General features: G+C 34.4%; 10 protein-coding genes, 3 long non-coding RNA genes and 1 other non-coding gene across 34 annotated transcripts; 8 read left to right on the top strand and 6 right to left on the bottom strand.

Annotated features, from left to right (window-relative positions):
* The first annotated feature begins 28,381 nt into the window (after positions 1-28,381).
* LOC108470743 (protein POLLENLESS 3-LIKE 2-like) lies at positions 28,382-30,412 on the top strand. The gene is made up of 4 exons (XM_017772187.2): positions 28,382-28,697; positions 28,773-28,985; positions 29,069-29,224; positions 29,302-30,412. Exons 1-4 carry the CDS (start codon positions 28,530-28,532, stop codon positions 30,199-30,201), a joined length of 1,437 nt encoding a protein of 478 aa, XP_017627676.1. The 5' UTR covers positions 28,382-28,529; the 3' UTR covers positions 30,202-30,412.
* A 306-nt stretch (positions 30,413-30,718) lies between these two features.
* LOC108472751 (L10-interacting MYB domain-containing protein-like) lies at positions 30,719-33,102 on the bottom strand. 10 transcript variants are annotated; one of them, XM_053020812.1, is made up of 4 exons: positions 32,635-33,102; positions 31,946-32,331; positions 31,335-31,855; positions 30,719-31,087 (listed from the first exon to the last, which is right to left on the bottom strand). In XM_053020812.1, the coding sequence occupies exons 2-4, from the start codon at positions 32,306-32,308 to the stop codon at positions 30,946-30,948; spliced, it is 1,026 nt and encodes a 341-aa protein (XP_052876772.1). In that variant the 5' UTR covers positions 32,309-32,331; positions 32,635-33,102; the 3' UTR covers positions 30,719-30,945. The 10 variants fall into 10 exon arrangements, 9 of the variants coding, with proteins under 9 accessions (XP_052876772.1, XP_017629796.2, XP_052876773.1 ...); XM_017774307.2 differs by having other exon boundaries at positions 31,946-32,317; XM_053020813.1 differs by having other exon boundaries at positions 31,946-32,308.
* A 7,140-nt stretch (positions 33,103-40,242) lies between these two features.
* On the top strand, positions 40,243-41,614 carry LOC108472018 (probable methyltransferase TCM_000168). The gene is given in 5 exon segments (XM_053021018.1): positions 40,243-40,311; positions 40,433-40,634; positions 40,637-40,836; positions 40,906-41,178; positions 41,267-41,614. Coding segments are annotated over 5 exon segments (1,092 nt in total).
* Positions 41,615-62,938: 21,324 nt separating this feature from the next.
* LOC128284320 (uncharacterized) lies at positions 62,939-90,783 on the bottom strand. Its single transcript, XR_008274729.1, has 2 exons — positions 90,531-90,783; positions 62,939-63,332 (listed from the first exon to the last, which is right to left on the bottom strand). It is a non-coding gene; the product is annotated as an uncharacterized LOC128284320 (long non-coding RNA).
* Positions 90,784-92,145: 1,362 nt separating this feature from the next.
* Positions 92,146-95,139, top strand: LOC108473668 (3-dehydroquinate synthase, chloroplastic-like). Of its 7 annotated transcripts, none has more exons than XM_053022162.1 (9): positions 92,146-92,682; positions 92,769-92,919; positions 93,035-93,202; positions 93,284-93,510; positions 93,814-93,937; positions 94,348-94,410; positions 94,492-94,635; positions 94,722-94,797; positions 94,958-95,139. In XM_053022162.1, the coding sequence occupies exons 1-9, from the start codon at positions 92,333-92,335 to the stop codon at positions 95,050-95,052; spliced, it is 1,398 nt and encodes a 465-aa protein (XP_052878122.1). In that variant the 5' UTR covers positions 92,146-92,332; the 3' UTR covers positions 95,053-95,139. The 7 variants fall into 7 exon arrangements, with proteins under 7 accessions (XP_052878122.1, XP_052878121.1, XP_052878123.1 ...); XM_053022161.1 differs by having other exon boundaries at positions 92,760-92,919; XM_053022163.1 differs by lacking the exon at positions 94,348-94,410 and having other exon boundaries at positions 92,760-92,919.
* A 731-nt stretch (positions 95,140-95,870) lies between these two features.
* LOC108473670 (rac-like GTP-binding protein ARAC1) lies at positions 95,871-98,601 on the top strand. Its single transcript, XM_017775365.2, has 7 exons — positions 95,871-96,502; positions 97,135-97,222; positions 97,342-97,451; positions 97,563-97,626; positions 97,732-97,796; positions 97,931-97,996; positions 98,082-98,601. The coding sequence occupies exons 1-7, from the start codon at positions 96,404-96,406 to the stop codon at positions 98,181-98,183; spliced, it is 594 nt and encodes a 197-aa protein (XP_017630854.1). The 5' UTR covers positions 95,871-96,403; the 3' UTR covers positions 98,184-98,601.
* Positions 98,602-99,912: 1,311 nt separating this feature from the next.
* On the top strand, positions 99,913-100,902 carry LOC108472439 (ubiquitin-conjugating enzyme E2-17 kDa-like). Its single transcript, XM_017773961.2, has 4 exons — positions 99,913-100,054; positions 100,135-100,262; positions 100,394-100,498; positions 100,601-100,902. Exons 1-4 carry the CDS (start codon positions 99,985-99,987, stop codon positions 100,742-100,744), a joined length of 447 nt encoding a protein of 148 aa, XP_017629450.1. The 5' UTR covers positions 99,913-99,984; the 3' UTR covers positions 100,745-100,902.
* A 142-nt stretch (positions 100,903-101,044) lies between these two features.
* Positions 101,045-104,504, bottom strand: LOC108472598 (F-box protein At4g35930). 2 transcript variants are annotated; one of them, XM_017774142.2, is made up of 6 exons: positions 104,319-104,504; positions 104,149-104,207; positions 103,531-104,034; positions 102,495-102,569; positions 102,298-102,407; positions 101,045-102,203 (listed from the first exon to the last, which is right to left on the bottom strand). In XM_017774142.2, the coding sequence occupies exons 3-6, from the start codon at positions 103,885-103,887 to the stop codon at positions 101,942-101,944; spliced, it is 804 nt and encodes a 267-aa protein (XP_017629631.1). In that variant the 5' UTR covers positions 103,888-104,034; positions 104,149-104,207; positions 104,319-104,504; the 3' UTR covers positions 101,045-101,941. The 2 variants fall into 2 exon arrangements, with proteins under 2 accessions (XP_017629631.1, XP_017629632.1); XM_017774143.2 differs by having other exon boundaries at positions 101,673-102,203; positions 103,531-103,942.
* Positions 104,505-106,256: 1,752 nt separating this feature from the next.
* Positions 106,257-107,852, top strand: LOC108472483 (uncharacterized). Its single transcript, XR_001869549.2, has 3 exons — positions 106,257-106,995; positions 107,070-107,199; positions 107,398-107,852. It is a non-coding gene; the product is annotated as an uncharacterized LOC108472483 (long non-coding RNA).
* A 9,931-nt stretch (positions 107,853-117,783) lies between these two features.
* LOC108474123 (protein MID1-COMPLEMENTING ACTIVITY 1) lies at positions 117,784-122,778 on the top strand. 5 transcript variants are annotated; one of them, XM_053021652.1, is made up of 10 exons: positions 117,784-118,103; positions 118,321-118,365; positions 118,523-118,713; positions 118,829-119,271; positions 120,167-120,570; positions 121,004-121,113; positions 121,389-121,460; positions 121,756-121,862; positions 122,144-122,314; positions 122,480-122,778. In XM_053021652.1, the coding sequence occupies exons 4-9, from the start codon at positions 118,861-118,863 to the stop codon at positions 122,273-122,275; spliced, it is 1,236 nt and encodes a 411-aa protein (XP_052877612.1). In that variant the 5' UTR covers positions 117,784-118,103; positions 118,321-118,365; positions 118,523-118,713; positions 118,829-118,860; the 3' UTR covers positions 122,276-122,314; positions 122,480-122,778. The 5 variants fall into 5 exon arrangements, with proteins under 5 accessions (XP_052877612.1, XP_052877611.1, XP_017631528.1 ...); XM_053021651.1 differs by having other exon boundaries at positions 118,450-118,713; positions 122,144-122,237; XM_017776039.2 differs by having other exon boundaries at positions 117,786-118,103; positions 118,835-119,271; positions 122,144-122,237.
* Positions 122,779-124,107: 1,329 nt separating this feature from the next.
* Positions 124,108-125,036, top strand: LOC108471225 (uncharacterized). The gene is made up of 3 exons (XM_017772844.2): positions 124,108-124,323; positions 124,397-124,451; positions 124,682-125,036. The coding sequence occupies exons 1-3, from the start codon at positions 124,223-124,225 to the stop codon at positions 124,787-124,789; spliced, it is 264 nt and encodes an 87-aa protein (XP_017628333.1). The 5' UTR covers positions 124,108-124,222; the 3' UTR covers positions 124,790-125,036.
* A 725-nt stretch (positions 125,037-125,761) lies between these two features.
* On the bottom strand, positions 125,762-125,833 carry TRNAE-UUC (transfer RNA glutamic acid (anticodon UUC)). The gene has a single exon. It is a non-coding gene; the product is annotated as a tRNA-Glu (tRNA).
* Positions 125,834-127,059: 1,226 nt separating this feature from the next.
* On the bottom strand, positions 127,060-130,208 carry LOC108472019 (uncharacterized). Its single transcript, XR_008274628.1, has 2 exons — positions 129,640-130,208; positions 127,060-127,605 (listed from the first exon to the last, which is right to left on the bottom strand). It is a non-coding gene; the product is annotated as an uncharacterized LOC108472019 (long non-coding RNA).
* Positions 130,209-132,103: 1,895 nt separating this feature from the next.
* Positions 132,104-133,608, bottom strand: LOC108472020 (protein FD; the record flags this gene model as incomplete). Its single annotated transcript, XM_017773547.1, has 3 exons — positions 132,104-132,542; positions 132,804-132,881; positions 132,967-133,608. Coding segments are annotated over 3 exons (792 nt in total), but the record flags the coding sequence as incomplete, so codon positions are not given.
* Positions 133,609-143,561: the final 9,953 nt, after the last annotated feature.

Here is a 143,561-nt window from a genome sequence, read left to right as displayed (position 1 = left end):
ATTTAAGGTTTAGGGGTTAAATTGTTTAAATGGTGAAATTCATATTATTTTGTAAAAGGAAGAAAAATGTGGATGGATATGAGTATAGTGAATATTCGGCTAACATATTTTAGGTAGGAAAAAAGGGTGAAATTTCAAGTTATGAGCTTAAGGATTAAGTTGTGAAAAAATTAAAATAGGAGGGGTAATTTTGTAATTTCATGATAATATGAATTATAGATTGAATTGAATAATTGAATTATTTGAAGTACTTAATTGAATGAAATTATTATTTAGATCAAGATACGCAACAACTGGACTTACATCGAAGCAAAATTAAGGTGTTGGATTAGTTTTTGACACTATTAAAACGATCGTGGTAATGAGTAGGGGTGTTCAATCGGTTAACTGACCTAAACTACTATTAACTGAATTAACCGACCCTTTTAAATCCTTAACCGTTAACCGAACCAAACTTTTTCAGTTAATTCGGTCGGTTAACCGAAATTTATATTTTTTTAAATTTTGGTTAAAACAAGTATAAAACATATAAAAAATTAACCGACTTAACCGACAGATTAATCTATATTTCCAAAAAATTAATCGAACCGACCGAATACTTATATATTATAATATTATTTATTAAATTCGGTTAATTTAGTTAACCGACAATTTCGAACCGAATTAACTGTTAACCAAACTTTCAAAAAATTATTAACTGACCCCCTGACCAAATTATTCAGTTAACCGACCGATTAATCGAATTAATTCGGTTTTACCCGAAATTTGCACACCCCTAGTAGCTAGGTAAGTTCGTATGAATTATAATCTTATTAATTGTAGTTTGATTGATTAATTGTTAAAATATGTTGAATATAATTAAACTAAAAAATATCATGATGTTTTGACCGATGATGGTTAAGTAATCCCGTTTGAACCTTCAAAATTCTTAGGATACAAATGACATGTCATAAAGGCTATACAGTTTTAGGTATTCGTCTTGAATGTCCTATCGATGGCTGAGGTCCTACATTTGTTGCGGATTCTCCACAGCTTGTATGAGCAGCATCGTGTAGCTAGCATTCCGACCCACAGCTCGTGTGAGCAGGCCCACTTTATAGCTCATATGAGCACTATTTAAAAGGAAAGGTTACGATTACATGAACAGGCACACTATGTGTGAGCATTCTCGAGTATCCGATGAAATTCTAAATGGTTCAACGGGTAAGAAATGAATAATAGAAAGACATGTTTGCAAATTGATAGTTGTTTAAAATCTTATGAAAAAGTAAATTTGCTAAATACAAATAGATTGAAAATGGAAGTAACCAAAAATGTAATGAATGTTGTGCATATGTAAATTCATTCATGATATGTTCTATGGTATGATTGAAATTATATGAGTTATGTATGAACTTACTAACTTGTGAGTTTGGTATTGTAAATAGGATTTCATTAAGCTTGTGAGCATGGTAATGATTTTATGCATAAGCTATAAATTGAGTTTAAAAAAGGTATGGTTTTGTTTAATTTTACACGAACTTAATAACCACTCGTTGCTTACGTAGTTATTTTTCTATTTTATAGATCATCGGAGGATTGATCGGTTGGAACATTGTAGGATACCTATCACATTATCCCATGATCACTTTTGGTAGTTTTTTATTATTGTGAACTATGGCTTTAAATGGCATGTATAGGGTTTAATGTCATTTATACTTTTGTTGTGTTTTGGTTACTTTTGCAAATGGTTGTATGCCTATATAGTATAGTTGGCTTGTTTATGTTAAAAACTGTATGCAAATGGTCATTTTGATATGAATATTTTGAATGATGAAATGGCTTGGTAATGGTTGATACTAGGTAACTATCTTACCTCTAATTTTTGATTGAGAAGTGGCATTATAGCTTTGTTTTGGTTGATGTTGTTTTGGTATAAATGAGGTGCCTTTGAATGGCATATTGGTTAGAAGAATTAGGTTGATTAAATTGGTATGTTTATGAGTGTTTGAAATGTGTTTAGATCCATCGAATGTTGCACAAATGAAGTAGCTTGTTGGGCAAGGTTTGGCCTTGAAATAGCTTGTTTCAGGGGCTAAATATGAAGCACACGGCCTGGGACATGGGTTGTCACACGGTTGTGTGACACACACGGCCTAGCTACACGACTATGTGTCACTTTTTTTTATTTTAGGTGTAGGTTTCACACAGTCTGGCACATAGTCTAAGACACGACCGTGTGTACCAAGTTAATAAGTTACACAGTCTGGTACACGGCTTGTGACACGATCATTTGACCCTATTTTGAATATACACATGGGCTGGGACACGGCTGTGTGACCCTACCTCAATTGTCCACACCATCTAAGCTATGTCACACAGCCTAGTCATAAAGGCCGTGTGACCCCTATTTTCAAATTTTTCATGTTTTCCCATAGTTTTTTGATTTGTTTTAAATTGATCCCTAATTGTTTCCAATTTGTTTTTAGGGTTCTAAATGCTCGATTTAAGGCCCAAATGTGTGTTATTTCCATGATTAAATTGAGTAATTAAAAATTAATTTGTAAGTTGAATTATTATTCTATATTAATGTTAAATGTTCTATTTTGTATTATAACCCTAATTTGGCGACAGAGATGAGTTAGGGGTGTTACAGCCTCTATTGCTTTGTTCATTTTGGGCCGATATGGTCAGAATTGTGATGCTTTATCTTAAATTGTGCACATAATTCTTCTATCAAGACATTGTTAAAACTCTTGGTATTATTTAAAATGATTCTTTCTGGCAAACCATTTTCATGTTGGATCTAGTGTCATAAGTGTAGTATTTTCATCTAAGCACACTTGTAATTTTTTTCAAACAAATTGATTAATAAAAAAATTCATTGATTACATTAATATACTTTGTATGATTGTCCTTAAATGATTTTTGCTCGTAAAACAAAATGGAAGAAAATGTTGCTCATTGGTTGTCTAATGTTTAAACTAATATTGAGCGATATGACGTGTTTGGTCATGATATGGAAAGACAACTTGTATTAGTAAACGAATCTAAACATGTCTTTATTCTGATTGAAAGACTAATATTTCATCTATCAAGTCCATTTGGGAGATGTTTTGTCTTATGCATCAAAGTTGTAACAACCTGTTTTCAGTGATATCAAAAATGATGGTTTCGGAACCCTATTTTTCGATGATTGAGTCAGCAAATATTATTCATTAATATTTATGAGACTATTATAGCATTATATTGAATTTTGGTTTAGAAATTTTAGTGATTAGATGGTTAATTATGGTATAAAGACTAAATTGTAAAAATTGTAAAACTTAGTCTCTATTGAATTTTAGTTGATAAAAGGATTAAATAAGGAGTCTCTAGGGATTTAATTGGCAACTAAGCCAATATTAAATATGGTAGACGGTTTGGTAAGCTTGGATGGATTAAAAAAAAGTATCATAAATTATGTTTAAATAGAATAAAATAAAATAAACTAAAAAAATAAGTTAAGGTGGAAAGAGAGAGAAATCATATTTTCATCTTCAACCTTCCATTGAAACCACCATTTTTTAAAGCTTTCTTAGGTCTCAAAGCTTTTGGTTGTGATTGGTAAGTGAATTCTAGCTCGTTTCTTGAAATTTTTATGTTTTTGAAATCTTGAGAGCTTGATTTAGCTAGCCCAAGGATTATTTCACGAAATTGTTAAAGTTTTGAAATTTTTTCATTGATTATGTTTGAAGCAATTATAAATGGCTGCATGTTATGCTTAGATGTTAAGTAGGACTAATTTCTAAAGTGGATTTAGTTAGTTTTGAGTTTAAGGACCAAATTGTAATTATGCCAAATTTGACATGAAATTTTTATAATATTTAATTATATAGGGCTATAAAAGGATAAAATTGAAATTGGATTGAAAAATGGGGTTTAATTATTAAAAAAATGTTAGTTTCAATTTTAGGGACTAAATTGAATAAAATGTTAAAGTTTAGGAAATGTTCTAAAATTTTATTAAAGGGTCATATGCATATATTTAGACATTATAAGGTATTTAGAGATGATAATTTAATTAAATTATTATATAGATCAAGAAATGAATCAATCGATTAATAAACGCGGAAAATGAAAAACTTTAAAATAGTCCTTGGTGTCATATTTGTTGCCATTTTTGGTTAGGTAAGTTCATATGAGGTTTATTTCGATTAATTTTTGTTTATGTTCGTAATATATATATATATATATATACATATGTTCTTGTGTGATTGAGTTGTAATAAATAATGACTTTGATATTGAAAGACTAAAGTTTTGATAAATATAAGTGAATATGTGAACGCAAATGGTGATGTTATATGTATATTAAGTTGATAAAGGATTTAAATACAAAAAATATGGAATTAAGGCCCGTGTAAACATGGTGAATGATTAGGATACAAATGACATGTCATTAGGGTTTATAACTGAGCAGATACTTTGTACCGGTGTTTATATTGTATCAAGTACTATGTACTAGTGTTGGATACCTTACCGATGGCTGAGATCCTACATTTGTTGTGGATTCTCCACAGCTCATGTGAGCAACACCAAGTAAAGGTTAATATCTTGATGATAATACTCTAGAATGACACATTTTTTTTGTATTAATTACATATTTATTTTGGGTATGATCCTACTAATTTGAGCTATTTATGGTTTTTTTATCTTGTAGGGACTAAATTGAAGTCAAAAGGAAATTTAGGGGCAAAAAGTGTGAATTTAAACATAAAATGTGCCAGCATGCGAAATAGGAAAGAACTGGTGCCGAAAATGCAAAGTATGGAAGACTTGGGGGTAAAAGTGCAAAGAAGAGATTTTATAAACATAAGACTCTATTTAAATTTTAATTATATTAGGTTAATTGTTAAATATTATTATTTATATTTAATTTTAGCTTTTATCTTTAATTATCTTTATTTATTTTAGAATTTAATTAGGAATAGACTAGGTTTTCTAAGTACTATAAATAGGAGATGGAGTATACAAATTTTAATCATCTTTTTTTGAAAAAAACTCCCTCTCTCAAAACGCTTAGACTTTGTTCCTTTCATTTATTCAATAAAATTCCTTTTTTATTAAGTTTATTTCTTTTTTTCCCAAAAAGCATGGGCCACTAAATTTATCTAGCCAAAGGTTTTCAAGATTCCCCAAAAAGGGTTCATGAGGCTTAGAATCCGTGCTTAGCCTTTTCAACGAGTATTCATCGCTTCTTCGCATTATGGGACTGACGCTTTCGTCCATGTCCCTTAAAAAGTGATCTTTTAATCTTGTGCAAAGACGACCGCTTTGTATCTTTTGGGAAGGTTGCACAGTTGGTCCGTTAGCTTATTGCGTCAGTGGTTGTCGAGCCCAAGAGACAAAATGGCGTGGCATTCGCCATTAAGAAGTGATGATCTGGTGTAAGACGGTCCCACAAAAGTGATGATTCGCTAGAGTTAGGTTCCTCTAAATTGTAAGTCTAAAATCTAAGTGGAGCTGGTGGTCGTAGGCGTCCTCTTCCACTATAACTGGCTTATTCTGTTATGAGAATGATCATCTAAAAGCTGAGGATTGAACCCAAGGAGGATCGAGACAACCGTAGGCTGGAATCTCTCCATCAAAAAACTCTGAAGATAGTACTTATTGAGATTGTACTAAAATAGTTAGAGACTGAAACTTATGAAAACGATTCTGAACTTCTCATAAAATATCTGTGATAATAAACTAAAACTGATGCATAAAATTTTAATGTTGATAAAACCCGAATTACATAATGAGCGCACTAGGTATCCGTAGACGTGGTATTCGAGGCCGAGGTAGAGGCCGTAAGGGGCTCGAGCTGAGTCCTCATCTCTGGGTAGCATGCCAAATCTGGATACTAGTGAGACACTTGTGTCACCAGTTACTGAGACTTGGTCTCAAAGTCGTTCGACTGGGGACGACGCACTGTCCCAAGCCATGCTGAGGATATTGGAGAGGGTCGCTGGACTTAATTCTAGATCTGGGGATTGAAGGTCAGTAATTGAACGACTCCGGTCTAATGGAGCTGAGTTATTTAGGGGTGTCACAAGAGTTTCCCCTAATGTGGCTGAGTATTGGTTGGAGGCTACTGAGAAGATCATGGATGACTTGGATTGTACCCCAGAGCAGAAATTGAAAGGTGCAGTCTCCTTGCTTCGCGATGAGGCATACTAGTGGTGGTTGACCGTTAAGGAGGGCACTCAGCTTGATCGTCTGACTTGGGAATTCTTTAAGACTACATTTTAGAGTAAATATGTGGGGGTCAGTTACGTTGATACTTGTAGGCGTGAGTTTTTGAATCTCACGCAATGTGACTGATCTGTGGCCGAGTATAAGGCTGAATTTCTAAGGCTGAGTCGCTAAGCTCAAGGTATGGTGGCATTGGAATATGAGAGGTGTATTTGCTTTGAGGATGGACTGAGGGATAATTTGAGGGTTTTAATTGCTCCACAAAGGGAGCGAGAGTTTGTTGTACTGGTGGAGAAAGCTAAGATAGCTGAGGATGTTAAGCACGTGGAGCGCCAGAATAGGGATCGAGAGAGAGGCAAGAACAAGAGAGAGTAAGCGCCCTCTAGTTCTGTTCTGAGGCCTAAGAAAAAAGCCAGATCTAATGGTTCAGTTAGAGTGGGGACCCCTGTTGCTTCTGTTGTTCCTACTAGGTTACAGCCATGCAGTGACTCTGGGAGACGCCCTTCGGGCGAGTGCTTTGGAAGAGGATTGGGGCGTGCTTGAAGTGTGGGTCTCTTGAGCATCGTATTAGGGAGTGTCCACAGTGTACAGATCAGATACAAGCTCTAGCTTCAGGTGCTGTACAGCTTCAGAGAGTGGTTCAGCAGCCACCTAGGGGCCGTGGACAGGCTAGGGGTGGTAATGGTTTGGGTCGTGGACAGAGAACACAGGGCAGAGGTGCTGGTCAGACCGAGATGAGGTAGCCTACTTTGGTATATGCTCCACGTTGCCGAGAAGATAGAGATATTTTTGATGTCATCGCCGGTACGTTTATTATTTTTGATGTACCTTACTTTGCTATTCTGTTTTTGAAAATCTGGGGCTATCGATTGAGAGTACTTCTAGTGACGTTACTGTGATAAGTCCGTTCGGGCAGTCTGTTCATGTTAGTAAACGACATAAGGATGTCCCGTTAAAGGTGCAATGGGAGATATTTATGGCTAATCTGATAGAGCTTCCGTTTGGAGAGTTCGACCTTATTCTAGGTATGAACTGGTTGGGGAGCACCAGTTCTGTTTGTTGAGAAAAAGGATGGGACCATAAGGACGTGTATAGATTATCGACAGTTGAACAAGCTGACCTTTAGGAATAAGTATCCACTTTAGAAGATCGACGACTTATTTGATCAGTTTCGAGGGGCTTCTGTATTCTCTAAGATCGATCTTTGTTCAGGATATCATCAGTTGAGGGTTAAGGAGGTAGATGTACGTAAGACTGCATTTAAGACTCGTTATGGACATTACAAGTTCCTAGTGATGCCTTTCGACTTGACAAATGTATCGGCTGTATTTATGGATTTGATGAACCGAGTATTTCAGCCCTATCCGGATAAGTTCATCATGGTCTTTATCAATGACATTTTGGTATACTCTAAGACTGATGATTAACATGATGAGCATCTTAGAGTAGTCTTTAAATTCTGCGTGAGAAGCAACTGTACGCTAAATTCAACAAGTATGAGTTCTGGATTCTTGAAGTAACTTTTCTAAGGTACGTGGTTTCTGTAGAGGAGATTCAAGTTGATCCTCGAAAGATTGAGGCTGTGTTGGATTGGAAATAACCTAATAATGTATCTGAGATCCATAGCTTTCTGGGTCTCGCGGGATACTATCGACATTTCGTTGAGGGGTTCTCTTTGATTGCTACGCCATTAACTAAGCTTCTGCGTAAGGGTGTACCATTTTTTTGGACTAATGCATAGCAATCGAGCTTTGAGAAGCTCAAATATGTTCTGACTCAGGTTCTTGCTCTGATACAGCCTGAATCAGGTAAGGAGTATGTGGTACACAGTGATGCATTGCATGTTGGATTGGGTTGTGTTCAGATACAGGATGGTAAAATTATAGCTTATGTGTCTCGTCAGCTTAGGATGCATAATGCCAACTATCTGACGCATGACCTTGAGTTAGCTGCTGTGGTCTTTGTACTAAAAAAGTATCATCTACACTGATCACAAAAGCCTCAAGTACCTCCTCACTCAGAAGAAGTTGATTCTTAGACAACGTCGATGGATTGAGCTGCTTAAAGACTATGACTGTACGATTAAGTATCATCCGGGTAAAGCTAATGTGGTGGCCGATACTCTGAATGGTAGGGCGATGACTGATCTGAGGGTGATGTTTGCTCGTCTTAGTCTGTTCGACGATAGGAGTTTGTTGGCTGAGTTGCAAGTTAAACCAACTTGGATTGAGCAGATTCGAGATAAACATATAATAGATGAGACTCCGGGTGTACGGTTCTGTCAGGTGAACAGTGGTACTACTGTAGATTTTGGATTGAATAGTGACAGTATTTTGTGTTTTCAAGGCCAGATTTGTGTGCCAAATAATTCGGACCTGAGATAGTCGATTCTGAGGGAAGCGCATAGTAGCCCTTATGCTATACATCTTGGCGATAACAAGATGTATCGCGACTTTCGTGAGCTATACTGGTGGTTGGGTTTGAAGTTTGAGTCACTGACTTTGTGGCTCGATGTCTGACGTGCCAACAAGTTAAGGCTGAGCACCAATTGCCTTCGGGTTTGTTACAGCCAGTCAAGATTCCCTTATGGAAATGGGCATAAGTGACTATGGATTTTGTTAGTGGGTTGCCCTTGACACCCACTAAAAACGATTCTGTTTAGGTTATCGAGGATCGATTGACCAAATCTACTCACTTCATTCCGGTTCGAACTGATTACTCTCTGCAAAAGCTAGTAAAGTTGTACATTTCTGAGATTGTAAGTCTACATAAGGTCCCTGTCTCGATCATTTCTGATAGAAATCCTCGCTTCACTTCTCAATATGAAAGAAATTGCACGAGGCACTGGGTTCAAGGTTGGACTTCAGTACTGCGTTTCATACTCAAATAGATGGTCAATTTGAGAGGGTGATTTAGATACTAGAAGATATGCTTCGGAGTTGCATGATTAATTTCTGAGGTAGTTGGGAAGATTATTTATCGCTAGCTGAGTTCGTCTACAATAATAGTTTCCAAACTAGTATTCAGATTGCACCTTACGAGGCTCTGTATGATCGTAAGTTTCGTACTCTTTTGTGTTAGACTGAGTTGGGTGAACGTCGAGTTTTGGGTCCTGAATTTGTTTCCAAAACTGAAGATAAGTTTAGACTGATTCGGGATCGTCTGAAAGTGGCTTCTTATAGGCAAAAATCATATGCAGATCTGAAGTGACTTGAGATTGAGTATTCTGTAGGGAACTTTGTGTTTCAAAAGGTCTCTCCGTGGAAAAAAGTTCTGAGGTTCGGTCGTAAGAGCAAGCTAAGCCTTAGATTTATTAGGTCATACCAGATTCTGAAGCGTGTAGGACTGGTTGCTTATCAGTTGGAGTTACTTCCAAAGTTAGACTGTATTCATAATGTATTTCACGTCTCAATGTTGAGGCGGTATCGTTCTGATCCATCCCATGTTTCCTCGGTTGAGGAGATCGAGATTAGGCCGAATTTAACCTTTGAGGAAGGAACCGGTTCAGATTCTGGAGTGAGATGTTAAGGTTCTAAGGAGGAAGTCCATTCCATTAGTAAAGGTTCTATGGCAGAATAATAACTTTGAGGAGGCCACATGGGAACATAAGGACTCGATGCGTCAACAGTATCCTCATCTATTCTGACTAGGTAAATTTCGAGGTCAAAATTTCTTTTAGGGGGTAGATTTGTATCGCCCCAATATTTTTATTTTGGTTTCTGGATAATTTTGATACAACTGTATATCTACTTTAGTGGTTAAGTGTTCTGGGTGTGTATGTGAGGTCTTGAGTTCAAGCCTTACCTTTCGTAATTTTTGGAATTTTTCTGACTTAAACCCTTTTACTTGCTCAGTAGGCTTATATTGAACTAATTGTAAAAACATATCAGAATGGGCCTACTGGTCTGGTGGTTAGGTGGAGTGTGGGTTTGCTGGAAGTCTTGTGTTAGAATCCTTGCACAAGTGTGATTAGTGGAGTAAATTGAGAGATTTAGGGATAAATTTTGTTTATTTTTATTTTATTTTATTTTATTTTTCTCAAAATCCTTAAAATTCTTCCAGTTTTTACGTCTCGTTTTCCTCTTACTCTGCCGAATTTTTCCTTGCTCCCCCTCTCCTTTTCGGTTTTCCAATTGTCCCCCTTTTTGTTCAACATTTGTTTACTCTCATTCAGTAAGTAACTGTTTTGCCACTATCTTAAGGTTTTATGGTTAGTGTTTTAATGGGGATTTTGTACTTATTCTCGATTAGGGGAAGATTCAGAGGTTTGAAATCATTCATCGAGGACTCAGTTGTGTGGAAGTTACCGCTGTTTGATTGAAGGTAAGGTTTGGTTGCCCAATTTGCTGAATAACTCATTTGGGGTCAGTTTAGTTTATCATTTTAATCGATTAATTCATAGTCTTTTGGATACTTTTATGTTCTGGTGGTCTCGGGAGTGTTTTCGCATCAAATTGATACCAAGTGTGTACTTAAAACGTAGAAAAATAAGGTTCGGTGAAAGCCAAAAAACCCCACTATCGATGCCACACGGTCGTGTGGTAGGTTGTGTGCGATGACACAGCCGTGTGATCGACGAAGGAGAGGTCGTGTGTAAGACACAGCCGTGTAATAGCTGGAGTGTGGTCGTGTGGGCCACACGGGCTAGACCAAATTGGGTGTATGGGCCACACGGGCATGTGAGCCCACATGGGAACGCCACCAGACGTGTGATAACTGGGCCAGGCCGTGTGATCCACACGGGCTAGGCCAATCTGGGTGTGTGGGCCTATATTAATGAAATTCTTCGTAGGGTCGCACGGGTCATCCTAATCGATTGTGGGCCTATTGTAGGGTCAGTAATTGCTATCTAACCCTTAAACTAAGTGATCTGTTCGACTGAAATATGGTCATGAGCATACTTATGTTTGTTTATTTGTTATCTGTTTATGAAAGTGTGTTAAGTATGATTTATCTATAAATTTTGTATGCATGTTATGTTACTGTGATTGGGGTGGGATGATGTATATTGGAGGAAGTGTCCCGAAAGACAGATTATGCCTAATATCTGGCATCATGACTGCATTATATCTATTATGTGTCGCATCGGTACAGCGTGGTGTGTAGGGCTAGGTGGGTGATTTAAACCCCACATGGTGTGTAGAGATGGTCAGAGATGGTGTGTAGAGGATGGAAGTAGGATTCTGATATTTAATTTGCATATCTGTAACTGTATCTGTATCTAAAATGGGCTTAGGCTTGAATTTGTATCTATATCTGGCATGGGCACAAGCCCAATTGTGAATCTGTCGGATTTGTGATATTCTGTATGTGTATATGCTTAACTCTGTTGGGTTACACACTGAGTTTACGTAAACTCACTCCTTTTCTATTTGTCTGTACAGGTAACCCACAGTCTTAAGCGGATCAGTGCAGCGAAGGACTCGACGGTGACCACCAATTTTATTGCTTCATTTTGTTTATGGTGTATTAAATTTTGGCATTGTAGTTGTATTTTCTGGGACTCTGGACTCTTTTAAAAATTTTGACGTTGGTTTTGGGTTTTTGGTTTTTACTTATTTATAACTATGATGGTTTTTTAAAATCTTGAATGGGTTTTCTAGACACAACGTTTTTACAAGCTTCCGCAATAAACACGTTTTATCTCTAAATGGTTTAATGAAAGAAAACTTTGAAATTAATAACAACTTTAAGGGGTAATGAACTAGTAAGGTTTTAACTTAATTACAATGGTTTATCAACCCATTTCATGTGACACTTCCGGATTCGACCATAACGTCTAGGCCAGGTTTGGGGTGTTTCATGCAAAGAGGACACTTAATATAATTGCATGCTAAAATTATGTTCATGACTGTTAGGTGGTTGTTGAAACTTATTTTTGACACTTGATTGTTTTCCCTAGTCCTCAAAAATTCAAATTTCGTTTAATGATAATAATAAATTTTAATGTCTCCGTGGTTATGAGTACAGCTTAAAAACATGACTAACTGAGTAACCAGGGTAGGGTGCTTGGGTTGTCATCCTACTTCGCGTCAAAAGGTTGTGTAACATGTTAGGTAAAACTCCGCTAGCCAGAATTAAAGAAAAAATTTTTAGGAATGTGTTGGGCTAAGTAACCAGGGTGAGGTGCTTGGCTGTCATCTCTCTTCGCATCAAAAGGTTTAATATATTTTTAAGAAAAAAACATATATAAATATAATAAATTAGGAGTATGTTGGGCTGAGTAACCGGGGTAGGGTGCTTGGCTATCATCTCTCTTCGCGTCAAAAGGTTCAATATATTCTTAAGCAAAAAAATGAAAAGAAAAAAGGGAGATGTATTAATAATAAAATTGCATTTGAGGACTAAAGGCAAAAACAAATAGGGTGTCTTGGTAAGTTTAGTAAATTACCTAATTTTCATGAAATAATTCAAGTTGATTTTGATTTTTGTGTGATTAAATTGGAATACTTTTTCAATTTTACTTAAAGCAAGCTAAAGGTTCTCTTTATTTTCATATGCATTAAGTCTAATTTTTATAAAACTTTGGAGTGATATTTCTTTTATAGCAAAATCTAAATTTCACAGTGGATAGGAACCGTACTTGAGGACAAACATGGGCTAAGTAGGGGAGAATTTGATAATACTTTGGAATGACATATTTTTATGTATTGATTATATATTTATTTTGGGTATGATCATACTAATTTGAGCTATTTATGGTTTTTTATCTTGTAGGGACTAAATTGAAGGCAAAAGGAAATTTAGGGGCAAAAACATGAATTTAAAGATAAAATGTGCCAGCATGCGAAATAGGAAAGAAGTGGTGTCAAAAATGCAAAGTATGAAAGACTTGGGGGCAAAAGTACAAAGAAGAGATTTTATAAACAAAAGACTCTATTTAAATTTTAATTATATTACGATAATTGTTAAAGATTATTATTTAGATTTAATTTTAGTTTTTATCTTTATTTGTCTTTATTTATCTTTTAAAATTTAATTAAGAATATATTAGGTTTTCTGTAACAGGCCAAATTTCAATGATGTCGGAATGGTGATGTGAGATCACTAAATCCGACATGTGAGTTTAGATATTAGTAAGTAAAAGTTAAGTGTGATTTTAGAAATGTTTTTAAATTAGTGAAATTGTGAATTAAAGGAAATTTTTAGATAAAATGAGATAAAAATGAGGTATCGAGACCTCTAATCCATAAATCGAGCCATAAATATTTTTAAAAATATTTACGGAATATTACTGAGTTAGTATTAAAGTTTTGTTATGAAATTTTAACATTTCGGTAGTCAATTGAATAAAAAGGACTGAATTGAATAAGTTGTAAAACTGTGAAAAGTGATTAAATAGCTTAAATAATAAATAAGAGGGACTTAAAGAGCAATTGGACTCAAAGGATAATTGCTGGACGGTTTGGGCATGTAATAAACAAGAAAACAATGTGAATAAGAGGCAAAATTCAAAATAGCTTAAAGGTTAGTAGTTAAAAATGATGTAATTGAAAAATCTAGATATTTTTCTTCATCTTCTCCAGCCAAAAACAACCATTAAAGAGTTCTTAGAGCTGGTTTCTCATATTTTACTACATGTAAGCTCAATTCTTGATTATTTCTTGTAATTTTTGTGATTTTGAGACTTTTACAACTAGGTCTTATTATCTAATTCATTAGTTTTTGCTTTTATGAATGATTTGGAAAGTTTCCATGAGTAAGAGCTGAAATTTTATGATGATTTAGTATGTAATTGGGGTTCTAAGTTTATTATATGATGATTTATGAAGAGATTTTATAAGAATTGATTTTTAGGACTTAATTGTAAAAGTTGTTGCAATTAGGGTTTTATATTGAAATTTTGAATGTCCAAGGCTTGGAAGTAGTTATAATGTTTAGATAAAATGATATTTGAGAAGAATTAGTTCAATTGATGAATAAATTGAGCAAGGACTAAATTGTAAAAATTGAAAAGTTTAGGAGAAAAGTGTAATTTCAAAAATTAAAGGGCATAAATTGTGAAGTAGAATAGAATTGAAATAGATGCTAATGAGGGAATTATTTTATAATTATAGATCAAGAAAACGAAGTGAATAGTGGAAAGGAGAAATTCCAAAAATAGTCCCTGAAATTTTTACGACTTTTGCAAATCAGCTCAGGTAAGTTCATATGGCTAAATTCAATGTTTTGGTAGGTATATTTCATACATTTCATAGTATATTATGGTATATGAATGTTATTAAACCGTGCTAATTGTGAAATAATAATATTTGAGTAAAAGTGCAAATTAAGTGGGACGATGGATTAGGTACTTTCGTTCTATGTTCAATATGAATTGACGGAAAAGAGTATGGTTAGACCATGGCAACATGTGACATGTGCTCCCGTATAAGACCATAGCTGGGCTATGGCATCAGTGAGATTTGATTATGTGCTTCCGTATAAGACCATATATGGGATATGGCATCGGTGATATATGTGCTTCTGTGTAAGACCATATTTGGGATATGGCATCAGTGTGATTTGTGATTCATGTAAGACCATGGATGGGCTATGGCTTCGGTGTGTGACATGTGACTATGTGCAAGACCATAGTTTTACTATGGCATTGTAATAACGAAGTACTCAATTCCATAATTGTTCCCTAAATTGGATAAGAAAGATAAGTGATAAATGGGCCCAATAAAAAAATATTTGTTATTATGTGACATTGAATCCAAATAAGTGAACTTATCATTGATTTTGTGATTGACAGGAGGAATTAGTGAATTATATAAAATATGATTATTGTTAAATGTTCAGTAAGATTTATTTTATAAGCTTACTTGTGTATGTTTATTTATCCTGTAGATTAACGTATATACATTCGGAGGATCGATCTACATCGAGGATCACACTATCCGGATTTATTCTGGTAGATTTTGTTAAACAACTTTTTGATTTATATAGCATGTTTAGGGGTTGATTTAATAATGTAATAGTATGAATGATTAAGTATGTAATTGAATGCGATGGTTGTGTTTGATAATGAAATATACATGTTTTGGCTTGAAATAGTTGAGTGGTTGGACTTTATTAGTGTATAAATGTGATTTGTGCAGGAAAATATTAAGAGCGTGAGGAAAACGGCTTTAAATGGCCTATTTTCGTCTGCACGGGTAGGCACACGGGCGTGTGTCTAGGCCATGTGTGATACACGACCTACCAAATGGACATGAGATAAGGCTGTGTGTCCCCTGCAACTTAAAAATAAGGAAAAGAATCATCAGGTTTAGGCACACAGCCTAGCACACGGGCGTGTGGCTTGGCCTTGTGACACATACGGGCTTTAACATGGCCGTGTGATACGGCCGTGTGAAGTTTGCACTTAAAATGTGAAATTTAATTATCACACGGCCTCGCAACACGGGCATGTGCTCAGCCCATGTGACTCAAATTTCTTCTTGAATGCAAGTCAGAGAGCTCCATGGGCTTGGGACATAGGCGTGTGTGACCACATGGCCTACCCACACAGGCATATCCCTATCCACACGGGCGTGTGGTCCTGTTTCATGATAATTTTTTTAAAGTTTTCTAAAAGCTCTGAAAGTTCTTAGTTTGGTCCCGATCTATCTCTAACGTATATTTTGGGCATTGTAGGCCCGTATAAGGGACTTTAAGCATGTGTTTGAATAATAGTTAATTTGAAATAAAGTTTTATGACCTGGTTTTTGGTGTGTTTAATTGTGTTTAAGTTTCGTAATACCTCATACCCTGTTTTGGCGTAGAATACAGATAAGGGGTGTTACATTTTCTAAGTACTATAAATAGGGGATAGAGTGACACAAATTTTACTCATCTTTTTCTGAAAAAGCTCCCTCTCCCAAAAAGCTTAGCCTTTGTTCCTTTCATTTATTTAATAAAATTCCATTTTTATTAAGTTTATTTCTTTTTTCCCAAAAAACATGAGCCACTAAATTCATCTAGCCAAAGGTTTTCGAGATTCCCCAAAAAGGGTTCATAAGGCTTAGAATCTGTGCTTAGCCTTTTCAACGAGTATTCATCGCTTCTTCGCATTATGGGACTGACGCTTCCATCTATGTCCCTTCAAAAGTGATCTTTTCATCTTGTGCAAAAAAGGCCGCTTTGTATGTTTTGGGAAGGTTGCACAGTTGGTCCGTTAGCTTACTGCGTCAGTGGTTATCGAGCCCAAATGACAAAATGGCATGGCATTCGCCATCGAGAAGTGATGATCTAGTGTAAGACGGTCCCACAAAAGTAATGGTTGGTTAGAGTCAGGTTCCTCTAAATTGTAAGTCTAAAATCTAAGTAGAGCTGGTAGTCGTAGGCATCCTCTTCCACTATAACTAGCTTATTCTGTTATGATAAGGATCATCTAAAAGCTGAGGATTGAACCCAAGGAGGATCGAGACAACCGGAGGCTGGAACCTCTCCATAAAAAAACTCTCTTTTCTTAAATCTGTTTATCTTTACAATTTTAAGTTCAATTTATGAAATTTCTATTCAATCAAACTTTTAATTCTGTGGTTTTTTTCCAGGTACTAGGATTTTTTGGGCATGACTCTGTCTGGGATCTCGAGGAACAGGAACTTCTACAAATCCAGTCCCTGAAGATTTGACCCTACTTCCCTTATACTATTCTTTTCATTATTTTATAGGGATAGGATTTTTTGGTGCTCTCAATGACGCATCACCCGATTTATAACTCGTGTGAGCAAGGATATTTCACAGCTCATGTGAGCAATTCTATCCCGAGTATCTGAGGTTAATTTGCTATTGTTATTCAGGCGATAACAAACCATGAAATTGAATTGAAAGAGAACTCATATGTTTATGAATGTTATTCATGGATTGATTATGATTATTATGTATACTTATATACATGTTATGTTTAAATGTGATACAGTACTGATCATATTGGCTAAGACATGATTTGTGTAAGGTATCAAGGAGTACAATGTTTTAATTATTATGTTCAATTATTAAATTATAGAATGCCGGGTAAGTTGTGTTAATTTTTGTACGAACTTAGTAAGCTTTGAGTATGCTTACCTTTGTTTCATTTTCATCCTTGTAGATCGTTAGAAATTGAGCATTCGGTTGGATCAAGTCAGAGCTCACACTATCCACCAATCAATTCTGTTGACTTTTGATAATTTTGACACAGTTATAAGTGGCATGTAAATAGGTGTCTATAAGTATATGTTGTTGTGGATTGAAACTTGAATTAGTTACTTTTGATATGAATACATGTGTAATGTATATAAGTGTTGATTTTGGTTTTGAGACTTGTCACTTTGGTCTCCAAATGTCTTTTAATGCTAAAATGTTTATAATTACTATATAGGTATATCAATGGTTGTTTGGTATCCCCTAATGGTTGAATTGAATGGCATTTTGGTATGTGGATTGTGTACGGTTCTAGATGCATGTTTAAAGTGATATAAATATGGAATTTGTATAGGTCTTGGGTGTGAATTTGGTACTAAATTTATGTATGGTTGGTTTTGGTAATATGGCCATTTATATGTAGCTATAACTTAGTGTTTTGATTGTTTATAGTGAACCTATGTGGTTGTAGTCTAAATGGGCATGAAATGAGATTAATTATTTGAATTGATTCATGACATGTGATAGTGCCATTGAGGCATAATGGTTAAGTGTTAGGGATGTTCGTTTGTGGTAAGTATTGGTAGGTATTGTACATTTTAAACAAGTCACAAAATTGATAAAAGTGCATGATGATCCAATTAAGGTATTGATGTCAGTAGCTTACACCAAAAGGCGCAGTTTTTGCATCACACAGTTTGACACACGGTCGTTTGACACACGGTCATTTGTCACACAAGGGCTAGTGACACGGTTGTGTGCTCTTTAAAAATTAAGAAGCATATGTAACAGCCCGTTTTCAGTGATATCAGAACAGTGATTTTGGGACCAGAATTTTGATGAGTAAATTATTATTTTATTATTTTAATTTCATTGGGATTAAATTAAGGTCATATTAAAATTTTGTTAAGAAATTTTAAAGTTTACATAGTTAATTAAGTAAAAAGGACTAAATCGTAAAAAGTGTAGAAGTGGAGTTCTACTAGTTAAAAGGGCTAAATGAATATGAAAATGTTAGTAAATGGACTTAAAGGATAATTATACCATTCATAAGGTTAGTGGACAAATATGGACATAATTTAAGTGATTATTAAAGTTAATGACTAAGGTTAAATTGGCAATTTGATAAATTAACTTAAACTAAAAATAGGTAAAAATTTGCATCATCTTCTACAATGCTTTTCTCCACTGAAATAAGGAAAAAAACTTCCATTTTAGGGCTTGAAGTTTTGGCTAGCTTAAACACTTGCATGGTATGTGATTTCAACCCTGTTTTTAATGATTTTTATGTTTTCGAGTTTGTTTTAGCTTAATCTAACTAGCCCAAGGATTAGTTTGAAAAGCTGTTAAAGTTTGAGAGACTTTCCATGAATTTTTTGGTTAGGTTTTGATGTTAGTTGATGGATTATGAATCTTTGTTGAAAAATAAACAAGTTTTGTTAAGTGATTTTTGATGAAATTGCATTTAGGGATCTATTTGTGAAAATAGTAAAATTTCATATTAAAATCATGAAATTTTGGTTTAAATGAGTTGGTATAGGTCCCTATGAAATTTGGCTAGCTTGAATGGAGGATGAAAATGGTTAGATTTCAAATTACGAGCTTAAGGACTAAATTGTGAAAAGTTAAAATATTAGGGGCAAATTGGTAATTTTTCATAAATATGAAGTGTGGATTAAATTGAATACTAGAAGTATTAAATTGATTGAAAATTTCCATTTAGATCAAGATAAACCACATACAGACCTAGATCGAGGAAAAGTAAAAGCTTCGAATTAGTTCGACCTAACTTCTATACCCTAGTCATCGATGTAAGTTCGTATGAATGATTATTGTATTAATGTTATTTGAATTGAATTTTTACTATGTTATTTTAATACAAATGGATTGATATATAAATGTATCAATGTTAAGATGAATTGACGAATATTGAGTCCCGATTGAACCTTAAGAATTCTTAGGATACAAATGACATGTCATTAGGGATTTCATGTTTTAGGTACTGATCTTGAATGTCCTACTGATGGCTGAGGTCATGCATTTGTTGCAGATTCTCCACAATTCACGTGTGTAGCATCATGTAACTTACGTTTCGACCCACAGCTCGTGTGAGCAGACCCATTTCATAGCTCGTGTGAGCAATGATGTAAAGAAAAGGTTACAGTTATATGTAAAGGAAAGGATACTTTCCCGAGTATTTGATGTAATTCTAGATGGTTCAACGAGCAAGAAAAGGAAAAAGGAAACAGTAAGTATGTAAATACAATGAATCATGACATTATGGAACATTGAAGGTGCAAAATGTTATGTTTATACATGATGAACTACATATCCTATGGATGATATCATATATATATATGAACAAGTGTACTAACTTGTGAATTTGATGATGTTGTATAGGCTTATGCCAAGCTTAAGGTTATGGTTGATTTTATGCTTATGCTTTATATTATGCAAATGAAATGGTAAGTTTAGTTTGGTTTATACGAGCTTACTAAGCATTCAATGCTTATGTAGTTGTTTTTCTTTTGTTTTATAGATTATCAGAAGCTCAATTGGTTTGGAAGCTCGTCGAAAATCTATCATACTATCCAGAAGTCTTTTCGGTAGTTTTTGAGCATTTGGGCTAAGGTTTATAATGGCATGTATAGGTTGAGATGTAATGGTATTTTGATGAATGTTTTGTTGGTGTTTTGGCATGTATAAGTTTTGAAAGTTATCTTGGTTTGGTACCATTTGATACCTTGTCAAATTGTGTCATTTTAGTTACCTTACTATGCATGTTTGTATGGATTTTTATGGTATGTTTAGAATGGTATGATAATGGTCAAATTTGTGGCATGCTTTGGGTAGTATGGAACTAGGATATGATGCTTGAAATGTTGTAATACTGACATGTTTAGGTAGGTGTCGTTTGTATGCATTTGAGGTGCCTTTGAATGGCATATTGGTTAGTTGAATTAGGATCTTGAAATGGTATTTTGAAGTGTGTTTTGGTGATGTTTAGGTATTTTAAAGTGTGTTTAAATGGGTTGAAAGGTCATGCATGAAATGGTTTTGGAAATGGCTTGATTTTAGGTAGATTTGGGTCTACACGGCTTGAAACACGAGCGTGTGACTTAGTGTGTCATCTGATGATTTCTTTAGGGTGAAAGTCAGTGAGTTACACGGCCTGACATATGGACGTATGGGCAACTCAGAGAGTTACACGGCTTGGCACACAAGCGTATGACACGGTCGACTGACCCTACTCAAAGGGTTACATGGGTGAGGACATGGGTTGGGACACGGCTGTGTGTCCTTAGTTCGAAAGTTACACGGCCGATTTTTCAAATTTTGCATCTTTTTTCCTAAACTTTCCAAATTGTTTTAAATTGGTCTCGAATTGTTTCTAAGTTATTTTCTCGAGGGCTCGATTTAGGGGCAATATACATGTGTATGAATGATTTATGGTGTGACTAAATTATTGAATGATATTATGTTCAAATGTTTTCGATTATATAGTAATACTCTGCAACACTAATCCAGCGACGGAGACGGGTTAGGGGTGTTATAGCATACATACCACACGATTCTCGATTGTCATACGGGCTGGATACGCGTCCTTGTGAGTACTACTGATTTGGTCATATAATTTTCACATGGTTTCATTTTGTTACACGACCGTGTGATTTTGTTAAATTTTTGCATTTAGGTCCACATGGCTACAGTGAGATACACGGCCTGGATACACAACCGTGCAACTCCTTTTCACACGGTCACAACTTATTACATGGTCGTGTGACCACTGTTTGTAGAATTTTTATACTTTTTGTTAAGTTTTCAATTAAGTCATTATTTGTTCCCAGGTTGTTTAAGAGCTTTCATAAGCTTGATTGAGACTTAGAATATTTTGTAAATCATATTATGCATAGATTATGAATTGTTTTTAGTGATTAATTAAATGTTTAAAGTTGGAAATGTATGCGATTTGCTCCGTTAACTATTTTAGCATCCTATAGCTTGGGTCTGGCAATCAGACCGAGTAAGGGGTGTTATAGAAGCAGATGACTCCCAGAAGATAGAGATATCGATGTGGCTGACTGGACTGATAGTACATCGAACTGGACCCAAGAAGAATAGATCCTGAATCTATTTATGGATTTTTTTCACTTGTGATGTTCATAGTTTGACATACCTAAATCTTAAGTGGATGACAGACTATGTATGCGTGACTCTTACATTTTGATGTAAGTAAAAGCCTGATTTTGAATAAATAAGGAACCGAAAGTTGATGCATTCAGTGTATGACTTCTGTAATATGTAGTGTCATCTACAATAGTGGAATTCATAGCCTAAGACATGGATAATTGACATCTTCTTACTAACATTACATGGTTGATGAAAAGTAAACGTGATCATGTGTCATTCGTTTTTGTGATGAATGACTTGATTACTATTTGATAGTAATTGATTTTCATGAAGGAATATGTAATGATTACTATGAGATAAAATAGGATCATATTGGGAGAATGAATATTATCCCAAAGGAGATTTAGGATATCCTATGATGGTAACACACTCATGACAAGGTCATTGGACGAGCACTAATCAAATTGCTTTCATTATGTTATGTTGTTGGGGAGAGCTCAGTCATGATACTATAGTGGAATGACAAAATGAGTTTATAATTAATAGGTGAAAATCTGAAACTTAATTATAAATCATTTGAGTCTCAATTGCATATGTCCAATCGATCCCTCTGCTAGTTCGTTAAAACCAAAAATGAATTGCATGTTGAATCAAAATGAACAGAATGAATAGAAATAGAGAAATGGAAAACATTTAGAAATGGTTATGATTTTCTCCGAAATGGAGAAATAAAATCATGCGAAAATGAATGTGGTTTTCTCGAAATGGAAATGAGAAATGAGAAATGATTCATTTGCAAATGAATATGGATGACTTAGAAATGATCAGAAGAATGAGTTTATTTATTTGAGCTATTTTAAATCTCAAAAATGAAAATAAATCATCCGATCATAGTGAACAAATTGAATGGTGAAATATTAAATATATTTTCTCGAAAATTTTACCAAGGGTAAGATTTTCATAATTTTACCAAAGGTAAAATTGGGATGACAAAATTATTTAATTGAATATAAATATTGGATTTTTTTGGCCGGGGGGGGAATAGAAAAACAGAATCGGGTTGGATCAAATTACAAAGTATTGGGTCGAAAAGTCCAGGAAGTACTCATAATTGGACCCGATGTCAGAGAAGCCCAAAATCCCCTAATGGAATATAAATGTGCGGCAACCCTAGTAGAAATACTAGAGGATGCTGTCCACCCTACTCCTACTTTAAGTGGGAAGTTGTTTTTCTAGTTGAAATAGACTCCCACAATTCAACTAGGGTTCTACTTGATCTTCCTATAAATAGATGACATCAGTAGAGCTATTTTCACAACTTTAAGATATTGTTACTCTGTTGAAAAATAAAGAGAATTTATTCTCAACTATTAAATATATTTTTCCAGAATAACAATTCTACTGATTTCTATTTGAGAAGAGGAATTTTCTTTCCACATAAAAGAGAATAATTTCTAATTCTGTGTTTTGATCCAATTGGTTCGAGCCCACATTTGAAGCAGTTCATGGTGCAAGAATAGCGGAGAATATCATTTGGTTGAAAGTCGAGAACAACAAGGACTTATCTATCAGAAACACAAGTATGATTCCGATCTAGGGTTTATTGCTATAGATATTACAAACCGGGTCGATTTTAAAAATTGTAGTTTTCTGCTGTGTTAGAAAACTGTTTTCAAATTGGATTTTTTCCAACAATTTATAGATAACCTCTTTGTTCAAGAACTTGCAAATCACTGACCGTGTCACATTGGCGTATGATGTTCCTTCAACCTACTAAGTGAAATAGTCAATCACTACAAAGATGAATTAATGCCTATTAAAAACTTTTGGCGAGATAGAACCAATGACATCCATGCCCCACATTGAGAATAATCATAGTGGAGCCAAGACATGAAGATTGGTCGGAGGAGCACTAATGTTGCCTACATAAATATATAACATAATCCCCCCTTCTTGACCCCAAAAAAAGGTTTCTGGCTTCGCCCTTGTTTTCAATGTTATTTTGTTTTTGTAACAACACAAGGTTAAAATATGTCATCAGTCCTTGTACTTTTCACAAATTTAGAATTTAATCCTTATACTTTTATTTCAAGAATTTAGTCCTATCTACTTTTTAGATTTTAAAATTCAGGGCAAATTGTTAATAGCATTAAATTTTTTTCATTAAATTTCTTGGTTTGACATTTTGAAATAAAAATAAAATTCACTTGGTAGCCATTTAACTAAAAAATGTCCCTAAAAGAATAACGTTGTAATGAATATGAATTTACCAAAATAAATTTAATAATGTTAACAATTGGACCTAAATTTTAAAATCTAAAAAGTAGAGAGATTGAATTCATAGAGATAAAAGAACATGGACTAAATTCTAAATTTACAAAGAGTACAATGATTTATGGCATATTTTAAACTACATAACTACCAAGTGAATTGTTTTTGTCAAATTCTACTATTAGACCTTGTACTTTAGGCAAGTTGTGGATTTAATATTTTAATTTGGTTATTTACATTCCCTATACTTTTAGAATTTTAAAATTTTATTCCTAACCAAATGGTAACTATTAAATTTATTAAGTTTTTTTTTTCAAAATTTGATGCTTCAAACATATTATCGCATTTGTAATGTCATGTTAGCTTGTAATCATCTCACATTACTCACAAAAAACTAGTTAATAGATTAATGATTGTCGTTTACATTAAAGTTCTAATAATTCATTTTTCAGTGGTGTCAAAAACGATATTTTCAAAACCCCATTTTTAGATGATCAAGTCTATAAATATTATTAATTAATATTTTTGAGTCTATTATATTGTTATATTAATTTTTGATCCAATAATTTTATTGAACAGCTAGTAATTAAGGTACAATGACTAAATCATAAAAATTAATCGCTATAAATTTTTTATTAATTAAATCTGCTAAATAGTATAATAGTAAGAGTCAAAGCAACAATTTAGCCACTTTTCATTACTGGTGGACGGTTAGTGGCTTTATTTAAACACTTTTCATGAGTTAATTTATGTCTTTAAAGATTAAAATAATAAAACATATGTTATAATTTAAGTTAAAAAGAAAAACAAAAGAAAAAGAAGCCACCATCTTTATTTTGCTTCTTCTTCAACCGTCCATGGAAGAAAAGAATTAGGGTTTTGCCGTTCAAGCTTCCATTTTCGATTGGTAAATTGAGTCTATTTCTTGTAGTTTTTATATTTTTGAAATCTTGGGAGGTTGATATAGCTAATCCGAGGATTAGATCGCAAAACTATTAAACCTTTGAAATGTTTTCATTGATTATTTTTAAAGCTTTTGGTGTTATATGGTTTGATTGTAAGCTTAAATGTGATTAGAGGTGTGCATGGGCCGGGCCGGGTTTGGGTCGGGTCTAATTAAAAATTTAAGTCCGGGCCTGGCCCGGCCTAAAAAATGGGCCTAAAATTTTGTCCAAGCCCTACCCGAATAAAAATGTTAAAATTCGGGCCCGACCCGGCCCGCCTATATTAATTTTTATATTATTTTTTATATAATTTTAAAATATATATAAACTATCAAAAATACTAAAAACATCAAAATAAATATTTCTCAACATATTGAAAATAAATTTTAAAAATATGTATACTTAAATAACACTAAAATAGATGCAACTTAACAAGCAAATGCTTCTAAAATAATAACAAAATTAACAAATGTGTTTAAAATAATAATAAAATTAACAATAAAATAAATTTTATACAATATTTAAACAATAACAACAAAATAGTAGCAATATAATAGTAAAATAGTAGCAAAATAGGGAGAAAACAATAAGAAAATAATATTTAAAAAATAGATTTTTGTCATGTAGTGAATTCGGTCGGTCGGGCCGGGCTCGGGCCAAAAATGCCTTACCCGAGGCCCGGCCCATTTTTTAAACTGACCTAATTTTTTTGTCCAAGCTCATTTTTCAGGCCTATATTTTTGTCCAAACCCTCCCAATTTTCAGGCGGGCCTTCAGACCGGGCCGTGTGGCCCGGCCCATGCACACCTCTAGATGTGATATAATACTAATTTGTAAAGTGGAATTCTCTAGTTATGAGTATAGAGACTAATATTTAATTATTTAAATTTGATATGAATTTTTGTAATTATTTATTCTAGAGGGTTATAGAAGGATGAAATTGAAAATGGATTGAAAAACAGATCTTTAATGTGAAAGTTATGGTAGTTTTGATTTTAGGAAATAAATTGAATAAAATGTGAAACTTTAGGAAAATTGTGCAAAGTGAAATTTAAAATGTCATATGTATAGAATAAGGTATTATAAGGTAATTGAAACTGATAAATTGAAATGAATTACTATATAAATCAATATTTGAATCAACCAGTAGATAATCGAGAAAAAGAGAAAATTACTATTAGCCCCTGACATTTTGTCTACCATGATTTTTGCCAGGTAAGTTCATATAGCATCATTACATTTGATTATTATAGATAATTGAATTATAAAGTTTACATGTGAATATATAATTTGAGTTGTATATATATTAGTACAAAAGGGTAATATTCAGACTGATTTGTAAAGAAAGCTGCCCCTGATTGCACTCCGATGCCATTAATTGCACTTCAGTGCCCTTATTTGTTTTACCAGTGCTCCTCAGGATAAATGAATAGTAATAGAGAAATGATTTTAATATGGAATAATATGTACATGTCTATGGTTGAATTTGTAATAACCTTGGTATACTTTTAAGGTATTAAGTTACTCTAGAGTTACATGTAAATGAATTGTATAAGAAGTGAACATGTAATCTTATCTCGTAGAATTGTATTGTCATGATTAGGTTTAGATTGACAAGTTGTTTAGATATTATTTATAAATTTGTAAATAAGGTAAGTTAACATTCTATGCTTATGAACTTATTAAGAATTTTAAATACTTACTATGTTGTTGGTTTCTTGTCATGTAGTTATCTTTTGTAGAATGTGAAAATTGGACCAACTCGGAACTCACACTATTCAATCTTCGATTCAATAGTCTTTTATTCATTCTAGACTTAGTTATGAAATCCTCCTCCTCGAAATGTCAAAAGAAAGTATGTGACATCCCGACATTAGATGGTCCGAGATTTTGACATGACTCACTATCTTGACAACACCACGACGTGGGAATGGTTCATCATGATGTGGAGTTTAAACTTTTAAAATTTTGCAATTTGGTCCTAAGTCATGCCCGGGTCACTAATAGAGCTTTCATAAGCTTGATTTGGTCTCGATTTCTATTTGAAAGTTATCATATGATTACAATTGAGATAGGAGCGAATGTTGCATGCTTTAATTTTAAAGTTTTTAGTTTCGATTACTTTGGTAACATTCGGTAACTTTGGTCCGACGATTGAACTGGGTAAAGGGTGTTACAAAATTAAAAATTTGAAATTAAAAAAAATAGCAACTAAGGAGAACATGGACTAAATCTCTAACTTTATGCATAATACAAGACTAATAGTAGAATTTAACTGTTACCATCTGGTCAAGACTAAATTTTCAAAAATTGAAAAGTACAAGGACTAAAATTAACCAACTTGAAAAGTATGTGGACTAAAATTGATCAAAGAAAAGTACAAGTACTAAATCAATAACTTACAAAAAGTACAATGTCTAATAGAAAATTTTAATTTTAAAATGTCACACCAATATTTTTTTAAAAAAATAACGATGATAACAACTAGATCTGAATTTTTAAATTTGAAAAATAGAATGACTAAATTCTTGAAATAAAAATAGAAATACTAAATTTTAAATATACAAAGTGTATATGGCTTACAATACATTTTAACTTTCAAATTTTTACTCTATGTAAATCCATTGGAAAATAAAAAATACGCATGTCGGATGAAATGGTTGTTGCTATCTGCTCCACTAACGAATCATTGGTTTAACTGAATAACTAAATAAAATAGATAGACCTTTCTCTTCGTCTCAGGTCGATGGATCTTCTCAACTGGAGGATCCCCTATATGGATAATATATGGATAATACACATTCTAGTTGACCGAGCCTAATTCTATTCTAATTGTTTTGTTCCGAAGCAAAGATATCCACGAGGCGGTTCGCCCTATTCAGATATTCACGACCGAGAAATACTGGATTCTCTTTCGGATAGGTCCTGAAAGGAGAAGGAAAGCTAGAATGCCGCCAGGCGTCTAACTTTACTCTATCATGATTTAGAAGGTAAATAAATATAAGGGTTAATGTGCTATCCCCCCCTCAAGTTGCACCCAATTATCACTTTGGTATCCAAATAATATTTTGTATCAACTTGGTATTTGAAATTTTCAATCCCTTAACACATTAAAAAAAAAAAGTGATTTTAAAGCTTTTCATAGTTGTTCTTATTTTAAAAAGATTTTTCAAAATTTTTTGACAATTTTTGTATTTTCGCTAATGTGTTTTTAAAAAGAAATATATATTTTAAATTTCTAAAAAGTTATATAACTTCCCATATATTTTTCATTTGTTAAGTTTTTTTATTTCTTTAAATTTTTTATTTCTCTTTATCGTGTTTAATGTGTTTTAAAATAAAAATAAAATAAATATTTTTAAAATTTCTGGGATTTTATATAATTCTGTGTATTATTGTGATTTTTTAAAAAAATAGAATTCTTCTGAACTTTCTGCTATTTTTTCTTTATTTCTTTTTAAAAAATATTTTAAGAAAATAAAGTTTTTAATGTCATTAACTGCTGGGGAAAACTGATAACGAAATGAAAATTTCAAGCAGTAAACTGATAAAAAAAAGTTGTTTAAGTGTCAAAGTGATAATTGGGTGCAATTTTAGGGTAATTAGTACATTAAATATAATAATATGAAATATTTCTTATGTGGCTAAATAAATTATTAAAGAAATCCTGTTCAGTCCATGCTTTAGCCAACGGCTAGTACCCAAAACGGTAACCACAACGGTCGAAAATTTCAATTTTTTTTTTTATCCCAAAACCTCTCTCTAAATCGGTTCTATTCTTTTCCTGGCACTCGCTTCGCTTCTCTCAGAAACTCCCCTCTTATCTTTCATCATCTTCGATATCAAATTTCATAAATACTAAAAGGAAATCAGAAAAGAAAGTGGGTTTTCGAAGATGTTGCAAGATGTTTGGAACGCTCCTCCTGGATTCAGGCCTTCTAAATCGGCCCCCACTTCTCCGGCAAAGCCCCTCGGGGTTCTGAGAACTCGCTCCGAGTCCTTCCATGCCATCCACAAAGTCCCAGTCGGTGACACTCCTTATGTTAGAGCCAAGAACGTTCAAGTAAGTTTCTGGGTGTCTTCCAGTTGATTGTACAAGAGTTGAAATCTTCTTTATTAATTTTACTTTTGTTTTCAGTTGGTAGAAAAAGATCCGGAGAGGGCGATTCCTATGTTTTGGGCAGCCATAAATGCAGGGGATAGAGTTGATAGTGCTTTGAAAGACATGGCCATTGTAATGAAGCAGCAAAATAGAGCAGAGGAAGCCATTGAAGCTATCAAGTCTCTGCGTAGTAGATGCTCAGATCAAGCGCAGGAGTCTCTTGATAACATTCTATTGGATCTCTACAAGGTCTTGTTACACCAATGTAAACATTAAATATTATATAAACTTGTATTGGTCTTTAACAGATGATGGTTATTATAATTCTACAGAGATGTGGAAGGTTGGATGACCAAATAGCATTGTTGAAGCACAAATTGTATTTGATTCAACAAGGACTGGCTTTCAATGGAAAGCGCACCAAGACAGCCCGATCTCAAGGAAAGAAATTTCAGGTCTCTGTCGAGCAAGAAGCCACACGGTTGCTGGTAAGCCTTCAATCTTTTCATCTTTGCTGGTAAACCTTAAAACGGATACATGAATTTAAGAAACTTTCCGTTTTCAGGGAAACTTGGGCTGGGCATTGATGCAGCAAAACAACTATATCGAAGCAGAAGATGCTTATCGGCGGGCACTTTCGATTGCTGCCGATAATAACAAGATGTGTAACCTGGGTATTTGTTTGATGAAGCAAGGTAGAATTGGGGAGGCTAAAGAAACCTTGCGAAGAGTGAAACCAGCAGTGGCTGATGGACCAAGAGGGGTAGATTCCCATCTTAAGGCCTATGAGAGGGCACAGCAGATGCTCCAGGATCTTGAGTCGGAGATGATGAATAAAGGAGGAGGGGATCGGGTCGAACAAAGCCGGCTCTTTGACGCCTTCCTTGGTTCTTCATCAATTTGGCAACCTCAGCCTTGCAAGGACCCCATCAGCTTGCCAAAATCAAATGCAGTTAAACCCCAAGATGATTTTGCTGATGAGAACATCAATTCGAATGTAATGGTAAGCCAAGTGGTGATCCCTCAACCAAAACCAGTTGCTCTTCCTTTCGGAAATTCTCTAAATATCGATGCACCGCCCTTCTACTCGTCAAAGTTGGTGAAGGAGGTGAAAGCTCCAGTTGTGAATCAATTGCATGAGACCCTTAAAAGAACACGGTCAGGAAACTCAGCTAACTCTATGAGAGTGAATGAAATGGGTGGAGACTGCACAAAGCTTTTATCTGCAGAACCGGAAAAACCGGAGATTAAGACTAGAAGAAGGCTCTCTCTTTCAACTGAAGAGACAGGAGACAAATTGGTTGATTTATTACCAGATAGCCAAGACTTTGAAGAGGCTATCATTGCAGCAGCAGTTCTAGGCCCAGCAAATGAAGCAGTGACTCAAAGGATGTTTCCAAAGAAAACTGATAAGAGGCTTAAGGTCTTCCAAGATATTACTCTTTCTTTGAGTCCTAGAGCCTGAAGTTGGTTAACTAATTTAGTTTCGTAAGTAACTTAATATTCTAAGGGTGGAGATGAACTTGTTCTCCTTACCTACTTGACTCCTATTCCTGAAAAGGAAGGGTAGCAGTTCTTAAGGTTGTAGCCTTAAGTATTATTTACATTTATTTATGTATTCCTCTTAAATAAGGCGCATCCACACCCATCAAGATAATAAAAAACACTTTCGTTTAGATTTTGCATTGCATTTGCCCAAATCTTTTGATAAAGAGATATTCAGATTACTTGTTCTCCTTACCACCTACTTGACTCCTATTCCTGAAAAAGAAAGGGTAGCAGTTCTTAAGGTTGTAGCCTTAAGTATTATTTACATTTTATTTATGTATGCCTCTCAAATAAGGCGCATCCACACCCATCAAGATAATAAAAAACACTTTCGTTTAGATTTTGCATTGCATTTGCCCAAATCTTTTGATAAAGAGATATTCAGATTACTTTATCAGTTTTTCATTGCATTCTACTAATTGACAGAAGAAGTATTTCTATTTGATTTAAATAACATTCATAAAACAAAGGATAACGCAGGTAATGCTGTTTCAGTGGCAACATAAAGAACGTTACAACACAATTGATATCGTTTTTTCTGCGCAACTTTCTTTACCATAACTGAGGTTTGGAGATATAACTATGTAGTTTAAAGGTATAATTTTGCTTGTTATGCAGATTGATTTGTAATATGGTGAAGCTTGTATGAGATCCAGCAGGTTCACACGCATGGATCAGCAACTAAAAGTAGATCCCTTCTAATGAGCCAACATCTGAGATTCACAGGCAATGGCAATGGAAATTTGTTAAGACACAGTCCGAAAACACATAATGGCCCTTTCTCCATGCCTGAATAAAGGATCCTGTTTCAGAAAAGCAAACAACGGTGATCAAATCTATGCCTCAATTTTCATTAACCAAGCACATTCAAATACATTTTCTGCTAAAAGTTCTGGGTGTCAGTGCCAAAGCTTAAAAGAGCTTGATGATTGAAAAAGTCATACATTTGAGTTTCTAACTGGTTGCCAATATAAGAATGGGTTTGTCTAATCTAATAAACAATAAGATGTTGCCTTCTATCACTCTAGTGCATTGGATGGAGCAACGCACTTGCAGTGCAACCAAGTCAAGCGCTTATCTCCTTTGAGAGACAAGAATATTTCTCTAGCATTAGGATTGTTGAATAACTCCAGAGCAGCAAAGTAGACTCGCTCTTCAAGGCCTTCAATCTCATCCAATTCTTTTATACAACGAAGTATACTATATCTGGCATTACGTTGTGTTACAGCGGCTGTTCTCAGCTTCGAAGTTGCTGCCATCTCCAATATTGCAGCAGCAATAGCATCATCAATTCCCCTGCGTCCCCTTTTGTGACTACTAATCAAAACAGAAGCAGAAGGTTGAACTGCATCTGGATCATCTGCCACATCCTCTACTTCCTCAGACGAGGACGAGGACTCTTCTTGAATTCTGCTCAATGGTTCCAAAGAAGGAAGTGAGGAAGGAACTTGTCCACGAAGTTCAGCAGAGTAGTCATGCTTCCAATTGGTCATTGGCTCTGAGAAAATAGTACAAAGCTGTTTGTAAATTGAGCAGCCGCTGGCTTTTATGGTTTCAGCATCTGGATGACCCTGTCAATGAAGAACATGTATGACCTGGGGAACAAGGGATTGAAGGAGATTTCATTCACACAAAACAAGCATTGATAGAGTATATCCTACCTTGGTAAAATCAAACCAGGCTTCATCTGTACCTATTATAACCCCAGTAGATTCATTCCAACTGAACTCGCTTCGATCAAGAAGTGATTTAACGAGAACATACTGCCTCCTCAAAACCCCATATCGGTTCTTTAATTGCTCCTTGTCCCATTTCAAACTAGTTTTCTCATAGAACTCATCACACATGGACTTCCAAGCTCTCTTGTTGAAAGAATTGTTGTGCCTGTTCCCTCCGTGAACCTGTTCAACCAACAGGTCAGCAAGTGTCTTAGTGAGGAACGTCGTCCATCGAGCTCTCGGATGCTGTTCCTGCTGTTGAGATGGTTGCTGTTGTCTCCTTGAGCGAGTAACCCGGCTTGCCATCTACAAAATCTACAACCAAAACCCTACAATCAACCATACACAAAACATTCTCTAAAATTAAAGCAATTAAGAAACTATAAAACAGAATTTCTAGTGACCTCATAGTAAAACAAGAAATGCTGGTAGCCAAAAGCGAGTCAAAGTCACAAAATGCTTTAAAATCAAGAAAATTCAAACCAAAAAAAAAAAACGCAGGGAGAGATGTATTAAATTGGCATGGAAAAGCGATGCTAGAATCTTAAAACTAAAACCCTAACGCTGAAAATGTGAAAGAAATTTGACGTGGAATCTATCATAGTCATAGAATAGAGAGTACTGTAGGGGACCTACTAACGACCGAGGAAATTCCGAGTAGGAATGATGAAATATGAGAGAGATTATGGAGGAACCCTTCTTCTTGAAATGGTTATCAAGTAAAGTAATGTCCATGCTTCTGGGACTAATTTTTCTTTTCCCTGCCCTTTTGTATGTGTGACTGTGGGGGTTTTACGACCCAGTCCAAAATAGCCCTGGGTACTTGTAGTACTGCTCCTTATTGGGAGTACACTTCGTTTTTGTTTGACCATTGCATCCTCGAACTGGTAGAAGCACTGTCAGTCAAGCAACACTGTTCATTTTGGCCTCCATTTCATCTTGTCTTGAATTCTTGGCGATCATATAGAAATAGAAGGCTACATTTGAAACCCAAACATATATACCCAAAGTACTTGGCCAAAAGAAATCAAAAGTTTGTCCAACCGCCACAATATGTTACCGAAAACCGCATTCTTCTTGTCACATTTATTACAGATGTTGCCACCAATTATTTATAGGATAGTAAATCTCATCCTAAGTAGATCTAGTCACATCTCATCGTATTTTCACGGGGCTTCATTACTCCACTATGGAGTAGAACAACTATTCAGTGGAGCGAAGAGGGAAATTTGTAACACGAATGCATGTGTGGATGAAAAAATAAAGTGATAAAAGAATATTGTTTTTATGATAATTAAATTCTAAGATACTTAAGTATATTATTCAATTTTATCTAATCTAGGTTAATAAAATAAAATTTAATTACTGCTAAAATTAAACTAAGTAAGTTCTTCAATTAGTTTTAGAGACTTGGAACTCTTATTTCATCTAATCGAATTAATCAATTATCTCTCATCCAATTCTTCAATCTACGTAATTACTAATCAATGATTCAATTGCATTAACAATACCCTTCTAGTACCTATCTTACTTAATCCACTTCCCCACAAGTTGGGTGAAGTCACTAAAAACAAATCTATTAGGTTAATTATGGCATCATGTATATTCCTATCGTAGCCACAAATTAATTCGTTTTTCATCACTACTAAAGTTAATCCTAATCTATTAATTCTAGATCTCAACTCTAACTTTCTCTTCCAAGACAAGTCAAGGTAATCAAATTAATACAATTTGGTGAATAGACAAATAGATTAAATAAGCACAAGACTAAATAAATAATTAACAATGATTAAAACAACTGAAAAGAAAATAAATTGATTAACTAAGAAATAAGATTCATCATTGTTCTAGAAAAAAAAGAGTTTAGTTTATATTGAATTAAAAAAACAACACTAAAGTAAAAAGCATCATCATTAAAAGAAGACAAGTCTTTTCTCCCTAGTTCAATAATAAAACCATCTTCAAAACCTCATTCTAAACCTCTCATGTTTCTCTTAATGGCTCTCGAAATTATGGTGTGAACCACCTTCAACCACCAAGCCTAAATCTTGTATCAACATTCCATTTATTGGAAGAAAACAAAAACTATGTCTCTACCCAATAAAGCTCCATGCTTTCAAAACCCCTAATTTTTTTTTTTTTAAAAGAACATTCAACTACAACATCATTAAGCTGCCTCCTCAACACCAATCGACCAACGTGAACTACCAAGTCAGGCCCCAATAAAATCATTATAAACAATGTGATTATGACTACATTAACCTATGTTATTCATATCATCCTTACCACATACAACTAAAATTGTAACACCCCTCATCCAGCCCGGTCGTTGGACCCGAGTTGCGGGATGCTACTAATATTACCGATAAAATTCACATTTAAATCTCAACAGTTATTCATTTAGTCAACAATTCTAATCATAATTGCATGCACATCACAACATACAAGCAAAATCAAAACTCAATCGAGCTTAGGAAAGCTCTAAAGTTGACTCGAGCATGAATAAGGATCAAACTATAAAATTTTCAAAGTTTTTAGAAAGGTACCGATACTGAAGGAAAAAGTACTGATACTTTTATGATAGGTATCGAAACTATAAAAAAATATTGATACCATTTTGGCATTCTACTAATTTCAAATTTTGAAACGAGTTAATTTTACCGATACCAAATTGACATTCTGTCGATTTAAAATATTGTTTATTTGGTAAAGTACCCATACTTCAGTTAACGGTATCAATTCTTTTTGCCAGAAAGTTAAAAATCTCAAGTTTTGGTACCATTTTCATGCTCAAACTAAAACCAATTCAAAAATAGACTTAAGCACATATATAACCTACACAAAACACTATTCAAACATACACCAACATTTCATATTAAAGACATTGATTTTTAACAACCAATATGCCACAAATTTGGCACCTTCACATACAAACATACCCATAGTATATGGCTCAAATGGTCCTTAAAATGCAACTTCCATAAACTATACACAACTTCAATACATTCTCAATCATCTTTTATCCGATCATGCAATTTTCCATTACTCTCACAATGCATACCATTCACATTCATCTATTACTTTACCATTCCATCAACAACCTTAGCATTCGTGTACTTCAACCATAAACTAGCACATAGCTGACATGCATATTTATGTACACAACATGTAACCATTCAAAATTAAGCATCATTTATGATTCAAACTTATAAACATTCAAAGTAAACACATATGTAAAACATCTCCTATACACATGCCACATAACCGAGGTCCAAAATGATAAAAAAGACTACTGAATCAAAATCTTAATAGTGTGATCTCCAAAGTGATTCGATCACCTTGTTCCACAAAAGATAACTTCAAGCAGAGAAAACACAACAAAGTAAGAATTACGTATGCTTATTAAGTTCATAGGAGCTAAAACACTAAACACACCTCAATTCAAAACTAACATAATGAATTAGCTAACTATATGACTTTCCTATCATCACATTTCACATCAATAAGGTGAGTTCATCAATTACAATTTTACAACATTTTAATACGTACAATACATTCAGTGTCATTCTATCAGAATTGCGAAACATATATGTCATTTCATCATTCCAAACATATTGTCACACCTGATTTTCGTTAAAGTCCCTAATTTAGGAAAGGTGGGGAGTTAATTGAATAAAATAGCAAGTTGGCAGGCTCTACTGGAAAACCTGGAAAATTTTGTGGCTGATTGGTAATTAGTCGAAATCTAATTCTGGTTCAATTAAGTTGGAACGATTGGTTCCTTAGTGTGAGGCGGAATGAGTAGTGATGGACGGTTATTTTGGGCTATGGAGATCGTGCAAATTAGAGGTATATATATGCGTGTGAGGAAGGATTTTTTTGCAAAAAGACTTTTACTTAATTATGTTTATAATCTTCTTCTCATCAGCATTGTCTTCTCCGGTTGCTCCGAAATGAGAAAGTTAAGGGAAGCTCTACATGGGGCAGTAAATGTGAGACTCAAGTTTGGAAAGTAAAGAATCCAGTAAGTGACTGCCTCTTGACGTACTATTGTCTAGAGTGTGAATATTACAACCAAATATTGTTAGGCGGTTTCCGCAAGTATACGGGTCAAGTTGTAATATAGTTTATACAATGAAGTATGAAAGTAATCTGAGAATCGTATCCATGGGAGGTGAAACTTAACTAATTCTAACTTCGATGTTAATAGATCTAATTAGTAATTTAACTAAATTTCTAAGGCGATGAAAAATCATACTTTATAAAAATAATTAAGATGCACAAAAATGAAGACAAAAAATTAATTTGTAGACTTAATCAATTCTAAGGATGGAAGATTAACTCACTTCGATGGTCATAACTAACTCCTATTTCAAGTTCTATCCAATTAACTAGTCATTAACCTAGCAGGATCTCTTGATCTTCGACTGAACTAATTAGTCGATAAGAACTACTTATCTCTCAACCTCACAGTCTAGACCGGATTGGGGTAAAGTGTTCACGGATTTTGGGTTCATTCCCACCTAGATGACTTCCTAGGGTTGTCAGGCCTAGGGTTTTAGGTTCTTCCTATCCCAGCCAACTAATCCGCAAAGAAACCCTACGTAGAAATTAATTACTCCTACATCCACTTACTAATCTCCCATAAGAGGATTAGTTCTTTATGGATCTCATAAACGCATAAACTTGATTGAAAAGATAAACATGAGTAAGAAATCAAGAATAAGGTTTAAGAAGAATTCTGATTTGTATTGATAATCGCAAAAGCAGAAATCCACAAAAAGTTGATAAATCCAAAAACTGAATTCTCCAAAGAACGAGAATAAAACTAGAACAAAATTACAAATAAAAATAACCTAAGTATAAAATAACCTAAAGAAAACTGAAAACTAAAACTAAATAAAGTTGCAAACTAAAACTTGAATAAAAGGTGATTATGAAGTGTTCAGAGATGTCTGTTTATAGATTTAGTGTTGGTCATCATCCATTGACCTAATTCGACTGACATTTTTACGTTAAAGTTTATTGTGCAGACCAAAACACCCTTGACTCATTAATTCTCCTCGTCAATGTGGTGTCACAACAACCTCTGGTCTATGTCGTCACACTGATGGCAGTTTACAGGTTTAGGCTTGATTTCAGGGTGGTGTTGCGACACCCTCTGAATGTGTCGCGACATTGAAGGCAATTTTCTTTATTGGGTGCTTTGTTCACTATGTTGCGACATTGACACTTCGTGTTGCAACATCACAACTAGTTTCATGTTTTTATGCCTCCAAATGATATCCTGCACACTTATCGGATATGTTAGCCTTCCTTTAGGGCTCTTTTGTCCCCTAAGGTCATATAAATAGTTTGAATCACATTTTTTTTTATTTACAAACTAAAAATAAAAACTAAGTAAAAATATAACGAAATTGCTTTTACATAAGCTCCTTAAGTACGAAAAATGGTTTAATCTACTACAACGAATTACAACAAATTAGTAAGCTGGTAAGCTCCTAAGTCTCTTTGTACTCGTAAATTAAAGGAAAAGAGAAGTAAAGATTTCTGAAAAGCTTTTGTATAATAATGGATTCGATGTTTTAAGGTTTGGATACCTTTGGTTTAACCAGTATATCTAGTTGTCATGCTTTGCTTCCAAGACAAAGGAGACTCTATCATTTGAAAAGCTAAGCTAGTGAGGACGAAGGATTTAAGGTGGGTTTATGTACTCCACTCAAGTGTTTGTTGTGTTATTGTGGTGGAATGTTCTACTTGTATTTCTGCTATTAGTTCTATTTGAATTCCATGGTTGTGTGTGATCGCGATAAATGAGTATTGCAAGTATGTTCTCTAGATGCCAAATGTGATTGTGTAATGACGTATTGATAAATGGCGTACTATATGTTTTAATGATAAGTGTAACGTTATACATGAAATGCATGTTTATAATATGTGGAGTGCAGAGGGAGTTACTTTGGCGGGGTAGATGAATATACGAAAATTGGCATAATGGAGAAATGGGCGGAGTGTTAATGGATTCAAGAGAGTTAGATGGAACCGTAGCGATAGTTATTGACTAGTCCTTCGAGGCAACACCATGACGACAATTATCGACTGGTCCTTCAAGACAACACCTTGTAAATAGTTAGTAATTATGTATGAAAGTGGTGTTGAGGTTTTGGTAAATGGTTGTTAGCATGTTAAAATTATGGCAAGTGATCAATTGAAGCCTTAAAGGTAATCATGAATGCTATATATGCTAGTTGGACAATGTATGGGATTAACTTGTGGAAAAACATGGTTCACAACGCAACGGAGGTTCCTTAACATCACAACGAGCCAAGATAATATGTTGTGTCACGACGAAGAGTTCCCGTAGTCGCAACGTCAACCCGATATTTTGTAAATTTTTCAATTTGATCTTAATCTGACTTCGAATTTTCAAAATAGCTTTCGTAAGCTCAATTGAAACTCAAAAATGATTTTATATCATATTATACACATTTGATACTTGTATTTAAACATTTTAATGTTCTCAAATTGATTATAAATGATTGCAGTGGCTCTGACAACAAATGTAGCATCTTGTAGCTTGAATCTGGTGATCGGGTTGGGTATAGGTATATACTAAAAAATATTGATTGAAATATTTAAAATTTATATTGAACACATTTCGATTTACGAAACTCTTTATTATGAATGTAATATTTATAATATTTTAATATTTTCTAATATTATTGTATTTTTCATACTATGTATCTTTTCATGCGTGTGTAACTCAGAATAGTTGATTTCTTACATTTGATTTTTTGGAAAGGGTAAATTACACCACTAGTCACTCAACTATTGCTTTTTTTTCTTTTTTGGTCACCCAATTATCTTTTTTTTTTCACCCAATTATTGCCCTTTTTCCTTGTTGATCATCTAACTATCAAAAATTTTTTTTAATTTGGTCGCCCAACTAATCGAGATTATTTTTTGGGTCCATATCCGTTAAGTCTCGTTAAATCTCTAACGAGAAGGTGATGTGATAGTAAAAAAATCGGTATAATAACAAATTTAGCCCTCAAATTTTACGTAGTATATCAATTTAGTCATAATTTTAAAAAATTAACCATCAAAAGTTACAAATAGTCTCAAATTCGATTCTCAAATTTTACCTTCCTCTTCCGCTTGCCCCACCATCACTTCCAATATTGCCTCCACCACCACCTCCTCCTCCTCCACCTTTCTCCAAAAAAAAGCTTCCTTTTTCTTTCTATTTCAACCTAATTTATTGTATATATCGCACTTAACTTCTCCATCTCATTCTTCATCTCTTTGCGTAACAATGCTGCCAGAGGCACTCGCTCATGACCATGACATCTGCCTCCTCCAGATGCCATATCCTACCACCCACCCACCCACCCCTAAGGTTAATTAATTGCCCTCAAACTCAACAGCTCATTGTTTCCCACTTAATCACAATCTCAAAACTACAAGCACTTTTTTCCTATTCACTTAATTATTAAATATGAAATTCACTACCCTTTAATATGCACTTGTAGTGGTCAACTCAAACTGTTAGTGTTAGAAACAAAGACCTTTAATTTTCCAAATACTAGATTAAGTTTAGAAAGAAGATAACGGACAAGGAAATGAAAGAAGGTGATGTTACCGGCAAAGAATGTTTAGTTTAGCGTTTCATACAAATTGAGGTTTTTTTTTTTTTTTTGAGAAGGGTGGACGAAGGCAACGATAATAATAGTGGTGGGTGATAAAAAAAGGAAAGTGGCGATAGTTGAATAACCTATGTTATAATTTACCAATAAGATAGAAAACAAAGGATAGATCGAAAGAATTTGGAGAAACAAAGAAAGAACATGACGTGACATGATAATCGATCAAACGATCAGTTTGGTAAGCTGATAATGCCGATCCTATTTGTTTCAAAATTCAAGAAATTAATACCAAAAGATGGCAGGCAAACTGGGGCAATCTGCTTCAACTTAATTAATAATCCAAGTTACCGAAAAATAATCATAACAAGAACAAAGTCCTTACAAGTTTGATAGCCGAAATAGTAAAATAAGTATTCATTCCAGTTGAACTTGCAGACAGGACGATCATGTTGGTTTCTTCTTCAATAATTATATTTCCTATTTTATAACCAGACCCGTTATGAAAAAAGCTAAGGCTAAAAGAAAGCTTCCCAAGGCAAAATATATAGACAGAAAGCTGCAGAAGGAAATTAAGCTAGCTTTTAAATCAAGAAAATGGAGCCAGTTCTTAGCATGAAAGGAGGGACTGGAGAGGAAAGCTATGCCAATAACTCAAAATTACAGGTCAATTTCTTTGAATATTTTAAGGATAGCTGTTATCTGTTATTTAAATCACATATATGTACTTTAGAAGAATATCAATACACTAATGGCTAAAGGAAGCTGACTTGATTGGTTCTTGTAGTCGACTTGTCTATCCCTGTCAATGCCGGTGTTAAAGCAAGCAATGTTGAGTTTCTGCTGCACCGACTTACTGGAAACCATCACCATCGCGGACCTCGGATGTGCGTCGGGACCGAACACTTTCATTGCAGTTTCCGAGATCATAAGCATCATGTATAAAAAGTGCTGTGAACTCGGTCGATCACCACCAGAATTTCAAGTTTTTTTAATGACCTTCCCGGAAATGATTTCAACACTATTTTCCAGTCTTTGACAGCTTTTCAGGAGAAATTACAGCAAGAGAATGGACCAAAGTTCGGGCCGTTTTTCACAGCGGGTGTCCCTGGCTCATTTTACGGGAGGCTTTTCCCATCCAAAACCTTGCATTTCGTGCACTCATTTTCTTCCCTTCATTGGCTTTCTCAGGTAGGTCTTCTTCTTCCTCCTTTAGAAAAATGCATTGACGAAGCTTCGTAACAACGCTTTTTCTCATAGGTGCCCCCGGAATTGGTCGACAAAGCAAATCCAGTAATAAACAAAGGGAAGATTTTCATCTCAAGGACAAGTCCAGCAGCCGTGATAGATTCCTACGTGACTCAATTCCGAAAGGATTTCACTTTATTTCTGAAGTTACGCTCAGAAGAAATAGCTCCCAAAGGGCGCATGGTTTTGACATTAAGGGGCAGAACAACACCAGATCCCACCTCAGACCAAAGCTGTTTACTTTGGGACTACCTAGGTCAAGCATTTCAGGATTTGGTTGCAAAGGTATAAGCTTTAAGTTTTAACTTCTTTTGCAACAATCAGCATAATATGTAACCATGTCTAACAAAGAAGCAGTGCATTTTAAATGCACGGGGTGGTTGAAGAGGAAATGTTAGATGGCTACTACACCCCTTATTACGAACCTTGCCCGGAAGAGATTCAAGCCGAGGTAGAGAAAGAGGGGTCGTTCGCTGTTGATCGTCTCGAGGTGGTAGCATTACCATGGGATTATGTCAATGGAGGGATCAACTATGACAGAGCATTGACAGCTAAAGAAATGGCGAAGGCTATGAGAGCAGTCAATGAGTCTATGATTGGGAGTCACTTTGGAGCAGATATCATGGACCGTTTGTTTCATAGGTTTATGGAAATCATGGCTGCAAATACCATGGAAGTGGAGCATGTTAGCTTGGTTGTTTCTTTAATCAGAAATGCTTGATTAATATGATATTGAAGTTCTCATGAATTGGTTCTTGTACTCTGATTTCTGGAGAATATATGATGTGGATCTTCAACTTCCATTTCATTGAACCAGTCTTATTACAGGGAGTATTAAGTAAGTTAAATATGCAGCTTTTGCTGTGGTGAAGCCATGGTCAACAGTGATGATGTCTTTGATTTCTGTGTTACCCAAAAATTAGTCAACTGGTAGATTTTCATCGTAAAGAAAGACCAGGGAAATTGCTTTATGAAAATCATGATCAATTAAGTCTACCCTAAAATTCAGCAATTCATTTGATAGATTTGAATAGTAAAATTGTTCCATTAGGGGACAAGACGATTCATGAAAAATAATACTAGTATAGTTTTTAGTGTTGAAATAGTCTGCATCAGTTAAACGAGCAAAGCAATGATGCCTTTGGCTGATTTATTCATTTAAATATTTATAATTGATTTTAATTATAATTGATTTTAATTTTAATTGTTTTATACATATAAATTAATTATATTGTTGATATATAAATGTTAACTAAAAATAAATAAATAAACAAACAAGTGATGAAATATTGGTAGATTTGCCTTGGCAAACAGAAGCTTAATTACAAAATGAGATACTAGTCACTAATTAATATAGGATTAATATTTGGTATGCTAATATTTTTTTATAAATAATTTTAAAAAGTTCTCAAAGTTTTTTTAATATTTATTTTTAATATTTTATAACTTTTCTATAAAATACTTGATCTGTTTTATATCATTCGATCTTGCTTGTGGACTCCACTAACATTCTATTAAGGTATTAAGATGTATTAATCTTTTAAAGAGTTCCTTTTAAACCCTAACAAAATATTTTTCAATATTATGATTGAGAATGTCTTCAATTGAATTTTTTATCTAACCTTTTTAAATATAGTTTTAATGATATTTACACCAAGCAATGTGAATATACATGCATATCCATGTTCAAAATGTCAAAAATATTCATCTCTAGTAAATACACGATTCGAGTTTTATCATATGCAATTGTCATGTGCGAATCCTTAATCTCATCATGTATAGTTGTTATTATTAAATTTTATCCGATTATATTTTATTTTGATTTTTCATATATTTGTACTTTATATTAATTTGATTTTATTTTATAGTTACTACTTTTCGTATAGCACTACAATGTATAAATTTATTCACTACCAATGATGATAAGTTATTAAAATAAATTATTTATTTTAAAACTTTCAATGATTTAAATTTTAATTATATATGTATTATAAAAGAAAGTAAAGAAACATATATGGAAACTTTGAGTTCTAAGTTTGTTCTAAGTTAGTTCTTTTAGCTTCAAAATACTTCTTTTTTTAGTTATATTTAAAATGAATCTCATTTTTAAATTTAAGTTTTAGATTTTCTTTTGCCATTAGTAATATTTAAGTTTTAAATAATAAATAGATTTAAGCATCATTAAGAACATTTTAAAAGTTTTTGTGTGTTAGAAAAATCTACTCTTTGTAGCACGTCTTATCTGCTCTTTGTAGCACGTTCTTGTTTCTTTTTCGTCATTTGACCTTTGATTATTTTTACTTTTGTCTGAAGTTTTTCAAGGTGTTTTCCTGAGAAGGTCGGTATTGGGTATTTACTATGAGTGAGTATCTACTATGGAGAAAGAAATGGTAGGGCTGAATATTGAACATGGGGAAGAAGAAGAAACATTGCTACTATCGATTGATCCAGGGTTACAAAAATCAGCATATGAATATTGTTTGGTAGGATGTTTTCTAACAACAAGTGTTGTCCATTTTCTAGCGATGAATAATACAATAGCAAATATGTGGCATCCTTTAGGTGGTGTTTGGATCTCAGATCTGGAGGAGAGGAGATTTTTATTCAAGCTTCTCCATGAGATGGATGTTGAACGGGTGGTCGATGGGACTCCTTGGATGTTTAATAATCATTTATTGATTATTCATTGATTGGAGAACGATGAGGAACCAATGCAAGTCCCTCTAGTTTTCTCGACTTTTTGGGTTCAAGTTCACGACTTACCTCTGGATTTCTTCTCGGAGACTATGGTTAAGCAATTGGGGAATTTTATTAGACACTTTTTGGGTTACGATTCAAAGTAGTTAAAACAAGTGTTAAATAATTATCTTAGGATCCGAGTAAAGTTAGATGTCAGAAAACCTTTGAAGAGAAGGAAGAAGATTGTGCTTACATTATCAAAATTCACTTACGTGAAATTTTGGTATGAAAAACTCACATTTTTTTCTTCTTATGTAGATGCTTGGATCATAATGATAAGATTTTTCTAGTTAGATTGAATTGGGGAGGAGTTATTATGGATTTTGGATGGAATTTTTCTCTAAAAGCGCAGACGAGGAGAACCACAATAATGAATAGTGTTTGGCTTCGTAAGGAAGGGGATTGTAGCACCCCTTACCCGTGTCCGATGCCGGGACAAGGTACGAGGCATTACCAGACTTAAACATACACATACATGCAAAAATCGGGCCATAAATTTCTTTTTAATTCAAAACTTTTCATACACATGCATAATGTCCCATATACGCAGGCCTACGATGCCCTAAACATGCATTGAAAGTAGTCAGGGACTAAATTGAGAACCTTAGAAAGTTTTGAGAGAACTTAGAAAATTTCTTTCCATGAAACAAGGCAACACGCCCGTGTTTTCAGGCCGTGTAACTCTCTGACAAAATTTAACCACACAGCCAAGCCACACACCCGTGTGCTAGGTCGTGTCATCCACACAGCTGAGACACACGACCATGTCTCTGCCCGTGTGGCTAGCACTTAGGCTATTTTCCAAGCCTTTTTTTACCATTAATCCCTCACATCTTTACACACATCAAAGTTATACATCATGGCATCATTTTAATGATTTACCAAACTTCATTAAGGTGTATTCTTAGCTTTAACATGCTATCATTCACAAGTTTCACATACTCATATAATATCAAGCCTAGACACATTAATCCATATTCATTGACCTTGTCAAGTGACCTTATTTAAACATTAAGCATTCATGTTCAATCATCATCGTCTTATTTCTATATCATACAATTACTTCATAGCTATAACCATTTTGATTGGTCATCAAGCATTTATCATGCACACATGTCTTAACACCAATTGATATGTGATATTCGTGACAGGTTTTAAATATTTATAATGAATCGTTCTTGAAACTAACTATTATCACGATGAAGGCAAGTGTACCTATCGAACAGTAGTATAGCTTTAGCAAGACCGGATTATCAAACCCAAAGGAACTAAAAGTACTAGTATCAACTTTCTTTTTTATTATTTAGCCTAAAAATAAAAGGGTTTTGTTTTTCTAACTAATTAATTAAACTAAGAAATCACAGAAAGAAATTTGGGGAAAATACTTTTTGGAAAACTCGATTGATTATGACAATACCTAAGGAAAAATCCACCTAGACTTCACTTGTTATTTGACTCTGAATCGGACGATTTATTCATTCAACTTGTTCCGTAGAGATCCCTAAGTTATATTGTTATCTCTCTCGAGACTAACAACGTCTAACCCTAGTTTGAATAATTGAAATCTCTTTCTAATTAACGTCCTAGGATTGCATTAACTCGATCTATGGATCCCCTTATTAGGTTTCACCCTAATCCGGTAAAATCTTGTCACCCTATCTCTAGGCGCGCAACCAACTCCGCTTAATTATGACAAATTTACTCTTAGACAGGGTCTATTCCTCCTTTGAATAAGAGCTTAACTTGAATCAATATCCTGGAATATCAAAACAAGAATTAAGAACACATAATTAAGAACAAGTCAAATATTTATCATACAATTCAAATAATAATAACAAGATCCGTCTTAGGTTTCATTCCCCTTAGGTATTTAGGGGTTTTAGTTCATACTAGTGAAAGAAAACATCTCAAAAGAATAAAAATAACAAAACATAAGAAAACCCAAAACTCCTGAGGGAATTTAAAGGGAGATCTTCAGTCTTGATGGTGAATCCGGCTTTTAAGATGGATCGATCGGCTTTCCTTGAGCAATTCCTTGCTTCCCCCTCTGCGTCCCTTGTCTAAGTGCCTCCTTAGGTGTTTAAATAGGCTTTGGAATGCCTAAGAGCCCTAAAAATTGACCTTTTCTGAATTGGACTAAACTTGGGCTCGGCAGGGACACGCCCGTGTGCAATTGTTTAAGGTCGTGGTCAAGGCTGTTAAATGGGCACGGGCATGTGATCTACCCGTGTAAATGTGCTTTGACCTTGCCAAAGGGACACGGTCGTGTGGTCTGCCTGTGTGAGGAAGTCCGGCCGTGTTGATTTCATACGTTGGCCCATTTTCTCCGTTTTTGGCCCGTTTCTCGTTCCTTTCACTCTCCTATGCTCACCTAAGTATAAAACATGAAATTAAGGCTTTAGGAGCATCGAATTCACCAATTTTAAGGAAAAATCATCCGTAAAATATGCTAAGCATGGGATAGAAATATGTATAAATTACGGTTTATCACCAATCATGCATGTCCCACAAGCATAAAAACATCATCATATCGTAAGCAGTAGAACTTATCATGAATAACTAGGCTTACAAACCACAATCATTATAAGCCACATCTCATGGCAATATACAATGAATCAATATAAGCCAATACATTTGGCCAATCATAACAACATTTATCATAAAAACTAAGTCCTTATACATGCCACTCACTTGAAGGTGCTTAATACACCTATGTCAATACTCCAAAGGTGATGGCTTGATAGTGTGATGCTGCCTCTGACGATCTCCAACCCTGAGCTAACCTGACAGCACTAAAGAAATGAAAAGGAGAGGGTAAGTTTTATAGCTTAGTAAGACCGTATGAAAATAATAAGCAATTTATCAACTTGATTCTCAAGGTAATACAACCCTATTTACATTTTTACTTATGTTCCAGTCAAGCTATTTTCTCGAGTCATAGTTACCAAATTATTTATATCTGGAGCTACAGGACTCCAAATTAAGATCTGCTAATTTTTCCTGTAACTAGACTCATATATCTTCTTACCATAAAATTTTCATAATTTTTGGTCTAGTCAATAAGTACATTTTATTCCTTAAATTTATCCCTTTTTCGCTATCTGACAGTTCTGACCCCTCTTTACTAAAAATTAATTATCTCGTAATACGAGACTCAGCTGATGTTCCTATCTATTTCTCCTGAAAACAAACTCATTAAAATTTCTAAGTATATAAATAATAACCCATAAATATTTTTTTACAATTTCCAATGATTTTCTCAGTTCAGAATAAGGGATTTCGAAATCATTCTAACTCTATCTCACAACAATTTAAATATTTCATAATATGAAACTCTTTTGCTTACACCATTTTTTCTATGTGAAACTAGAATCATTAAGCTTTAATTTCAAACTTTATTTAGCCTCTAACTCAATTTCCACAATTTTGAGTGGATTTTCAAATTCATATAACTACTGCTGTCCAACACTGTTTTGGTGCAATATAATGATAACTATCATAAGCTCATTTTCGACTAATGATGAACTCACCATTTCATGAATTCCATGTTCAAATGCACAATATAAGTTAACATGATATTGCAACAAAATTTATAATCATAATTGTAACAGTCTAGTTTTGACCCTAGTCGAAATAGTGGTTTCGGAACCACAAATCCCAGTTAGAAAAATATTTTAATATTATAAGTGAATTGACATGTATGAAAGTACCGTGTGAAAATTTAACTGTTTGTATGCTTAATTTGCAAAAAATGACCTAATCGCGTAAAATGTAAAAGTTGTGTGCTAGATGTTAAAAGTGTTTATATGACTTGGCTTTATAATTGAGAGGTCCTTATGTGGTTATTATGCCATTTGCATGGTTAATGGACATATATGACCTTGATATGCATGGTTTATTAATGTTATGATACAAGGGAAAATTGGTAAACTAATTATAAATGAATTATAATTAAAATAAACACATGAAATAAACCATTTCATGCTCATCTTTGACCGAAAATACAAGAAAAGAAAAGATAAAATTTTTCTTAGGGTTCGACACTTGTAATCCTTGATTAAGGTATGTGTTTTGATCGGTTTTTGCTAATTTCTACGTTTTTGTAATCGTTGCTTCGAATACTATCAAACCCATGCCTCAATTTCTGATTTTGATTATGATTTTGAAATGTTCCATTGATAAAGCTATGAGATTTGTGATGTTAGTTGGTGAATTATGAAAGCTTGATGTTGGGTTTACATGTTTTGTCTTTGAATTTTTGATGAAATTGAATATTATGGGCTAAATTGTAAAAATGTTATTTTAAGGGACTAAACTATGAAATAAATGAAATGTATGGACTTGTATGAGAGCTAGGAGAATTCATCCAAGTATGAGTATAAGCAAATTGTTTGTATTTTGTGATTATGTGATTTAGTGACTAAAGTGTTGAAATGTGAAAATGTGGGGGCTATTTTATAAAATACCCTAAATATGTGTATATGGATTATTTTGAATTATTTGGTGAATAAAAGGGTTAATTTTGAATACATATAGATCAAGAAAAGAGGAATTCGGATTTAGACCGAGGGAAGTCGAAGATTATAGAATAAACGATTGAGTCGACAATTTTGAGTACAAGGTAAGTTCGTACTTAAAACATGATGTTAAGTATATTTTGATGTTTTGATTATATATACACTGTATATATGTTTGGTTTGGATGAATACGATGATAAATCAATAGTATTTGGCACTAAGTGTGCGATTTAAACTAGCTTCGGGTATATAAGGCACTAAGTGTGCGATACCGACTTAGCTTCGGCTAATTGAGATGGCACTAAGTGTGCGGAATCGTTCTAGCTTTGATTAACTATTGCAGCACTAAGTGTGCGGATGTTCAAAGCATGAATAATTTACGGAAAGTCTTAAAATATTTAAACGAAAGGTGAGAATGAAAGTGAATAAGTACGAGAAGATTCAGGTATGTACGATACCTATGTGGTAGATGATACTATGTATGTAAAGCTCATTGATTTGGTATGAACATATGGATTGTGTTGGTATAGATTTGATAGATGATTTGAGAATTTGTAAGTACTTATGTATTGATGATTTTTGGTACTAGCTTACTAAGCTTTTGAAAGCTTACTTTGTGTGTGTTTGCATTGTTTTATAGATATCAAAGCTACTGCAAGCTCGGGGATCATCAAGGATCGTCACCACACTATCGAATCTCATTTTGGTACTTTTGAAAATGTATATTTTTAAAGTATGGCATGTATATGCTAGTGGTTATGGAATTACATTTTGTGATGTATATACTTAGCCAGGTGATTTGGCTAGTTGGTGTTTAAACTCATAGTTGATAATGGCTTACGGTATGTGATATTAAAATGCAATTGTGGCATGTTTTAGTTGGAAAGTTTTGGTAAGTTTAGCTTGAGATTGAATGATGTATGGAAGGAAATGTTTTGGTATGATCTTATTTTATGTTGGCATGAATTGGTAAGGTTTATAAATAGGAAAATTGTTGATATTGTTATGATATAAATGATGAATGTTTTGGCATAAAATTGGTTGAAATGGTGGTGTATATATGCTTGTTTCCTTGCTTGTAGGTTGACCCAAAATTAGGGTGGCAAATTGGCTATTCAAATGGCCTATTTTTGTCTACACAGGCGTGTGTCTTAGCCGTGTGTGACACACGGCTATGTAGCATGGTCGTTTATCCCCTAGGGTACCATAAAATTATAAGTCAAGCCCGAACACGGCCAAAGCACATGGGTGTGTAGCTAGTCGTGTGGCCCAAGTCAGACTCGACCATGGCCAAGGCACACGGACGTGTCTTGTAGCCGTGTAGGCAAGTCAGTAGCTATGCCCTGTTTTTCCACGGCTTAGACACACAGCCGTGTCTAAGGCCGTGTGAGGCACACGGGTGTGTGACCTTTTAAAAGTTGAAAATTTTTCTAAGTTCTGAAATTTCCTTATGTTATCGAATTAGTCTTGAATGTATGATTTAGACCCTGTATGATTGTTTAAAATTTTTGTTAAATATGAATTATCTATATTTTATTGAATTGAGAAGATTTTTGTTATGTTATTGTTCAGATCTGGGTTGTGAGTCCGGTAATGCCTCTTAACCTATTCCGGCGATGGTTACGGGTTAGAGGTGTTACATTTAATTGGTATCAGAACCATGGTTTAGTCGGTTCTAAGACTACCATAGCATTTGTGAGTCTAGCTATACATGCCATATTTATGAACTACGATAGTGTGATGAATCCTGACATTGAAATGTGTTTTTATTAGCAAATGGATTCCAAAAGAGCCGTAGCAGACAATGTTGAAAGTAATGCTTTGCTCTGTACAAGGGCGGTGCCATCGATTCTCGGCCAGATTCACGTAGTTTGTGATGGTGAGGCTAAACAAGCCTTCTATCAGATGATGAATGATTGGTTCACCCAATATATTAGAACCAATCCAGTTGTACAACAACCTCCACTCCTTGTTAATCTTCCTCAAACTCCTATGATGTCACCAGTGAATCCGGTTTAGTTAAATAGACAACCAGTTGATAAGATTAGAAAATATGGTGCTGAAGAGTTTCGAGCTACAACGAGTGATGATGCTGAAAAAGCCTAGTTCTGGTTAGAGAATATAATAAGAGTGATTGATGAATTGTCTTTGAATCCAGAAGAATGCATAAAATTTGTTGTTTCCCTTCTAAGAGATACAGCGTATCATTGATGGAAGACTTTGACATCTGTGGTTCCGAGTGAATGGGTTACTTGGGATTTCTTCCAAGTTGAATTTCGGAAGAAATATATTAGTCAGAGATTCATCGATCAGAAACGTAAAGAGTTTCTCGAGCTTAAACAATTTTGTATGTCTGTCACAGAATACGAGTGAGAATTTGTAAGGTTGAGTCAGTATGCTCGAGAATGTGTATTTTCAGAAGTAATAATGTGCAAAAGATTTGAAGATGGTTTGAATAAGGATATTCGCTTGTTAGTCGGGATTCTGGAAATCAAAGAATTTGTTGTACTTGTGGAACGAGCATGTAAAGCTGAAGATCTTGGGAAAGAGAAAAGAAAAGCTGATTTTGAAGCTAAAGAGGTACGAAAGAAATCATCGAACAAATCATTTCAATCTAGATCAAAGAAGTTTAGAGATGATAGCAGTCGTTCAAATACTAGTATGGGAAATTCAAACAAAGATCGTGTTAGATCGCAATCAAATTTCAAATCTTCAGCTACGTCTGTTGTCAGTGTTAGTAATGCAAAGAATGAAAAACCTGAGTGTGATCAATGTGGAAGACGACATTAATGCTGGGGAAAAAGTAATAACCAAGCTTGTTATAGTTATGGTTCAAGAAATCATTTTATAAAATATTGACCAGATTTAGCTGAAAAAGATAATGTTCAGAATCAGAGGCAGAGTGGTAACGCTTTTCATGGTAGACCTCCCAGAAATTTGGGAAATATAAGCGGTAGTTAAAGAGGAACAAAAGACACAGCTGTTAGATCTGTGGCTCGTGCACCTGCCAGAGCCTATGTTATCTGAGCTCACGAGGAAGCTTCATCACCAGATGTGATTACGGGTATATTTACCCTCTATGATACTTCTGTAATTACTTTGATAGATCCTGGATCGACACATTCATATATATGCATAAACTTAGTGAATAGTAAGACTTTGTTAAATAGTAAGACTTTGCTTGCAGAGTCTACTGAATTTGTAATTAGAGTTTCGAACCCCCTAAACAGATGTGTTCTGGTTGATAAAGCATACAAGAATTGTTCGTTAATGTTTTGAGACAATTTTTTTCTGCTAATCTAATATTATTACATTTTGATGAGTTTGATATGATTCAGGGTATGGATTGGTTAACTTTGCATGATGCTGTGGTGAACTGCAAACAGAAAACTATTGATTTGATATGCAAGAATGATGAAATAGTTAGAATTGAATCTAGTGATTTGAATGGATTGCCTGCTGTAATATCTTCGATGAAAGCTTTAAATATTGCGAGAAAGGGTTGTGAAGCTTATTTTGCATATGTGATTGATTCGAGAGTGTCAGAAAAGAAAGTTGAATCAGTGTCTGTTGTGTGTGAGTTCTCTAATGTATTTCCTAAAGAACTTCTAGGATTACCTCCGGTTAGAGAGATAGAATTTGGTATTGAATTGGTACCTGGTACTACTCCAATTTCAATAGCTCCGTACAGAATGGCTCTGACCGATTTAAAAGAATTAAAGTCTCAGTTACAAGAGTTGACCGATAGAGGATTTGCCAGACCGATTTTCTCACCTTGGGGTGCTCCGGTTCTATTTGTGAAAAAGAAAGATGGTACGATGAGAATGTGTATCGATTATCCTCAATTGAATAAAGTGACTATCAAGAATAAATATCTTCTACCCCAAATTGATGATTTGTTTGATTAGTTGAAAGGAGCTGTCTGTGTTTTTAAAAATAGATTTGAGATCAGGTTATTATCAGTTGAGAGTGAAAGATTCAGATATTCTGAAAACTACTTTCAAAATGAGGTACGACCACTATGAATTCTTAGCTATGTCTTTCAGATTGACTAGCGCATCTGCTATCTTTATGGATTTGATGAATAGAATTTTTAGACCGTATTTAGATTAATTTGTTGTTGTATTTATTGATGACATATTGATTTATTCACGTGACAAATCCAAACATGCCGAGCATTTGAGATTAGTGCTACAGATTCTGCGAGATAAGCAGTTGTATGCGAAGTTCAGTAAATGTGAATTCTAGTTGAGAGAAGTGAGTTTTTTGGGCCATATTGTATCAGCATCTGGTATCCAGGTTGATCCGAGCAAAATTTCAGCTATTTTAGATTAGAAACCTCCAAGCAATGTTTCTGAAGTCCGCAGTTTTCTAGGACTAGCTGGTTATTATAGAAGATTCATGAAAGGTTTTTCGATGATTGCGACTCCGTTAACAAAACTACTACAGAAATATGTGAAGTTTGAGTGGTCCGAAAAGTGTCAGAACAGTTTTGATCAGTTGAAGACTTTGTTGACTAAAGCTTCGGTATTAGTATAACCCGAATCGAGTAAAGAATTTGTGATCTACAGTGATGCTTCATTGATTGGTCTGGGATGTGTTTTGATGCAAGAAGGCAAATTCATTGCTTATGTTTCGAGAAAGTTGAAGCCACACGAAAAGAACTATTCGACACACGATCTTGAGTTAGCTGCGATTGTGTTTGCTCTAAAGATTTGGCGCCATTACTTGTTCAATGAGAAGTTTCACGTATACTCTGATCATAAGAGTTTAAAGTATTTGATGACTCAGAAAGATCTGAATCTACGACAGAGAAGATGGTTAGAACTGCTAAAAGACTATAAACTTGTGATTGATTATCATCCGGGAAAAGCAAAAGTTGTTGCTGATACCTTAAGTTGAAAATTGTTGTTTGCTTTGCATGTGATGAATACTCATTTGGTTTTATTAGATGATGGTTCAATTTTAGCTAAATTAAAAGCAAGACCTTTTTTTACAGCAGATTATCGAAGCTCAGAAGATTGATAATGAGATTTTAGCTAAACAAGCTCAGTGCGATATAGAGTCTGATACAGAATTCAGAGTTGACAAAGATGATTGCTTGAGATTTCGAGATCGAATTTGTGTTCCGAGAAATACAGAATTAATTCAAATGATTCTGAGTGAAGCTCACAGTAGTCATTTATTTGTGCATCCGAGTAGTACAAAAATGTATCATGATCTGAAACAGCATTATTGGTGGTCCAAAATGAAAAGAGATATCTCTGAATTTGTTTCTAAATGTTTGATCTATCAGCAAGTTAAAGCTGAACATCAGGTGCCATAGGGATTGTTACAACTGATTATGGTTCTAGAGTGGAAATGGGATTGAGTGACCATAGACTTTGTTTCGGGTTTGCTCCTATCTCCGAGAAAGAAAGATGCAATTTGGGTTGTAGTTGATCGTTTGACGAAATTAGCTCATTTTATTCCGATTTGATCCAATTATTCGCTTGATAAATTAGCTGACTTATATATTTATGATATTGTGAGATTGTTAAAAGTGCTTATTTGACTTGGCTTTATAATTGAGAGGTCTTTATGTGGTCATTATGCCATTTACATGGTTAATGGACATATACGACCTAGAATATGCATGGTTTATTAATGTTATAATACAAGGGAAAATTGGTAAACTAATTATAAATGAATTATAATTAAAATAAAGACATGAAATAAAACGTTTCATGTTCATCTTTGACCGAAAATACAAGAAAAGAAAAGATAAAAGTTTGCTTAAGGTTCGGCACTTGTAATCCTTGATTAAGGTATGTATTTTGATCGGTTTTTTATAATATTTACGTTTTTGTAATCGTTGCTTCGAATACTATCAAACCCATGCCTCAATTTCTAATTTTGATGATGATTTTGAAATGTTCCATTGATAAAGCTATGAGCTTTGTGATGAAAGTTGGTGAATTATGAAAGCTTAATGTTGGGTTTACATGTTTTGTCCTTGAATTTTTAATAAAATTGAGCATTATGGGCTAAATTGTAAAAATGTAGTTTTGAGGGACTAAAATGTGAAATAAATGAAATGTATGGACTTGTATGAGAGCTAGGAGAATTTGGCCTAGTATGAGTATAAGCAAATTATGTGTATTTTGTGATTTTGTAATTTAGGAACTAAAGTGTCGAAATGTAAAAATGTGAGGGCTATTTTGTAAAATGCCCTAAATATGTGTATATGGATTGTTTTGAATTATTTGGTGAATAAAAGGGTTAATTTTGAATACATATAGATTAAGAAAAGAGGAATTCGGATTTAGACCGAAGGAAGTCGAAGATTATAGAATAAACGATAGAGTCGACAATTTCGAGTACGAGGTAAGTTGGTACTTAAAACATGATGTTAAGTATATTTTGATTGTTTGATTATATATACACTGTATATATGTTTGGTTTGGATGAATACGACGATAAATTAATAGTATTTGGCACTAAGTGTGCGATTTAAAGTAGCTTCTGGTATATGAGGCACTAAGTGTGCGATACCGACTTAGCTTCGGCTAAATGAGATGGCACTGAGTGTGCGGAATCGTTCTAGCTTCGGTTACCTATTGCAGCACTAAGTTTGCTGATGTTCAAAGCACGAATAATTTACGGAAAGTCTTAAAATATTTAAACGAAAGGTGAGAATGAATGTGAATAAGTACGAGAAGATTCAAGTGTGTACGATACCTATGTGGTAGATGATACTGTGTATGTGAAGCTCATTGATTTGGTATCAACATATGGATTGTATTGGTATAGATTTGAGAGATGATTTGAGAATTTTTAAGTACTTATGTATTGATGATTTTTGGTACGACCTTACTAAGCTTTTGAAAGCTTACTTTGTATGTGTTTGCATTGTTTTATAGATATCGAAGCTACTACAAGCTCGGGGATCGTCAAGGATCATCACCACACTATCGAATCTCATTTTGGAACTTTTTAAAATCTGTATTTTTAAAGTATGGCATGTATAGGCTAGTGGTTGTGGAATTATGTTTTGTGATGTATATACTTAGCCAGGTGATTTGGCTAGTTGGTGTTTAAACTCATAGTTGATAATGGCTTATGCTATGTGATGTTAATATGCAATTGTGGTATGTTTTAGTTGGTAAGTTTTGGTAAGTTTAGCTTGATATTGAATGATGTATGGAAGGAAATGTTTTGGTATGATCTTATTTTATGTTGGCATGAATTGGTAAGGTTTATAAATAGGAAAATGGTTGATATTGTTATGATATAAATGATGAATGTTTTTGTATAAAATTAGCTGAAATGGTAGTGCATATATGCTCGTTTCTTTGCTTATAGGTTGCTCCAAATTTAGGATGGCAAATTGGCTATTCAAATGGCCTATTTTTGTCCATACGGGCAAAGACACGGGCGTATGTCTCAGCCGTGTGCGACACACAGCTATATTGCACGGTCGTGCGTCCCCTAGGGTACCATTGATCGCGAGGTTTCGTGGTAGGTTTTAAATATTTATAATTACTCATTCTTGAACTAACTATTATCGCGATGTAGGCAAGTGTACCTATCGAACAGTAGTATAGTTTTAGCAAGACCGAATTGTCGAACCCAAAGGAACTAAAAGTACTAGTAATGACTGTCTTTTTATTATCTAGCCTAAGAATAAAGAGGTTTTTGTTTTAACTAACTAATTATCTAAACTAAGAACGTATAGAGAATGGAATTGGGGAATTAATTTTGGAAAAATCGATTGAATGAAGACAATACCTAAGGAAAAATCCACCTAGACTGTACTTGTTATTCTGGCTCTGAATCAGACGATTTATTCATTTAAATTGTCCCGTAGAAATCCCTAAGTTATGTTATTATCCCTATTCAAGACTAATAACGTCTAATCCCTAGATTGAATAACCGAGACTTTTCTCTAATTAACACTCTAGGGTCGTATTAACTCGATCTATAGATCCCTTTATTAGGTTTCACCCTAATCCGGCAAAATCTTATCACCCTATGTCTAGGCGCGCAATTAAATCCATTTAATTATGACAAATGTTCTCTTAGACAGGGTCTATTCCTCCTTTGAATAAGAGCTTATCTTAAATCGGTATCCTGGGATATCAAAACAAGAATTAAGAACACATAATTAAGAACAAGTCAAATATTTATCATACAATTCATAAAATAATAACAAGATTCGTCTTAGGTTTCATTCCCCTTAGGTATTTAGGGGATTTAGTTCATAACTAAATAAGAAAACATCTCAGAATAATAAAGAATACAAAACATAAAGAAAACCCAAAACTCCTGAAGGGGAATTGAGGAGTGATCTTTAGTCTTGATGATGAATCCGACTTCTGAGATGAATCAATCGGCTTTCTTGGAGTAATTCCTTGCCCCCTACTCTGTCCTCCTTTTCTTCCTTCTCTAGGGTGTATTTATAGGCTTTGAAATGCCTAAAAGCCCTCAAAATTAGCCTTTTCCGAATTAGACTCAACTTGGGCTCGGTAGGGACACGCCCGTGTAACACGCCCATGTGCGTTTACTTCAGGCCGTGCTCGAGCCTGCCAAATTGACATGGTCGTGTGGTCTGCTCGTGTGAGGAGGTCCAAGCCGTGTTGATTTCATATTTCGGCCCATTTTCTCCGTTTTTGGCCCGTTTCTTATTCCTTTCGCTCTCCTATGCTCTCCTAAGTGTAAAACATGAAATTAAAGCATTAGGAGCATCGAATTCACCAATTCTAATGGAAAATCATCCATAAAATGCGTTAAACATGGGGTAAAAATATGTATAAATTATGGTTTATCAAATACCCCCACACTTAAGCATTTGCTTGTCCTCAAGCAAAATTCTCAACTCATAATCAAAATAAATTCTTCTCAACATATAATTTCTATCGATAATATCTCATAATAATCCGTAGGTAATCATACATTGAGAATTCAACTAAAAGAACATAAAAGTTTCAAACATTCCAAGTTGAGTATTTAATCATGCAAACATAGGTGTCTCTCCTCATTTAAGTAATTACCTTTGATTCAGAATATCACAGAGTTTCACATCCTCACTACAGATTCACTCAAATCACTCGAGGTGTTTAAGAATAATAAATGAAACACTCAGTAGTCAATAATGAAAAGTCATTACCATAGGCTTACATGAAAATCAAATCTCCACCACTATAATTTAAGATGATACATCAATCAAAAAGGTCTTTAGAGGGTTATAATGAGGTTTGGTTAGGGGGTGTGGTCACAAGCTGAAAGAAAGGGTTAGAATCAAGATTGAATTGAAAAATTACCTAACTAGAAAAAGAGTTAATCATCACTTGCGTACAACAGAGCTTCTTCTCAGACTAAGGAATTTAACTTCTAAAGCTTACAAACAGAAGATCACTACTAATATGTATACATTTTTTTTAAGAACACATTAAATTACAGAGTAGAATAAAACATAGCGAAGCAACTATTTCAATTCAAATCTCGACAAAAATGGGGCTTAAATTAATTTAAGGGATTTCAACAATAATGGTTTAAAGGTTAATATTAAGGGTAATACAAGAAATGGCTTACTAGGCTCAAGGGGGTTTACTAAGGGTTAATCATGGAGGTAGGCTTTTCATGGCATAAGTGGGTTAATCCTAAGTGCCTCAATCATTTTGACATATCAAATCAAATGGTGTGGTCTCAACATGTACAGTCAAGCAAGTTCTAGAATAACAGTTCAATACTGACGCACTCAAAGTAATAATAAAAGTGAGCATGAAAAGAATTAATAGATGCTCAAAAGGCGTAAAAATCTCACAAAAATTATGGCTTTTTGATGTTTAACAACTTGTGAATTCCAACTCAAAGTAATACCTAAACTTTGGGGAAACGACCTAAGATTTTAAATTCTTAAAAATCAACTCATCATGCTTGATTCTCTAATGTCTTAAAGTTTAAACAATTAATGCATAATTGTCTATGTTTTAATTTAAGATATATCAATCAAAATCATAAATCAATTAAAATTTATTCGAAATATGATATGAGAGCTTTTCAAGAGAACAAGGCAGTCATTCAGGGATTTTTCTGATAATGAAATAAATACCCCCCACACTTAAGATGTACATTGGCCTCAATATACAAAGATAGATATTAAAGTATAAAAATAAGATAGGGAGAGAAGTGAAACTTCCTGTATGATGAATTCCTCGAACTGGAGTTCTGGAGAGTAATCAGTTCGAGATTGGAGGAGGATACTCCGGTGGTCGTAGAGGTTCATTAAGCCATAAGTCCTGCGCCAAAAGGATATTATCTCTAATGGTAGCTATGGTCGTGGGCGAGCAGGACATGGCAGTCGTGGAGAACCTTTCCCGGTGGAGTTTTAGTTCCTACGTGATGATGAGCTTAAGAGCTCTATATAACTGTGATAAAATCAGGAACTTTTTAAGGGATATTAGGAGGAATAATTACTCAAAAAGAAATAACCGAAACTAATATTTAAAAATAAAATTTCTAAAATCTAATAAAAATAAAAAGTAGTTTTAATAAAAATTAAAAACATAAAATAATAAATAAATGTTTTTTAACATCTTCATCGCTGGATGGTTCGCGAGGTGGGACTGGCAATGAGATGTGGAGGTGTTGACAAATCTGCTGTAGAGTAGCATCAATGTTGTCAAATCATTGAAAACACTGCTGCTCGAATCGAGTGAGGCGCTAAGAGATGTTAGCACATGAAGCCGCCGCATGAACTGGACGAGAGGGTGGTGGTGGCTGAGTCGGTGGGTCCTTGTGCTGTAGGGGGACATCATCAGGAATGTCCTAGTAGGCCTCCTCCTCGGTAGATTGGGCGAGACGATATTGGGGAGGGTAGGTTCCTCGGCGCCTCTCGATCATCCTCATACTAAGCATGCTAAAGATGCCTTGTGGAGACATCTGGCCGATGAGGGTGAGGGATGATTCTTGGGCCGCAGTGTTGAAGAGCCCCGAAGTGTTGAGCCAGTCGAGTCACGTAGGGGCCAATGGAGATGACCTCCTTCCGATGCCGCTCCGTTTGGTGCTGAATCGCAAGGGCGATGAAATAGGCAAGGTCGATGACATACCCGTGCGACATGCACCATAAAAAGTAGGCATCGTGAGTGTTGACGACGCCAGTGTTCTCTCGCCTCCCTGTAATCATGTAAGCCAAAATGGCGTGTAGGTACCTCAGGGATGGTGGGAGAACTGATGCCTTGGAGCGGCTAGGATTGTAGTAGGCTGCGCCAGGGGCCAAAGTGATCCAGCACTTCGAGGGAGAGAAATGTATGTGGCGAGTAAGAGCATCTAAGTCATTCTCTTCCTTGAACTCCTCCATATATAAACCCAATGCCCTACCGAATTCTAGGACGCTGAGCTGGCGAACTAATCTGCCTAGGTAAAATTGCACCGTGCCGGGATCATCGTAGTTTGTCATTACGTTCTGGAGATGGAACGTTGAGTATAGTTCCATCGTGAGCTCGAGTTATTTTGGTTCAATGATCCCAAAGAACAGCTCCCAGGGGTCGGTGGTTAAGAAGGCCGAATCGTGTCGATAACCGAACTTGTTCTCTGGCAGCCCAATCGATCTGCAACATAATTAAAAGTCGGGCCCGAAGTATTTGGAAAAGCTCTTCTTGGGGCCCACGGGGAAACAGTAGGAGGGGGTGACAAATTTTCGCGGTTGGACCCGCAAAAGATGACGCTCCCTTCCATTTCTTGGAATCAGGGACAGCGGCTTTCTTTCTTCGTGAAGACGATATTAAAAGTGCTAGAGGAGAGAGATTGAGCGTCAAAAATGGAGTGGGAAGCGGCGCACGGACGTGGTAGGGAGGTCGTGTGGAGTTGCAACGGCTAGGGTTAGGGTTTTTGAATGGGGAAGAAAGTGAATAGTGCAGGGTATTTATAGATTTTGGGCCACACGGCCAGTGCACACGCTCGTGTTCCCCAATTTGAGCCCGTGTGTTTCACGTTTTTCCTATTTGGGCGTGTCGATCTCACTATCCATAGTATCAATTGCCCTTTCATATCATAATAAGGCAAAACCCAAATAGCAAATAAGTTTGTAAGAATTTACATAACATATATCACATATTGCATATATCACTTGTCATGGATCATCATTTTCTTGCATTTCATGTAATATTCTTCCAAGTTGATCTCATTTTAATTGTTTTATACATATAAACTAATTATATTTTTGATATACAAAATGTTAACTAAAAATAAAAAATAAACAAACAAGTGATGAAATATTGGTAGATTTGCCTTGGCAAACAAAAGCTTAATTACAAAATGAGATAGTAGTCACTAATTAATATAGGATTAATATTTGGTATGCTAATACTAATTTTTATTTTATAAATAATTTTAAAAATTCTCAAAGTTTTTTAATATTTCTTTTTTAATATTTTAGAACTTTTCTATAAAATACTTGATCTGTTTTATATCATTCGATCTTGCTTGTGGACTCCACTAACATTCTATTAAGGTATTAAGATATATTAATCTTTAAAGAGTTCCTTTTAAAACCTACCAAAATATTTTTCAATATTATGATCGAGAATGTCTTCAATTGAATTTTTTATCTAATTATTCCTTTTAAATATAGTTTTAATGATATTTACACCAAGCAATGTGAATATACATGTAAATCCATGTTCAAAATGTCAAAAATATTCATCTCTAGTAAATACACGAATCGAATTTTATCATATGCAATTTTCATGTGCGGTTCTTTAATCTCATCATGTATAGTTGTTATTATTAAATTTTATCCGATTATATTATATTTTAATTTTCCATATTTTTTACTTTATATTAATTTGATTTTATTTTATAGTTACTACTTTTCGAAAAACACTACAATGCATAAATTTATTCACTACCAATGATGATAAGTTATTAAAATAAATGATTTCTTTTAAAACTTTCAATGATTTAAATTTTAATTATATATGTATTATAAAAGAAGGTAAAGAAACATATATAGAAACTTTGAGTTCTAAGTTAACTCTAAGTTAGTTCTTTTAGCTTCAAAATACTTCTTTTTTTTTAGTTATTTTTAAAATGGATCTCATTCTTAAATTTAAGTTTCAGATTTTTTTTTTGCCATTAGTAATATTTAAGTTTTAAATAATAAACAGATTTAAGCATCATTAAGAACATTTTAAAAGTTTTTGTGTGTTAGAAAAATCTACTCTCTGTAGCACGTCTTGTCTGCTCTTTGTAGCATGTTCTTGTTTCTTTTTCGTCATTTGACCTTTGATTATTTTTACTTTTATTTGAAGTTTTTCAAGGTGATTTCTTGAGAAGGTCGGTATTGGGTATTTACTATGAGTGAGTATCTACTATGAAGAAAGAAATGGTAGGGCTGAATATTGAAAATGGGGAAGAAGAAAAAACATTGCTACTATCGATTGATCCAGGGTTACAAAAACCAGCATATGAATATTGTTTGGTAGGATGTTTTCTAACAACAAGTGTTGTCCATTTTCTAGCGATGAATAATACAGTAGCAAATATGTGGCATCCTTTAGGTGGTGTTTGGATCTCGGATCTGAGGGAGAGGAGATTTTTATTCAAGCTTTTCCATGAGATGGATGTTGAACGGGTGGTCAATGGGACTCCTTGGATGTTTAATAATCCTTTATTGATTATTCATTGATTGGAGAACGATGAGGACCCAATGCAAGTCCCTTTAGTTTTCTCGACTTTTTGGGTTCAAGTTCACGACTTACCTCTGGATTTCTTCTCGGAGACTATGGTTAAGCAATTGGGGAATTTTGTTAGACACTTTTTGGATTAAGATTCAAAGTAGTTAAAATAAGTGTTAAAGAATTATCTTAGGATCCGAGTAAAGTTAGATGTCAGAAAACCTTTGAAGAGAAGGAAGAAGATTGTGCTTACATTATCAAAATTCACTTATGTGAAATTTGGGTATGAAAAACTCACATTTTTTACTTCTTATATAGATGCTTGGATCATAATGATAAGATTTTTCTAGTTAGATTGAATTTAGGGGGAGCTATTATGGATTTTGAATAAAATTTTTCTCTAAAAGCGCAGATGAGGAGAACCACAATAATGAATAGTGTTTGGCTTCTTAAGGAAGGGGATTGTAACACATCTTACCCGTGTCTAACACCGGGACAAGGTACGAGGCATTACCGGACTTAAACATACACATACATGCAAAAATCAGGCCATAAAATTTCTTTTTAATTCAAAACTTTTCATACACATGCATAATGTCCCATACACGGGCCTACGATGCCCTAAACATGCATTGAAAGTAGTCAGGGACTAAAATGAGAACCTTAGAAAGTTTTGAGAAAACTTAGAAAATTTCTTTCCATAAAGCAGGGTCACACGCCCGTGTAAGCCTAGGGACACAACTGTGTGCCCAAGACATGCCCGTGTCCTCAGGCCATGTAACTCTCTGACAAAATTTAACAACACATCCAAGCCACACACCTGTGTGCTAGGTAGTGTCATCCACACAGCTGAAACACACGACCGTGTCTCTGCCCGTGTGGCTAACACTTAGGCTATTTTCCAAGCCTTTTGTTACATTAATCCCTCACATCTTTCCACACATCAAAGTTATACATCATGGCATCATTTTAATGATTTGGCAAACTTCATTAAGGTGTATTCTTAGATTTAACATGCTATCATTCACAAGTTTCACATACTCATATAATATCAAGCCTAGATACATTAATCCATATTCATTGACCATGTCAAGTGACCTTATTTAAACATTAAGCATTCATGTTCAATCATCATCGTCTTATTTCTATGCCATTCAATTACTTCATAGCTATAACCATTTTGATTGGTCATCAAGCATTTATCATGCACACATGTCTTAACACCAATCATGCATGTCCCACAAGCATAAAAACATCATCACATCGCAAGCAGTAGAACTTATCATGAATAACTAGGCTTACAAGCCACAATCATTATAAGCCACATCTCATGGCTATATACAATTAATCAATATAAGCCAATACATTTGGCTAATCATAACAACATCTATCATAAAAACTAAGTCCCTATAAATGCCACTCACTTGAAGGTGCTTAATACACATATGTCAATACTCCAAAGGTGATAGCTTGATAGTGCGATGTTGCCTCCGACAATCTCCAACCTCGAGCTAACCTGACAACACTAAAGAAATGAAAAGGAGAAGGTAAGTTTTATAGCTTAGTAAGACCGTATCAAAACAATAAGCAATATATCAACTTGCTTCTCAAGGTAATACAACCCTATTTACATTTTTACTTATGTTTCAGTCAAGCTATTTTCTCGAGTCATAGTTACTAAATTATTTATATTTAGAGCTACAGAACTCCAAATTCAGATCTGCTAATTTTTCCTATAACTAGACTCACATATCTTCTTACCATAAAATTTTCATAATTTTTGGTCTAGCCAATAAGTACATTTATTCCTTAAATTTACCCCTTTTTTCACTGTTTGACAATTCCGACCCCTCTTCACTAAAAATTAATTATCTCATACTACGAGACTCAGATGATGTTCCAGTCTATTTCTCTTGAAAAAAAAAACTCATTAAGATTTCTAAGCATATAAGTAATAACCCATAACTATTTTTGTACAATTTCAAATAATTTTCTCAAATCAGAATAAGGATTTCGAAATCATTCTAAATCTATCTCACAACAATTTAAATATTTCAAAATATGAAACTCTTTTGCTTACACCGTTTCTTCTATGTGAAACTAGACATATTAAGCTTTAATTTCAAACTTTATTCAGTCTCTAACTCAATTTCCACAATTTTTAGTGGATTTTCAAATTCATACAACTGTTGCTGTCCAATACTGTTTTGGTGCAATATAATGATAACTATCATAAGTTCACTTTCGACTAATCATGAACTCACCATTTCACGAATTTCATGTTCAAATGCACAATATAAGTTAACATGATATTGCAACAAAATTTATAATCATAATTGTAACAATCTGGTTTTGACCCTAGTTGGAATAGTGGTTTCGGGACCACAAATCCCAATTAGAAAAATATTTTAACATTATTTTTCGTGCCTATTATAAGTGAATTGACATGTGTGAAAGTACCGTGTGAAAATTTAACTGTTTCTGTGCTTAATTTGCAAAAAATGACCTAATCTCGTAAAATGTTAAAGTTGTGTGCTAGATGTTAAAAATGCTTATTTGACTTGGCTTTATAATTGAGAGGTCCTTATGTGGTTATTATTCCATTTACATGGTTAATGGACATATACGACCTTGATGTGCATGGTTTATTAATGTTATGATACAAAGGCAAATTGGTAAACTAATTATAAATGAATTATAATTAAAAATAATACATGAAATAAACCATTTCATACTCATCATTGACTGAAAATACAAGAAAAGAAAAGATAAAAGTTTGCTTAGGGTTCGACACTTGTAATCCTTGATTAAGGTATGTGTTTTGATCGATTTTTGATAATTTTTATGTTTTTGTAATCGTTGCTTCGAATACTATCAAACTCATGCCTCAATTTCTGATTTCGATTATGATTTTGAAATGTGCCATTGATAAAGCTATGAGCTTTGTCATGTTAGTTGGTGAATTATGAAAGCTTGATGTTGGGTTTACATGTTTTGTCTTTGAATTTTTGATGAAATTGAGTATTATGGGCTAGATTGTAAAAATTTTATTTTAAGGGACTAAAATGTGAAATGAATGAAATGTATAGACTTTTATGAGAGCTAGGAGAATTCAGCCAAGCATGAGTATAAGCAAATTGTTTGTATTTTGTGATTTTGTGATTTAGGGACTAAAGTGTTGAAATGTGAAAATGTGATGGCTATTTTATAAAATGCCCTAAATATGTGTATATGGATTGTTTTGAATTACTTGGTGAATAAAAGGGTTAATTTTGAATACATATAGATCAAGAAAAGAGGTCGAAGATTATAGAATAAACGATCGAGTCGACAATTTTGAGTACAAGGTAAGTTCATACTTAAAACATGATGTTAAGTATATTTTGATGTTTTGATTATATATACACTGTATATATGTTTGGTTTGGATGAATACGATGATAAATCAATAGTATTTGGCACTAAGTGTGCGATTTAAACTAGCTTCAGGTATATAAGGCACTAAGTGCGCGATACCGACTTAGCTTCGGCTAATTGAGATGGCACTAAGTGTGCAGAATCATTCTAGCTTCGGTTAACTGTTGCAGCACTAAGTGTGCGGATGTTCAAAACACGAATAATTTATGGAAAGTCTTAAAATATTTAAACGAAAGGTGAGAATGAAAGTGAATAAGTACGAGAAGATTCAGGTATGTACGATACCTATGTGGTAGATGATACTATGTATGTATGTACGATACCTATGTGGTAGATGATACTATGTATGTGAAGCTCATTGATTTGGTATGAACATATGGATTGTGTTGGTATAGATTTGGTAGATGATTTGAGAATTTGTAAGTACTTATGTATTGATGATTTTTGGTACGAACTTACTAAGCTTTTGAAAGCTTACTTTGTATGTGTTTGCATTATTTTATAGATATCGAAGCTTTGCATTATTTTATAGATATCAAAGCTATTACAAGCTCGGGGATCGTCAAGGATCTTCACCACACTATCAAATCTCATTTTGGTACTTTTAAAAATGTATATTTTTAAAGTATGACATATATATGCTAATGGTTGTGGAATTATGTTTTGTGATGTATATACTTAGCCGGGTGATTTGGCTAGTTGGTGTTTAAACTCATAGTTGATAATGGCTTACGGTATGTGATGTTAATATGCAATTGTGGTATGTTTTAGTTGGTAAGTTTTGGTAAGTTTAGCTTGAGATTGAATGATGTATGGAAGGAAATGTTTTGGTATGATCTTATTTTATGTTGGCATGAATTGGTAAGGGTTATAAATAGGAAAATTGTTGATATTTTTATGATATAAATAATGAATGTTTTGGCATAAAATTGGCTGAAATGGTGGTGTATATATGCTTGTTTCTTTGTTTGTAGGTTGACTCAAATTTGGGGTGGAAAATTGGCTATTCAAATGGCCTATTTTTGTCCACTCGGGCAGAGACACGAGCGTGTGTCTCAGTCGTGTGCGACACACGGCTATGTTACATGGTCGTTTATCCCCTGGGGTACCATACAATTGTAAGCCAAGCCCGAACACGGCCAAAGCACATAGGCGTGTGGCTAGCCGTGTGGCACAAGTCAGACTCGACAACGGCCAAGACACACGAACGTGTCTTGTAGCTGTGTAGACAAGTCAGTAGCTATGCCCTGTTTTGCCACTGCTTAGACACACAGGCGTGTCTAAGGCCGTGTGAGGCACACGGCCTGTTCACACGGGCGCATGACCTTTTAAAAGTTGAAAATTTTTCTAAGTTCTGAAATTTCCTTATGTTATCAAATTAGTCTTGAATGTATGATTTAGACCTTGTATGAATGTTTAAAGTTTGTGTTAAATATGAATGATTTATATTTTATTGAATTGAGAAGATTTTTGTTATGTTATTGTTCAGATCTGGGTTGTGAGTCCGGTAATGCCTCTTAACCTATTCTGGTGACTGTTACGGGTTAGGGGTGTTACATTTAATTGGTATCAGAACCATGGTTTAGTCGGTTCTCAGACTACCATAGCGTTTGTGAGTCTAGCTATACATGTCATATTTATGAACTGCGATAGTGTGATGAATCCTAACATTGAAATGTGCTTTTATTAATAAATGGATCCCAAAAGAGCCGTAGCAGAAGATGTTGAAAGCAATGCGCCTGCTCCCGCGCAAGGGATGGTGCCATCTGATTCTTGACCGGCTACGAGTAGCCGTGATGGTGATGCTAAACAGGCCTTCTATCAGACGATGAATGATTGGTTCACCCAATATATTAGAACCAATCCGGCTGTACAACAACCTCCACCCCTGGTTAATCTTCCTCAAGCTCCTGTGATGTCACCAATGAATTTGGTTCAGTTAAATAGACCACCAGTTGATAAGATTAGAAAATATGGTGCTGAAGAGTTCTGAGCTACAACGAGCGATGATGCTGAAAAAGTCGAGTTCTGGTTAGAGAATACAATAAGAGTGATTGATGAATTGTCTTTGAATCCAGTAGAATGCATAAAATGTGTTGTTTCCCTTCTGAGAGATACAGCGTATCATTGGTGGAAGACTTTGACATTTGTGGTTCTGATTGAACGGGTTTCTTGGGATTTCTTCCAAGTTGAATTCCGGAAGAAATATATCAGTCAGAGATTCATCGATCAAAAACGTAAAGAGTTTCTCGAGCTTAAAAAAGGCCGTATGTCTGTCACAGAATACGAGCAAAAATTTGTAAGGTTGAGTCAGTATGCTCGAGAATGTGTATCTTTAAAAGCAATAATGTGCAATAGATTTGAATATGGTTTGAATGAGGATATTTCTTTGTTAGTCGGGATTCTAGAAATCAAAGAATTCGTTGTCATTGTGGAACGAGCTTGTAAAGTTGAAGATCTTGGGAAAGAGAAAAGAAAAGCTAATTTTGAAACTAGAGAGGTCCGAAAGAGATCATCGGGCAAATCATTTCAATCTGGATCTAAGAAGTTTAGAGATGATAGCAGTCGTTCAAAGACTAGTGTGGGACATTCGAACAAAGATCATGTTAGATTGAAATCAAATTTCAAATCTTCAGCTACGTCCGTTGCCAGTGTTGGTAATGCAAAGAATGAGAAACCTGAGTGTGATCAATGTGGAAGACTATACTAATGCTAGGGAAAAAGTAATAACCAAGCTTGTTATAGTTGTGGTTCAAGAAATTATTTTATAAAAGATTGCCCAGATTTAGCTGAAAAAGATAATGTTTAGAATCAGAGGTAGAGTGGTAATGCTTTTCGTGGTAGACCTCCCAAAAATTTGGGAAGTATAAGCAGTAGTCAAAGAGGATCAAAATACACAGCTGTCAGATCTGAGACTTGTGCACCTGCCAGAGCCTATGTTATCCGAGCTCACGAGGAAGCGTCATCGCTAGATGTGATTACGGGTACATTTACTCTCTATGATACTTCTGTAATTGCTTTGATAGATCCTTGATCGACACATTCGTATACATGCATGAAGTTAGTGAACAGTAAGACTTTTCCTGGAGAGTCTACTGAATTTGTAATTAGAGTTTCGAACCCCCTAGGTAGACGTGTTCTGGTTGATAAAGTATGTATGAATTGTTCGTTAATGTTTCAAGACAATTGTTTTCCTGCTGATCTGATATTATTACCTTTTGATAAGTTTGATATAATTCTGGGTATGGATTGGTTAACTTTGCATGATGCTGTGGTGAACTGCAAAAGAAAAACTATTGATTTGATATGCAAGAATAATGAAATAGTCAGAATTGAATCTAGTGATTTGAAACGATTGTCTGCTGTAATATCTTAAATGAAACTTTAAGTATTGTGAGAAATGGTTGTGAAGCTTATTTTGCATACGTGATTGATTTGAAAGTGTCAGAAAAGAAAGTTGAATCAGTGTCTATTGTGTGTGAGTTCCCTGATGTATTTCCTGAACAACTTCGGGATTACCTCCGGTTAGAGAGGTAGAATTTGGTATTGAATTGGTACCTAGTACTACTCCGATTTCAAAAGCTCCGTACAGAACGACCTCGACCGAGTTAAAAGAATTAAAGTCTCAGTTGCAAGAGTTTACCGATAGAGGATTTGCTAGATCGAGTTTCTCACCTTGGGGTGTTTCGGTTCTATTTGTGAAAAAAAAAGATGGTACGATAAGAATGTGTACCGATTATCGTCAGTTGAATAAAGTGACTATCAAGAATAAATATCCTCTACCCCGAATTGATGATTTGTTTGATCAGTTGAAATAAGCTGCTGTGTTTTTGAAAATAGATTTGAGATCAAGTTATTGTCAGTTGCAAGCGAAAGATTCAGATATTCTAAAAACTGCTTTCAGAACGAGGTACGGCCACTATGAATTCATAGTTTTGCCTTTCGAATTGACTAACGTACCTACTATCTTTATGGATTTCATGAATAGAATTTTCAGACCGTATTTAGATCAATTTGTTATTGTATTTATTGATGACATACTGATGTATTCACGTGATGAATCCGAACATGCCGAGCATTTGAGGTTACTGCTACAGATTCTACGAGATAAGTAGTTGTATGCGAAGTTCAATAAATGTGAATTCTAGTTGAGAGAAGTGAGTTTTCTAGGACATAATGTATCGGCATCTGATATCCGGGTTGATCCGAGCAAAATTTTAGCTATTTTAGATTGGAAACCTCCAAGGAATGTTTCTGAAGTCCACAGTTTTCTGGGACTAGCTGGTTATTATAGAAGATCCGTGAAAGGTTTTTCGATAATTGAGACTTTGTTAACAAAACTGCTACAGAAATATATGAAGTTTGAGTGGTCCGAAAAGTGTCAGAACAACTTTAATCAGTTGAAGACTATTGACTAAAGCTCCAGTATTGGTACAACTTGAATCGGGTAAAGAATTTGTGATCTACAGTGATACTTCATTGATTAGTCTGGGATATGTTTTGATGCAAGAAGGCAAAGTCATTGCTTATGTTTCGAGACAGTTGAAGCTGCACGAAAAGAACTATCCGACGCACGATCTTGAGTTAAGGGCGATTGTGTCTGCTCTAAAGATTTGGTGCCATTACTTGTTAGGTGAGAAGTGTCACGTATACTCTGATCATAAGAGTGTGAAGTATTTGATGACTCAGAAAAATATGAATCTACGACAGAGAAAATGGTTAGAAATGCTAATCGACTACAAACTTGTGATTGATTATCATCTGAGAAAAGCAAATGTTGTTGCTATTGCCTTAAGTCGAAAATTTTTGTTTGCTTTGCGTGTGATGAATAGTCGTTTGGTTTTATCAGATGATGGTTCAGTTTTAGCTAAATTAAAAGCAAAACCTTTGTTCTTACAGCAGATTATAGAAGCTCAGAAGATTGATAATGAGATTTTAGCTAAATGAGTTCAGTGCGATGTAGAGTCTGATCCAGAATTCAAAGTTGACAAAGATGATTGCTTGAGATTTCGAGATCGAATTTGTGTTCTGAGAAATATAGAATTAATTCCAATGATTATGAGTGAAGCTCACAATAGTCGTTTATCTGTGCATCCGGGTAGTACGAAAATGTATAATGATCTGAAACAGCATTATTGGTGGTTCGGAATGAAAAGAGATATCTCTGAATTTGTTTCTAAATGTTTGATTTGTCAGCAAGTTAAAGCGGAATATCAGGTTCCATCGGGATTGTTACAACCGATTATGGTTCTAGAGTGGAAATAGGATCGAGTGACCATGGACTTTGTTTCGGGTTTGCCCCTATCTCCGAGAAAGAAAGATGCAATTTGGGTTGTAGTTGATCGTTTGATAAAATCAGCTCATTTTATTCCGGTTTGATCCGATTACTCGCTTGATAAATTAGCTGAGTTATATATTTCTGATATTGTGAGATTGCATGGTATGCCATTGTTTATAGTGTCAGACAAAGATCCGAGATTCACATCACGATTCTGGAAGAAGTTGCAAGATGATCTGGGTACTAAATTGCACTTCAATACTGCTTATTATTTGCAAACAGACTGTCAATCCTATCGGATTATTCAGATACTCGAGGATATGTTGAGATGTTGCATTCTTGAGTTTGAAGGTACGTGGGAACAATATCTACCTTTGATTGAATTCGCTTAGAATAACAGTTTTCAGTCCAGCATTAAAATGGCACCCTACGAAGCTTTATATGGTCACAAATTTTTTACACCTTTGTATTGGACTGAGCTCAGCGAAAATAAGATTCACGGGGTTAATTTGTAAAAAGAAACTGAACAGAAAGTGAAAGTGATCCGAGAGAGTTTAAAAGTAGCTTCCGATCGTCATAAATCATATGCAGATTTGAAAAGAAAAGACATTGAGTTTGAGATCGGTGATAAAGTATTTTTGGAAGTGTCTCCGTGGAAGAAAGTGCTTCGGTTCGATAGAAAAGGCAAACTGAGTCTGAAGTTCATCGGGCCGTATGAGATTATCGAGCGTATTGGGCCGGTAGCATATAGATTGTTGTTTCCACCAGAGTTAGAAAAGATTCATAATGTGTTTCATGTATCGATGCTTCGACGATACAGATCCGATCTTTCGCATGTGATTCCTCCGTCTGAAATAGAGATTCAGTCTGATATAACATACGAAGAAAAGCCAATCCGTATTTTAGCTCGCGAGGTTAAAGAGCTACAAAATAAGAAATTTTCGTTAGTTAAAGTGATGTGGCAGCGAAATGGTATTGAAAAGGCCACATGGGAGCCTGAAGATACTATGAGACAGTTATATTCGAATCTATTCAATGGTAAGATTTTCAAGGATGAAAATCCCTAAGGGGGAGAATTGTAACAGTCCGGTTTTGACCCTAGTTGGAATAGTGGTTTCAGGACCACAAAATCGAGTTAGAAAAATATTTTAATATTATTTTCCATGCCTACTATAAGTGAATTGACATATATGAAAGTCTCATGTGAAAATTTAACTGTTTGTGTGCTTAATTTTCAAAAAAGGACCTAATCACGTAAAATGTAAAAGCTGTGTGCTAGATGTTAAAAGTGCTTATTTGACTTGGCTTTATAATTGAGAGATCCTTATGTACTTATTATGTCATTTACATGGTTAATGGACATATTTGACCTTGATATGCATGGTTTATTAATGTTATGATACAAGGGAAAATTGGTAAACTAATTATAAATGAATTATAATTAAAATAAATACATGAAATAAACCATTTCATGCTCATCTTTGACCGAAAATACAAGAAAAGAAAAGAAAAAAGTTTGCTTAGGGTTCGTCACTTGTAATCCTTGATTAAGGTATGTGTTTTGATCGGTTTTTTATAATTTCTACGTTTTTGTAATCGTTGCTTGGAATATTATCAAACCCATGCCTCAATTTCTGATTTTGATGATGATTTTGAAATGTACCATTGATAAAGCTATGAGCTTTGTGATGTTAGTTGGTGAATTATGAAAGCTTGATGTCGGGTTTACATATTTTGTCTTTGAATTTTTGACGAAATTGAGTATTATGGGCTAAATTGTAAAAATGTTGTTTTGAGGGACTAAAATGTGAAATAAATGAAATGTATGAACTTGTATGAGAGCTAGGAGAATTTGGCCTCGTATGAATATAAGCAAATTATATGCATTTTGTGATTTTGTGATTTAGGGACTAAAGTGTCAAAACGTAAAAATATAAGGGCTATTTTGTAAAATGCCCTAAATATGTGTATATGGATTGTTTTCAATTATTTGGTGAATAAAAGGGTTAATTTTGAATACATATAGATCAAGAAAATAGGAATTCGAATTTAGACCAAGGGAAGTTGAAGATTATAGAATAAACGATAGAGTCGACAATTTCGAGTACGAGGTAAGTTCGTACGTAAAACATGATGTTAAGTATATTTTGATGTTTTGATTATATATGCACTGTATATATGTTTGGTTTGGATGAATAAAACGATAAATCAATACTATTTGGCACTAAGTGTGCGATTTAAACTGGCTTCGGGTATATGAGGCACTAAGTTTGCGATACCGACTTAGCTTCGGCTAATTGAGATTGGCACTAAGTGTGCAGAATCGTTCTAGCTTCGGTTAATTATTACAGCACTAAGTGTGCGGATGTTCAAAGCATGAATAATTTACGGAAAGTCTTAAAATATTTAAACGAAAGGTGAGAATGAAAGTGAATAAGTACGAGAAGATTCAAGTGTGTACGATACCTATGAGGTAGATGATACTGTGTATGTGAAGCTCATTGATTTGGTATGAACATATGGATTGTATTGGTATAGATTTGTAGATGATTTGAGAATTTGTAAGTACTTATATATTGATGATTTTTGGTACAAGCTTACTAGGCTTTTGAAAGCTTACTTTGTATGTGTTTGCATTGTTTTATAGATATTGAAGCTACTGCAAGCTCGGGGATCGTCAAGGATCGTCACCACACTATCGAATCTCATTTTGGCACTTTTTAAAATGTATATTTTTAAAGTATGGCATGTATAGGATAGTGGTTGTGGAATTATGTTTTGTGATGTATATACTTAGCCAGGTGATTTGGCTAGTTGGTGTTTAAACTCATAGTTGATAATGGCTTATGCTATGTGATGTTAATATGCAATTGTGGTATGTTTTAGTTGGTAAGTTTTGGTAAGTTTAGCTTGATATTGAATGATGTATGGAAGGAAATGTTTTGGTATGATCTTATTTTATGTTGGCATGAATTGGTAAAGTTTATAAATAGGAAAATGGTCGATATTGTTATGATATAAATGATGAATGTTTTTGTATAAAATTAGCTGAAATGGTGGTGCATATATGCTTGTTTCTTTGCTTGTAGGTTAACCCAAATTTAGGGTGGCAAATTGGCTATTCACATGGCCTACTTTTGTCCACATGGGCAAAGATAAGGGTGTGTGTCTCAGCCGTGTGCGACACACGGCTATGTTGCACAATCATGTGTCCCCTGGGGTACCACACAATTATAAGTCAGTCCCGAACACAGCCAAAGCACACAGGCGTGTGGCTAGCCATGTGTCCCAAGTCAGACTCAACCACGGCCAAGGCACACGGGCGTGTCTTGTAGCCATGTAGGCAAGTCAGTAGCTATGCCCTGTTTTGCCACGGCTTAGATACACGGGCGTGTCTAAAGTCGTGTGAGGCACACGGGCGTGTCTAAGGTCGTGTGAGGCACACGGGCGTGTGACCTTTTAAAAGTTAAAAATTTTTCTAAATTCTGAAACTTTCTTATGTTATCGAATTAGTCTTGAATGTATGGTTTAGAATTTGTATGATTGTTTGAAGTTTGTGTTAAATATGAATGATCTATATTTTATTGAATTGAGAAGATTTTTGTTATGTTATTGTTCGGATCTGGGTTGTGAGTCCGGTAATGCCTCTTAACCTATTCCGGCGACGGTTAAAGGTTAGGGGTGTTACAATAATTCATACATCTTAGCTCACCAATGTTTCAACTTTTTAAAGTCTCAATAACCCTAAGCTTAGCGTACATACCTGTACCCATCGTAATATACCATATAACCATACCTCTTTAACATGCCCTCCTCGGGACTTTCATCACATCTATTGCATTACCCGTTGAACCCTCGTAATACTTTTGGATACGCGGAAAACATGCACATAATTGCCACATATACATACATAGCCAAAGCCACCTCATAACAAGTAACGCTCACAATGGAGTTACTCATTGGTTTGCTCATAAAAGCTATCGATCAAGGTGTAGCTACACTGGCTACTCACACAAGCTGTCAGGTACCCAACCAACTCAAGGATTACCTAGCCACCGGGAGGACACACAAGACCATTGCCCGGAACCCAATTACATGTATCACATCCATTATGAACTCGGACCAATTCAACGAGTTCGGATACTTGCATCCATAATGAACTCGGACCAACTCAATGAGCTCAGATGCCTCATATATATCACGAACTTGGTCTAACTCAACAAGTTCGGATTTCTTAATTCTTAGTAACATGTCACTTGTACCCTAGACTATTCCTAAGGTTCAGACAGGATTTTTCGATGCTCCATCTTTGTCGAACTTATTCAAAGTGTCGATCTCACTATCCATAGTATCAATTGCCCTTTCATAGCATAATAAGGCATAACTCAAATAGCAAATAAGCTTTTAAGAATTTACATAACATATATCACATATTGCATATATCACTTGTCATGGATCATCATTTTCTTGCATTTCACGTAATATTCTTCCATGTCATATTTCCACATCATATCCACCATTTCATCAACTTTTCCAATATATATATATTAAATCATACAATATATGCAATAATAGTAAAGAATTATAAATCAAACATAACATTGAACTATTATTATCATACGAACTTACCTCGAATGTAAATTTCGAACCAATTACTCCATTTTAGTCCATAACCTTGTACTTTTCGATTTAAGTCAAAATCTCGATTTCCTTGATCTAACATGATTAAATTCACTCATTTAGTCATTACATTAATTAAAACATCCTATAATTCACAATTTGGCAAAATGAACGTTTTGCCCTTTGACTTTACAAAAATTATAATTTTGCCCTTAGGCTTGTAAATCGATTTTTATCGAATTTCCTCCTTTACCAAGCCTAGCCAAATTTTTTTATAACTACAGAAACTCACAATTTCAATTATTTCACACATTTAGAACTTATTTTACAACTTTACAAAATAGCCCTTTTGAGGTGTTTTCATGCAAACTTCTTTCACAAAAGTTATTTATTACACAACCAAGACTCATTTTCTTCCATAAAAATTCAGCAAGCAACATAAATGCTCTCATGGCAAAACCCTAGACTTTCAACCATTTTTTAAAATAATCCCCCCATTTGCTAGTTCATGCTATAAGGGTCCTAAAAGTGTAAAAATCATCAAGAATAGTCATCAAAATCACTTACTTGCAAGAGAACTAAGTGGCTGAAAGCTTAAGCTCTTAAAACCCCCTTTTTTTCTGCCATTTTTGGTGGGGAAGAAGAAATATAGAAAGATGATACCTTTTTGTTTTATTTTATTCTATTTCTAGTCAAAATTAAGTCACCAACCACACCAAATTTTGACTTTTCTACTTTCTTTCTCTCTATGGCTGACCAAGCACCCTTTTTTTGGTCTATTTGCACTTTAAACACCCTAAATTTTGGTTCTCTAGCTATTTAACATATTCAGCTTGCAAAACAAAACTTTTGCCCTTTATCCGATTTAGTCCTTTTTCTCAATTAAGCTAGCAGTCGCTAAAATTATTTCACCAAAATTTTCATGCACTCATATAATCATGCTATAACACATCAAATAACATTAAAAATAATTTCTCTGGCCTCAGAATAGTGGTTTTGAAACCATCATTCTGACTAGGCCCAAAATCAGGTTGTTACAGGGATGATGATTCTAAGGAAATAACTCAGAATTTGCATGTACCGGGGAGTAACTCAATGAGTGAATTGATGAGTGATATGTGGTGTAATATCAATTAGATATTGGGTTTTAATTTCGAAGGCCATCCAAATTATGATATGGTGAACTTAATTGGATCTTCTAATGGAATGGGTTGTATCAATATGGAGTATGATTTCGAGGAAGATCCAATTGAAAGTGTAGAAGGAAAGAAAAGGCCCAAAACTATTGTTTCTGACTTAGTTGATTCGTTAGGGGTCTCAGCTAAGCAACCAAATGCTCATTCTCATCAGATATCGGTGGCTGTCAAGGGGCATGCCTACTGGGCACCATGAAAATCTTATGCTAGAATGTCTACGAATTTGGGAGTACGCGGGCTATTCGAAGACTTCGGTTTATGCTGAAGGCTATTAATTCCCAAATTGTCTTCTTAATGGATACTAAATTGGATGGAGTACGAATGGAGAAGGTTCGTAGGAGATATGGTTTCAATAATGGGATGGATGATAAGGCGGATAGATCTAGGAGGACTTAGTTTAGTGTGGAATGGTAATGATCTAGTCAATATACATGTTTCTTGAAGCATCATATTAACGCAGATATTAAAGATGTGGAAGGGAATTTGAAATGGAGATTGGCAAGTTTCTATGGGGCTTTGGATATCAGACATAGAGAAGAAATTTGGGAGCTTCTTCGACGATTAAAAAGAAATCATAATTTACCATGGATAGTTTGTGGAGATTTCAATAAGATTTTATATTCTCGTGAAAAGATTAGATGAAAGCCAAGGGGAGGCAGATGGAGAACTTTTGCAAATTATTAGAGTAGTGCCAGTTGGTGGATGGTTGTTTTTTGGGACCTTGGTTCACATGGGAAATAGGGAATTTACCAGAGATGAACATAAGAGAGCAGTTGGATAGAAGGGTAGTCAATTCCCAATGGTTAAATCTATTTCATGATTTCTTCATTAAGCATCTACCCCAATATTTTTTAGATCAATATCTTCTTTTAATTCAAATAGGTCAGACCAAGAAACGGGGGGTGTGGGAAATTCAGATTTAAAGCCTAGTGCATTTTTGAAGATTCCTGTGAAGAAGTGGTGCGACGAGTATAGAAATCAACGACGGGCTATGTTTTGTCAAAAATAGATGCAGTAAAAAATGTTTTTCAAGAGTGGGAAAGGAGCATCAAGGAGAAGCGAGGTGCTACAACAAAAAACTTGAATCAAAAGTTGGAAACTTTGAATGAAGCCAATAGGGATGATGATACACTTGCTAAAATTATTGATGTTATATTACATCTAAATTGAGAGATGAAGAAAGAAAATGCGTATTGGTAATAGAGGACTCGTGAAAACTAGTTGAAGATGGGAGACAGGAATACTGCATTTTCCCATAAATTTGCTTCTCAAAGGAGGCATATAAATCGAACTAGGGGCTTGGAAAATGTGATGGAAGAAATAACAAATATAGAGTACGAAATGGAGAAAATTGCTCAAAAATATTTGTACTTTTCAAAATATTTTTTCCACAAAAGGTGTGTAAAATATGGGTAATATATTGTTGGGAGTGGAGCGAAGAATAACGGAGAGTTTGAATCAAATGTTGTTGGCGAAGTCTACTGCTAAGGAGGTGTTTGGTGCTCTAAAAGGTATGGGTCTAATTGGAAATAATAGTTTTTCGATGGATTTTTTCCAACAGTTTTGGCACATTTTCGGTCGTGATGTAAATTATTTTTGTCTTAAAATAATGAAGGAAGGTATATCACTAGAACCACTCAATGTTACAATATTGTTTTAATACCGAAAATTGCTCAACCTACCAATCTGTTGAATTTTAGGCCTAAAAGCATTTATACAGTGCTATATAAAATTTTATTTCTAAAACTATTGCAAATCGTCTTCAAAAAAATTTAGAATGTTGCAAATATGAGGTCCAAAGTGCTTTTGTTCTGGGCAGACTGATTACCGATAATGCTCTTCTTGATTATGAAGTCTTACATCTGTTCAAGCAAAAAAGAACAGGGAGAAAGAGTCTTTTGGCGTTAAAATTGAATATGAGCAAAAAGTCTTTTGACGTTAAAATTGAATATGAGTAAAGCATATGATCAGGTAGAATGGTCCTTTTTACGTCAAATGTCGTTAAAAAAGGGATTTGTTAGTTCATGGGTGGAGTTCATTATTCATTGCTGATAAGTGATAAAAGTAACATATTTTAATCTTGTTGTTAATGCGCTTTTTGGATGATTATTTATGCAAATTGGTGAATTTTATGCCCCTAATCCTTTAAATTCATGTTTCTATACTAATGAGAGCATTTGAGAACAAAAAACGAGCAAAAATCAGACAAATAGAGCAGATTTCAAGAGCCACACTGGCTAGGCCTTCCCACACGGGTTGGACACACACTCGTGTGAACCACTCGGCTGGACATACAACTATGTGCCAGACCGAGTCGATTTCGTGATTCGCATCCCAAACACATGGAATAATGCAATTTTTAGGCTTTTCGGGCATTCTAAAGTCTATAAATACCAAATAGAAGAAGAGAACTGGGGGCGATTAGAGAAGATTGAAGAAAACAACTCGAAGAACACCATTGGAGCCAACTTTGAAGCAGAATTCCATCAAGATTGAAGACCTCCTTTTAATTTCTTTTGAAGTTTTTATGAGTTCCTTTATTTCTTGTGGATATTTTGTCTTTAGAATGTTTTTATTCATAATTATGAACTAATTCCCTAGATACCTATGAAAGATGAACCCTATGATGAATTCTATTATTTGATTTTTATTTTGTATGATAAATAATTGATTCTTGTTCTCAATTATGTGTGCTTATCTCTTGTTTTAATATTTTCGATATATTAATTCATGTTTAATGTGCTTAAATTAGAGGAGGAAAAGTCCCTGTTTAAGGGTAGATCTAGCATAATTGAGTGGAATTACATGCAATATTAGAAATAAGACGACATAAATCTACCAGATTAAAGTCAAATCTAATAAGGGAATATATAAATCGAGTTAATGCGACAATAGGGTTTTAATTAGAAAGAAATTTCAGTTAATCAACCTAGAGTCAGTTGCTCTTACTCTCGAAAGAGATATTAACATAATTTAAGGATTTTTATAGATCAAGATACCAAGTAAATAGTTTGTTTAATTCAGATTCATAATAATATATGAAGTCTAGGTGGATTCTTTCCTGGATATTATTTATCTCATTGGTTATTATTCAATTATTTTCCTAATTTATTCTCTATTGAATTCTTAGTCAAATTAATTTAGTAATGTTAGTTTGAACCAATCACTCTAATTTGTCAGCTAAATAATAGGAAAATGGTAATTACTAGTACTTTTAGTCATTGTGGATACGATATCTCTACTCACCGTAGCTATACTATTTATCGATAGTGCATTTGCTTTCATCGTATTTTTAGTTAGTTATAGAAAACACAAATTAAGTTTTTGGCGCCATTACCGAGGACTAAAATATTAGTAAAATTTTGTTTCTATTAATTTAGTTATTTTTATTTTATTTTTATATTTTTGTTTTAATTAAATTTTTACATTTTAATTTTTCTTTTGTTTGCTTCTGGTAGGTTCTTTTGGTTTATAACTAAAGGAAACCCGTCAACCATTGCTTTTTGACAGTAAGATTGAAAGTACTACTCGCAGAAATCATAGAGAGGTTAGAGAAGCTAGGCAAAATCACTAGGGTACAGTATACGATTACGAGGAAAAGAATACTACTGTGGTGATAGGTGATAACCAAAATAATCAGCAAGTAATTAAGCGTCCTGCCCCTTACACTATGTATGATTATGTCAAGCCCACTCTGATTGGGGCTGAATCGAGTATTGTGAGACAGACTACAGCTGTAAATAATTTCAAACTGAAGTCGAACACTATTCAGATGGTACAACAATATGTTCAATTCGACGGTTTGTAAAATGAGGACCCAAATACTTATTTGGCCAATTTCTTAGAGATTTGTGACACTTTCAAGATTAATGGTACCACTAATGATGCCATTCGCTTAGGTTGTTCCTTTTCTTGTTGAGGAACAAGGCAAAACAGTAGTTAAACTCTTTACCACAAGGTTCCATCACTACATGGGCTCAAATGACCGAGAAATTTTTGTTGAAGTACTTCCCACTGGCTAAAATGGCCAAGTTGAGGAATGACATCTTTTCTTTTGTTCAGATCGATTAGAGACTTTATATGATGCATGAGAGATGCATGAGAGAGATACGAGGATCTATTGAGATGGTGCCCTCACCATGGGTTACCTTCATGGTTACAAGTTCAAACCATCTAAAATGGTTTGAATCCCTCAACAAGGCAATTAATGCAGCAGCTAGTTGAACATTAAATAATAAAACACTCGAGGTAGCTTATGAATTTATTGATGAGATGGAACTGAATAATTATCAGTGGCAAGTCATGAGGATGAAACTGATGAAAGCAGTCGGCATTTTTAATTTACATGGAGTCACCATGTTATTAAGCCAAGTAAAATCACTAAATAAGAAAATCGACAGTTTATATTTTTCTACGCAAGTAAATCTGGTGATGCTATGCGATACAAATGGAGGCAAAATGAATAATCCAGAATGTTTACCCTTCGGTCTTAGTACAGAGAATTATATGGGTAATAATTCTAGACTTTAAAATAACCCCTATAGTAATATATATAATGTAGGTTGGAGGAACCATCCAAATTTCTCTTGGGGTGGTCAAGGAAATTAAAGAGCACAACCCCCTCCAAGCTTTCAACAGCCTTATTAGCAAGAGGAAAAGTCGAACCTTAAGGATATGTTGACAAAATTTATATCAATCTCAAAAATTCGTTTTCAAAACACTAAGACAGCACTAAAAAATCATCAAATATCGATTTAAGGACTCGAAAATCAAATAGGTCAGCTTACTAAACTAATTTCAGAACGACCACAAGGTAGACTGCATAGCAATACTGAACCTAACCCTAAGGAGTATAACAGCCCGTTTTCAGTGAAATTGAAACAGCAGTTTCGGGACCACAAATCCCAGTCCGGAAGGAAAATTATTTTAATATTATTGCATGGTCTGCATTATGATAGGAATGTCGTATAAAATTTTCGTTAAGAAAATTTTACCGGTTACATGTCTAACTTGATAAATGACCAAATTGCATAAAATACAAAAATTGAATTCTAGTAGCTATAAGTATCAAATAGCTATGGAATTCAAAATTGGAGGACCTTATATGGCAAATAGACCATTAAGAGGAGTTAGTAGATAAGTATGCTTAGTCATCCATGGAAAATTAAATATAGAAAATGACTAAATTGGAAACTAAAAATAATAAATGATTAAATAAAGAAAATATCATCTTTTTCATCATCTTTCCCAAATATTTTTACATGAAAACCCTAGTTAGAAGAGCTTGAAGATAGCAAGCTTATTTGGCTCAATTAGGTGAGTATTCAAATCTCGTTTTTGGTAATTTTTATATTTTCGAGATCGTAATAGCTTAATTTAGCAATCTTGGAGATTAATGTGCAAATTTATCAAAGTACTAGGGTTTTGTCATAGATGAATATAGTTGAATTATGAAGTTTTATGGTAGAAAATGAAAGGTTGTTGATAGATAAACAACTTTTGTAAAGGGAATTTTGATAAAATTATGATTTAGGGATTAAATTGAAAAATTGTAAAATTCATGGAAAAATTATGAATTTTATGAAAATACATGGGCTGTTAATGTTACATGTAAAAATTGACTAGGCTTGGAATAAGGATTAAATTGCATGACTTTTATTTTCCAAGCCTAAGGACGAAATCATAATTAAATAAAAGTATAGGGGCAAAATGATAATTTTGCTTAAGATGTGAATTGGATTGAACTGAATATGAATTGTATTAAATTAAGTTAAATTTACTTGTATAGATCCAGATAGACAAAATACGGAATTAGATCGAGGAAAAGAGAAAGTGTCAGATTAGTAAACAACAAAACAACGAACACTTGTCAAGGTAAGTTTGTGTAATTAAATTGTGTACATTTATATGTTTGAAATTGAATGATGTATATATATATGAATTGTGTAATTGTCATGTATATGAAATTGATTACATATCCAAAAAAGTTCGATAAATGTTAAGTCCTATTTGAATAAACGAAATTCGATGGATACAAGATTCCCGAATTGGTTGTGGCCTTGCATATGTTGTGGACACACCACATCTCGAAAGAGCATCCCGTTATTAGCCCTCTCGAGCTTCCTGTTATATGGTTCTTGCGAGCTTCCCATTAATAACTCTTTGGAGCATCCCGATTGGTCGTGATCCTGCATGTGTTGTGGGCACATCGCAGCTCTTATGAGCATCACGATATATAGCTCTTCATGAGCTTCCCGATTAAAGGATCTTTGTGTGCTTCCTGATTAATGGCTCTTAAAAGCTTCTCAATATGGCTCGCTTGAACTTCCCGATACATGGTTATCCGGAGCTTCCTGTTTAATGGCTCTTCGAAGCTACCTATTATTGGCTCACATAAGCTTCCCGGTTATGGCTCTTATGAGCTTCCCGTTATATAGCCCGAATAAGCTTCCCGCTATACAGCTCAAGCTTCCTATTATATGGCTCAAGAGAGGGCTTCTCGATTATGTGCTCTAAGGAGCACTCCCGAATATGAATTGATGGATTACAGTTTGTACACTTCAAGTGTACTACTTGTGTATCCACCAAAATTTCTAATAAATTCAACGGGAAAAGTTTTGACATGAGATAATCTAAATTTGAGATAAATTATTATGGAAATGTATATGTTATATGGATATATAATGTGGAAAACATATGTACATGAAAATTTGTTACATGATGAGCTCATCCTTATTTCTTGATATTCTCATAAATTACATGACTAACATGTTTCTCAAAATTATATGTGTTTCAGCAAATTGCCAAATTTCTTTGGATGAATTTTTGTATGCTTATTTTAAATGTAAATGAATGGTAAGTTAATTTCCCAGTTATACGAACTTACTAAGCATAATATGCTTACCTTGTATTATTTTTCCTATTTTATAGTAATTCAGAAGCTCGAAGTGGTTGGAAGCTAATCGGAGCATCATCGCACTACCCTTTAGCTCATTTTGGTATATATAAAGAACTAGATTTTGGTATAATGGCATGTGTAGGTACAAATAGGTCATTGATTACAAATATGTGTTTTGGTTACAATTAGCCATTGGAATGGCTTGTGATGAATGTGTTTTGACATATATATATGAGATAATGTCATGTTTTATATGAATGTTAAATATGGACAATTAATATTAAATTTCATAAGTATGTCTAAATGTATTTTTGGTCAAATAGGTAAGTTTGGATATATGGATTTATGAAGTAATATGTCATGTATAAGACTTGATTTTTGGCTTGGTTTAAAAGTCTTGGATTAGCTATGTAGTGGAAGAACAATTGGGTGAGAAATATAGCTTAGAAATGGTCTTATTTCGTCCACACGAACAGAGACACGGGCGTGTGTCTCAGCCGTGTGTGACAAACGGCCTAGCCCACAAACATGTAAATTGGTCATATGTCCCCTGCATCTTTAAATTTTCAAAATAGAATGCTTAGAATTGATCACACGGCTTTGCACAAGGGCGTGTGGCTTGGCCGTGTGACCCTTGCACTTACACACGGGTGTGTGACTTGGCCGTGTGACCCAAGTCAGAGAGTTATACGGGTACTAACACGGGTGGGACACGGCCATGTGCCCTATTTCGAATGCACACACGGATGTGTGTACCTTGCACCTTGGAAAATTTTTGAAATTTTGTTAAATATTCTCTGAGTACCCGAATTAGTCCCGATTTATTTCTATTACATATTTTGGGCCTCGAGGGTTCATATAAAGGACAATATTATTGTTAATAATTGATTTCTAATATAAATAAGAAATGATATGAAATGTTTGTACTTAATCTGTAAACTCCGGTAATGCTCCGTAACCCCGTTCCGGTGACGGATATGGGTTAGGTATGTTATAAAGTAGCTTCACGCAATTACTGTTCGAGACATGGAATGGTTAGTTGAACCTGAACAAGAATCGAGGTAAGAAATTGTGGTGAACAATGATGAGGTTGAGGAAAATAGGAAAGAGCAAAAGTCGGTTGTCAAAGAATACAAACCTCAAGTGTCATATCCTAACACGATGAAGAGATACCACACAAACGAGTAATATTGAAACTTTCTTAAGCTTCTTAAAAAAATTACATTAACTTATCATTTGTTGATGCTCTTTCGTAGATGTCAAATTACGTTAAATTCTTAAATGAACTATTAACAAATAAGAGAAAGTTAGACGACTCATCAACTGTAGAGCTCAATGCAGTTTGCTCGGCCATTCTCCAAAATAAACTACCTAACAAATTAAAAGATCTAGGGAGTTTTACTATTCCTTGTCTCATTGGTAGTTTAAATTTGATAATGCTTTGGCTGATTTAAGGGCCAGTATTAATGTCATGCCTTACAAAATATTTAAACAGCTAGGTCTTGGAAAATCCAAACACACTAGGATGAGTATACAATTAGCGGATAGAACTATCAGATATCTTAGGGGTATTATTAAGGATGTACTTGTGAAAATTGATAAATTCATATTCCGTATTGACTTTATTGTGTCAGGCATGGATGAGGATATGAGGTACCTTTGATCTTAGGTCGACCCTTGTTAGTCACTGCTAGGACTATTATCAATGTTGGTATAGGTGAACTTATGCTTCGTGTAGGTGACGAAAAGATTATTCTCCAAGCAGGCAATTTTGTGAGAGTCTCTAGTGAGCGAGATGAGATTAAATGTTCTGTTAGTGTTAGTAATCACGTGGCTCAACCTTCCCTATAAGAAACCCCTCGGGAAAACATGCTGGAGCCATGTTTCAGTCAATGTAACAGAAACAGAACAACATTTGAAGAGCGAATGGTACAACTCGGTGAACTAGATGAATGGCAAGTGCATGCTGAAGAGAAATCGAAAAAACACGATAGAGACACAAAGCGACGCCATGATGAGTATGTGATGAGAACAAACCAAATTAAGGTTAGAGACAAAGTACTACTAGACAAATCGGATCCATTAATTTCCCCTTCAGAGCTTAAGCCAAACGGATCGAACTCATTCATGGTACTGAATGTATTCGCCAACAGTACAGTCGAGGTAACACATTCTAAGTTCGGCACATTTAAGGTAAACAATACTTGATCAAACCTTATCTCGGTAGTAAAATTGATAACAAGAAAGAGGAGTTTCAGCTCCGAAAACTACCGTAACCGTGCGTGTACAAAGTAGAGTCGAGCTTAGACTCTAAATAAGTGCTTTTTGGGAGGCAACCCGAGTGTTTAAAATTTGCTAATTCTTTTAATTTTATTACACGTTAATTTAAAATTAAATTAATTACTTTTTAAAAAAAAATTGACCCACACGGGCATGTCCCAAGCCGCGTGCACGACAGGGTATTCTACAGTGAGTTACACGGCCTGGACATACGGGCGTGTCCACAGCCATGTGAATACTGGAGTTAATTTTTAAATTTATTTACGATTTAATAAGTTACACGGGCCTTAAACACGGTCGTGTGTGAAACACGGCCTGTCACAATAGCATGTGAAAGACCGTGTGCTTCACGCAGCCTCGCACATGAGCATGGGAGAAGTGAAGAAAGATCACACACGGCCTGGACACACGGGTGTGTCCGAGGCCGTGTGAAAATTGGGCTTAAATTTTGAATTGCTCAAGGGCTAAAAAAGCCCCACACGGGCTTATGACACGGCTGTATGGTCCAACAAGAGCCCACGATCGAGTCCCCTTTTAAAACCCTAATTCCCCCATTCTTTTGTTTTGTCTTCTTCCTCCCAACCTTTTAAAAACAAACCCTTACCGCCACTCCTTACAAAGACCAGTCGTCGTCGTCCCTTTACCAGTCCGATCACCATCCATGACTTCCCCTCCATTCCCCCTCACAATACTACAGCGATCCTCTCCCCTCTTTTCTTTTCCCCCCTTACTTTTCCCCCATTCTTTCTCATTCATCCCTCCCTCTTCTTTTTCCCATTTCTTTTCCCCTTTTCCGCCGTCTACCACGAGCCCCCATCTTCCTTCTTCCTTTGAAAAAACACGCCCAAGCCACCGCCCATCACCCCTCCATCCTTTCCCCCTTCCTTTCTCTCCCTCGACGACAAACCACCACCCTTATCCACCTCTCGCCAAGTCTATCCCCTACCCCGCACGTCCCCATCATTGTCCTTTCACCGTCGACCACTACCATCCCCATTAACCGTCGCATGCGCCCCCTACCAGCATCGTTTGCCAATTCACTTATTTTATTTATTTATTTATTTTTCTTTTCTTTTTCTTTTTCTTTTTCTTTTCTTTCTTTTATTATTTTTACTAGTATTCTTATTATTATTTGTTTTAGTAATTTTTATTTCCTTTTTATTGTGATTTTAGTTATCGTTTTATTTATTTTCTTTTGGTTCTTTTTCATATTGTTTTATTATTTTCATTCATAATTTTAATTATTATTCTTGAGTTTTATTCTTGTTATGCTTTTAAGTGGTATTAGTTTTAGGAAGTTGTGATCATTGTTACTCTTCTTTTAGAATTGTGTTTTCTACTATTATTCTTATTTATTTATTATTTTTATATTCTTGATGCTACTTTTACACGAATTTTGGATTCAAATATTTTTAGCTGAATGTTCGATCTTGTGATTCTGGATTTTAGTTGGATTCGACTTTCATTCTGTTGTTATTTGAACTGTTCTATTATGTCGATTCGTGCTTTTACGTTGAATGTTGAAATAGTTCTTTGGTTATCTATTTTTCAGGTGCATTATGACTCGCTGTTTCCACTTCAAAAAAGCAAAAGAATCTAGCCGCGACCTCAACATCGGGCGCTTCCACCGATACACGCCATCCATGTCTCCGATTTTTACAGGGTCCCCAAGAGGATCTATATCAGCATCTCAAACAGCGGCCACTAGGATTAAGTCGTTCTATTGATTGAACGGCCTTAGATCAGATTCAATTAGTTGATCGATTCCATGCACTGATTGTTACAACTCCTTGGAACCGATTCTTCTCCATCGTTGAGCCCACCTACTCGGATCTTACCCTCGAGTTTTGTTCGGCATTCCTCTTACAGCACGTGATATTGATCCACGATGAGCCATGCACTATTACTTTTCGACTCGTCGGTACAACGCATCATATGAGCATCCTAGAATTCGGAATTACTTTAAGACTCTATACTAAGGAGTTCATGAGTGCCTAAGGGTTCCTCACTTTATACCCGCACATCCATTACTCACCATCTTTATGCTGAACAGAGCTGACTACCAGTACAATGCCCTATGACCAGAGTCGGTCGAAGGTGACTTCACTACCTCCGGCTTTACGTATATCCATGCCATCTTAGCCCACACGTTGACTGGTCAGAGGGAGAGCACCGGGGTTGTTGGTACATTCGACGCTTACTTCTTTTGGAGCATGGCGACAGGGCACACCTTCAATCTTACCTACTTCATCGCCCTTGTTTTTATTTGAGTTTGTAACCTCTTAATCTTCTTCATTATTTGTGTTTATTTTCTAATTAGTTTTTTTGGCACCATGCACTACATTTAGTTTTGCCTACAATTTCAGGTTTCACTATTCTGGCGATTTAATCCATATTTAGGGCAATTTCAGTTTTCTCCCTCTCTTATGATATTATGTTTATTTTGTTCTTGTATTTTTTTTTTGTACATTTGTGGAGAGGTTATTTATATAATTATTAGAAAATCTCTGAATTATTTGTTGTGTTTAAATGCTTTTCTCATACTTCCATTAGAGTGAATTATTTTCGATTTGAGATTTTTATTGGTGTTGTTTTGGATTAATTTATAAATATTTGTGCATTGGTTGAGCATGGAGCATTGTGTTCTAAAGTTGTGATAAATGAAAATGTACCTTACAAATATTTGTGCATTGGTTGAGCATGGAGCATTGTGTTCTAACGTTGTGATAAATAAAAATGTACCCTCTGTGTTTACTGCAGAAGCACTTGCATACATTAAAAGTGTTCATCTGGGCCTGGATCTAGGGCTTATGAAGGTTGAAATTGAAGGTGATTCCCTCTCTATTATCAAAAAACTACGGAGAGAAGATTATGGCAAATTCGAAATTGGGGCTTACATTAGAGATGGGAAATGGTTAAGCAAAATATTTCATACCTGCAAGTTCAAATACATCCATAGATCGATGAATAGTATTGCTCACATGTTGGCTACTGAAAGCCTAAAGAGATGGGATCAATGTTGTCTGCAAGATGGGGTTCCTATATTTGCAAGAGAGGAAGTGGAAAGGGATCGAATGGGAGAGGGTTTCTGATTTCTCTCTGTTCAATTTTTGGTGAGATAAGGTAGGGGAAGAGTCTGGGTAAGAGAGTAGAAAGAGGAGTTGGGTGGGTTAAAGTTGTTGGGAAAGGAAATGAAACATTACCAATGGGCTTTAAAATCATCCGTTGCTTTTCAGGAGATTTAATGTATTAATTTCCCTAGCTGAGGCTTAGATGCTTCTAATGTCACAGGGCGGCCCGTGACATTAAGCAATCTTCGATATTTGGCTAGTGTTTGGGTTTTGTCTTGGTCTAATTTTTATGTTTGTTTTGTTTTGGGGCTATTGTTTAAACTTATTGAATAAAATTTCAGCATACATTCTCAAAAACATCATGCATTAAATTATATTTTTTGAAGGTGCATTAAATTATATTTAAAATTTAAAACTAAAACATCAACAAAAATCACAAAATAATATAATTGAATGCAACAATAAGATATAACAACATCTTTTTAATTCTTATAAAAACATCTTTTAAATATAAAGATTTTTATATATTCAAACCACATATTCGCCTTTAAAAACTTAATAATTCAAGTTAAAAATAACCTATCAAACCCTAAAATGACATTAACTTATAAAAGAAAAATTACTTATTTTCTAAAACTGTTATTTAAAATAAAAAAAAAATTAATTTTGCTACATTGAAAACTGTATATCCATACGTTTCCTGGGAACAAAAACATCCTATTTTGACTTTTATTGTTATTAGTTTTTGGATTTTAATAATTTTTAATTTTGTTACATTTTTCTACAAAATTATATTAATTGTTTTCATTTTAAAATGGTTCTAATTTTTAAACAATAAAATATAGCATACTAAAATAAATATACATAATCAATTTGTGCATCATACGAATATAAAAATAAATTGCATATAAAATTACATACGATTAATGCAACTCATGAAATTTAATAAAATAATAATACTTATAACAACAACATAAAAATAATAACACACGAATATTAAAATAAATTATTATCATGTATACGGTCAATGGAAAAGAAAAATTTCTCAAATTGGATTGGGATGATCACATGTATCTAATTTAATTATTTTTTAATTTTAAATATGTGTAAAGGATACATGTCATTATCTTAATTTTACTTCTGAATTTTTTTCTCAGTGACTTTTAATTATAGAGTGAAGTAAATATGATATTAGATTAATTTTGATAACTAAATTGCGGTCAATTTTTTAAAAATTATTTTAGGTAAGTGTAGTTTAAGTTGGTCTCTGTGTTATTTGAACTGAATTGAATTAATATGTTGGATTGATTGGATTGAGAATTTATTAATATATCGATTGTGATATAGTAGTTGAATTAGCCTCTAAGTAAACTATTTGTAACTAATAAAATATCAAAACAAAAATTAATTGTTGAACTGATTTTATGAATTTTTAATTATTTATTTAATTATTGTTGGACCATCAGTTGATTCATGAATTAATAGTATGAATAATTAGATTATTGATTTGATTATTAAATTAATGGTTGGTCTTCAAACCTTCATTTTCTGTACATATAATATTAAATGAAATTGTTTTTCCATTAAGATTTATTTATCTTTTTGGTCTAAAGAATGGAGTACACGGGTGATTATTAGAAATAATGATGAGTAAGTAATGGAAGAATGCAGTCATTTAAATAAAAATTTACTTGATTCATTTGCAGTTAAAGCCCAAATTAGCCTTCATGTGATTCAGTTTATGGTAGAAATGGATTTCAAATTTGTCAAAATGGAAGATTCATTGTCGACCATCAACAAATTCACCTCAATAGAAGAAGACAGCTCATTGGTCAGTGATTATATTTGGGATGCTAAATCATTTCTAATATATTTTCATGATGTGGATTTTAGTATGTTCAAAGAAATAGCGACATAGTAGCACACCGTCTTGCAAAAGAGGGGTTTTAGAGATCAGAAAGTACCTTTTGGGTTGAAGAAGTTTCCTCGTCAGTAGTGGAATTTGAGGTGGGTTAACCCCCAGATCGAGCAGCTTCAAGAATGGATAATTTCACCACCTCGCTTTGCTGTATGTTAATATCGATTCATAATTCAATGATAAGTCTTTGGGAAGATTTTGAGGTTTGACGAAGACGCTAGACTAATACAAAGAAATGAAAAAGTGGACGGGGTGAGAAAGTTTTAGACAATTTGAGACTTTATTTTTTTGCTTATTTGGATCGTAGGTGCTTTTAATAACCAACTTCAGTTATTATGATGCATTGTAATCGTTTTTTATCCTTTTATTAATGGGAACTAATCCTCTCTTTATTAATGGATTTACTTATTCTAAAGATTTGGAGTCGGTTAAAATTAAATTAATTGGCTAAATCGATTAAATTTAGTTAATTGATCTAATTCAGTCAAAAATTGGGTAATGACTTTTTAAAAGTTCGATTATCGATTAATTCAATTTAAAATTAGGTAATTAATTAAATTAACCGAACATAATAATTACTAATACAAATTATATATAGCTTTAATTCAGTCAAATAAATATTACTAATTTTTTTGTATGATTTATACTTGTTTTAACCAAAAATAAAAATATATAAATTTAGGTTAATTTGGTTAACCAATCGAATTAACGAAATATTTCGATTCAGATTAATTTTTTTAAAAAAAAAAAGGTTAAAAATTTGATTAATACTAGTACGGTTCAGTTAATCGTTTGAACACTCCTACTAAAGTCCTTGAGTTTTTCCTACTTGTCCATTGCTTTCTTTTTATATGGTTAAGTTTCAATTTTGATCCTTTTATTTTTAAATGTATATATATATATATATAACAATGTTTAAATTTTAGTTTTGACCTTTATACCACGCTTAAATTTGAGATTCAATCACTATACTTTAATTTTTTACTTAATTTGGTACTTTAATTTTTAACGTCATTAAATAGTTTAAATACTTTATACTAATTAAAATATTGAGTGAATTTTAAGACTTTTTAAGAATGTTAAAATTTTCTATTAAATTTAAATTCATTACAATACTCTTTTTTTCGTGGTTACCAAGTCAATTTTTTAAATTTAAAAATTTCACTCCAAATGAGTTCAACAAACTAAACTTAATTTTAAAATTTAAAAATAAATAAATAAAATTTTCAAAATAAAAATATAAAAATTAATTTTAAATACACGAAGAATACATAAATTTAAAGCATGACACTTTTCATTTTGTACTCTATAATTTAGTAAAAAAAGGGAAGCCCAACTATACAAGTTAAATGTAGAAAGAATTTTATATCATGAAAATATTTTTATAGAAAAACTGAAAATTTCAAGCAAGTCAACGTGAAAACCAAAGTTAAGCATGAAATTGAGAAAAAAAAAAGTTGAAAACCATATTAAACATTCAACATTAAAGTTAAAGTTAAGTAACAAACAGTATAATCAGGGAAAAAAATTCCTCAAACCCAAAATTTAAGTGATTACTGATTTATTTATTTATTTTTAAAGAAGGTCTAAAAAGGCAAAGCCAATAACAGACGGGTCGGGGCATTTGAACGGGTCTACCCGGACCCATATTTTATCACCATCGAGACTGGGTAAAATGACCAACTAACAAAAAAGCGTCGTTTCCTTCAACAGCTCTTCCCCTTCCCCTTTCACCTAACCCCCTCCCCTCCTTTTTCTTCTTCAAACGAATGTTTCTGCCTACCCCTTACTATAAACCAGAGCCTCCCTCTTTCTCGCTCCCATTGTCCCTCACCCAAAACCCGACCCATGGCATCCATCTCCAACGCTTTCTCCCTTTCCCTCCCTTCCAACCGCATTGCCAACTCCTCATCTGACTTCAACCCCATCACCTCCGCCCTTTCCCTACGGGTTAATAAACCTGCCAAGGTTTCTCTATTCGGTTTGGATTCCGGTGAGTTCAGTCCGGGACGAGTTGCTGTGTCGAAACCGAGTGGAATCGGGGGGAGGATTTGCGCCAATGCAACTCCGGTGATGGATCAACCAGTTGGTGAAAAGAGCTCCGGAGCTCCCACTATTGTCGAGGTGGATTTGGGAAATCGGAGCTACCCAATCTACATTGGGTCCGGATTGCTTGATCAACCTGAACTTCTTCAAAAGTTAGTTTATTCATTTCACTAAGATTAGTTTTTAGATTTTCGCAAAGATCGTCGTATTTAGTGTTAATGGGTTGTAGTTTCGATAGGCATGTTCATGGGAAGAAAGTTATTGTGGTAACTAATACTACAATTGCTCCTTTATATTTGGATAAAGTCGTTGAGGCCCTAACAAAAGGAAACACCGCTGTTTCTGTGGAATATGTGATTTTACCTGATGGAGAGAAGTTCAAAGACATGGTAGGTTTTCCATTTTGTTTTTTGTTTTTTTTAAATTAACATTTTGGTTTTGAGGTATTATTGTTGATAAAACTCAATGGAAGTAATAGCAATGGTTGTGGCGTTGTGCTTATAGGACACTCTCATGAAAGTTTTTGACAAGGCCAATGAGTCGCGATTGGACAGGAGATGTACCTTTGTCGCCCTTGGAGGTGGTGTCATCGGTGACATGTGTGGGTTCGCTGCTGCCTCTTTTCTTCGCAGTGTTAATTTTATTCAGATTCCTACTACTGTTATGGCACAGGTCTTTTGATGCTGATGGATCATTTATATAGAATCATCACATTGTGCGCAAACGTTTCATGTTTCTTGTTATTACACACAGGTGGATTCTTCGGTTGGGGGAAAAACTGGCATAAACCATCCTCTTGGGAAGAACTTGATTGGTGCTTTCTACCAACCTCAATGTGTTCTCATAGACACAGACACATTGGACACCTTGCCAGATAGGGAACTGGCATCAGGTCTTGCAGAGGTTATAAAATACGGGCTCATCAGAGATGCTGAGTTTTTTGAGTGGCAGGAAAAAAATATGGAGAAACTGATTGCAAGGTATGCAAAACTTATCAAAAGAACCGTAGTTAAACATTAGAATAAGTAACTTCTTTTGAAATCTGAAACTGAGAGGACTTTTGATAACAACTGAAATTCAAAAAGGTGGTTGTCAATTTTCTGTTTGAAGCTTTTAGGGACATACATTTTTTATCCTTAACTTTTGTGCTTTAGTATTGTGGATGCTTATGCCTCTCTTGTCTACTACAACAATATATCATATACTAGTACTGTGGTACTTTCCTCATTATTGCAAGGTATATTTCTTCAAGCCTATATGCAATCTGGTGTTGTTAATTGTAGGAATCCGAATGCGCTGGCTTATGCTATAAAGCGATCATGTGAAAATAAGGCTGAGGTTGTGTCATTTGATGAGAAGGAGAGTGGGCTGAGGGCTACACTGAACTTGGGTCATACATTTGGTCATGTAAGTTTCTTATTTGTGCTACTGCTTATATTTACTGTTTAGCATGAGGACAAGGAATGTTTCATGAGTACATTGGTAAGCTTGATTTTTTGCTTCTGAGTGTAACTTTCTGAATTGAAGTTTTATAAAGTATCCTTGAGCTTATTTGGAATTTTATGTTGTGACTGCATGACTTGAAATACCCAGAAGGTAATTGTAAAATGGCTATAAAACGTTACAAAATTGAATTTACCGGCAACTTGAAATTCAGAAGTGTTAAACTGTAACTATTATAATCTTTTTCTTTTAGATTGTTGGGGTGGGTGGGATTTTGTGTTTATTTGGTTATTGTACTTGGTTTAAAGACTTAAAAGGGGTCTGTATTTACACCAGATTGCCATAATTCTTTTCCCTGGTTTGTTTCTTTCCAGACAATAGAAACTGGGTTTGGATATGGACAGTGGCTTCATGGAGAAGCTGTTGCAGCTGGCACGGTCTCATGTTTGTTAATGGATTTACTTTTTATCCTCTTCCCTCTATCTGTGCTAAACATTGATTACGTGTGCTAACCTCAGGTCATGGCTGTTGACATGTCATATCGCCTTGGTTGGATTGACAGTTCAATTGTCAAACGAGTTGATGACATTTTACTACGCGCTAAGTTACCCACTGCTCCTCCTGAAACCATGACTGTGGAAATGTTCAAGTCTGTGATGGCGGTAAGAGCTCCAAGTTTTCCTTGTTCTGTCAATCTTGAACCGCTATCTCCAACACTTGACAAATACGTATTATTTTGTAATGGCAGGTAGATAAGAAGGTAGCTGATGGGCTGCTAAGGCTTATCCTTCTCAAAGGTCCTCTTGGCAACTGTGTTTTCACAGGTGAGTATGATAGAAAGGCCCTGGATGATACACTTTCTGCATTTTGCAAGTCTTAGTTCCAGGTCTTATCTATTGCTTTTTTAAGCTTTACACAGTTATTCTTCAAGATCCTTGGATCATGTATCCTAATGTCTTGCTAGTACTCTATGTTGTACTCTAGGATTCTTACTTATTGAGGTCCATTGCCGAAGCCTTGTACCAAGTTGCAATGTTAGCATTTATGACAAGCCAATAAAAATAAAGCACATATATTGAAGGTTATTGAACTATGTTGTGCTACAATCTGTTTGTATATCATAACAGGAATTTCGTGAATAAGCCAATAAAACTAATTTATAAAAAGGTGGTTACTCTGTTTCTCTTATTTGTTAGATCTCTTTGTAGATGCTCCAAATTCCTTTAATTCCGAAGGTTTTTCGAAGGAAAGGACAGTCAAATTGAATGTTACCGTTTTGAGGAATGTAGAAGAACAATTTTGTTATACGTGGAGTTTAACCTAGTTGGTTTATGTAGCGACATTTAATAGATTTCAAGTCTTATGGCTTTACTTTAAACGCACCCGATTCAACACGGATTAGTTTTATGTCCAATGTAGCTTGGCATACTCTGTGTATGGACTAAAAGAAAAAAAGAAAAAAACTTTGTTGCAGAATGGAGTTGTTTGAAAGGAAAAGAGAACCTGTCAGCACAAGTAAAAAGGATAGTTTTAGGGCTAAACCAAGAAGATGAAGTCATTGACATGAATGGCTTGAAACTTGTCAAATATGAGTTTAAAATTTGCAATGGTGCCCATTATTAGCCTTGTTTGCAGAATAGAAGTTGCCACAGGAAGACTGCAAGTTCCATGGGTTGTTTATGTTTAATTTCCCAAAAAAGATTTTCAAATGTTGAATCTGCACTTGCCTACAAGTTGGAAAACTAAAGCTAATGTTCAAAGATTTCCCATCAACACGATTGTTGGCACTGTTTTGAAGTATATATATCTTTTTTTGGTACATAGTATAAAACTCAATTAAATTTGATGAAAAGTCGACTTCTTTATTACTTAATCCAACTAATGTTGGTGCTTGGTTACATTGTAATATGATTTTTTTTTTCTTTCTGGCTGTTTCATGATGTTTAAAGACAAACAACTAAGCAACAACTTTTGACTCCCATGCATTGTGCCATTGTCCTAATGTTGATGAGCGGCCAATGCCAAACATCAACTCCGGGTTTTAAAAAATTAAATATATCATACACACACTAATTTGAATGAAGTCCGATTCGAGATCCGATAATAAAAAACCTGAATCCAACAAACGTTCCAAACGGCGTAATTTCCCTGCCCAGCAAATCAAAACCTAAACTCAAAAAGCATTTTTTTTTTAAAAAGGAAATCTGTTTGCTTTTTTTCATCTCTTTTTTTTTTCCGTGGAGTTTAGCCCATTGTGTAAAAAGTTTCCTCTTTTGATTTCCCCTCCATTTATTTTCCTACCGGAATACAGGTGGTTGATTGAAGAAGAAAAGGAATACATTGAGGGGAATTTTTAGGGGTTTCGAGCTTTGTCCTCAGGTGTTAAGATCTGAGGCCAATCTTTTCTTTCAAGTGCCAAAAAGAAAGAAAATGAGCGCTGTGAAGTTCATAAAGTGCGTAACTGTTGGTGATGGTGCTGTTGGTAAAACTTGTTTGTTGATTTCATACACTAGCAACACTTTTCCTACGGTAATTTTCTCCTTTCTTTCTTTATTTTTCCCCCTTCTTTTAACTATCTTTTGGGTAATTTCATGTTTAAGTTTGAATTTTACTTATTCTATTAAGAAAAAATAACATTTGGTTTTTTCCCCTCCTCGAATGATTAACTTTTTTGAAATGGTGATGAAAAATTAGGCATTTTTTGTTTTGTTTCTGTTTTGCTGTCTGGCTTTGGGATTGAATGACGATTTACTCATTAAAGATTGGTTTTCTGTATGCAACTATTTGTGTTGAAAATGTTTGATAAGCTGATTTCACTTATGAAATCGATTTGAAAAAAAGCATACTAAATTGTATGCCTTTATGGGATTTCAGATTTGTATCTTTGACAAAAAAAAAGGAAGAAAAAGGGAATTTATGGAAATAGCTAATTCAATATTCAATAAGCAAATATGAATACTCTCTTGCTTTGCTATGTATCTTTAATCTGTTACATGATTCTAGTGTTTTAATTGCAATAAACTAGGCTTCAGGGTCTTTGTGATTCCATATTCATGTAGTTCGTCTTGATACAAAGCTTAGGAGTTTTGACATTTGGAAGCTCATGATGCTAAGAATGTGTTCACCCTTTGTCTTACATTTTTCATGTTGGGGAAAAACAGGATTATGTCCCGACCGTTTTTGACAATTTCAGTGCAAATGTTGTTGTCAATGGGAGCACTGTTAATCTGGGGTTGTGGGATACTGCTGGTACTTCTCTTCCCTAACTGACCCTTTGGTTTGCATTTTTCTTTTAATATCATTGTTAGAACCATTATAGTGGTTCACTTCCTTTTTGTGGGTTTAAGTTCTATAGCTTTGGGCAACAGGACAGGAGGATTATAACAGGTTAAGACCTTTGAGTTATCGCGGAGCGGATTTGTTCATATTGGCATTTTCCCTCATTAGCAAGGCCAGTTATGAAAATGTCTCCAAAAAGGTTAGGTCAAGTTTCTTTTTCTTTTTCAGGAAAAATTCAAACAAAGAGAATGCTTTTTACATTGACATTTAATTTATCGCATGCTGATAATTATTTTCTGCATGTTTCCAGTGGATTCCGGAGCTAAAACATTACGCCCCTGGTGTACCAATAATTCTTGTTGGAACAAAGCTTGGTAAGTTAACACATTTTCTTTCAAATAGCTTTGCTTCTGTCTTTGTACAAATAATCATGCGTACATTTTAGCACTCATTATGTTTTGTGTTTTGAAATGGGCCAGATCTTCGGGAGGATAAGCAGTTCTTTATTGATCATCCCGGAGCTGTACCCATATCTACAGCCCAGGTAAAGATATTTGTATTAGTCCATAATTTCCTGAAATATTATGCAGTTATTACTTGTTTTCTTGTTGCATGGACTTCTACTATTTGCAATTATCTAGCCTTACACTTCTTTCCCTTTCTTTCTGAATCCGTAAGGGGGAGGAGCTGCAAAAGCTGATCGGATCACCAGCTTATATTGAGTGCAGTGCAAAAACGCAGGAGGTATATGTTGTTTTCTAAATATGTTTGTATAATTTATATAAAGGAAGAGGGCATCTATTTAAGGGATTTATTAACTTCACTGCAGAATGTGAAGGCAGTGTTTGATGCAGCCATCAAAGTCGTTCTTCAACCACCCAAGCAGAAGAAAAAGAAGAGCAAAGCACAAAAGGCCTGCACCATATTGTGACTGGGAATAGGAAATGTAAAAAGATTAGGGCCTTCCATCCTGTTCACGGTGCCTCGACTTGACCCTTTCATTTTCTCGTGAAGATATTAGAAACCTTGGGTCGTAATCTTTCAACTGACAACTGGCAATTTGGTACTATTACTTTAAATGCAGCTGTTATGATGTTTACTTGATGAAACGAAGTTCATATATGCCAGCCTCCTCCTCTTGTCTCTGTTGTTGACATGTTTGATGTATTATAATGCACTGGAACATCACAGTTAGGAAATTGCAGGGACAACCTTAAATTTATTGCTTAGTTGTGTTTAAAGGCTTGGCGTGTTTGTTGTTTCATACTTTTGTGCTTAGCTTCTTGCATCTTGTATTTTTATATTTTCTGCTGATTGATAGATCCTTTCTTTGGGTCCTATTGCCCGCATATCATTGATCTGCTTTGTACAATTCTTAACCTTCACTCTTTGTTCATTCACAAAAGTAACGTCCAGGTCCAGACATGGTCCAAATTTGTTATAAGTGAATGTTAGGCCTAGAATCAAGTCTGAAAAGTGAAAACCACCAAAGCCTTGCTCAAGGAACACCTAGATAGATAGCCAAAGATGAAGGCACTCGACAAACATGGTGAAGGCCAAGGATGCTACGCCAAAACGTGAACTGCCCTGTGGATTTCAAAACAATTTGCTTCGAATGGTGGACTTTTTTTTTTCTTTTTGAAAGTAGATGTGGGATGAAACAGGATGATTTTTTTTTTTTAATAGTGGATATCGGTTGATTGTGGTAATTGTTTGATTCACCTATCTTGTTCTCGTATATGAAATTATCGTGAAGATAATAATTTTTAAAATTATACATTCATAGTGAAGTGGCGCAAATGAAAAAGTAGAAGAGTGATGGATTGGACAATATTCGTTTTCATCCTGTTCTATTACCATTTCTCTTACCGATTCGGAACTTTGATCATTGGGATTCATGTGGGATCTTCCAAGTGGACAAGTGTCCTGCTACAAAGGGTACAAAACTCAAATCCGTCTTCTTCCGCATTCTAATATATGTATTCAAACAGCTTAAATACTTAACCAACCATAGTAGCCATCAACACCTCCACTTGATCTCCATATCCCAACTTCACATGAAGTAAATTAAAAGTCGGATAAAGCCAGAGAAAAGGGCTTTTCTTGAGGTGACAATCTAACCATCCCTGTTTTTCTTTTTCCCCCTCTTTGTGGTTGGATGTTTCATGCAAGCTATCAGTAAAGTTTTTTTATCATATTAATCTCCATGGTTCATACTGTAAAGGAGGGTTTATTTTGCCTGAATTTTCTAATTATTCTGGTATGATGTTTGATTCTTTGATGTTATTGGCGTAATGGGGCTCATCCTTTTTCCTTGTGCCAAAAGGCATTATTTTCCAGTTGCATATGGAATCTAGATGGCTTTGCTTTGCATTTTAAAACTTGAATTCAATTATCAACCTTCCCTATGAGCTCAAAGACTTTCAAAGCATCAAAACGATTCGACTTGACCTTCAAAGCCATTGAATTATTACAAATAAACAAGGACTGGGAATTACAATTCTGTGGTTACTTTATATGAAAAAAAGGAAACAAACGAACAAAAACTGGGGTGGCAAAAAATGGACGGTTCTTAGTTCACAAACTTTTTTCTGGGAATTTATACCCCAGTTGGAATTGCACTGTCAGGCTCAGCAAGCAAAGCTCTTCCCCCTCTCACTATATAAACCAATGTTATAGTATACCTCGTAGGGACATCAAGCAATCAAAGACTTTCAAAGACATAAGGCCTTATGGCATCAAAGAGAATTCTCAAGGAGCTGAGGGAACTGCAAAGAGACCCTCCAAGTTCATGCAGTGCAGGTATATAGAGAGAGTTTAATTTGATGCAACACAATGTGTGAACTTATAGTATAGTTTTATTATTTGTGGTGAATTTATAGGTCCGGTGGCAGAAGACATGTTCCAGTGGCAAGCGACAATACTCGGCCCTGGCGACAGCCCCTATTGCGGTGGGGTTTTTATTGTTAACATCCACTTCCCTACGGACTACCCTTTCAAGCCTCCAAAGGTAATATTATTAACTATAACTCACTGGAAAACACACACACACTTGATAAAGGGTTATGATTTCTTTACCTTTTTGCCTAGTAGATATATAGATATTAATGATGAATAAATAAGTTAACATTGGGCATGCAGGTCGTGTTTAGAACCAAAGTGTTCCACCCAAACATAAACAGCAATGGGAATATTTGTTTAGATATTCTTAAAGAGCAGTGGAGTCCTGCACTCACCATTTCGAAGGTGATGCATAGATAATAGTATTAAATTTTGAACCAAAAAAAGGGGGGAAAATTTACTAGTGAAACTGAGGCTAAATTTGGTGAAAAAAAATGAAAAATGCAGGTTTTGCTATCGATATGTTCGCTGCTGACGGACCCAAATGCAGATGATCCACTTGTTCCTGAGATTGCTCATATATACAAGACTGACAAAGTCAAGTACGAAACGATTGCTCGTAGCTGGACTTACAAGTATGCAATGGGTTGACCCACACTTGCCCGTGTAATTTTGTTGTCACTCTACTCTCCCCCACGACAGCTTGTTTGTTTGTTTAGCTTTAGACAAATTGCCATTTAACAACCATCATCTGCTTCCACTACTTCAATCTAAACCTAAATAAATGAATATCTTTCTAGTTGATATCACTCCTGTATCTGCTCAAATCTTATGCAATTTGGTGATACCTTAAATTTATATTGAATAAATAAAATACAAAAAGGAAAAATTTGATGATAGCGTGGAATCAAAGCAGAATGATAAAAGAAAAACAACCATTAAAAAAATATATTGTTTTTTAAAAAGGAAAAAGGGGAATCGTATCATATAACACAATAATAGTAGGAAAATGGGTTTCCATTTAACAGAAGAGCAACATGATCATCAAAGAAGAAGAATGCTCATTTTTCTCCAAAGATATGACACAAATACAACGTCGATGCTACTGTCAGCAATTAGTTTACTTACTTCGATCTTGATTCTCCCTTATCTTCCTATTCTCTTCTTGTTTTTTAGCTCTTTGCATTTCACTCCTTGGCCTTTCTCAATAATTGTTCACTAAATACACCAACATGCCAACATTTTAATAAAATGAATAGTTAACTCATAAAAACTATATAATTTTTTAAAACACCATTTAACGTAGAGAAGACACTTTCAAAAGTTGCTAATTACACGCGATACATCAGATACTCTTTTCACCAAGGTAAAAGACTAAAAAAGAGAAAGTGGCAATTGAGGTCCAAATCCCTAACATAAAACGAAATTTGCCACGTACTACCTGTGTGACCTGTCTATAGACTACAACAAATGACCCTATCTATACTCCAACCATCATCTAAAGTCGCATGTCCTTGGACTAAGCATTTAAGGTAACTGTACTACTTGAACAAATGTATCATAAGGACCCAACACAAGCTTCATTGACAAAGCAACCATTGATACACTTGCAAACATACCTATATGAGAATAAGATATACAAGCAAGCAACCAACCAACCAGTTCAAGAGCCACTAAGTATTTGAGAAACCCCACATTCATAAACAAACTTCTTATAACCTAATACTGCCCATGCAAAGCTACAAAATTGCATACTTGATACTTATCTAATCTAACTACAATCTCCTATAGGAAGACAAATAAACTATACACAGAGGAACCAACGCATAAGAGAGTAACACAGAAGAATCAGCGAAGCTTATTCTGAGCAACAGCCTGGCATAACTCATCCTCATAGAATAGCACTCGGTTTGAAGCCAAAGATTTGCATAATGGCTTAGGGAGAACAGATGGCACCATGCATCTCGATGGGAATCCTGAATCCTGGAATAGCACTGCAGCAATTTGCCTCAACTCAGTTACTTTAATGCGAGAAGGGGGTCGCGGACCCTGCCTGGGAGCTTTCGGGGTGTGTGGGCTTCCTATCAAATTACTTTTGCCATCACGCTTGCTGGAAACAACCACCAAAACATTGTAAACGAAATGATGAACTTTTGCTCCATGTTTTTACAGAATCTTGGAGACCTAAAACAGTTAATGCCTACCTCAGAAAAGGCCAATGTTCTGTCACCCTAGGTGTCATAGTGCTTAGCATCTCCTGTCTTGAGCGGTCAGGTGTTGTATAATTGAAATGAAATTGCCTTGCAAGACAAACCTGTATTCAACAATAATTAACGTTTCTACAACTAGGTCCGCATACAAATATGGAAACGCAAACAAAGGGAGTGGGAGAGAGACTTACAGCTCTTCTTATCCTTTGAGAAACATGAAAAACTGCCCTCAGTTGGTCGTGATGCAAGTGACAGAGTATTTTAACCTCAATATATCAAAAGAGAAAGGAATCAATACCAAAGGAAGGAGCATGATCTCTAAAAAGTGGAATGCAAGTCATTTCAAGTAACACCAATCATCCAAAAGGGGGAGGGTATATAACGTAATTTTGAACTTGAATATCAGAATTTTGGCCTCTGTATTTCTTTATATATAAAAATTAGAGACATATATCCATTCCTAGCTTATAGAAAAAATTTCCCAACTATCATATGGCAATAATCCCTGATTACCAAGGCAAACAACGATCATGCAGATTAGCATAGATTTATATGCATATATAACAAGTGAATTCTTCTACAAATCACAATCACTAAATTATAGAAGATAATGCCCTTGAATGCACCATTAATAATAAAAGGTCATTGGTTTTATATCCAAAGGATTGTTTTTTCAAAGGCCATAAAGGACAAGATGGTAAAGTAAAGAGAAAGAAACTTTGGGAAGAAAACTACATGCCGAATGCAAATTCTCATTTGATTCAAGAAATTCAGCTTCTGTTAAATTCCACTTGCTTGCAATCAAGTTTTCTCTAACAATAACTAGATTTAGTTAGAGACAAAAAGAACCAATATACGTTACACTTTTATTTGAATAAATTCATTTACTAGTTTAACATTCTCAACACTGCAGTAATAAGTGGTTCTGAGCACAAAATAGAAGCAAAGTCTATAAAAATATATAACATGCAACATGATATATGCTGTATGAAAGATGCCTATCCTATATGAAAGTAAGGAACCTTCAAACAAACATCATACCTGCAACCAAAAAATTTAAAATACAATTAAGTAAATTCTGCCAAACTAGTGGTTTTTAAATACTTTTCAACCTCGTATTGTCCTACAGTCGAGATAAAGCATTTTTGAAGCTATTGAATGCAGTAGGCATAAAGCATTTTTAAGCCAGGCCAGTCAAACAGATTAATCAAGGGTACAAATAAATACCAGTAAATCCATTGGAAGAGACTCAAGCCTTGACTCTGATTCGAAGTCTTCAGGCCGAGGTGTCTTTGGAGTCCGCGTCATACTACTCTGCTTATGCAAATCCATGGGCGATAACATCAAAGGGATTTTCTCAGCAACCATATTTTCGATCAAAAGATTATCATCCTCCGGTTTCTTAGAACTTAATACAGCCACCCTTTTCTTCCCAAGATCGGTACACAACTTGGCAGCTGAAACTTTACTATGCCGAAGCTGAGCAAGAGTACCTGGTTTGAGATACTTACTGCTCGAACTCTTCAATCGCCTGTTCTTTTTAGCTGTCTTTAAATCCCTATCTTTAGGAGACACTTTTCCCATACTTGTGTCACTCTTCTATTCGAATCCCTTCACTGACTTGTATCCCCCTTTTTTCCTAAATAATCAATCCAACAATTGAAATTTTAAAGCCTGGAATCGAATGCAAGAATGAGAATTTTCCTTTTGCACTGTAACAGCATTTGGTTCCTTTTTCCAAATAAAAAAAAAAACCATCAAAACTAGAAAACCAGAGATGCAAAATGAGGGCAACAAACAATCAGGAAAAGAAAACACTATGTCTGCTAAACACACAAAACTCACAGTGATTAAAGATTTGAGGCGTCGAAATCGTCGTCAATGATCTCCCCTTCAGTTCAAAACTGAAAATAAATCAGCCAAACGAAGACAGCAGCTACTTCATCAGTAAAACGAAGCTAAGAATGACTGGGAAAAAAAAACCAAAATTAAATCAAGTCAACAGTGAAACTCACCAGCCTTAAATTAGCAAAGATATCCGCGTGAAAACTCATAAAGATTAAAGAGAGGAATTTCCAGTGAGAAGCGTGTAGAGAGAGAGACTCAGAGACAGCGGTGAGAGAGAGGGAAGAGAATGGGTGGCTAGGGTTGGCTCTTTATTTGAATTTCTCTTATTTGCCCGCCAAAATTTTCAATCATCAGTTTATATTTTATTTTTTTGGAAATTTGGAGGAAAATAAATAAAAACTGAAAAAAACGAGATGCGGGTAGATACTGATATACTTACACGTGGCCACTTAACATTGGCCAAAGATAGTGACTTTATGTCTTAAGTCAAGGCATTCAATGGGAGGGCAAAGATCCCGTTTAATTACTTAATTCTAGCGATTTAATTGGCGTTTTCATTTTTTCATAAATACTATTTTAAATTTTAAATTAGAGGTTTTTTTTTATATTTAAATGCTCGATTGAATTAATATTACGAATTCAATTATAATTAAAGTGTTTATGAATTTCATAGAAATTAATATGTTAAAATATACTTTAAATTCATGTGATTTTTAGATATTTGAATTTTCTTTTGGTGATAATAGAAAACAAAACTAATTATAAAATAGTATTCTTAAGAGAAAAAAATATTCTTATTCTTATCCAAATCCATTAACGTGTGTGTCATCGGATGAGGATCATCGAACACTTGCAAATTACCAGATCCAGACAAGGCTTGTTTAGCAAGACAGTCTACAATTTGATTTTGATCTCTCAGAATGAACCGCAAGCACCACTGTTTCTCTTGAGATAAAATGCTTTGAATGCGCCTAATTAACGCTGAATTTGCCTCAGTAAAGTTATTATCAAGTATAGCATTGACAACTTCCAAACTGTCTGACTGAATGATAACTTCATCGTGGCCCATTCGTTGAATTAACTTGAGACCTTCCAGGATGCCTCATAGTTCCGCATTAAAAATAGAACATTTTCCAAGGTGACGATTGTACCCAAGGATCCAATCTCCATTAGCATTATGAACAACTCCACCAACAGCAGCATTTCCAGATTCTATTTGAACTGCCCCATCCGTATTAAGAAAAAACAGATCTTCAAAAGATTTCCCTTCAAAGGTAGATTTAAAACTACCCTTAACATCTGCTTGAAGAACTGAGAAGAGCTAATTCGCCCAACTTAAAGATATTTGAAATTTAATTTTTCTATTTTATGTTTAAAAATTAAACTCCTCTATTTTTTTGAATTTAAAATATTATTTAACTATTAACATCGTTACAATTTTTATATTAAATTCAAAAATAAAAAATTATCTAATTAACAATTAAACTTTCATTTTTAATTAAAAATTAAATCACTAAATATTTTACAATAAAATTGAAATGTAAAAATAGGAAAGTTAAAACATGAATTGAATGGTTAAATAATGGATAAACATTTATCATTTTCCTAATGAAATGCCACATGGATAAAGTGTATTTGAATAAATGTGGCAGCCTTCTTATCAGTCCCTTGATGTGAAACAATTAATTTTATAAAGGTTTAAAGAAGCATCTACTTTCTAAATTTATTCATTTTTTATTTTTTGTCATTTTAATTTTCGAATTTGAATTTCCGTACACTTTTTAACGCAGTGGTGTGATTTTCATATTCCTCTCTTAAAATGTTATATCAACGACTAGATTTTAAATATATTTTTTAATCTAAAAATAAAAATACATAAAATATAGGAATTATAAATAAATATAAATATAAAAATTAAAATATATATAATTATAATTTAATAATAATTATAAAAATATATAAAATATTATCAAAATTATTGGAAATTTATAAAAAATATAAAATATATTTAAAATTTAAAAACCATTAAAAATATAGAATTGATATTTTTAAAACTATTTTTTGAATTTTTTTTAAAAGAAACTAGACTTGATAAATAAAACAAAACATAATAGCAACCAATCCAAAACAAACAAGACCCAAAAAAAAAGCGAAAGCCCTAATAAAATAAGTCGAGAATAAACAGCTCTGGAAGCAAAACAATATCAAAATTTGGAACCTTAAACGAGCTGTTATCCAAACCTTCCAGAGAAAACCAAAGCTGAAGGGATGCCACTGATGACGAGACAAAAGAGATGATCCAGCGACCGTGGAAAACCAGAGAAGCAGCTATTAAAACTGATGAACGGGCAACCACTGATTTTGAAGCTTGTGTTCTAGCAGAGAGATCCCAAATCCCAAGCCAGTCATGCAGAAACCATGAAAACCCTTGAGCTCCCCCCACCTTCCAGATCCCCCCGATCTAGGTCACAAGAACTCCTCAATTGCCCCGACAAATCGACCCGATAACATCCCTATCATGGTTCACCACTGTTGAAATAAATAGAGGCACCGTGCCTACCCTGGAAACAAAACCCCCATCTCGAAGACCCATTGATGCCAACCAATAGACCACCTGATTTGCAATGCGAGGGACATGCAGAAAGTGAAATCCGCAAAGATGCGTTACCATGGCAATAATGTCCCTGATGTAAGGACCCAGAACAGACACATCAGGTCGAGGAGAGAGGAGTTTGTAGATCACCGTTAAAGAATCACCTTAAAAAATGACCAACTGAAATCCCAAATCCAGAGCCAAGTGGACTGCATGATAACAAGCCAGTGCCTCGGCAGCGAAAGGCGAAGGTACGTGCACACTGCGTACTGATTGAGAACCTAACGCCATACCTGTGTGATATCTAATGACAATATATGCATAGGAAAAAGATCAGACCCGCTATAAGTTGCGTCAAAATTTACCTTTACAAAAAGAAGATCCGAAGGCCGCCACCGCTCAACACCGATCAAGCGACCATGTAACTGCTGATTTATCACATCCAATTTCAAAAGGTAAGCCTAAACTCTGTGCACCACAACATGCATTTGAACAACACCATTATTATGAACCCTTCTATTTCTCGCATGTCAAATAAACCACAACGCGCACATTACTTTCCAGATTATATCACTAGTAGATACTATAAAAATGGATAGTAGCCAATCTTGTAGAGATGCATTTGGTGCTTCACTTGGCCATGTGATGTGCAGGGACCCCTAAATAGCAAAAACTGACTGGCAATCTCGGAAGATATGTTTTAAAGTCTCATTAGCAATAAGGGATCGTGGACACAAAGAAAAGGTTCCAAAACATTTGTGATATAGAGTATAATAGCTAGGAATGTAATTGTGAAAATTTCTTCAAACTGTAATTTTAACTTTTTCTAGTAGTTTCAACTTCTATAGAGTAGTATAGAAAAGTTTGTAAGAGTTTGGAATCGCCGTGTAACCCGAAGAAATAAGGAGTCTGTAACCACTACGAACAGAGAATTCACTCTAAGGCTCAACACCTCAGATCAATAAGTCATCGTGGACCATTCGAGAAAAAGAAATACAGAGCACACGATTAACCAGGGCACAGCCCAGAACGCTGGTGAGTCGGTTTTATTCCCATTGTCTCGAATAAGGGTTAATGAATTTTGAAACAAGTAAATCTGGAGACATAACACCAGTGTTCTGCAAATGTCTCTTAGGTAAACCTAAGATCCAATTATTATCCCAAACACGTATATTCGACCCCGTATCCACACACCGATAAAGCCGCATATTGAACAACCCCTTCACAGACCAGATACTCCTTCATAGGTAAGAAGGGTAAGTTCCCAAACCTGAACTCATGAAATCACAACATGGGTAATACTTAGCTTTAAGGGCATGCACTAACAACGAACCCGAGTTATTAATCAAATGCCAACCTTGCTTAGCCAACAAAGCAAAGTTGAATTTTGCCAAATCACGGAAACCCAAACCACTCTCAAACTTCAGAGCACATAAAGATTACCAATTGCACCAGTGCATACCTCCCTGGCCCCCTTGTCGCTTCCACAAAAAACGTTTAATGATTTTCTCCAGATCAACATAGAAAGTTGTTGGTAAAAGAAAACACGGCATAGTAAATATATGAATAGCCTGTAAAACACTTTTAATAAACACTTCCTTCCCATCTTGAGACAAAGGATGAACACACAAATTCTCTATCTGGGAATGCATGTAGTTCTTCAAACCCTGAAAAGTTTGCTTCTTCACACGCCCAACCATATTTGGCAAAATCCAAAATATCTTTTAGGTTTTGGTAGAGATGCAGGCTCCTAAGTAATTCGAGATAGAGGTGGCAAGAGTGTCCTCAACGTTTGAACTAAAATAAGTAACAGACTTGTCAAAATTAACACACTCCCCCAGTGAGCACTCATAATCGAAAAGGATTTGTTTTAACACCAAAGAACCTCCAATCATAGCCTCCCAAAAAAGTAACAGTCATTGGCGAATAGTAGGTGCAGAATAAACGGGCCTCCATGTTTAAGACAAGCCCTACGAATCAAATTATCACAGAGTGCTTGTCGCAAAAGGGAAGACAACCATGCACAACATATAAGGAAAAGATACGAGCTAAGTGGGTCACCTTGTCGATGACCCCGACCCGGTGAGAATAGATAATTGACCTCCCCATTCATGGTTATTGAGTAAGAGACAGATCGAACAAAATGGAGAAAGAGACTCACCTAACAGTCTGAAAATCCCATTTGCAACATCATCTGCTCAAGAAAAACCTATTCCACTCTATCGTAGGCCTTGCTCATATCCAACTTTAAGGCAAAGTGCCCTTTTCTCTTCCGCCACTTGCGTCAAAACACATCGAAGATCTCATAGGCCAAAATAATATTATCTGTAATCAACCTCCCAGGAACAAACGCATTCTAAACCTTATCCACACACAAATGGAGCACTAACTGAAACCTATTAACCAGGGCATTCAAAATGATCTTGTATAAGGCAACACAAAGATTAATAGGGCGGAACTTTCGCCAATCAAAACAAGGTGAGTATTATTAATTGCCGCAATAGGCATGCCTTCGTTTGAAACACCAAAACAATAATCACTAACAACAAGTCCAGCAATGTGCCAAAATTTCTGATAAAACAAAGAAAGAAGTCCATATAGTCTAGATGCCTTCGTCGGGGCCATGGATTTCAGAGTAGAAAAGATATCGTCCATCGTGAACCGGACAAAAAATGCAGCTTCATATCATCTATAATACAAGGAGCAATCCCCTCTAAGATACGGTGGGAATCATCCTGTCCCTGTGAATAGAACAAATCATCAAAGTACATAGTTGCCACATCAAGCATAGCCTCCCTATCCGAAACCACTCGACCATCCTCATGAAATAAACACCCAACTCTAATTGTCTGCTTTCTCTAGGTGGCCGACCGATGGAAGAACCTTGTATTTCGATCCCGCAACTGTAGCCAATTAACTCGAGCCCTCTATTCCCAATACAATTATTCCTTGTCCATCTCCAGATTCAACTCAAGTCTGGTACTAAAAAGATCCAACAAAGAATCATTGTCGCTATACTCCAAAATGCAAGTTTAGAAAGGACAAACATCATAATTAAAAATAGTTTAAAATTTGAAATTTTATTTTGAAAATATTATTATTTTGAATTGAAAAGATATGAAAAATAACAATATCTAGGATCAATCTAAATAAATGATTGCTATTATAGATTTTGTATCCAATTTTTTTTAAAAAAAAAACTCATTAGGTGATATTTTTAGGGAATGTCGTGTTATCTATACTATTATTTAAGTTTCTAATTGAGTTATGTAAATTACGAAAATGTCATTTCGTAGTTAAAATAAGTTATATTATTCGAGGGTATTTTAGTTTTTTATCAACAAAACAAATAAAATATGCATATTGTAGGATTTGAAGTTGAACCAGTGCATTAATAAAAACATTTAATTTATTACTCAACTAAAGCTTTATTTTAACACTTTTATACATTTTAATTTTATTATTCACACTTTATTACTTCCATCAATAACATATATTAATAATGTATTTGATTAAGTTGATGGTCACAATTTAACTCGACACTAATTCAAGATTGATGATAACACAATGATAAATAATTTAATGTAATTTTAAAAATTAATATTGTACATATTTCATGTGCTATTATTGATTAATTTCAAACCATATGTTTTCTTATTTATTTTATGTTATTTTAAACACACATTTGTATTCTAAATTTGTTGTTTACACGCATATAAGCGTGTGGTAGGATTTCTTATTAATAATGTTGTTAATTTTAGATAGTGTCACAAATTAACTCAACCCAACTCATGATTAATGACAAAACTATGATAAATAATTGTATTCCTAATATGATGTATTCATGAGTTTAAATTTTACTTTACTTACAATTTAATCTGATTTTTGTATTTTAATATTATACATATTCCATGTGTTATTATTAATTAGTTTCAAATCATATATTTTATTATAATGTGTGTTATTTTCAAATACAAATCTGTATTCTAACTATAAGATGTTTATACATAAAGATTTTAGTCATTTTCTAAAGATTAAATTATTTAACAATTATTTAACGAAATTTAAGTGTGAGTTTGGATAGTTGGTGTGTTTATCTACGGTTAGTATAAAAATAGCAGCGGTGGTGAGATTAGATATTGTAACGATATTATAATGTGAGGTAAAAAGTAAACTAAACGCATTGTATATCACCGTCTATCCAAACTCACTCTAAGTTCAGTAAGAAAAAAAAAAATACAAAAAGCAAGCGGAAAGAAATTAGGAAACGCAGGAATAGCCGAAGTCCCCTCAACCTCAAATTTGAAGTCGTTTACAGTACTACTTTCATATGGGCTGCAACAAAATCTCCATTTACCTTTTGTAGTCTAACTTAGAAAACTGAAGGCCCAAAACCTACCCCCCTTGTTTCTTATCTTCACAAAAATTGGGTTGATTGATGGACCTATCACCCTTGTTTCTTATCCAGATTACCTTCCGTCCATTATTATTATTTATTTACAAATATAATTTTCACAAATCTGCATTGCACATTTAAATGGTAATAATTAGCGTATCAGTGAGTAATAGAAGAAAAAGTATTGGAGAGTATTAGAACCCTGACCCCATAATTTTTTATGAAAAAGAAAATAATAACTAAACCAAAAGGATTGTCTGTAAACAATTGCATCCCTTCATTTTGGCCATTCTATCAGTTTTTATGTTTTCTTCTCTAGAAATGTATTTGATTGTTTAGTTCTCTACATTCTTCAAAAGATAATTTCATATCTCAATTGAAATCTCATTTTTAGATATTTATCTACATGGAATTTGAAATAATTTTCAAATTAAGAATCCATTTCCACTAATTACTGAGCTCAAGATTAAGCATATTGTATATTTTATATAATGAAATTATTTTATAGACTCTTTTCACTATATTATTCCTGGTCACTTTACAATTATTTAATGACATTTCAAGAATTTCTTCTATGTCAGTGATACATAACTTTGATAATTTTTTTTTTATCTTGAACCCCGAATTCGAACCTCAAATTCTGAACCATGTCATTGATACATAATTTAGGGTTTATGATCCAAAGTTCGAGGTTTAGGGTACAATGTTCGAGTTCGGATTTAGAATTTAGGATAAAAAAATTATCAAAATTACGTGACAATAATATAAAAAATTTTATCAAAATATCATTAAATAATTAAAAAGAAACCATAAATAATGTGATAAAGAAAAGTCCATAAAATAATTTATCATCTTATATATCATATATATATATCATATATATATATATATATATATATAACCTTCATTATAAGATATTTAAGTACTGAAGATAAGTTTTAGTTTATGATAAGTTCTCATTCTAACATGTGCCACCACCATTTAAATAATTAAAACCATTAAAACAAATGGAATAAATTTATGTCAAAGCAAATGAAATAAATAAATAAACGAAAATATTTTTTAAAAATTATGTTAAAACCATCGTCAAGCACAATTTTCACTTTGATTCATGTTACTTGTATAAAATGAGATGATTTCAATTTCAGTCCTACATAGTCTGTGGTTTATGTTGTTAAGCCATTGATTTCAGTTTTTATTTTTATTTTAATTCAACCTCTATTAAAATTTATAATATATTTTAATTAATACATATAACTACGTAAGGTCAAAATATTAACATACATATATAGCAAATGTTAGTGATATAATCTTCAAACTTATTAAATATTATTTTCTAAATGTAGGTAAAGAGATGTATACTACTTGAAAGTTCATCCTACTTTACCTTGTATTGAATTAGATACTTAAAAGGTTAAATATGTTATTAGTTTATGTACTTCAATAGACTTTGAGATTTAATTTTGTACTTAAAAATTAAAATTAAAAATTTAACTCTTTTATTTTTTAAATTTAAAAATCTTAATGTAATTTAATTTTATTAATATTTATCAACTTAACATATTGATACTTAAGATTTTAATTATTAAACTGAAAATTTAAAATTAAAACAATTGAAAGAATTAATTTTTAAATTTTTAAATACAAAATTAAGTCCGACTACAATATCTAAACCATAGCTGAAATATTAATACTCAATAGTAAACGCACATTTACATATTACAATCCATTTTTATTGCATTTTTATACAAGTAATGGGAAAAGTGGCTTAAAAGAATTCCTTTATATTATCAAGTAAGCATTCCCCCTGAATTAATGGGTAGAGAGAATAGAGACAAGTGTGCGATGGATGCAAGTTAGGACAAGGACAGCTATGTTGTTGGGCAACTACTCCAAAAGGACCGCCACTTAAACGTGGTTTTGACGACACCGGCACCAATGAAATGTGCAACATTGCTACGACCTTTTAACTTCTTGGTCTTATGATGTAAAAGATTCTCAAATTTTAAAAATAATAATTAAGTCATTGTTTTTTCATTCATTTGGATATTTAAAATTTTAAAATATATAAAAAGCTCTCAAATATTTTAAAAATTTAATTAAGTCCTTATTTTTTACACTCAATTAGATATTTAAATTTTAAAATGTATAAAAAATCCTCAAACTTTTTCAAAAAAAAAGGCCCTGCTTTTATTAAAATTAGAAAATAATTATAAAATTAAAATCAATAAAAGCTATAAATATTATTAATTTTAATAAAAGTATTAAAATTAGAAAAAAGTATAAAATTTGTAAAATTTTATAAAGTTGTAAGAAAATTATACAAAATGTAAATAAATATAAATTTGGTAAAAAATTTATAAAATTATCGTACCAAAATAAACATTTTATAATTTTTCTATAACTTTTATTGACTTTTATTCTTTTTTTTTTATCATTTTTACCATATGTCACGTTGTGTTGCTACACATGATGACTTTAATTGAAAAAACTAGGGTAGTTAAATTTTTATAATTTTTATAAATTTTAAATTTTTATTAAAATTCAATAAATTTTCTAAAATTTATTATTTGTTTTTTATATTTTTCTAATTTTTAATAAGAGCAAGGGTTTAATTATTTTTTGAACATTTTTAGGGTTTTTTAATGCATTTTAAAAGTTCAAGTACCCAATCGAGTGAAAAAAAAAGTAGGAACTTAATTATTTTTTTCGAAAAATTTTGAGGATATTTTTGAAGTATTTTAAAAATTCAAGTGCTCAATTGAGTGAAAAAAAAAGCATAATTACTTTTTTTTTTTTAACCCTTAAACCTTTATGTTTTTTTTTAATCCCATATAACATCTCCTTTTGGCATTTTCTGGAACGTTGTTCCTATCATTTCAGTAAACATGCTATTTGTTTTTAGGGTAAACAACACTCAATATCATTAAATTATTAATAAAATTTTGTTTTAGCTACTTAATTTAAAAAGTCACAAGATGGTTATTGGATCATTTAAAATATTCATTTAAGTTATTAAACTATTCAAAATTTTAATTTAAATTATTGAATTATTTGAAAGTTTTTATTTAAATCACTAGACTATTAGTTTCTTTTTTTTTTTTAAAAGTTCAGCTAATGAGCTTCAAGCAATGATTCAATGATCAGTATGATGGATTGTTACCCATTAACAAGTTGAAAAACATACATTAGATCAAGTCAATCTAATAGTCAATGTTGAAGATTGAAAAAAAAGTTGTTAGGATTTTTGTCCACAGATTTGTGATGTTCAAAACTATTTTATAAAAAAAAAACTGAATTATAGAAGAGAAGAGAAGGAGAGTTTTCAATTGGTGTAAACGGTGCGAATTAAGAAGGCCATACAACAATGATTTTAACAATCCAATGACTTGAATGAAAAAATTCGAATAGTTCAATGATTTTTATTTTTAACTTTTTGAGGTTAAGTGACCAAAATATAAATTTACTAATAATTTAATCACCTTAAATGTAGCTTCGATTTGTATTTATTAGTACATATCCATTATAATACGCATCAATATTGGTGCATTTTCGTTTATTGATTTTAGTTTATAAGTTTTTAATTAAATTTTCTATATATATTTGTAGTAATACATATAAAAATTAAAGTTATAAATTAACTTAAGGAATATATTATATTTCGAAATATAAAAATAAATAAAAAACTTAAAATATCAAAAAGATCAAGTAATGGGCATCGTAGTTGCCACAACCTGTAAAATTAATGCAATTCCAAGTTGGTAACTCGATATTGGTTTTGGAGCCCCCTCAGTCCGTTTTACAACCTTAAAGCCTAGGGATCATTTGTTTTCTAGTGACCCAACTCATTTCCCAAGCTTACCTTTTTTTTAACTCCATAGCTACCTTTTATATAACAAAAAGAATATACATGCAGATTCCATTACTTCACTATCACATCTAGTTGGATTACTGCACCTCCCCACTAAACCACATGGACAGCATCAATTAACCACAACAATGTATACACTAGAACCATATAAATCAGTATAATACTAAAGGGTTTAACTTTTTCTACCTATTTCAATTTGGGTATTGTTTTTTGGTGGAATCCCACGCCGTGACAATAAAGAAACATGTATCTCTGTTTTATTTGTGTTTTTATTTTTGTAATTTATAACTTGTACAAAAAAAAGGAAAAAAAAAGAAAAAAAAAGGAAATGCAAATTGTCTTATATGGTTAGCTTGGTCTTTTGTTGGTATTTGGAGTAAATCCACATTACATGCTAACTGACGATGAAGTTTCTTAGATTATCAACATTTATACAATTATAAACACATGTATGTATAATGTTAGGGTAATAGAAGTTGAAAAACACTCACAATTTACGTGCAAACTAAATGACACATGAACAAACTATATAGGTAATTTAATCACGTCACCTCTTATGGGAAAGCCAATTCTTTAATCTAAGAAAACTAAATAACAACGACTTATAATCTTCAAAACTAGACAGCTCATCCTTTAAAGAAAAGCCTCTGCAATCTTCAAACAACATCTAGTCTTTTCATCAATTTGGAGATAACCCTTCAGCTTATTTTACCCGTCACCAATCACTTTAGGCAACGACAATCACTCTTTTTCTTCAACTTTACCTATTTCTCTTTTATCCAATTTTTTATATTTTAGTAATAAGCTTTTTCATTTATGCACAAAAGTTTAATTTATCCATTGGAATGTTATAGTTGAAGCAATATATCAAAGTATAATGTTGATTTAAGTAAAATGAATCAGTACATTAAAATTGGGAGTGAAATGTCATTATCAAAGTAATATAATATCATTAAAGAATAGTTGGCATTGAAATTACTATGTTACCAAAATTTGCGACTATTGATTACGACATTACTATTTCAAAGAAAATTTTTTGAACCAAAAATGATATTTTGTTCACAAAATTACATATTCGCAATCATCCAAATCCATCACCTTTAAAAATATAATTTTATTTGTTTTAGAGATAACAACGAGATAAGGTAAGATAAATTTTTGTTTGCGCTAGCTTCGACCTTACTTTTATTTCTATATATCCAAACCTTCCCCAACTACGGAACAACCCACCTGGTATTACCCTGCCCCACCTTGAAATATTAAGTAATGTTTTATGATATAATTCTTTTTTTTTTACAAAATTAAATAAAATATATATTCTGAAATCTTATAACAGAATATGTAAAAATATCTTAATTTTATAATATGTGTATAAATTATAATAATATTATAAAAATAAAAATTATATAGTTTTTTTTTTTTTTGCCATCAGTAACCTGTGCTTAAATCAAGCCTTGATTTATGTTGCTAAACTGTAAACCTTTTAGTAATTAATAATTAAGATGGTTGTTATCAAGTTTGGAATTGATAAAAGCAGGCTTATAATGTAAGCAAGCAAAGGGTACCCCTCCAAGTTGATGCATGGCTATCTTATGTCCTACCTTTCTTTACCGAGAAATCTTTCAATCATGCTTTACCACCACTCATCAACTTACATTAACATCATTATTACTTAATTTAAAAACAAGTAAATGTGAATAAATAGTCTTTTAAAAATAACTTATGATAAAATTAATTTTACATTTTTCTACTACATATTACTATTAAAAACAACATATTTTACTATAATTAAATTCAGGTTATTTTTTAATCAATATAACTACAGTTAGAGCGGTAAAAATGTTAACAATCATAATTTAATTTGAGTTTTATGTAATTCATCCTCTCTCTATATTTGTAAGGATAAAAATAAAAAAGATAGTTACAAGAATTTATTTAGTTATTTAACTTTTTTTTAAATTATTTTAATTTTTGGTTTTTCTAGCCTTTTAAACTTGTGTTATTTGTTAAATCATTTCAAAATAGATCTAGATTAATAATTAATTACATTTTAAAATTTAAAATTTTAAAAAATTGTTTAAGAAAAACTAAAATTTATTAAAACTATTAAAATAAAATTACAAAATTTAATTTTTAATTTTAAAAATTAATCCACGTCAGCAAAGTTAACACACAATAATTTTTCCATTCATTTCGGAGTGATTTAATAAATAATGCAAGTTCAAGGGCTAAAAGAAGTGAAAAATTAAATGGAGGATTAAAATAATTTTTTATAAAGTTGAAGGACCAAATAAGTCATTATATAAAAATATTAAAAGAGAAAATATTGATAATTTTAAGTATATTGATACAAAATTTGAGTTTAAATATTGCATTTAACTGCAAAAATTTTGGTTTAGTAGTTTTATATTATATTTCAAATTTTCACAAGTATAAATATATTTTAATAACAATATCAAATTTATATTTGTGTAAACCAGAACGTTTGTCCAAAGGATAACATTCTATTATTGTTTAATGAGACTGTTAGGGGGACATTTGTTGAGGAGATTCAAAAGCTCGACCTATGTTTTGATGTCCACTGAGGTGAGTGACCTTCGCTTATTTAATTAAAAAAATAGTGTTAATTAGTGTCATATTGGTTTTAAGTAAAAGTTGGAACTAATGTACTAAGCAATATCTACCGACAAGAATTAAACGGACTTTGTCTATTTACGACGGACATCAATCTGTTTATAGTCGTCACTCACATTATGTATTAACATCCGTGAAAATAGCTGCCATTCTCCTTAATTAAAATAATGAAACACGTATCGCAGTAATTATTTATAAAATATTTTATGATTACCCAAAACCCCATCCACTTCTAAAAACATTGCCACTGCCAGCTCATTTTTGGAGTAAAAAAAACACTTTATTCAGGTATGCACTGCTCACTCTGGAAGACAGAAGAGGTATCGCCGTTAATCCCTCAATTTAATGCACCTCTTCTCCTAAACTCCCACGCTTTTTTTTCCCCCTTGAAGATATAAAACAAAAACGAAGAAAAAGCATAGAAATAAGAGAAAACTGCCGGTGAGAGAGAGAAGCAGGTGACTGTCATTCATTTATTTCCTTCATTCTCTCTAATTACTTCTCAGTTCATTGATTTTTTTTTCTTCTCAATGTATTTTAATTTTTGGCCTTGATTACGGTTCATGAAAAAGCTCATCCGCCGATTCATTTCTGTATAGTAATAAGTTGCATTTTTTAAAGTCCAAAAAAGAAAGTTGCATTTTCATTTTTTTTTGGCTCTTCTCTTTTTTCCAGCTCGAAGAATTGAATCGCCATGCTTTTTGTTTGACTCGATAAAAGGTGAGCGAAGAAAGCGTGAAGCATACTCTTATAGATTATGGTATTTTACTGATTTATCTATTTATTTTTTTAATCCTTAAGCAGTTAAAACGGATACTGTGCTGTTCTTAGCTCTGAATAATGGAAGATCTGAAGTGATTATGCAATTTTCTTACAGATCCTGGGACGGAATCTTTGATCCAGCTTGTAACCGGATATTATATTCCTTCTCAAGTTTGAGGTGACGCTTCGTCGATGTTTTTAGAGAAATCAGCTCTGACTTTTGTTACGCAATGCAGTTAGAGAGGCCTAACCGAAGAACCGAAGCTCTTACTGATTTATTTTGTTGAAGCTTCTAGCTTAGAACAGGTAAAAACCACCGACGATTTCTCAATTCTCACCTTTCTGGCTTATTTGTTTTTGTTTGTTCGTTAATTTCGATATTGGCTCCCCAAAGATATAATACCATGGAAATTTATATTAGAAGCAGGTTTTAGATTTTATTGAGAGGAAAGGATGGCATCTGCGTGGGAACATTTTGGAGAAGTTGCAAATGTAGCCCAGCTCGCTGGGTTTGATGCAGTGCGGTTAATAGCTATGATAGGTAAAGCTGCAAGCACAGCCCGAATGCACAAGAAGAATTGCAGGCAATTCGCGCTGCATCTCAAGTTGATCGGTAACTTGCTGGAGCAGCTTAAGATCTCGGAGCTTAAGAGGTATCCGGAGACGCGTGAGCCATTGGAGCAACTTGAGGATGCATTAAGGAGGGCTTACATTTTGGTCAATAGTTGTCAGGATAGGAGCTATCTGTATCTCCTGGCCATGGGATGGAACATCGTGTATCAGTTTAGGAAGGCCCAGAATGAAATCGACCAGTATTTGAAGATTGTTCCTCTTATCACGCTGGTGGATAATTCTCGAGTCAGGGTATTGATTATTCTAGTTGCTGTTTGAATAATTTCCCACCTAGATTTTTTTTTTCCTTATTTGCATGACTCCCAAAATAATTTTGAAATGATATTCGGATTCGGATTTGGAACTGGTACTTGTCTTAGCCTTAGAAATGCTCTTCATATATTTTAGTTGTTAAAACTGGTATGGATCTCTCTATACCAGTTGATTCTTCTTTCTTCCCTCGGTTATATTCCTTTCCTTGGCCATTATAGATGAAGGATTATCTTTCATTCCTTATTATGTTAGCCAACCGTTTAAGACCAGCTAAGTTACATTTATTCTCTAATTCTTTATATTTTGTTTTATTAACTTTGGGAGGGTTGGGGTGGGTGGTGGAGAAGGGAAGGCGAATGTGAATAGAAAGACAAGGGAACATCTTTCAGCCTGTCTAGTTGACGGAGGTGGAAAGGCAAAAGGAAGGAACAAACTTCATAGCTTCAGTTGTAGTTATATGTCCTTATCAATTCCTTTGATATTTAATTGTTTGGAAGGATGGGTCAATCATATACGATTTTCCTTCCTATTAGGTAGTAGAGGTCCCTATATTTAATGAAAATCTAAACTATTCAGGCCTATCAGCTTCTCTATTGATGAATCCCTTGGCCAAAATAGTTTGTATAAGGCCTCTGATTTCATCAAAAAGATGATAGAGACCAAGCCTTTACTGGCAGGAAAATGCACTGAATTATAGAAAATGTTGCATGCAGAGAAGAGATGTTTTCTATTGGAAGATCTGAATATGTTTCATTGGAAAATAACAAACCAATTGGATAACTGAAGGGACTAAAATGCCCAGTGGTTTGCACCAATTTCAAATCATATTCAGCTTGCCCGCTTTACTAATTTTTCAGTTCTCCCAAACCTGCAGGAGAGACTAGAAGTTATAGAGAAAGATCAACATGAATACACATTGGATGAAGAGGACCGAAGGGTGCAAGATGTTATACTGAAACCAGAACCGTCAACAAACGATGCCATAATATTGAAAAAAACTCTTTCTTGCTCATATCCAAATTTGTGTTTTAATGAAGCACTTCTAAAGGAAAATGAAAAGCTCCAAGTGGAATTACAACGATCTCAATCTAATTATGATGTGCAGCAGTGTGAAGTAATCCAGCATTTGCTTGAGGTAACAGAAGTTGCTGCTGCAACTTCGGCTCCAGATAAGAGGTCGAAGAAAGTAGAGCGTAATTACTCAGATGCCAATAGTGAGAAAGGTCATTCATATGATGAAATCTCTCCTAAGAAACCTGGTTCAGGCATAACTTCAAGGTTAGTTTTCCTTTCATACATAAGTCTTGTGTTGTCAAAATGCAACTAACTGTAGTTCTATATAAACATCTTTTCATGCAGCAATGTCCTGTGGAACCTTTCCCTATTTTCTTCCGTTGGCCTTATGCCTTAAAAAAAGTTGAAAGCTAATGTAGACATTATTAAGAAAGTACAATTAGTTTCTCTAACTGCCAATTTAATTCAAAACAATAACTAATTTACCTTGATTACTGTAATGGAATTAAAACCTTTGTGGTATTAGGATGCCAACATCGTGATACCTACCATTTAGATGGAATTTGGCATTTGAGTTACAGTCTTGGTGTCTTTTTAAGTCCTTAAGCTTTTGAATATGCACCCATGCTTTATGTACTTCATGTGCCTGGAGCTAAATATGATTTCTAAAAGTTTTATGCCTAATCTTTTTGCTCAGAAACACATCTTCAGTTTCATCAGGACGTGATCTGCTCTCTGATAGAGGTTTGGATCGATATGACGAATGGCATGCTGATTTGCTTGGTTGTTGCTCAGAACCATATTTGTGTACGTCTTTCTTACATCATTGTTGCTCCGTTATTGTATGAAATGTCTTCTTTCTATTCTATTTGACTTGATAGAAGTTGCAACTTACAACTTGAGATTATTTAGCCCCAAGAAAGGGATAGGAACATTTATTTTAAATTTGAATATTTGTTTCTTTTGCTTGGGATGAGGAACATGATTTTTAGTAAGATTTATAGGACATATCTCTTTTGCAGAACTTACGTTCTGAATTTGATGTTTTATCTTGTCACTTAAGCCACCATTTTTCATTGCAGGTATAAAGACATTCTTCTGTCCTTGTGGTACGCTTTCAAAGATTGCTACTGTGGCAACAAACAGGCACATGTGTAAGTATTTCTTAATTATATTTTAATCGCTAGTTTGTGATCTTCATTTGTGAAAGAATGTGATGTGTTGTTTTCAATTTACCCCGATCATATTGTTTTATGTGTTCTTACTAAAATACGCCTGTGTGTTTCTATATTGCTTAGCCTGTATGAACAAGTGATTATAATCTTTCCTTAGCAAAGGAAATTGCATTCTAGTCTTGCTAATGAAAAATGTCATACAAACTGTAACACCTTTGGAATTCTGTTTTCGGTTTTGGTATTATTTCGAAGCTCACATAGAAACTTTCTTCAGCTTCTGCAGAAGCATGCAATGAATTGATGGCATATTCATTGATATTGTCATGCTGTTGCTACACATGCTGTGTTAGAAGGAAGCTTCGCAAGGCATTAAACATCACGGTATTTTCTCTGCCAATGAAAGAGTAATCTGCTTGTGCAAATTATAAAACCCTGAATCATAAGTTTCTACTATTTTTAGTGCCATGAAATAATATGGCGTAGATGCTGTTACCTTGTCCTCATTGCTCATATGTGGTGCTGTTTTTAGTACATGAATTAATGGCATATGGTTTTAGACTGTCTTGTCTTAGGTATAAGGGCTATAATTAAGTTATTCAGGGTTATCTTACTTCGGATTGGGTTTCCTTAAAATGCAACTTTTTTTTCCCTCCTTTTGGCAGGGTGGATTTATTGATGATTTCCTCTCACATTTGATGTGCTGCTGTTGCGCCCTTGTTCAAGAATGGCGAGAAGTAGAGATACGTGGGTTTAATGGTATGTCCAGTATATGCCAATTGCCAAGAACCTCGTGATCTGGTTTGAAATCTCAGTTTTCTTCTAAGTATTCATCGGTAACTAATGACAACCAAATCAGAACATATTGGATAGTTTTAGTTACTGATCGTGTGGGGTAGCTTTTCTTTTGAATTCTTCCTTTTTCCCCCAGAATGATGCAATTCATATTTGTGGTACTGTTTTCTTCATGTTATAAACGTGAAATTCATATGAACATGCAGGGTCAGAGAAGACTAAAACAAGCCCGCCACCATCACAATTTATGGAATCATGAGTAACAGGACAGGATAGGATTCAAAGCTTTTCCCTTCTTTTTTTTTTTTTGGAGGTTTAATATATAGAGCGTAACCCTCCTTAGTGGCCTCTGTGAAATTAAAACTGTACTAAGAATATGGCGCCCTTTGCTTTTGAACCTATAGATATGTAAATTAGTCCAATTATTTGAGGAGATTCATTCACCTCATGTTGTATTATACACTAATTTTTAGCTGTATAGTAGTTTTGGATTTAGTTTATTAAACTTGTTTCTTTAGATATTAGGGAAACAAGTATTCAATCCAAGGGTGCTTTTGGATAAAAAAAATTTAAAATTTTGGAGGCTTAAAATGAAAATCTTTTAAAATGCAGTATTTCAAAATGTTATTATTTACGATTATTTCGTTTTGGTAAAATAAAAGTGTGATTATGATTATTTTCAATATTATGTTATATTTTGAATATCATTTATGTTTGATGTTTTTATTTTGAAATTTGTTTACATGTAATATTTTAACGAAAGGACGACCATAAAGCTCATTGTCTTGATGAAAGAACGATCATAAAAATTGTCTACAATGGGACTGATCGAGTATGCATATCTTTAACTATTTCTCCTAATTGTACAGAGACCTCTATGTACGTTAACTTGCAATTAACCCCTTTTATTTGGGTTTAGTTATGCATCAAATATTTGTTCCCTTTAGATATTTGAAATTTGTCATTTCTTTTCTAATTTAGAAATTTATTCTATCTATGTATGTAATTTAAAAATAAATTTTAATGGAAAACGTCATTTATAAACTAAAGATAATTTTGAATAGGTAGTATTTTAACATTCCAAGATTTAATTGCTCGACGGGCTATGATTGATTGCTCTAGGCAGGTGGGTTCTAGTAACAATCGGGTGTGTTGGTTGATTAGGTGGGAAGGCTCGCCGCAAGTTGAACAAGGATGGGGTGCTTAGGACCGATGGCGGCTTGGCTTCTTGTGGTGGTGTAGTGCGGGACACTACAATGGACACTGGCTTGTGGGGAGCATTGGCATTTGTTCTATAACGGAAGTGGAGTTGTGTGAGGGTTTGCGCTGTGCATGGGAGGAGGGTGAACTTCGCATTGTTCTTGAAATGGATAGCTTGGAGGTTGTGTGGCTACTTATGGAGGTTCTGAGGCTGCTCTATTATATCTGGTTTGGCGCTCGATTTTGGCCTTACTTAAGCAAAGGTGGTGCATGCTTATCGTGAGGGAATAGGGTCGCAGATGTGCTAGCAACGATGGATTTGTATTAATTATTTAAGTAGCGTATATTTAAATTATCTCTAAATGAAGTGTTGAAAATTCTGCATAATAATAATTAAAGGGTTAATTTTTCAAGATTGATAGTTAATTAGACACGTGCTTATTTCTACTCTTTTAAAAAAAAGTAATTAAAAAAATCCAACATAAAATAATTAAAAACATTACTAATTAATTCTAAATTTTAAATTAGACAAAATTTCAAATGAATAGTACTTGTACGGATTTTATTTTTGCAAAAGCCTAAAAGGACTAGTGCATGGGCCAGCGCTGGGGTTACATTGTAACATCGCGAGTAGCAGATGGGGATAAAGCATAAAAGTTAAAGGGTAAACAGATTGAAGGGAAAAGGAAAAAAAAAAATAAAGCCTAAAAGTTAAAAGGTAAACAGATTGAAGGGAAAAAGAAAAAAAAATGGTGAGATTATCCAAATGGCTTCTAAAAGAAGCAGGAACCGGAGTTAACAAGACACTTTCAGAGATCCTCGTTTGTCCGCTCTCCAAACAAGCTTTAAGGTGCTCGCTCTTTTGGTTTCCCTTTCCTTTACGATGTTTTCCGTTTGCTGATTTCTGTATTTTTATTGGATAGGGTTTGCGAGGAACCACCTTCTCTTATCAGCGATTCTATTGGTGTCTCTTTTCCTGTGAGTTACATTTCTATTTCCCCTTTTTTAATTAGGCTGTTTCTTTCCAATTGTTGAGTTTCCTTGGGAATTGGTTGCCTAATGATTTGCTATTAGATTATGATAATATTGTACCTCTGAAGTTGCCATTGGAGTTGCAATTCTACCGTTTTTACCAAAGGAAAACCTTTTACAACTTATCTGTATGTAGTTGGGTTTTGGAGCTTATGGTTTGTGTGTGGTTTGGTTAGATAAAGGATGGGATCCCATGTTTGGTGCCGACAGATGGGAAGATACTTGATACTGATGATACAATGAAACATGATAATGCTGCTGATGATTCAGCTAACAACAAGTAACGAATGGCTAGTTGGGGATCCTTGTATCTTGCTATTTCCATGGTGCTATGGATGGAAAAGGAAGACCTCACCTATTTATCTTTGTAAACTGCCTGTTCTATGTTTGTTTGCTGCCTCTGTGTTCAGTTTAGAACCCAAAACATGGATTGCATAGAAAGGAAAATTGTTTTTGGGTTATAAGATCATGATTCCTATTTTTGAAGGTTTTAAAGAATGAGCATAAACGTATTTTGTTTGTTCATGAGAATTTGCGTTGCTAAATTCATGCATTTGCGATTCCTTTTGGGGCTATCTTTTAGTGCTATATTCTCAGTCTTGCTTCCTTAGAAGCATGCTTGACCAATCCATGTTACGATGATGATGTTCCGGGATATTTAACTTACTACCTATTGGATATGCTTGACTCACGATTGATATCCTGATTGCTGTTCGGGTTTTTTGAATATTTGGAATGAATCCAATCACTGGAAGCGCTGTTTAATCCTATTGGTCAACCAAGTGATATGTCACTGCTATGGAAACATTTTCAGCTATATTTATCAAGCACTCAAGCAACTGGTTTCATGTGGGCAGTCTTTTTTGTTTTCTTCAAAGGAATTTGGTGTAGAAAGTGGCATGTTAGTTTTTGGGAACAAATCTCTTGTTAAATATATGGTGCAAATGGTTCTCAAGAAGTTGGTAGTCTACAACATGATTGGTGTAAGAGTAGAAGCAAAAAAAAAGCTGGGCGATGTGGAGATGGAAGAAGGTCAATTAGGGGTGAGCGAGAGAAAGCAGTTGCGGGCAAGAGTGAGCTAATGGTGAAAGCTTTCAGAACAAGTTGAAATAGGTTTTGAAGGAGGGAATTGACATGCTTCATACTTCCTTTTCAACTGGTCAATGGATATAGCTAAAAGAACGCAGAAACCCTACTGTACATAATTTGGATATCGATATAGCTAAGCTTAAAAAAATAAAGATTAAATAAAAAAATTCCATTGCCGGGAATTGAACACGGGTCTCCTGGGTGAAAGCCAGACATCCTAACCACTGGACGACAATGGATTAGATGTGATAGGTAATATTTATTTATTATATATAAAGTATTGGATAGAAGAACTAGGTTAATGGGCTTTGTATATCATAAGAAGTCAAAAGAAATACTTGATTTTTGAACATGTTTATATTTATGTATACTTTTATAAGGTCGATTTTGTTGACGCATTTGCAAAGTGTTGTCTATCCAGATACGTCAATTCCCTCAATAGATTATAGTATTTGATGGAGGGTTTGACTCTTAATTTTTCTGAGAGCCTAAACAAGTTCATAGAGTATTTTTATTAAAAGTTGAAGTGTCTAAAGAGGCGGTTTGAATATGTGATGACGGTGGGTTCATCAAGCAACAACACCTTGTTGGATGCCTAGTAAGGTTTTCACTTTATGGTATTTGAACTTGTACCTTATGTTATATAAGAGCATTGTCGGTGTGAATGTTATCACTTGAGGTCAAACCTTTAACAACCCTATATGCGAAATTCAATTTAGAGCTTAGGCAAATATATGAGACTAAAAAAATGGGCTTAAGCAAAAAAATTAGTTTGAACTTTGCCCAAATTTATAATTATATATTTAATGTGGAGGGATTCACTTATATCAGGTTTTTAAACTTAACAATCATGATCTACATGAATGAAGATGATGGTTAGATTATTAAAATATTAATAGTATTAAAAGTTACGGAATATTTTATACCGATGTAAATAAATCTCTCTCTATATTTAATTATTAATTATATATACTATTAAATATGATAATCCTAATTATAATAAAATCTCAAGTGTTCCACAATAGCCTAAACGCAAAAAGATAAGCAGCCAACCTAAAGTTAAAAACTCATTAAATTAATACTTTTCTTTTGGGATTAATCTCAAAATTATACATCAAATTTGGTTAAATGTGAAATGTAAACGTGAACTATGATTTTGTGTAATTTTATATATGAAATTTTAATTTGACTTAATTTTCACAAATTACTAAAATAATTATCAAAACCATTTTAAGTTTACATATTGCATAAATAAATAAACATATTTATCTAATATGAAAAATAAGTGATGTATATAGTTGAATCACATTCAAAATTTTATGTATGCAGTTAAACCATATCAAAATTCATATATCAAATTACATATTAAATCAAAATTGATACGGAGTTTTAAGATTTTTTTTTTCGGTATTCCTCATTCGAAACTTTTTTTTGTTTTTGAAAGAAATATGACCGCATTAGATTAAGCATAAATAGCGTCCTTGATTACAGTATCATAGAGAAAAGATAAACATTCTTCCATCCAAAAAGCATCACACAGAAAATAACAGTTTTTAGCTAAATGGTGAGCAGCTTCATTGCATTTCCTTTTGGTGTGTTTGAAGACACAAATCTGGAAAAGAAGGGCAAGGGATCTTCCTTTTGAAATCACTAGTTCCATACAAGAGAGGTCCTTGTTTCTTCCCTGTAATCCAATAATAACATTCAAAGCATCCTCTTCAAAAATAACCTTTTGATACCCGAGTTGTAAGGCAAATTCCATCGCTTTGACGACAGTAGTTGACTCTGCCACACTAGCATCCATAACTCTCTCCATTTTAGACTGTCCACATGCAAGAACGAAACCGTCATTGTCTCGAACGATGAGACCACTTGCACCTTGTTTAGACATATGATCGAAGCTGGCATCGAAATTAACCTTGATAAGTTGACATGGTGGAGCTTGCCAAGAAAAACCGGGAGTGGACTGACTATATCCCTAGGAAGCAAAGTTGGTAATTCTCTTATATTCCTGCAATTGATTCGTGATTTCATCAGCATAGTTGGAAGCCAAGAAAGATTTGGTAGCATGAATCATAAAGTTCCAAGCATTCTAAAGACCCCAAAGAATCATCATCACAAAATATTAAAAAAAAATTAAGATTCATAATCCTTGAAGCCATGTCAACAGCAGTCTCAAATTCATCGTTCAATAATGGGGAAGGAATTTGGCAATAGAGGACTTCTTTTGACAAGGTGCAATCACGTAAGGCATGGAGATCAGTCACCCTGTCACATCCGCTTCGCTTGCATTGTTTGTTGGACATTTTGGATCCTATAAGCAATATTCCCAACTGTTGGTAAGGCCGTGTTGCATGCTCTCCCGGGCGAACAATTTAACTTTAGTTTTCTATAAAGTTCTCCAAATGCACTTATGAGGCCCATAAGGAGTAGAATCCACAGAAAGTAGTTTGTAACCGCTCTTGGTTGAATATTTCCCATCTCTGTTATGGTGCCAAACAATCATATCCTCACAAAGTTTCGCTGCAAGGGGCATTTCAATGATAGAATTTGAATTCAACTCTAATCAAGTCCTCCCGCCATCTATTGTTAGCTTTGTCAATGAGGAGGCTGATTTTATCATTCGGATGGATGTTAGAGGTTGTCGATAGCACCTGGAAAGAATCATTAACGGGTATCCATCCATCGATTTTAATCTTAATATGCTCTCCATTTCCAACTCTCCATCGGGTTCTTTTTTGCAACAGCTCTTCAGAGGACCATAAGCTTCTCCATAAAAAGGAAGGAACTCTGATTCAAGAAAACAACCATGGCGAAAGTACTTAGAGTCGGTAGCCTTAGAAAACAAGGTTTCCTTTCCACTAAGCAACCCCCATTCTTGTCTCCTGAGAAGAGCTGTGTTAAAAAGCTTCAACTCACGGAATCCTAATCCGGGATAAATTTTGGAGTGCGCATTCTGTCCCAACCAGTCCAATACATACATCTTTTATCACCTTTGTTAGCCCACCAATAATTCTTAACGGTTCGTGTAATTTCGTTACACAAGGTAGTTGGAAGCCGAAAGCAATTCATTACATATGTTGGCAAGGCTTAGAGAACTGCTTTGATGAAGATTTCTTTTCCCCCAAATGAAAAGAATTTTTTACTCCTCTCTTGGATTTTGCGTTGAACTTTGTTGATGATATCTTGAAAAGCCCATTTTTTCCTTTTACCAACCAACGTTGGCATTCTGAGATATTTTTTCTGGGTTCATCACCACCTGAATGCCAAAGAGGCTTCGTACATTGCTCCTTAGGATGTTGGGTGTATTGGGGCTAAAGAAAAGAGTAGATTTGTCATAATTGATTTTCTGTCCTGAGCTTTCCTCGTATGAACTTACAGGGCCCTTCATCTTTTCCGCTTCGCTCCTCTTCGTGCTTGCGAAAAGTAAGCTGTCATTAGCGAAAAATAGATGATTAACTCTAGGACCATGTCGACAAGCCTTAACTCCTATTAGACCCCCTTCTCTTTGTGCTTTTGGAAGAATGGGCCGATAAACCCTCAGTACAAAGTAAAAAGAGGTAGGGAGATAGTGGGTCTGCTTGCCCAAGACTTTTGCTAGGATGTAAGCGGTCGGAAATCTTCCCGTTGAGGATTACTGAAAACTAGACAGATTTGACACAGTGCATGACTAAAGTTACCCATCTCTTATCAAAACCATCTTCTTCATGATAGCTTCGAGAAAGTTCCATTCTGCTCTGTCATATCAAACTTCAGGGCAAAGGAACCATTGTTCCCTTTAGTATTCTTGTGAATACGGTGAATGAGTGCCTTGGTTCTCACTAACGCAAAGGGGCAACACAGATTTCAATCGGTTTGACAAGAAGTTTGTAGATGACAGAAGCTGATTGGACGGAAATGAGCCATCTATGTAGGATTCGAAACTTTTGGGATCAGAATGATACAAGTTTAGTTTCTTTCGACTAAGGAATTTCCTTCATTCAAAACTTGATTACATCATTTTTAATAATATGCCAATACCGTTGAAAGAATAAGGCAGGCATACCATGAGGTCCTGGTGATTTCGTTGGGTGCATCTGCTTGAGGGCCTCTGTAATCTCCTCGACTTTAAATTCATGGCAAAGAAGATGGTTTGAATCCCAAGAGATTCGATTCTCCACTGCTTCTAGCACTTCTTCGTTAACCGAGGACCCTTACTATTCAAATAGAGACTTGAAGTAATCGGTAGCAATCCTCTCCTCTTCTTCTGTTTCCCTCCCGTCCAGTAATCTGGTTCTTTCTTCTTCCATCATGATATTTTCATTTCAATTTTTTCATTATATTCTTCATGATAGCCACAATGTTAGTGCATAATAAGCCAAAAGCAAATAAACAAATTCTCAAGTCAAATATTTTTTGGTCTTGGGGAAAGCCCCCCCAACCCCCAAAGTCCTTTCTTTCTGGATTTAAAATATCAAGTTTTTAAATACCCATATCTTTTTCTCCTTATTTGGCAACCATGTAGGATTAAGATATTTCAACACACAAAAGGTTTGGACATTGTTTTTCTAAAGATAATCCAATTTTGGGTCATACCAATTCCCTACAAAGGAACCCCCAAGCCCTTCCTTATTTCACATCTTCTCCCATGTTTTTCTTTTCATTATAAAAATAATTTTCAATTCTACTCCCTTTATTTTATTTAAAGTACATAAAAACAATTCACTTTTAATTTTAATCTCTATACTATATTCAAATTTAAAATTTAATTTTCATATTTTTTTACATGATTTGCTACCTAAATGTTTATAATTTCATTAGCTATTTATATAAAAAGTTCCTAAGCGCACACAAACCTCCCTCTTTTTTTTTTTCATATAAGATAAGATAAAATTTTAGTCTTAATCCTCTACTTTACTAAAATTTTAAGATTTAATCTATGTTAATTATTTTAATAAATATATATTACAATTTTAATAATATTTAATAAATAAATATAATTATAATTAAAAATTGAATCCCAACAAAAGGTGCAAAACATTCTAGTATTATCTTAAAGTAAAATTAAATGCTCGTTTTTAAAAAGAAAAATTAAATTCTTATAAATAAAAATAATTTATAAACTTATGAATTCAAACAAAAGGAATAATTATCATCTTTTCTCATGTCTTATATTTTTCTATTATAATTTGTTGTTACTCGGAATTTCTCTTTTGTTTATAATATTATAATTAGTTCTTATGTAATTACTCATAATTAACATTATTTGAATCAGATTAGATTAATCAATTAGATTTGAAAACAGTTAGGAGATCAGTTTGGAAAAAATCATAAGATCAATTGACTCAAAAAATTAATACAATCAGGTTAAATTAAATTTGTTAATTTTCAAATTTTATAATAATTTATTAAATTAAAACTAAGGAAGATAATTTAATTCTAAAATCATGATCATAATCACCTTTTGACCGGATGGATGCTGTGAAAAAAAATTGAATTGATTCAAAAGGGAATCAAACCCATGAACAATGAAAGCTGCCATTTCTCTAGTGGATGGAAATTCAATCAGGTCCAAACATGAAGCAGATAAAGTGGAATAAATAATAAGGTAAAGGCAATGGCAATGGCAATGGCGTATACGGAACAATGAACAGGTTCGTTTATTAATTTAAATAAATCAACACGAATAATTTTTGTTGAATAAATTGAATTATAAATATTCCCATTCCTATGGCAATCTCAATATCAATAGGGATTCATTTTCATACTCTTTTGTATTTTTTTATTTTATATTTTATTTATATAGATTATATATGTTAAATTTGATTTAAATTAAAATTTTAACTATTTTTAAATATAAAAATAATTTTTAATCGTTCAATTTTAGATCACTATGATAAAGATATTATATCAAATTGATTCAAAATTTTACATACATAAAAAGTATAATTATATTAATAAAAGCGGTTGAATCGTTAAAATATTAGTAATACAAAGAAATATATGAAAGGGCACTTGTAACTGGATCTTTCTTTTAATTATTAATATTATGATTACTTATGTGTTTATTTTATTTATAATATAATTAATAATGTTTAAAATTTATTATTTATATCTAAAATGATGAGATTTGGTTATATATATTATTATCCATGATTAGATTTTTAATTGTTAGGACTTAAGAGACACATGCAATTATGTTTGGTTATGACTATTTTCAAATAAATTAATTTAATTTTAAAAATAAACATAAACATAATTCATTTTAAATTTAAGAAAAAAGGTGAACATGAATAGGTCTCTCTTTTAAGACTAAAATATAATTCTTCCAAGGCTAAACTTGAAACTGGTTTAATTGTAATTTTCTTTTTTTTTTTATGATTTTTTGTTTTCGTATTATATTAAATGAAATGATAACCAAAATTAGAAAATGTAAACAAAATTCAAAGGATAATGTAACATAAAATCTAGGCTTGTTAAGATAGGGTGTTGAGTGAGGCGGCTAGGGTACGGGGAGTTGTCACATCCTGTTTTCTTTCTACTGCCCTTTTTATTTCACCACTTTATTGGTTATGCTAACATTAAAAAACTAAAGATGGATCATGAATGCTTTTGGAACCACCAAATTACGACATTTTGACTAAGTCCAACCATAACAACATACACAATCCAACACCTATGTCCCAGCTGCATATGTCAGCCCTTTCCCTTTCTTTCTTTCCTTATTTTACCCAAGCCAAATTGTCTTCTCACTCACTCACCCACCCACACATACATACATAACCCCTCCTCCAATGCACTCTGCAGCTGTTATAATAAGAAGCCAAAATAATATTAAGTTAATTGTTAAAAGGCAGGCAAGCAAGGACGGAAGGCAGGGTTCGATCCATCTTTTCCTCAAAATGGAGCCGTTGACGTTCGCTGAAGCGTTCGCTTTCTAGAAAGTGGAGTGGCAGCAGCTACACGTAACTGTTTCCATTTGCATGCCCCAAACACACAAAAATACCAGCACAATGTCAATACTCTTCATACTATATCTTACCAAATGCTTTTTTTTTCTTCTTCTACGGGCTTGTCCTACCACTACTGGACTGGTACAGTGACTACAATCAGTCCATATACCAATGCTTTATTGTTTGCATTACTAGATTTGGGTCAAATATCACAAACGAAATGGTTCTTTGATTTCTCTTTCTTTTTTGGGTTCTCAGCCTATACAAGTTACCTTACCTGTTCTTGCTGTCTCTTGAGTCTTGCATTCTCTTCCATAAGATGGGCAACTTCAAGCTCTAACTCATTAGTGTAAGCCTGCAATATAAAAAAAATAGAGTATCTCAATGTTAACGTCCCTTTTTATTGAAATCCATGACCGGGGAAACACACTAGTACATACCTGTTTCCTAGCTCTTGATCGAGCTGCAGACTCCCGGTTCTTGATCATACGCTTGTGGCGTCGATCCCCAGAATTGTTATCAGGATCTTGGAACCTTTTCTTATCAAAACAAGCCAAACCAGAAGGCGAAGCTAGAGCGTCAAATGGGCAATTCATATTGGACAGATCCGAGATGGGGTTGTTTTGCATTTGCAAACGCGGCTTAGACCTGAGAGGACACGAGTTATCAAGGAAATCAAAGCCGGGACCCGAATTCAGGCTCAAAAGAGTGGCAGGAGGTGGCGGTGGTGGAGAATCAAGAAACGTGGTGTCCCCGTTTGCGGAGACCCTGTTTGTTGGTGGTTCTTTGCTGAAAGGTCTAGCCAGAAAATCCTGGAGGATAAAATGGGGATTGTGGGGATTTAGGCCTTCCCTGGAAGAAGAGTTATCATGTAGAGAAGCAAGGTTAATCTCCTTCCATACCTCTTCCATAGTTTTGGGTGTATGGGTTTGGTTGTGAAGATGGGAAGGGGTAGAGAGTGGTGAAGATGATGATGATGATGATGAAGAAGAAGAGGAAGAAGAAGAAGAAGATGATACTGAGGACAGTGTGTTTAGGCTGAATGTTGGTGTGTTGTTGTTGGGTGATGACAATATGGATAATTAATAAAAAAAAAAAACAGAGAAGCCTTTGTAGAGAAGCAGTGTGAAACCGAGCTTAAATGCAACTTACCACTAGTAGAAGTAGTAGAAGAGAGTTGAGAGTTGAGAGTTGAGAGTTGAGATAAAAAGAGTGGGAGGTGTTACTAAGGGAGTGATAATGGGAAAGAATTTTTGTACTGAGAAAACAAAAGCTGACCTCGACCTCAATGGTTTTGAGGCTTTGCTTTGTTTCATTGGTCGTTTAAAAGTGTGTGAAACAACACTGCAGCCACGCGCCTGAAGCAGGACCGTGCAACTTGGGCCAATGCCCCTTGGCCTATGGGTTGAGAGCATAATAAACTTACAATAGAACCTAGTGTGTTCACAATATGTTTTTGTCATTAGTTTCTGTTATAGGGAAAGAGGACCGATACTATAGTTAGTACTAACTAAAAATATTACCAACATGTGTCGCTTCTACGTTCTCCTATTCCAAGCTGGAAAAAATGGTCCACATTGGGAGTGCACTAACGCTATCTCAGCAGTCAGCCAGGCTGCAGTCAGTCAGTACTCATATTCTGTGGCTTAAATCGACCGTGGGTTAATATGCACAACGATATATATAAATGTCGATACGTCAGTCAGTCCACCTTTAGGCTATGGTGTACCTGTTCCTTATCACTTCATTATACCATACGAATATATGCTATTCCTATAGGCTATAACAGCTGCAGCTACACCCATAGCTCTACCCAAAAACTAAGCATAAAAATGAAACAAATTTGGTAAAACAAAAGGAAATTAAGTCGAGATTTTAGGCATATTTAAAATAAATCATGTGTTTAATTAGGGTATTATTATATGGTAAGTGAAGTGGGACACAAACATTTTTACAACAAGAAGAGGGACGCTATAAGGCCAAACATTTACACACACACACACAAAAAAAAAAAGGTTGATTAATGGAATCAATTTGGTATGGGCAGTTTCTGAAATTGGAGTGGCTCCCATCATCTTCACCCTTTTGGTGCATCCTAATCCTATCATTCCTTTTTTTTTTCTCCTTTTCCTTTCCCCTTTCCTTAGTCTTCTCTTCTTTTTCTCTTTCCTTTATCTTTTTTTTCCACCTTCCACTTTGGTCATTAGTCATCCTTTCTATTACATGGGGCCATGCAATTCGGGTATGTGTTTTATGTGTTCCAACCAATTGTTTTCTTTTAAACATTTAAACCCATAAAACCATATATGAAAAATGTATCTTACAAAAATTTTTCTCTGAAAAAACATGTCGTAAAACTTGGTTCAGGGTGGCGACGGTAACAAATTGAATGAAGATTGTAACTGTAAAAAAATAGAACGTCGGTAATGATAATATATCGCAAAGAAAAGAGAAATAAAAATAAAGAACACACAGATTTTACATGGAAACCCTTTCGGGAAAAAACCACGGGCAGAGGAGAAGAAAATTTACTATGTCAAATTCGAATAATTACAAGAGGAATAGACTATGTCTATTTATAGGCTTGTAAAGCCATATTCTAATAGGAGTGTAGTAAGATTGAAACACCTTATTCTGATCAATATAAAATAGATAGAGTTTAATAAAGTTTAAAAAACCTTATTATAAAATAAAATAAAAGAAGAGTAGTTCTATATGAATTTTACTTTTATTTTATTTTACCACTGTATTTTATTTAAATAAGGATTCGGGTCACTTAATTCTAACATTAACATTAAAAAAGTTTATTTTAAGGATTTGGAAACAATAACCAACAATAATATGGTTGTAGACTTGTCTCCAACACCGATGGTGTCCTGGAAAGATAAAGCTCTAGGGAGGGGATCTCCTATTTCTGGTTGTGAAGAGGATTTTGAATTCTTGGAGGGAGACATCACGAGGACTACTATTAATGGTGTCCCTGCAATTAATTTTTTCGAGAGGATCTAGAAGATCCTAGTAAGGGTCATAGCGACCACGGTGGTGGTGAAATTGCTGGGTCGAAATTTAGTGTACTCCATCCTTTAAAATCGAATCTTCAATATTTGGAAACCTTCACACTCTTTCCATCTTATAGACATTGAGAACAGTTATTTCCTTGTCAAATTCCAAAGTAGGGAAGACTATGAAATGGTACTCACCCAAGGTCCCTGGATTGTCTTTGGACAATACCTCATGGTTCAATCGTGGTCTCCAAAATTCAACCCTCTTCAGCCTTTCCCAAATACTGTTATGGCTTGGGTTCGTTTACCTCAATTGCCAGGCGTCCTATACAAATGATAAATCTAGGAAGAGATCGACAATTTAATTGGTAAGGTTGCTAAGCTTGATTTTAAGATAGATTATGGGTCAAGGGGGCGTTTTGCACAAATGACAGTTGTCGAAACCATCTTTTTTTTTAATTAATAAAAAAAAAGTAATTGACTTTTTGAAAAATAGAAATGGAGTCGCCACCGACCCTTTTGTTTTGGTGTGATCGGATCACCTAAAAATTTGGTTATTTTAATAAAATATTTCTTTTTACTAAAACAACGATTTTGGTCTTACGAAAATATGAGAAAACGGGTTCGGGAGTCGGTTACGCATGAGGAAGGATTAGCACCCTCATTACGCCCAAAATTGGTACCAAATCGATTAGATACTGTCCTTATGTCTAAGATTAAAAAATGTTTTTGAAATGTCTAAGTTTATATGTTAAAAACCGCAAAAGGATGCCTAATTGTTTAGTCCAACGAGAAAATCGAAACCCAGCACAGTAGGGCACGACTCCTTGAATTTCTAGACATTGGACATTGCCTTATTTTAGGATTTGAAGAACATGGGTGAAATTCTAAAGGAATATTCGATTATTTTGAACAAACAAGAGATCGCGATCCAGCACGATAGGGCACGATTCCCCGAATTGCCAAACATCGAACATTACCTTCGTTTTAGAGAATTTTTAAAGACATGGGTGAAATTTCAAAGGAATATTCGATTGTTTTGAACGAATGAGAAATCACAACCTAACACGATAGGGCACGATTCTCGAATTGCCAAACATCGAGTATCACCTTTGTTTTGAAGAATTTTTAGAAAACATGGATGAAATTCTAAAGGGACATTCGATTATTTTGAGCAAATGAGAAATTGCAACCCAGCACGTTAGGGCACGATTCTACAAATTGTCAAATATCAAACATCGTCTTCGTTTTAAAGAATTTTTAAAAGAATGATTATAAAAATAGCTTAAAACATGTTAATTCGACTCGAAATAAGACGAAACTAATCATAAAAATTTGGATTTTATAAAACCACATTTCATACACCAAGTGGAAAATAATGATATGGGATAATATATGCATAAAAGTACGAGAATGGAAGAATGAATATAATGCAATTTATTTAATCAACTAACAAGCACTTAAGCAACTAAGTATAACTAACTTGAAAATATAACTCAACTTTGACCATGCATATAAAATATAACTAAGTAATGAGGCTGGAATACAAATGCCACCAAGGTCATAATCCAAAGACCTGCAGTCTTCCCCTACAAAGACCTGCAGAATCGAGGTACCTTTTCAGATCGGGCCAAACACATATGAGGTGGATTTCCTAGTAATGGATATCAAGCCCTCATACAATTGCTTATTGGAGAGGCCCTGGATACATTCAGCTGGGGCAGTGCCTTCATTGTTGTATCAAAAGTTGAAGTTGGTATCAGAGGGGCGGTTGATAACGATCAATCCTGAAGAGGATATCATTGCAACTGTAAGCAATAATACGCCCTATCTGGAGACAGATGAAGAAGCAATCGAATGCTCATTTCGATCTTTGGAATTTGTTAATGTGACGTTCACCACCAAGGGAAGCAAGATTCTGGTGCCGAAATTATCCAAAACTACAAGGATGAGCCTACAGTTGATGGTTGGAAAAGGGGCCCTACCCCGAAGAGGACTTGGGAGACATCTCCAAGGAAGGGTTGAAACGCCAGCGTTGAAGGATAAGAGAGACCGCTTTGGCTTAGGATTTAAGCCAGATGCAAGACAAAGGAAAAAAGAGCTAGAAAAGAAGCAAGAGAGAAGGAGAGCACGATTAACGGGGGAGGAAATCAAATGAGAGCCAATGATATTCCCCCATATATCAAATACTTTGTGTCTGAAGGAATCATTCATCCCGAGAGAGGCACGCCAAGAAAAGAAGCCATAAAAGAAAGGTTGGAAAGCTTGGACATCAATGCCACATATGACGAAAAGATTGGAAGAGAAAATTTATCGGGCTTTTGCCCCTACCTACCTGGAAGTGTTTTGGATAATTGGACTGCGGAAGAGATTTCTGTAGTTTTTCGAACTGATTCAGAGTAATGTCCAAATCACACTTATTGCTTTAGGCCTAGGAGAAATAAGAATCTTTGGTGAAATAGGCTGATGTTTAAAAACGTTATTTCAATGAAATGCATGGTTATTATCATTTTCGAACAAATGTTCTCTCATTCTTTCAATTTCATTCATAATCATATTATACAAACGATTACTTTCGGATTCTTTTATTCTTTAAACATTTTTCTAAATATTCTTTCATTCGTTATTCATAATCATACCATACAGATAAGTGTTCTTGAATTCTTTTGATTCTTTGTATCTTCCTTCATCCTCATAACAGGTCCCTAGCTATCAATGATACGAGTGACACTGTTAGTAGCTTAGAATCTCCTTTTGAGCGAGATGTGTGTATGGAGGATTCTCAGGATTTCGAAGATGACTAAGGCTGTAACCTATCTCCTGATTTGTTGAGGATGGTAGAACAAGACGAGAAGCAAATCCTACCTCACAAAGAATCAGTAGAAATTGTGAGCTTAGGAGAAGGACAAGAGGTGAAGATCGGAACTTGTATCACCATAGAGATGAAGCGAGACCTTATTGAATTACTTTAAGAATTTAAAGATGTCTTCGCATGGCCATACCAAGATATGCCCGGGTTGGACACTGATATCGTGGTGCACCGACTCCCCATAAAAGAAGAATGTAAGCCAGTTCAGCAAAAACTCTGAAGAATGAGGCCCGGCGTCTTGCTAAAAATAAAAGAAAAGGTTCGAAAATAGTTCGACGCTGGATTCCTGAAAGTGGTAAAATACTCAGATTGGGTAGCCAACATCGTCCCCGTCCCTAAGAAAGATGGAAAAGTGCGAATGTGTGTGGACTACAGAGATTTGAACAAAGCCAACAAGAAGGACAATTTCCCACTGCCTCATATTGACACCCTAGTGGACAACACGGCAGGGCACTCACTGTTTTCATTCATGGACGGTTTCTCCGGATATAACCAGATCAAGATGCATCCTGAAGACATGGAGAAGACCATATTTGTAACCATGTGTGGCACGTTTTGCTACAAGGTGATGCCGTTTGGACTGAAGAATACGGGGGCAACATATCAAAGAGCCATGGTAACCCTGTTTCACGACATGATGTATAAAGAAATCGAGGTTTATGTCGATGATATGATCGCAAAGTCTCGAACAGAGAAAGAGCATATACAAGTCCTAAGAAAATTGTTCTTGAGGTTGAGGAAGTTTTAGCTAAAACTCAACCCAGCCAAATGTACCTTCGGAGCCAAGTCTAGAAAGCTTCTCGGATTCGTGGTCAGTAAGAAAGGAATCGAGATCGATCCAGACAAAGTCAAAGCCATACAAGAGTTATCTCCGCCGCGTACTTAGAAAGAGGTTCGAGGCTTTATAGGAAGATTAAATTACATTGCTCGGTTCATTTCACAACTGACCAAGAAATGTGACCCTATCTTTCGCCTCCTCAAGAAACACAACCCAGGTGAATAGGATAAAGAATGCCAAAGGGCTATCGACAAGGTCAAACAGTATTTATCCAACGCTCCGGTGCTAACGCCACCTAACCCTGATAAGCCATTGATACTGTATTTGGCTGTATTTGAGAATTCCATGGGATGCGTACTGGGTCAGCATGATGAGTCAGGGAGGAAAGAAAAAGCTATTTACTATCTCAGTAAAAAGTTTACTGAATGTGAGACAATGTACCCGCCGATAGAAAAGTTGTGTTGCGCTCTAGTTTGGACATCCCGAAGGTTGAGGCAGTATATGTTGTATTACACTACTTGGCTCATCTCAAAACTGGATCCTTTAAAGTACATGATGGAGTCAACAGCTTTGAATGGAAGGATGGCCCGATGGTAGATTCTGCTCTCTGAATTCGACATAATTTATGTGAACCAGAAAGCAGTAAAAGGGAGTGCAATAGCAGATTTTTTGGCCAGTAGAGCTTTGGAAGACTACGAGCCCTTGAACTTCGGTTTCTCGAATGAAGACCTGATGTGTGTTGCGACCACTGAAGAAGGTGCTCCAGAAGAACTTCCCTGGAAACTAAACTTTGATAGGGCATCAAATATCGTGGGTAATAGAGTTGGGGCAGTCTGGGTATCCCCAAATGGAGATCATTATCCATTTACCAGCAAATTGGATTTTGATTGTATGAATAACATGGCAGAATACGAAGCGTGCATTATGGGAATCCGTACAGCTATAGAACGCAAGAGTAAAATGCTGGAGGTATATGGAGATTCTGCGCTAGTGATTTATCAACTCAAGAGAGAATGGGAGACCAGAGATCCCAAACTAATCGATTATCGAAAACTGGTCCTTAAATTGGTTAAAGAGTTCGATGACATTACCTTCTGCTACCTTCCACGAGACAAAAATCAGATGGCCGATGCTTTGGCTACCTTAGCTTCCATGATCAAGGTGAACAAACAAGAAGATGTCAAACCCATCCGGATGAGCATTTATGAAACTCCTGCTCACTGTTACAATATTAAAGAAGACGAAGAAAAAGATGACCACCCTTGGTATCACAATATATTGCGATACGTGAAGAATCGTGAGTACCTGGACCAGGTAAATGAGAATGACAAAAGGACGCTGAAAAGGTTGGCCATCTACTATATCTTAGATGGGGAGATCCTATACAAAAGAAGAAAGGATCAAGTGTTATTAAGATGTGTAGACGCTGTGGAGACTAAGAAAATCCTGGAAGAAGTCCATGAGGGCGTCTGCAGGACACACGCTAATGGCTTTATGATGGCCAGGAAAATTATGAGATTCGGGTATTATTAGACCACTATGGAAGGAGATTGTGTCAATTACGCCAAGAGATGTCATAAATGCCAAATCTATGGAGACAAAATTCATATGCCTCATTCGCCACTGCATGTCATGACTTCCCCATGGCCTTTCTCTATGTGGGGTATAGATGTGATTGGACCGATATCGCTAAAGGCTTCCAATGGGCATCGGTTTATCTTTGTGGTTATCGACTACTTCATCAAATGGGTAGAAGCCGCTTCATATGCCAATGTTCCAAAGTCAACAGTGAGCAAATTTCTGAAAAAGGAGATCATATATCGGTATGGGATGCCGAAGAGGATTATATCTGACAATGCATTAAACTTGAACAATAGTACGATAACGGAAGTCTGCAGTTAATTCAAGATCAGACATCACAATTCGTCCCCATATCGCCCGAAAATGAATGGGGCAGTGGAAGCAGCCAATAAAAACATTAAGAAGATTGTGGAGAAGATGACCGAGACCTACAAAGATTGGCATGAGAAGTTACCATTTGCCCTCTTTGCTTATCGAACATCAGTAGGAACCTCAACTGGGGCAACGTCTTTGTCTTTGGTCTACGGAATGGAAGCGATTTTGCCGATCGAAGTCGAGATCCTATCCCTCCGAGTGTTTTCGGAGTTAAAATTAGATGAAGCATAATGGATCCAGTCCCGATACGATCAATTGAACCTGATTGGAGAAAAAAGGCTAAGAGCTATCCGACATGGTCAGATGTACCAAAAACGAATGATGCAAGCCTATGATAAAAAGGTTCGCCCGAGGGAATTCCACGAGGAAGACCTGGTTTTGAAAAAGATCCTTTCCATACAGAAGGATTTTCGAGGAAAATGGATGCCTAATTGGGAGGGGCCTTACGTGGTGAAGAAAGCTTTCTCCAGAGGAGCATTGATTCTAGTCGAGATGGATGGTAGAAACTTGCCCAATCCTGTAAATTCAGATTCTATCAAGAGGTATTTTACCTAAAGAGGGAGAGGCCAAGGCGAAAACCCGCAAAGGGCGCTTTAAAACCAAAGGGGTTTTTGAGTTGAAAACCCGAAAACAGGCAGCTCAAATTTTGAATATGGGGCATGTGGTAACCTCGTCCTCCCACATTAACAAGAGGAAAGATCAATACATCTTGGAGCATCAACAAAATACGCAAGATCTTCTGAACATACATTTAGTTTGAAAGAGCCTTTGAGAAATTGGAATAGTGAATCTCGTGCTGCGATATCTAGGGCACCGTCATTTTCATTTTATTTCATGCCTTAGCAGATTTGCTATCCTGTTTAATGTATTCACTTCGAGTTTTGCTCAATAAAATTCCATCTTGTCCATTATAATAGTTTCTTTCGAGCATTTTGTTGAAATCATGATTTTTGGACTTATAACACTCACACAAAAGATGTTATGCATATTACTCTGGAAAGACTCTAAATAGTACAAGGACCTGAAACAGGGCCACTAGTCAGGACTAACCAGGTTCAAAGGTTAGAAACATTGGAAAAAAAATAGTCCAAATGGTGACTATTTCTTTAAATTCTCTGTCAAAGATAACGGCTATGCAAGAAAACGCGATAGCACATCAACGATAGAACCCCGATTAACTATGAGCAATGATGCCTTAAGCTTTGAAAAAGGAATTACGCTCATGGCATTTCTACATTCATAATCATGCATTTAGTTAGGAGCACTTGATTCAGTTTGATCATAGCATCTTAATTATTTGACATAAGCACCACTTGTTTCATTTCGATCACAGCATCCTAATTATGGGACATACGCATAGGCCTATGAAACCAATTTTACAGATCAAGTCTCCTTGAAGTTGCAGTGAAGCAGATTGAAGACGACGAATCTTGTGTTCCTGAAGATTGCAGCGAAGCAGGCTTAAGCCATTATCATATCTCCCTAAAGTTGTAGTGGAGTAGGCTGAATATTGTAGATCTTGTTTCCCTGAAGTTGCAGTGGAGCAGATCGAAGACGGTAGATCTTGTCTTCTTGAAGTTGCAGTGAAGCAGATATAAGCCACCATCCTATCTCCCTAAAGTTGTAGTAGAGTAGGCTAAAGATTGCAGATCTGGTCTCCAGGCGAGCAGATCGAAGAAAACAAGCCTTAACCCCCTAAGTAGTAGGGCAACAGGCCGAATATTGCAGGATCTTGTCTCCCTGAAGTTGCAGTGGAGCAGATCGAAGTCACAATCCTTATTTCTCTAAAGTTCCAGTAAAGTAGGATAAAACACGCGAACCAAGTCTCCCTGAAGTTGCAGTGGAGCATATTGAAGTTACTTGAAGAAAAGAAGCACCAAAGAAGTCATGATCTCGCGAAATCGGGCAAAATTGGCCCTCTTTGAAGTCTTTGCTCTATTCTCGTTACACGACAATGAGTAAAGAGGGGCAGCTGTAAACAGGCCAATTTGCTCGGCCCATTGGGAACCCAAAATAAAATATAAAATAAATAAATAAATAAATAACCCACAGTCCATTTAACGTCCTTTTACAAACTAATACCTATTACAAACCCAAACTAATATTAAAACCCAAATCAGAGCAAGCCCAATAGGCCCATTTCCCCAACAGTTTCGGAAACCCTAGGTCACCCCCCTTTTCCTTTTGCACCGCACCCATGTTCAGCCTCAGCGCCTCCGTACGATAGCCACGTGTGCCTCCGTATGCTTCACGCCAAGCGCCAGTGTATCCCGTACCTGCAAAATAAAGGACGAACACACAGCGAGAAAGAAACAAAAACAAAGAATATTGTATTTTTCATTTTTTTTATCATTTTATTTCTCCGGCTATAAAGCCAATGGATCGGTTCATTGTAGTTTTTTTTTTACGCAATATATGCACACTGAAATA

Source organism: Gossypium arboreum, chromosome 11 (assembly GCF_025698485.1).
Source record: "Gossypium arboreum isolate Shixiya-1 chromosome 11, ASM2569848v2, whole genome shotgun sequence".
NCBI lineage: Eukaryota > Viridiplantae > Streptophyta > Magnoliopsida > Malvales > Malvaceae > Gossypium > Gossypium arboreum.
This window is presented reverse-complemented; position numbering and strand designations above follow the sequence as displayed.

What these genes read in the sequence shown, in the direction of transcription:
- LOC108470743 (XM_017772187.2), top strand. Translation starts at nt 28,530, where the DNA reads ATGTTGCAAGATGTTTGGAACGCTCCTCCTGGATTCAGGCCTTCTAAA. An exon ending in TTAGAGCCAAGAACGTTCAA is followed by an intron (nt 28,698 to 28,772) that starts GTAAGTTTCTGG and finishes TTTTGTTTTCAG; the next exon opens with TTGGTAGAAAAAGATCCGGA. An exon ending in TTCTATTGGATCTCTACAAG is followed by an intron (nt 28,986 to 29,068) that starts GTCTTGTTACAC and finishes ATAATTCTACAG; the next exon opens with AGATGTGGAAGGTTGGATGA.
- LOC108472751 (XM_053020810.1), bottom strand. Translation starts at nt 32,737, where the DNA reads ATGGACATTACTTTACTTGATAACCATTTCAAGAAGAAGGGTTCCTCC. An exon ending in CGGAATTTCCTCGGTCGTTA is followed by an intron (nt 32,309 to 32,638) that starts GTAGGTCCCCTA and finishes TAGATTTTGTAG; the next exon opens with ATGGCAAGCCGGGTTACTCG. An exon ending in CCTGGTTTGATTTTACCAAG is followed by an intron (nt 31,856 to 31,945) that starts GTAGGATATACT and finishes CTTCATTGACAG; the next exon opens with GGTCATCCAGATGCTGAAAC.
- LOC108473668 (XM_053022161.1), top strand. Translation starts at nt 92,333, where the DNA reads ATGGCATCCATCTCCAACGCTTTCTCCCTTTCCCTCCCTTCCAACCGC. An exon ending in GAGAGAAGTTCAAAGACATG is followed by an intron (nt 92,920 to 93,034) that starts GTAGGTTTTCCA and finishes TTGTGCTTATAG; the next exon opens with GACACTCTCATGAAAGTTTT. An exon ending in TGGCAACTGTGTTTTCACAG is followed by an intron (nt 94,798 to 94,957) that starts GTGAGTATGATA and finishes GTTGTACTCTAG; the next exon opens with GATTCTTACTTATTGAGGTC.
- LOC108473670 (XM_017775365.2), top strand. Translation starts at nt 96,404, where the DNA reads ATGAGCGCTGTGAAGTTCATAAAGTGCGTAACTGTTGGTGATGGTGCT. An exon ending in TCTTGTTGGAACAAAGCTTG is followed by an intron (nt 97,627 to 97,731) that starts GTAAGTTAACAC and finishes GAAATGGGCCAG; the next exon opens with ATCTTCGGGAGGATAAGCAG. An exon ending in GCAGTGCAAAAACGCAGGAG is followed by an intron (nt 97,997 to 98,081) that starts GTATATGTTGTT and finishes ACTTCACTGCAG; the next exon opens with AATGTGAAGGCAGTGTTTGA.
- LOC108472439 (XM_017773961.2), top strand. Translation starts at nt 99,985, where the DNA reads ATGGCATCAAAGAGAATTCTCAAGGAGCTGAGGGAACTGCAAAGAGAC. An exon ending in TCCAAGTTCATGCAGTGCAG is followed by an intron (nt 100,055 to 100,134) that starts GTATATAGAGAG and finishes GTGAATTTATAG; the next exon opens with GTCCGGTGGCAGAAGACATG. An exon ending in CTGCACTCACCATTTCGAAG is followed by an intron (nt 100,499 to 100,600) that starts GTGATGCATAGA and finishes TGAAAAATGCAG; the next exon opens with GTTTTGCTATCGATATGTTC.
- LOC108472598 (XM_017774142.2), bottom strand. Translation starts at nt 103,887, where the DNA reads ATGGGAAAAGTGTCTCCTAAAGATAGGGATTTAAAGACAGCTAAAAAG. An exon ending in CTCAAAGGATAAGAAGAGCT is followed by an intron (nt 102,408 to 102,494) that starts GTAAGTCTCTCT and finishes TGTTGAATACAG; the next exon opens with GTTTGTCTTGCAAGGCAATT. An exon ending in GAACATTGGCCTTTTCTGAG is followed by an intron (nt 102,204 to 102,297) that starts GTAGGCATTAAC and finishes GGTTGTTTCCAG; the next exon opens with CAAGCGTGATGGCAAAAGTA.
- LOC108474123 (XM_053021651.1), top strand. Translation starts at nt 118,861, where the DNA reads ATGGCATCTGCGTGGGAACATTTTGGAGAAGTTGCAAATGTAGCCCAG. An exon ending in TGGATAATTCTCGAGTCAGG is followed by an intron (nt 119,272 to 120,166) that starts GTATTGATTATT and finishes CCAAACCTGCAG; the next exon opens with GAGAGACTAGAAGTTATAGA. An exon ending in AGAGATACGTGGGTTTAATG is followed by an intron (nt 122,238 to 122,479) that starts GTATGTCCAGTA and finishes ATGAACATGCAG; the next exon opens with GGTCAGAGAAGACTAAAACA.
- LOC108471225 (XM_017772844.2), top strand. Translation starts at nt 124,223, where the DNA reads ATGGTGAGATTATCCAAATGGCTTCTAAAAGAAGCAGGAACCGGAGTT. An exon ending in CTCTCCAAACAAGCTTTAAG is followed by an intron (nt 124,324 to 124,396) that starts GTGCTCGCTCTT and finishes TTTATTGGATAG; the next exon opens with GGTTTGCGAGGAACCACCTT. An exon ending in CTATTGGTGTCTCTTTTCCT is followed by an intron (nt 124,452 to 124,681) that starts GTGAGTTACATT and finishes TGGTTTGGTTAG; the next exon opens with ATAAAGGATGGGATCCCATG.